The 120937-nt window shown below is 41.6% G+C and overlaps 4 protein-coding genes across 5 annotated transcripts; 1 reads left to right on the top strand and 3 right to left on the bottom strand.

Annotated features, from left to right (window-relative positions):
- Nucleotides 1–1208: 1208 nt before the first annotated feature.
- On the bottom strand, nucleotides 1209–52321 carry Ube2k (ubiquitin conjugating enzyme E2 K). The gene is made up of 7 exons (XM_090343697.1): nucleotides 52176–52321; nucleotides 30850–30943; nucleotides 21223–21281; nucleotides 11518–11600; nucleotides 6970–7069; nucleotides 3926–4054; nucleotides 1209–3656 (listed from the first exon to the last, which is right to left on the bottom strand). Exons 1-7 carry the CDS (start codon nucleotides 52236–52238, stop codon nucleotides 3582–3584), a joined length of 603 nt encoding a protein of 200 aa, XP_090199823.1. The 5' UTR covers nucleotides 52239–52321; the 3' UTR covers nucleotides 1209–3581.
- Nucleotides 52322–62944: 10623 nt separating this feature from the next.
- On the bottom strand, nucleotides 62945–70556 carry LOC150055846 (trafficking protein particle complex subunit 2-like). Of its 2 annotated transcripts, none has more exons than XM_090343706.1 (2): nucleotides 70416–70556; nucleotides 62945–63594 (listed from the first exon to the last, which is right to left on the bottom strand). In XM_090343706.1, the coding sequence occupies exon 2, from the start codon at nucleotides 63371–63373 to the stop codon at nucleotides 62951–62953; it is 423 nt and encodes a 140-aa protein (XP_090199832.1). In that variant the 5' UTR covers nucleotides 63374–63594; nucleotides 70416–70556; the 3' UTR covers nucleotides 62945–62950. The 2 variants fall into 2 exon arrangements, with proteins under 2 accessions (XP_090199832.1, XP_090199833.1); XM_090343707.1 differs by lacking the exon at nucleotides 70416–70556 and adding an exon at nucleotides 65191–65276.
- On the bottom strand, nucleotides 63451–68318 carry Zscan4 (zinc finger and SCAN domain containing 4). Its single transcript, XM_090343164.1, has 4 exons — nucleotides 68300–68318; nucleotides 66178–66467; nucleotides 65439–65741; nucleotides 63451–63594 (listed from the first exon to the last, which is right to left on the bottom strand). The coding sequence occupies exons 1-4, from the start codon at nucleotides 68316–68318 to the stop codon at nucleotides 63451–63453; spliced, it is 756 nt and encodes a 251-aa protein (XP_090199290.1).
- Nucleotides 70557–74146: 3590 nt separating the features above from the next.
- Nucleotides 74147–118044, top strand: Smim14 (small integral membrane protein 14). The gene is made up of 5 exons (XM_090343698.1): nucleotides 74147–74182; nucleotides 88004–88113; nucleotides 98048–98096; nucleotides 110824–110966; nucleotides 117598–118044. The coding sequence occupies exons 1-5, from the start codon at nucleotides 74176–74178 to the stop codon at nucleotides 117628–117630; spliced, it is 342 nt and encodes a 113-aa protein (XP_090199824.1). The 5' UTR covers nucleotides 74147–74175; the 3' UTR covers nucleotides 117631–118044.
- Nucleotides 118045–120937: the final 2893 nt, after the last annotated feature.

Here is a 120937-nt window from a genome sequence, read left to right on the forward strand (position 1 = left end):
AGTAGGTAACAGTGAGCAGACCAGGATCTGGCTAACGCCCAATGCAAATGACTGCAGAGCCGCTCACCCTCAGAACCAAGCTGAACCGCACCACACCTGACTATATATAGCAGCATGGCCGAAAACCAAGCAAAAAGGTGGCACAGTCACAACCTCCATTTAGGTGATTGCGTTTATGAGGTTAGATCAGTACAATAAAGCACTAACAGAACCACCTGGGGCAAGAGAAAGGACAGCACTCCCCAACCCTGTGCCACAAGACTGTTAAGATACATTGCAACAGTGAAAACAAACAAAATGTGTGACATAAATTGGACAGACCGAAGTCAAGCCACACCGGAGAGAAAGACTATCAATAAATACTTCAAGTTCCCTTCTGGCTGGTAGGAAGGATTTACCTTATAAACTGGTACCAAAACCTGGAATTCAACTTCAAATTAGAAGTGATAAAGAAAAAACATCAATTTGTAGAAGTCCATAAAAGTCCAGAAACTTCCTTTTTCATGCCTAAACAGTATGCAGCTATTTACAAACAGTGTACCTGGCCCCAGCTCTTGCTCTCCTCTGCCCAGAACCAGCTTACATCCCTAAAACATCAAATGTATGTTCTTATATGCTGTGTTGCTACACTGAAAAACTGTGAAAACACCACTACACCTTTAAAAGTTCAAGTCAGACAAGACCTTATCATCATACCTGCTTTTCACATTGGCAAACTTTAATAAGCAGCACAAGTGGTAATAAACTGCATTCTGTAGTGCATAAATAAGTAAAATCTAATTGCCAATTCATACTTAAAAAGAATTATTTTGCATAGTTTTAAGCGCTAGTAACAATCACAAATGTGAAAGTTCAGGGGAAAAAATATGTCCTTTTATTCATCAATTACTCTGTTCAATGCTCTGCTTCCTTGAAGGTGTTACATGTGGAAGTAAGCCCATTTTCGGATAGCTAGTTCTCAGCATCAGATACTTATGTACTACTGTGTATTTATATGGATGACAAACATTCTTTAACCTGTAAAGACACACTGTAAACTACTTCTTTTAAAACTCAGGCACAAAAGCAGGAAACAGCCTTAATTTTAAAAACAGCCTACTGGAAGATCACTGACTAACCAAAGTAGAATAGCACGTCTTATTTTTGATGGCTGTGAAAATTGTCATTCCCCAGTTGAAAATTTTAAAAAAACATATCACTCAGGTGTCTTCACAAATGCATTTAATACCAGCGGAAAAAGCAATTACTTGCCTTAGGATCTCTGTTTGGCCAACTAAGTCCACTAGTACAGAAGTATAAAAAAAAAAAAAAAAAAAAGGAAGGACAATGGGTGTGCTACTGAAAAGTTCTATCACATTAAATAAAAATTAGGACCTTTTTTTCTTTTTAATGTTGGGGTAGTGAGGAGGGTTGGAAGGGCTTCACCTTGTATCCTTGTATCACCTACAATACTAGAATCAGCCTCAGCACCAGTCAAGAATCCATTATAATCCCGTTACACTGAGGTTTATTTCCAGTTTCCTGGGCACAGGGTGCTGAAATGTAGTCAGATGAGCAGCTAAAGTATGTGCCAACATGGGCAAATGTGTGCAAAAAATCAAAGCTGCCTCTAAGAACAAAGTATGCAATGTTTGACTTTAGTATCCTCTGAATTTTCTCTTTCCTTGAATATACCTTGAAAATATGGGCAAACAATGAGCTGGATAAATGTTTGATATTTGTTTAAACCCAAACATTACTAATTTTAAAAAAAAATCACCCTTTAAATTATTCTCCACCAATAATAGAACAAAAATGTCTGTTTCACACATCCCACCCTTGCAAAGTATAAAGAACAGTATAAGGTATAAGCTATTTCAAATAAATAAAGAAAAGTCTTGTTTCCTTTGGCATCTTTAAAAAATAACTAAACTACAGCAATGACGCAATGTGACTGTACGAGAATATTTATGCTTAAGCAAACGGGGGAGAGAACAGCAACTTATGTTTACTATACATTAATATAAACTGTAAGAGTTTACTATTAATTAGGAAAGCCTTACATGTTTTTGGAAGAACCTTCACATTTTTAACATTACAAATGTTTGATAATGGTTCTTTTATTGCTTGTAGTACCAAGATTATTCAAAAGTCAAATGAAGTTAGGCTGACTGAATAGGTTCAAGAATTATCTTCCAAACACTTAGTGATTATAGCTTAAGATAAATAACACTTAAGAAAGCAAACCTTTTATAATATGACTGTCAATATACAACTTTCTATAATTCAGATTCCATTACATCTTTGTTATTTTGCATTGGTCCTGAAAGTTTAATAAGAATTATATTACTCTGTATCAAATTGCCTGCATAAATCCACTTCAAGCTTCAAAAAGTGGTCAAATTGGGGTTGAGCTTTCAAAACTAATTATGTTCAAACTTGAACTTAGAATGAAAGGTAACATGAATACGAATAGGAAGTCTGACTATGTACAAGAGAAGGAAGTTTCAGTTCTATCAGGAACATCATAAAGAAAGCTAGATTTATAACACTTATAATCCTATGTGCATCTGAAGTATGTACACCAACAGAGTTTTCATGTGTCAACACGGGGGAAGTGCAATCAACAGTGACTGGTAATAAAGCAACCTCTAAATGGCCCAAACTTAGGCTAAAAATAATTGGAAACATTGATTGCATCATGCAAGTTCTCAAAGAAAAATCTCATGAATTTAAAATTCATTGAAAAACTGAGTTGGGTCCTTCCATTAAGTCTGAGAGTACAGCAACAGCTTTGTTGGGTTTTTTTGTTGTTTTTTGAGTAATAAAATTGGGAGGCTCCCTGTTTACATTATTACTTATGTAGTGTGAGAAGAATTTTGATAAAACATTGCAAAACTATGACCTAAAAATGGAGCAGTGGACGCTGCCCTCCTTTCCTCATCCATCTCCCCGCCAAATGCAGAGAAATTTTCCATTAGAATGTTAGCTGTGTAAACAGATTCCGTTTCCCAATCTGTTGACAGGGACAAAAAGGCTCTGAATAGGTCACCAACTTCAATTCTGGAGAAATCTCCTACTGCAAATTTTCTAATGCTTAATCTGGTGGTCCTTTCAGCTCCTCCTGCTAAGAAGTCAAGTACAAGCATGCAAGTAAATTCACAGGCACAGAGGATCCATGTTAAGAACAGTTAAGGTAGCTGTGATGCGACACCAACGAGTTGAATGGCCCTGACGCACTCAAAATATTATCTTAATTATTCAACAAAATCCAGAAGCAAACTCTTGCTAGTCTTGTTACACTGCTAAACACTAAAGTAGCATGTTTTCTCCATGGTTTTAGCTTAGTTCAGATTTTTTACACTATCAAGAAAAAAATTAAAGTATGTCCCCTTTTAAATTTACACAGACGTTTAATTAGCTTTATTTACAGAGCAGGGAATTTGTTTTTGTTTTGTTTTGTTTTTTTCAGTCTCCAATGGTGCCTAGGTAACATCATTAGGCAAGAATGCCAGTTAAAAGAAATTTATGCAGAACCCTAAAAATAACAGATGTTGGTGCTCCTCAAGAGGCAAACTTGACTCTGAGCAGCTTTCTATGCCTCAGTTACTCAGAAGCAGTTCTGTTGCAGTCTCTACATCCCATGATTTTGAAGACAAGGCCACTATTACTGCATTCTGCAAAGAGGAAGGGAAAAAAAAAAATCAAATCTGGAGGAAACTGTTTAAAATACTGAATTACCTACTTTATCTTCCACAGCAACAAAGCTCCTTTTGTACTTAGAATGAACAAAAGGCAAAAACAAATAACTGGAATCAACAACAAGAAACAATCACTAATTAGAGTTAACATTTGTTTCCCCAAATGAGAAAGAGAATTTCTCTTATTTCCTAGAGCACTTAAGCCAGCCAAAGATTTGCAATAATAATATTCCGCATATACTTACCCTATCGAAGCCCATAGCACATAAGTTTTCTATTTTTTTGGTGTATTCTGGACTAGAAACTGGTGCACCAGCATACACATGTGCCCAAAGCCGAGCTGTTTGTTTGAACATTTCAGGATTCTGTTTATACTGTATGGGAGGGGTAAAAAAATATATATATAATACAGTAGTAATGATATAGCAGCTCAATTCATAATTGTATAATAACAAGCCTTTTTAACCATAAGGTGTGATTCCTTTGAGCTGACAGGGTGGCTCAGAAAGTATACATGCATAGGAAACACCAAGGCCCTGGATTCAATATGCATAAAATGAATCTCATGTTGTTTAAAATTAAAACTTATGTTAATAAAAATGTATGGTATTTAGGTGAAGAAGAAAGAAAATGGGTATATGTCCAGGGAGCATTCCTGGGACCTTACAGCAAGAGTTAATGGCAGTTCTTTTGTTCAGTTTAATATTGTAGCACCTTCACATGTCAAAAGACATGAAATACAATTCACTTCCTAACACATCACAACATCCAAAGTCCTACTTTCTGTGAACTTTTGAGATGATTATGAATGCACAACAGGTAAAACTTCCAATGTGCACTACAAAAAGATAATTCATTCACAAAGAATAAACAGTAAGTTCTCACTTTCATTTCTACTCAATTATAATAATAAACATTGAGAATAGTTTAAGAATAAAAAGCTCCTATCACTCAAGACACAAAAGAGTCCTGAGACATCTAAGCCAACAAATGTTCCTGGCATTTACTATCAATTGTTCAGGAAAAATGCAAGGGAGAGGGCCAGCAGGGTAGCCTAGTGATGGAGTGCTTGCCTAGGCTGCATGAAGCCCTAGGTTCGATTCCTAGGTACCACATATACAGAAATAGCTGGAAGTGGTGCTGTGGCTCAAGTAGTAGAGCCTTGGGAAAGCTGATGATGCCCACACCTGGAGTTCAAGCCCAGGACTGGCACCAACAAAACAACAAAATGCACAGGACATCTGCTCTGCCTAGAATGCACAAAGACCTGGGTTTGATTCCTCAGTACCACATACATAGAAAAGCCAAGAGTGATGCTGTGGCTCAAGTGGTTAGGGCCCTAGCCTAGAGAAAGCCCCAAAACAGTGCTCAGGTCCTGAGCTCAAGCCCCAGAACTGGTTAAAACAAGCCAAAAAAAAAAAAAAAAAAGAATAGAAGAAAGAGACTATTAAGAGAGGAGAAGCTGGGTATCAGTCAGAACTGAACTTAGGAGAAAGACAGAAAATAGTATATAGACTGTGAGTATGCACATGAATGGGAAATTTAGCTTTCTTTTTTTATTGAGGGGAGGAGTGAATATTTCTCTCAACACAGGTAAAGCTGTCCTTCCTAGTCAGAAGAAAATTCATCTTAAGCCAGGCATGGTGGTTCACGCTTGTAATCTTAGCTACGCAGGAGACTTGAGATCTGAGGTTCAAAGCCGGCCTAAGAACTAGAAAGAGTCTCCATGAAACTCCAATTAACCAGAAAGATGGAAGCGGTGATGTGGCTCAAGGGAAGGGCGGTAGCTCAGACACAATGTCCTGACAAACGAGCTCTGATCCCACCACACCCCCCCCCAAAATAAAGCAACTTTTAAAAAAAAAGTTTGCCAAGAAGTTTCCAAAACTAAGAAAACATATCAACAGAGTGACTTTTACAAAAGTCATGAATTTCATGAGCAACAAATTTTCTAAGTTTAATTCAATAAAAGCTTTTATAAAAATAAGAAGTTAGACACCAGTAAGTGAATGTGGAACAACATTTTTTAAAGGCAAAGTTAACCTAAATACCATTTACATATCGAAACCTGTGAAAAGACAGAAGTTGAGAAGGGATGAACTATTTAAGCAAAAAAAGTAGAAATTAAAGAAGGAAAAAAAATGTAGGCTTTGGCAATGAAGTCATGCAATAGTGTCAGACACTGAATGCAGAAAAGATAAGGAAAGGCAGCAGAGAACTTAGGATAGAACTGTGGTACCAAAGCCAAATGGACACTGATTGTGCTGGCTTAGATCTCTGCATTCACTTTCAGCCACGTCGTGTTGAGGTATCCAAAGAGCATTTATACAGAGATCTTGGGCTTAGAAGACAAGTCAAGCTTAAAACAATATACAGCTAGAATCATCCACCGTAAGTGTATATAATGTAAACTAAAAGTAAATAGCACCAGAACACAAGAACTCAATTTAAGGTGGAAAAAGAAGTAAAGGAATAATCATAGGTATTCAAAAGAAACAAGTTTGAAGATACACCTTTCAGAAATCAAAAGGAAAGGGAAGTGGGGCCGTGGCTCCCACAGCCCCACTTCAACTGAAGAGCTAAGGGACAGTGCCCAATCCGAGAGTTCAAGCGCCATAACTAACCAAAAGGGGAGGGGGGCCAGGGAAAAACAGGAAAGAAAAGGGGTCAGACGCAGGGCCTAATAGTAGGTGCTTGCCTAGAATGCATAAAGCCCTGGGTTCAATTCCTCAGTACCACAAATACAAAAAGCAGGAAGTGGTGCTGTGGCTCAAGAGGTCGAGTACCCAGACCCTTGAGTTCAAGCTCCAGGACTAGGAAAAACAAAACAACAATAAAAAAATTAGCTCAACAACATTTGACTTTGGTGCCAGTGGCACATGCCTGTAATCTAGCTACTTAACAGGCTGAGATCTGAGGATTGTGGTTCAAAGCCAAACCAGGCAGGAAAACGCATGAGATTCTTATGTTCAATTAACCACGAGAAAACTAGAAGTGGAACTATGGCTCAAATGGAACTATATAGCATAATCCTTAAGCAAAAAAGCTCAACAAGGTTGCCCGAACCCCTGAGGTTCAAGCCCTATAACCCACAACAAAAATTTAAAAAAAAAGTATATATGTATATTATACATATATGTACATACACACATACATTAACACTATTTCTGAAAAAATAATCTTACTACGAAAGAAGAAACCATTTCCATACTTGTTTTCATGTGTTACTATGGCAAGCCACTAACATACCCAATATCCATGAGACATCTTTTGAAAGCAATCTTCTTACCTGATTTGCTACTACTGCGTCTTGTGGATCATCTGGCTCTGCAGCTGCCAGCAATGCTTGTAATGACAGTAATACAGTGCGGAGAGTCATTGCTGCTGCCCTGCATTTCAAAATAGGAAATTATCCAGGGCCAGGAGTTTAGCCTAGTGGTAGAGTGCTTGCCCAGCATGCATGATGACCCGGGTTTGATTCTTCAGTAACAAATACAAAGAAAAAACCAGAAATGTTGCTGTGGCTCAAGTGGTAGAGGGCTAGCCCTGAGAAAGCTCAAGCATAGCAATCAGGCCCTGAGTTTAAGCTCCAGGTCTGGCAAAAATAAAAAACAAAAACCCAGGGGCTGGGAGTTTGGCATACTGCTACAGTGCCTGCACGAAGACCGGGAATCGAGTCATTGTTACGACATACATAGAAAAAAGCTGGAAGTGGTGCTGTGGCTCAAGTGGTAGAGCTCTAGCCTTGAGAAAAGTCCAAGGACAGTGCACAGGTCCAGGGTTCAAACCCCATGACTGGCAAAAAAACCACAACAACAACAATAACAAAAAAAACAAGAAGTGATACAACCTATTGAATATAAAATTTATCCAAATTAATTATGTGCTTAAGATACATGTTTATATCTGATTACCTTTTTTGTTCTATAAATTAAATCATTTATTTATATGCTAAACCCCTTTTGGGTATAGCACCTAAACAATAAAATTATATATTTTTAAAAATTAAATTTCCAAAAAGAAATGACTTACTGAGATGTAACTGTAACCCCTCTGTATATCGCACTTATAATAACATTTTGAAAAGACGAAACCTCAGTAGTGGACCCCAAATTGTGTGTGTGCGCACGCGTGCGTATGTAGATACATGTTAAACTATCAAGTCGGGCTGGGAGTTTGACCTAGTGGGAGAGTGCTTGCCTAGCATGCACGAAGACCCAGGTTCGATCCCTCAGTACCACATACCTAGAAAAAAGCCGAAAGTGGTGTTGAGGCTCAAGTGGTAGAGCTCTAGCCTTGAGAAAGTCCAAGGACATTGCGCAGTCCCTGAGCTCAAGCCCAGGACTGGCAAAAATAAAAATAAACTATTAATTCTACTGGCATTGGTGGCTCACACCTATGATCCTTCTCAGTAGGATGAGATCTGAGAATCAAGGTTCAAAGCCAGTCCCGGAAGGAAAGTTCATGAGAATCTTATCTCTAACCACAAAAGTGGAAGTGTGGCCCAAGTGGCAGACCATCAGCCTTACCCAAAAAAGGGATAGGGCACAGACACTGAGTTGAAATCTCAGTAAGAGGAACAAAAATCAACTAATTACACTGAATAATTATTTTAACTTAAAATAAAAAACATGAAAGGTGCTGGTGGCACACACCTGTAATCCTACTCAGAAGCGGGTGATTTGAGGGTCACTAATCAAAGCCAACCTGGGTAGGAAAGTCTGTGAAACTCTCATCTCCAATTAATCACCAAAGTTCTACACATTCTAAATCTCATCAAAGCCGTAAACATTCTTCTGAAAAAACTCGCCATCTCTCAAAACAATGAAGCTGAACCCTCATATTACATGATACATAAAAATTAACTCAAGGGGCCGGGAGTTTGGCCTAGTGGTTAAAGTCCTTGCCTAGCATGCACGAAGACCTGGGTTCAATTCCTCGGTACTCCACATACATAGCAAAAAGCTGGAAGTGGTGCTGAGGCTCAAGTGGTAGAGCTCTAGCCTTGAGAAAGTCCAAGGACAGTGCTCAAGCCCTGAGCCCAAGCCCAGGACTGGCAAAAAAAAAAAAAAAAAAGAAAAAAAATTAACTCAAAGTTGGGGCTGGGAGTTTGGCCTAGAGATAGAGTGCTGGCCAAGCATGCACAAAGACTCGGGTCGATTCCTCAGTACCACATATATAGAAAAGCTGGAGATGGTGCTGTGGCTCAAGGGGTAGAGTCCTAGCCTTGAGGAAAGCCCAAGGACAGTGCTCAGGTCCTGAGATAAAATCCAGACTGGTTTGGGGGGGGGGGGGGGGGAGATTATAATAATTAACACAAAATAGAACCAAAATCCAAATCCATAAGATGAAACAAGAAGAAAACAGAGGGAAAGCAACACTATAAACTAGAATAACATCTTGAATGATATTAATGTACAAAAACAGGTGATATCTGCACGTAGCTATAATCACAGATTGTCAACCAGATGACATCTATGTTTTAGAGTGCATCAAAACTGATAAAATTATGTTAATATAAATATTACTACTAAAAATAACCTTTAAAAAAGGAGGTAACTGGCTATCAAAACAAAAGGCAGTTCAGTTTAGGTCAAGTAATAGTGGTAAACCTCCTGGATAGATTTTGGGAATTTGCCAAGCTGACTTGCAGACAAGGTTCAGAAGCCAGGAAAAAGAAGATCTACCATCATATGAGCTTTCAGGGATTATCAATGTTCAACAAGAAATGTACTCAGGACTAGGGGGGAAAAAAACACTAGAAGTGGCGCTGTGGAGTAGCCTTGAGCTGAAGGGCTCAGGGAGAGCACCCAGGCCTAGAATTCAAGCCCCATAGCTGACCACGCCCCCCCAAAAACAGTTATAAGGAAAAAAATTATGCTAATTTGATTAATACAGAGCTCAACAAATGGAAGTATTAGGATTTGAACTTGAGGGTTCACAGAATAAGAACCTTATTAAAAGATAAAACCAATCCAGGCCTTTGTGGGGCTCACACTCAGGAGGCTGAATCTAAGGATTACAGTTCCAAGGCAGCTAAACAATTAGAGGTGTGAACAAGGTTTATTTCCTCTTAGGAAAATGGGCAGCTCTCTATGGTCTAATATGTATTTTTTAATGTTAATCCTGACAGTTCACCAAATAGCTAGTCATGGAGAATGTAGGCAGTTAACATCCCTCCAGGAATGGTTCCTACTTGTATATTATTTGGTTTCTTTTACTTACCTGCTTAAATACTTGAATAAACCATTCACCAGTTTTAATCTTATTTTAACCCTTTCAGATAAAATAATCTACATTCTTGACAGTGGCACAGAAGCTTTTCAGCGTTACTGTTTTTAGTGTGCTGATAAAAACTGACAACATGGTTTTCTTTACTTAAACAAAGTAATGTAATTTTTACCTTATTTATCTGTATGAAATTTCAGCAGTTAATTTGAACATTTATTTATATGATGTTTGTACTTTTAGGTCTTTAATACAGTGTTTCTACCTCTCATTTGTAACTGCATGCATTATTCTTGAAACTAGGTAAAACTCACTGAATTGTTGTATAATAGCCTTTTTATTATTGCCTCTGTATAAATGTATATTAAGGTAAAATAAAACTGACAGTATTTCTAGGTTACAGTTGGGTCCATATTCAGTGGCTTGTTATGCCAGATACTCCCTTAGTAAGTAAGACTGAAAACTTGGTCATTCATATCTTTTGCCCTGACTTAGGATTTAAGGCTCTCAGTGACTGTCAAACAGGCTCTCACAAGCTTAGACTGTTCAGTAATGATCTCTCCCCTCCTTGCATTAATAATATTGTATTTTGTGTAATATTTTAAGAGTTTATAGTGTGATTTCATTCTTGTTATCTCAGCTGTTCCTCCAAGCAGGTAGGTTTATTCTGCCCTCTCCTCTTTTATTTTTTTAAGTGAGACAGGTTCAAAGACAGTATGACTGATCTGAAGTCAGGAACTAGGCAAATAGTTAAAAAGCCACTTTTATAATCCCAGATTCATTCTTCTTCCTCTTGTATAACAAAGGTGTTGTGGTAGGTGGTGCGTGTACAACAATGAAGTCTCAGCAGCAGAGAACAAACTGTAAATTCATGGGTTCTGATTATACATCCATTATCAAGGCTAATGGTTTTAAGAGATTTTTGCCTTGATTATAGCAATAATAAAGAAGTGCGTTATGTTTCACAAAAAAAAAAAAAAAAAAGAATTAGAGGTGTGGCTAAAATGGTAGTGCATTAACCTTGAGGAAAATAGCTCAAGGACAGTGCCCAAGCCCTGAATTCTAGTTGCGAAACCAGTGGGGGGGAGAGATAACAGTGTCTCAAGATTTTTCTGCTCAGGCATCTCTCTGAAACGTCATTCTCAGATTGCAAAGATTATAGGAGTGAACCAAGAGTGCTGAGCAAAAAAGAATGTTTTTTTAAAGTAACACAGCACTAGTCATTATTGTAAAAGTGTCCATTTAGGTAGAGTTCATCTCAATTATAATACGTGTTTGATTATGTACTTAGGATTAATTTAAGAAATGTTAGCCAAGAACTGGTGGCTGATCTCAGGATCACAATTCAAAGCCAGCCTAACCAAGAAAGTTCCTGACACTCTTATCTCCAGTAAACTACCAAAAAGCCAAAAAGAAGTGGAACTGTGCCTAAAATGGTGGAATGCTGGGGGAAGAAAAGCAGAGAGGAGGGGAGAAGTTTTTTTTTTTTTTTTGGGGGGGGGGTGAGACACAGAGAAATTTTACTGCCCCATGGGGGTAATTATACCCATGGCTTTCTTAAAATCTTGATATTCATATGAAAGTGAAAAAAAAATTCAAAATCTCTTACCATTGATCTTTCAGGATATCCAAACAAATAGCCCCTGTGACCGAACTAATATTAGGATGCCATATTTTAGTGATAAACCGGACCTAGAATAAAAACAACACTTGAACTTTGAAACAGATATAAAACACATAGTGTAAACAGAATTATAATGAGACAAAAATACTCAGATTAATGAAGTAATACATCTATTACATCATTTGGCATTTTATAAGCCAAATGACACTGACATGTATCCTTAAAAAAAAATCATTTTGGTGGCAGTGGCTCGTGTCTATAATCCTAGCTACTCAGGAGGCTGAGATATGAGGATCAAGGTTCAAAGCCAGCCGGAGCACAAAAGGACTCATCTCCAATTTACCTCTATAAAACAAGTGGGGCTTGGCTCAAGGGTAGAGCAGTAGTCTTGAGATGAAAAAGTCAAGGACAGTGTCCAGGCCCTGAGTTCAAGCCCCACGACCCACCAAAAATAAATAATTAAACAGAAATAAGAATACATTTTGGCTGGTTTGAGGGATGCAATCTAAGTTTTTGCTTTCCCTTAACTTTTTTGCTGGAGTGGTTCTCAACTACATTTTACTTCCAGCTTTCTTTGCTGGTAAACTGGAGATAATAACATTTGATGTATCTACCTGGGGTGGCTTTGAATGGCATGCCTCACATCTCAGCACCCCAAGGAGAACTAGGCTACTTTCTAAAACTTTTTAATAAACATTCTACATCCAAAAACACTCAGAAGCCCAGGATCTCATTTCAAAGCCAGCCCGGTAGTAAAGTCTTTGAGACCCAACTCCAATTTCACCACCAGAAAGCTGGAAGAGCTAGCCTTCAGGTGAACACAGCTCAAGGACAACACCCAGACCTAGAATTCAAGCCCCATGACAGCAGAGAAAATAATAATAAGTGAGTATAATAGGCTGAGGTTGGAGTACACTGTCTACATTTTTGCAAATGGTACAGCTACGTGCTAATAAAAATCCTTGAAAAAGAAAAATAGGGGGCTGGGAGTTTGGCCTAGTGGTTAAAGTGCTTGCCCAGCATGCATGAAGACCCGGGTTTGATTCCTCGGTACCACATACATAGAAAAAAGCCGGAAATGGTGCTGAGGCTCAAGTGGTAGAACTCTAGCCTTGAGAAAGTCCAAGGACAGTGCTCAGGCCCTGAGCTCAAGCCCAGGACTGGCAAAAAAAAAAAAAGAAAAAAGAAAAAAGAAAAATAGGGGCCAAAAAGTGTGGCCTAGTGGTAGAGTGCTTATCTAGCATGCCTGATGCCCTGGGTTCAATTCCTTAGTACCACATATACAGAAAAGGCCAGTAGTGGTGCTGTGGCTCAAGTAGTAGAGTGCTATCCTTGAGAAAGCTAAAGGACAGTGCTCAGGCCATGAGTTCAAGCTCCATGACAGGCAAAGAGAAAAAAAGTCAAAAAAAAAAAAAAAGAAAGAAAAAAGTGTCAATGGCACTTAGTGTGAAAATACAAAGTTTTCAAGGGGGGGGGGGAAGCAGTACATAGGAACATAATGGGATTATAAGTCACGTTTCTGTATAAATTTTCCAAAATTCCTCTTTTGTTAAGGTAATAATTCAACAATATTTGAAGCCTACTATTATTATATCAAACACTAAGGACTAAAGCTTAGGATTTAAAAAACTATGAGTGGGAAAGGGGTAACACTGTCCAAAAAGAAATGTACTTTTTTGTGGGTCATTTGGCTTGAACTCCGGCATGGGCACTGTCCCTGAGCTCTTCAGCTCCAGGCTACTGCCCTAACCTTCAGTCAAGCTCCACTTCATGTTTTCTAGAGGTTACTGGAGATAAGAGTCTCAGGACCAAAAAAAAAAAGTAATTTTAAAATCTATCATTAAGTCAGATGCCATTAGCTCACACTTCTAGCTATACTAGAGGATCAAGGTCTGAAGCCAGCTCATCACAATCTTAATTGTCCAGGTAGTGGAGGGACAGATGCACCACCATGCCCTGCTACTGGTTGTCATGGGCTAAGTTTATTTTTGCCTAGGTTGACTTTAAAATACTATCCTCCTGATCTCTATACTCCCTTAACCTAAAATTACAAGTATGAATCACTGATGTGATGATTCAGTTTGTTTCCTTGAATCTCACTAAATGGCTCAGAATGGCAATGAAATTGGGATCCTCAAGCTTCTGCCTTCCAATGCTGAGATAACAGTTGTGCATCACCATGCTCAGATCATTCTCTTTATGTACACAATATCAATTCTTTTTTTCCCCCATGGGTCTCGTGGGCCTTGAATTCTGGGCCTGGGCCTTGTCCCTGAGCTCTATACCTCAAGGATACCACTCTACCACTTGAGCTACAACACCACTTCTGGTTTTCTGGTGGTTAATTGGAGATAAAGAGTCTGACGGGGCAGGAGTTTGGCCTAGCGGTAGAGTGCTTGCCTAACATGCACGAAGACCCAGGTCCAATTACTTGTTACCACATACATAGGGGGGGAAATGCCAAAAGAAAAAGTCTCATGGACTATTTGTGCCAGGCTGGTTTTGAACCAGTATTCTCAGATCTCAGCCTCCTTGAGTGGCAAGGATTACAGGTGTGAGCCTGAGTCTCAAAGACTTGATTACCCCTGCTAGTTTCATACCATGATCCACAGAATCTCATCCTCCTGAGCAGCTGGGATTTGTAGACATGAACCAGTGCCACCTTCAGTGTTCTTTTTTCTTTTTCTTTTTTGCTAGTCCTGGGCTTGAGCTCAGGGCCTGAGCACTGTCCTTGGACTTTCTCAAGGCTAGAGCTCTAGAACTGGAGCCTCAGCACCACTTCCGGCTTTTTTCTATGTATGTGGTATCGAGGAATCGAACCTGGGTCTTCATGCATGCTAGGCAAGCACTTTAACCACTAGGCCAAACTCCCGGCCCCTCAGTGTTCTTTTTTCTTTTGCCAGTCCTGGGGCCTGAATTCATGGCCTGAGCACTGTTCCTGGGCTTTCTCAAGGCTAGTGTTCTACCACTTGAACCACAGCACCACTTCCGGTTTGTTCTGCATAACTAAGGAATCCAACCCAGGGCTTTTGTGCATGCTAGGCAAGCACTCTACCATTAGGCCACACTCCTGACGTAGCCCATTTGTTCATTAGCCTGTTGCTTTAAAAGTTTAATTTTTTGAGGATTCCAATTTTGAGCTCCAAACATATTCTGGATTATTATGCAAATGTATTCTGGCCAAAATACTCAAACAAAGTCCCAATATAGCTACCAGAATAATCTTCAATGCAGCACTATTCATCTCAGCCAAAATATAGTATATATAAACAATGGATTTTAGTCATCCATTAAAATGGATGATTGCTGTTGGAAAAAAATTATATTAAGCAGGACCCAAAGAAACAAAGATTGCATGGCTTCTCTCAACTGTGGCAAACAGAATATACTTATGTATAAGTAAACACAGCAGATGGTATGCAAGTTGTTCCAAGTGAATTAACTGAAATGCAATACACTTTATGGAGAGCACACAAAGTATAATCATTCAAAAAAAAAAAAACCTAGACCAAAGCCCAAACAAAGTTCAAGGCAAAACAAAAACAACAACAACAACAACAACAACAACAACAACAACAACAAAATACCACTAGAAAATGGTTACATGCATGCAAGGGGCCCAAGGGGAGAGGGGAAGATGAATGATGAGAAAGGAAGGAGGATGAAGTCAAGAATTCATTGTAAGGCTGGGAATGTAGCTTAGTGGTAGAGTGCTTGTCTACCGTTCATGAAGCCTTGGGTTCCATTCCTCAGTACTACATAAACATAAAAGGCCAGAAGTGGTGCTTGGGGGGGGGGGGGGGAGTTTGGCCTAGTGGTAGAGTGCTTGCCTAGCATGCACAAAGGCAAGGCCTGGGTGCGATTCCTAGGGACCACATACCCAAAAAAGGCCGGAAGTGGTGCTAAGGCTCAAGTGGTAGAGCTCTAGCCTTGAGAAAGTCCAAAAACAGTGCTCAGGCCTTGAGCTCAAGCCCCAGAAATGGAATAAGTGGGGCAAGGAGAGTCACTGAGTAAACCAAAAAATTAAGAAAAGGGAATGGGGGCTGGGAGTTTGGCCTAGTGGTTAAAGTGCTTGCCTAGCATGCATGAAGACCCGGGTTCAATTCCTCGGTACCACATACATAGAAAAAAGCCAGAAGTGGTACTGAGGCTCAAGTGGCAGAGCTCTAGCCTTGAGAAAGTCCAAGGACAGTCCTCAGGCCCTGAGCTCAAGCCCAGGACTGGCAAAAAAAAAAAAAAAAGAAAAAAAAAAAAAAAAGAAAAGGGAATGGTAGGGTCCAAAGGGGTGAGAATGTTGAAAAGAGTGACAGTGATCAAAATGCAGTGTATTCATAAGTTGCTTGTTATATGGAGTCTCCTTTGTACAACTACTTAAAATATTTTCTTATAAAAGAGGAAAAAAGGTAGTCACTCACACCTATAACCTTAGCTACTCAGGAGGCTGGGATCTGAGGATCCCGGTCAGGAGCTAATCTGGGCAGAAAAGGTTCCTGTGAAACCCTCATCTCCAATTTACCACTCAAAAAATAAGCAACAGCCCCCCCCCAAAAAAAAACAACAAAACAAACCTACATTCGGTAGTGTTTTGGCTCAAGTGGTAGAGGGTTAGTCTTGAAGACAAAGACAGGCTAAGAGGAAATGCCCAGGCTCTAAGTTCAAGCCTCACAACTGGAAAAAAAAACAAAACAGAAACAAAACTGCAGAACAGACCGGGAGTTTGGCCTAGAGGTAGAGTGCTTGCCTAGCATGCACAAAGACCTGGGTTCGATTCCTCGGTACCACATACATAGAAAAAAAGTGAGAAATGGTGCTGAAGATCAAGTGGCAGAGCTTTAGCCCTGAGAAAAAGATCCCAAGGACAGTGCCTAAGCCCTGAGTTTAAGCCCCAGGACTGTCAGAAAAAAAGAAAAGGAAAAAAAAGACTACACACTACCTGTACACTTTAGAATACTCGGAGTACTATGGAATAAACAAAAATCTCAACACTGTGGTTACAAGAGTCTAAATATTATGAAACATCAATTAATGTATGCTACCAAAAAAATCATGTAGGTATGCATGTATGCAAGTATAAATGTATGTATATGTATTCTACCAGACAAAAATGAGGCATATAATTCTTACCCACACACTATTGTCAGTTTTATCTCTTCTTACAGGATGTATCCTACAAACATTCTAAAACATTGCTCCTACTTCATGGTAAGTAAGAATTTACATTTCAACCAGAACTTTCAATTGCAAGAATCCAATTCAAAGCCAGGCGCTAGCAGCCCACAGCTGTAATCCTACTTACTCAGGAGGCCGAGATCTGAGCATGGTTGTTTAAAGTCATATAAGCATGAAAAACTGTGAGACTCATCTCCAATTACCCTCCAGAAAACCTGAAATGGTACTGTGGCTCAGAGTAGTAGAGCACTAGCCTTAAGCTGAAGAAGTTCAAGTGCTTAGGGCAGCAGCCAGGCCCATATTTCAAGCCCCATGACCAAAAGGAAAGAGAAAAAAAAAGGAATAAAATTTGAAGATATTATTCAATAAATTTTTTGACTGCTAAACATGCATTCACACCCGGCACTGGTTGCTCATTCCTGTAACCCTAGTTACTCATGAATCATGGTTCAAGACCTAGCCATGCAGGAAAATTCTTGAGATGCTCATTTCCAACTAACCACCACAACACAGGGAGTACGGCTGTGGCCCACAAACAGAAGCTTCAAGACAATGCTGAGGCCCAGAGTTCAAGCCCCATGGTCAACAAAGAAGAAAGAAGTAGTAGCAATAGTAAACATTTACCTCTCTAATTTTCTAGATATGGTTTGATCACAAGTAACTAAGGAAAGCAAAACTGCTGGTGGAAGGCCTGACCATTAATTATGTCAAAGTGCTTGAGAGCCAGGACTATGCAATTACTTTAGCACTTGTACAGAGTATAAAGGCAATACATAACTAAATTTGAAGTGCTAATTGTCAAGTGCCAGTAGTTCATACCTGTAACACCCTAGCTACTTAAAAGGCTGAGATCTGGGCTAGGAGTTTGGCCTCGTAGAGTGCTTGCCTAGCATGGACAAAGACCGGGGACCGGGGTTTGATTCCTTGGTACCACATACATAGGGGGGAAAAAAAAGCCAGAATGGTACTGTGGCTCAAATGGTAGAGCTCTAGCCTTCAGAAAGCCAAAGAAAAAGTGCTCAGGCCCTGAGTTCAAGCCCCAGGACCAGTCAAAAAGAAAAAGAAAAAAAAAAGAGGCTGAGATCTGAGAATCAAAGTTCCAAGTTAGATATGAAAAAAAAGTCCATATTATTATCTCCAATTAACCCCTGTAATCCCTAGCTCTATGCATAGGAGGCTGAGATCTGAGGATCACAGTTCAAAGCCAGCCTGGGCAGTAAAATCAGTGAGACTCATCTCCAAATTATCACCAGAAAAACAGAAATGGTGCTGTGGATCAAGGGGTAGGATGTTAACTAATACACAGCTGATTACTGGTAGCTCACACATGTAATCCTAATTACTCAGGAGGCCGAGATATGAATAATGTGGTTCAAAGCCAGCCAGGGCAAGAAAAACTGTGACGTTCTTACCTCCAAATAAGCAACAAAAAAAACACAAGAAATGGAGGTATGGCTTAACTGACAGAACATTAGCCAAGTACATAAAAGATCAGGAACTGTAAGTCCCAGGATCAGCACAAAAAAATGAACAAATCAAGATAACTAAAACACAAATGTCCATCTATACCAGAAGGGAAAAACAAAATGCCATACATCCATAAAATGGAATACTACTTTGCCTTTGAAAAGGCAAATTCTGTAACAGGTAAAAAACATGGATAAACACTGACATGCTAAATGAAACAGGAAAAAAAGATAAATCCTGGATTAAATTTACAAGACTAAATTTAGTAGCAACATTCATGGAAACAGAGTAAGATAGTGTTTTTATCAAACCTTCAAGTAAAGATAATTTGGATTTGTTTACAATCCATAGAATAACAATCCCAGAAGTGGAGCTGTGGCTCAAATGGTAGAGTGCTAGTGCTGAGTAAAAATCTCAGGGATGCTAAGTACCAGTGGATCAGACCTAGAATTCTAGATCTACAGGAGTAAGATCTGATGATCGAGACTCAAATCCAGCCAGGCAGTAAAGTCTGCTACTCTTATCTCCAACTAATCTCAGAAAAGGCTGGAAATAAAAGTTGTGGCTCTAGTGACAGAGTGTTACAACCTTGAGCAAAGTGAGCTTGGAACAAATCTCAAGCCCTAGAGTTCAAGACTCAAGACTAGCCAAAAAAGGAAGTTTGGGAACAAGTGCCCAGCACCAGGAGCAAAAGATAGTGAACAAAAAAAAAAAAAAAAAGCTACAGATTTGGGTTAGGAGGTTGGCCTAGTGGTAGAGTGCTTGCCTAGCATACAGTAAGACCCTGGTTCAATTCCTCTACGCCACATACCTAGAAAAAGCCAGAAGTGGTGCTGTGGCAAGTGGGAGAATTCTAGCCTTCAGAAAGCCCAAGAACAGTGCTCAGGCCCTGAGTTCAAGCCCAGGACTGGCAAAAAAAAAAAAAAAAAGAACATATTAACAATTATAAAATGAGAAGAAAAGAACTTATGCTGAAAATAATACAACCAGTATTATATAAATGAGAGAGAAAAGACAAGACACATTTTACAGGCACAACTTTGTGAACTGGTACTTTATAGACCTCAAAAAGTCCAAAATTTAAACAGGGATAAAAATTCATGTGTAAGCAAGACACTGGCTCATGCCTGTAATACAACCTACTCAGGAGGCTGAGATCTGACTCTCATAGTTCAAAACCAGCCCTGGCACTAGAAGACCATGAGACTCTTAGAAAACCAGAAGTGGCATTTGGCACAGGGTTTGGGTGGTAGCCTTGAGCTGAAGAGCTAAGAGCCCAGGCCCATAGTTCAAGCCCCACAATGCTCCCCCCTCAAAAAAAGTGGGGGGGGGGGAACAAGACAAGCAAGAAGAAGGATAGGGAGAGAAAGGAAAGGGGAGGAAGAGAAATAGAGGAAAAGTTGGAGCTTGTAACTCTAGGTGCTCAGAAAGCTGAAATCTAAAGATCATGATTCAAAGTGAAACCCTTATCCCCAATTAACCACTAAAAAAGCCAGGAGTGGACATATAGCTCAAGTGCTAAGAGTGCAAGTGAGCAAAAAAGTCATTAAGAATGGGAGGGCCCAGAGTTCAAGTTCTAGTACTAGCACAAAAAGGGAGAGAGGGAGGGAGGCAAACCAAAAACTGAAGATTTATAGAATAGTACAAAAAATGAGTAGAAATGGCAATACATAAATGTGCTTGATAGCAGGGACAATATGAGTTTCACAACCGTATTTCTTAAGCACAGAATATTCAATTTCTATTTTTTTCCCCAGATTTGGATCCCACAGACTTGCAAATCAATGACCTACATCTCTAGCCTTAAATTCTCTTTTTTTTTGGCCAGTCTTAGGGTTTTGAACTAAGGGCCTGGGCATTGTCCATGAGCTTTCTCAAGGCTAGCCCTCTACCAACTTGAACCACACATCTTTTTCAGCTTTTTCTGTGTATGTGTTACTGAAGACTCAAACCGAGGGCTCTGTATATGCTAGGCAAGCAATCTACCACTAAACCACACTCCTCCACCCCCATAAAATAATTTTAAGGAAAATACACTTTATTTATTTTGTGAGTCATGGGGCTTGAACTCTGGGCTTGGGCAAAGTGCCTGAGTTCTTCAGTTCAGGGCTACCACCTCTACCCTTGAGCCATACCCCACTTTCCACTTTCTAGTGATTAACTGGAAATAAGAGTCCCAAGGCTTTGTAGTGCTCAGGCTAGCTTTGAACCACGATCCTCAGATCTCAGCCTACTGAATAGCTAGGATTACAGATGTGAGCCACCTCACCTGGCTTCACTGCACTCTTTTTTAAAACAAGCATTTTTTTTTGGGGGGGGGAGAGGGGAGGTTCATGGGGCTTGAACTCTGGGTGTTGTCCCTGAGCTCTTCCACATAAGCCACAGCACCACTTCAGGTTTTCTGGTAGTTAACTGGAGATAAGAATCTCAGGTAGCCAGCGGTGGCTCACACCTGTAATCCTAGCCACTGAGGAGGCTGAGATCGGAGGGTCAAGGTTCAAAGCCAGCCCAGCACAAAAGTAACTGAGATTATTATCTCCAATTAACCTCTAGAAAATGGGAAGTGGGGCTTTCCTCAAGGCTAGTGGGTAGTCTTGAGCTGAAGAGCTCAGGGATGGCACCCAGGCCCAGTTCAAGCTCTCTGACCCACCAAAAAAAAAGTCTCAGGGGCTTGCTTTGAACAGGTTCTCAGATCTCAGCCTCCTGAGTAGCTAGGATTACAGGTGTGAACCACCAAGCCCAGCAAGTCAAATATTTTTTGAGGAAAAAGGGGCACTGCTAGTATTACAGAAATATGAGTATTTTTCAAATGTATATTTTATTTTACAGAAATGACAGTATTTCTCAGATGCATATTACTTTTCAGTACAGAGCATTAGAGGCTACCTTAAAATAAGTTACCTTTGTATTATGATTTCAGAAGCAAACCCTTTGTAATTGATTGGAATCTTCTCCACATAAAATTTATACACAGTAAAAGAATTATTAAAGCTGCAAAATGAGTCAAGAAATATATGTTTTAGAAGTTCAAGCACAAAAATAGGATTACAGTACCTTTGGGGGATTAAATGGGTATGTTTCTGGTATTTTTATCTCTAGTTGATATCTTCCTCCTAAAAAATGGTAAGAAGAAAAGAATATTGCTCAGCTGAAACATGAAATCAAATATACTGACAACTCTTCAATTACATGCTTTTTCATATTCAAGACAATTTTTAAGGAAAACTCAAAAAAGCATTATAGTTCATCTAAAATATATATACAACTTATTAGTTAACTCAAAAATCACAGGGTTATTCATGAAGACATCAAAGCTACATTAAAACGTCATTAAGACAACAAACTAGAAGAGTACAGGTTCCATGTTACATTTTAAGCGCATACTGTTTAAAGTTGCTAAACACAAGGTAAAAAAAAAATGGACGAAGAAATAAACAGATATAAAGGACTAGATGTCATACAAATAATTCACGTATGCCATAAACTAAAAACAATAAAAACTTACTTTTGCTAGCTATTTGTCAAGTAAAAAGTCTTAACCTTTTGGGCATGGTGGATCATGCCTGTGATCCTAGCTACTCAGGAGGTTAAGTTCTGAGGATTGCGGTTCAACATCAGCCCCGGCACTAAAATCTGTGAGACTCATATCTCCAATTAACTACCAGAAAACCTGAGGAGGCACTGTGGCTCAAGGGGTAGGGCGGTAGCCTTGAGATGAAGAACTCAAGAGATAGCACACAGGCCCAGAATTTAAATCCCACAACTGACAAAAAAAAAAAAAAACAAGAATGAGACAAAAGAGATAGGTATAAAAACCTGTCTCGGTAAGACAATCCTATATGAGGCTGAGATATAAGGATTTCACTTTGAAGCCTATCCAGAAAGGAAAGTCTGTGTGACGCAACTTGAATTTACCACTAGAAAGGTGGAAAGCGGAGCTGTGGTTTAAGTGACAGGGAATTACCCCTAAGCTAAGGGAAAGCACATTACACCATGAGTGCAACAGCCATAGAGGCACCAATAATAATAATAATAATAATAATAATAATAATAATAATAATATAAAACTGAAACTAAAACTAATTTTTCCTTACTTGATAAAGGGTACACAAAATGCAAAACTTTTACACAGAAAAAGACTTAACCAGTTCTGTATACGAAGAGAAAACAATATTGCTTTATTATGAAATTCTCTAGGTATGGATCCAGGTATTTACAGAAAGCCTATCTAATTAACTTCTAACTAAATTATTCAAGGGAAAGATAACTTGTTTCTCAATAAACTCAAGGAGAACAGCTCTATATTTGCTGAGAGGCTGTATTAGAATCCTAATTCTCTAAAAAACATTTCAATTTCAAGATTTTAAGACTCATTAATAAAATGTTCCTTCTTGGGGCCAACTGGTAGAATGCTTGCCTAGGAGGCATGAAGCCTCAGTATTAAATACACAAAAAAGACCAGAAGTGGAGCTGTGGCTCAAGAGGTAGAGCACTAGCCTTGAGAAAGCCCCAGGATAGTGCCCAATCCCTGAGTTCAAGCCCTAGGACTGGGGAAGAAAAAAAAAGTTCCCTCTTATAAAACACCAAATAAGTCTGCAGAAAATGAATACTTTATATACAAAGTATGATGAAGTAAGCAAATATGAAGGCGGACACTGCTGATGGCTCATGCCTGTAATTCTAAGTACTCCAGTAATTCTAAGTACTCAGGGGGCTAAAATTTGAGGATCACAGTTCAAAGCCAGCCCAAGCAGGAAACTCCATGAGATTCTTACCTCCAATAAATTACTCAAAAAAGGGGGTAGTGGCACGGTGGCTCAAGTGGTAGAATGCTCATGTTGAGTCAAAGAAGCTCAAGGACAGCAACCCACACCTAGAGTTCAAGCTCCAGGAGCAGCAAAAAGGAACATGAAGGTACAATGCCTCTGAGTCTCTGATAATATTAAACTCTTCAAAATGAAAAAAAAAGTAAAAGTAAAAAGTGTTGCTGGGGGACCAGGAGTTTGGCCTAGTGGTAGAGTGCTTGCCTAGCATGCATGAAGACCCAGGTTCAATTCCTCAGTACCACATACATAGAAAAAGCTGGAGGTGGTGCTGTGGCTCAAGTGGCAGAGTGCTAGCCTTGAGAAAAGCACAAGGACAGTGTTCAGGTCCCTACAACTAGCAAAAAAAAAAGGTACGGCTGGGCAACCATGACTCACATCTATAATCCTATTCATGAAGCTAAGAATCTGAGGATCACAGTTTGAAGCCAGCCCAGGCAAGAAAGTCTATGATACTCTATCTCCAAAAGCCAGAAGTAGAGCTACACACAATTTATATATGTGTGTGCGTATATATATATATATATATATATGTATACACCACATATATACATATGCATATATTTAATAAACCTCTAAGAGTGGAGAAATAAATATACAACAGTTTAATAAGCCTTCACTATAGAACACTTCTAAGAGTAGAATATTTCTTCACTGTAGAACTCTTCTTCTTAAGAGTAATTAGAATAATATGCTTAAGGAATTGTTATGTTATATTCAACAGCCTTTGCTATTATTTGCTATTTCAGAGATGGGGGGGGGGGAGATGTGGGCTGGAAATAGAGTGCAAGGCTTGAGCACAAATGCTGAGTTATAATACCCAGGCCCTGAATTCAAGTCCATGGATAGCACAAGGGAGGGGAGGGGGAATACATGTGGAGGATTTTCTCATCTAATGACCTTGCTATTTTCCCTGGCTGGCCTTAAACCCCTGGGATTCAAGTTCTCCTGACCACTCATTTCCCCAAACAGGAAGAACTATAAGCAACATGCCATTGTGCTCAGCTAGAAGAGGTTCCCAGGCTGAATGAGATGCGTGAACTTGGAATAGTAGTAGAGCACTAGCCTAATAGATGGACCTTGATGTGATACTCAACCCAATGACTGGCTTTCGATATTACAAATTCATAAACCTTGCCAGGTGCTGCTGGCTCACACCTCTAATCATAGCTACCCAGAAGACTGAGATCTGAGGAGAGTGGTTGAAGCCAGAATGTGAGACTTGCTGTGAGACAGCAAAGTCTGTGAGACTTGTACCTCTAATCAACTAGTAAAAAGTTAAACTGGAGGTGTAGTTTACGTGGTAGTGCTCTAGCCTGAAGCAAAACAGCAAAAGGACAGTGTGCAGGCTCTGAGTGTTGGCCCCAGGATCAGAATAAGAGGGGGGGGGGGAGTGGAATAGTAAAAAAGAAACCATTTATTTTCTAGGTGACTATAATTCTAGCTGCTCAGGAGCTCTGGAAATCTTAGTCTGAAGCCAAATGGTTCATGAGACTCATCTTCAATTAAGCATCAAAACAGGTAGAAATACAGCTATGCCTCATGTGATAGTGATAGCATTTAGAAAAAAAAAAAAGCTCAGGGAACTGTTCTTGTTGAATATTTTTATTTTTTAAAATAGTTTCTTTTTATTTATTTATTTTGCCAGGCTTGGGCTTGGGCTCAGGGCCTGAGCACTGTCCTTGGGTTCTTCTTCTCAAGTTTAGAGCTCTACCACTTGAGCCTCAGCACCATTTCTGGCTTTTTTCTATGTATGTGGTACAGAGGAATCAAACCTGGGTCTTCGTACATGCTAGGCATGCACTCTACCACTAGGCTAAACTCCTGGTTGATGTTGAATATTTATAATTCATTGGTATAATTCTTTAAGGGAGGTTTGTTTAAAGCATATTACCAGGAAATGTATAAGATGTTTAATGAAATGTGAAATTCAACAAGAATGATTAAGTCATTTCCCAAGTGGTTGTCATTTGTTAAGCGCTGGTTTACATGTCTTACTGTTATGATAGTTCATTTTGAAGGATGTTTGAGCTGTAGCTAACTGTTCAAGTCTGGTGTTGACTGTTGTTCTAGCCATCACAAAACGCTAAATTTGTGGAATTGGAGCTTCCTACTATTATCTGGAAATGGTTTCCTAAAATATATTAAAATAAAAAGAAAATATTGCTACCCCCCACCAAGAAAGCCCAAGGACAGTGCACAGGCTGAGTTCAAACCCAAGGATAGGAACAACTACAACAAAAAAGGAGACAGAGAGAAGGAAGGGAGAAGTGGGGAAGAGGGGAAGAAGAAACAACATAGCCAGGCACCAGTGGCTCATGCCTATTTTAGGAGGATGAAATCTGATGATCATAGTTCAAAGCCAGCCAGTCTGTGCGATGTTCATCTCCAATAAACTACTCAGAACATTTCAGGCACTTGTACAAATTAAAATTAAAATAATTTCCAGAAAAAAAAACCTGGAAAACCAGGAGTAGTGGGGTGGCTCATGCCTGTAAATCCTAGCTACAAAGAAGGCTGAGATCTGAGAAGTTCAAATCAAAGCTAGCCCAAGCACAAAAGTCCTTGAGATTCATCTCCAATTAACCACCAGAAAATTGGTGGCTAAACATGAAGAGTTCAGGGATAGCATCAAGGCCCAGAACTCAAACCCCAGGACTGTCAAAAAAAAAATACACACACACACACACACACACACACACACACACACACACACACACACACACACACACACGAGGGGCCAAGAACATAGCTTAGTGGTACAGTGTTTGCCTAGCTTGAAGGAAGCCCTGGGTTTGACTCCTTGGTACCACATACTCAGAAAAAGCTAGCTGTGGTGCTGTGGCACAAGTTGAAAAGCACTAGCCTTAAGTAAAGTGTCTAAGGACAGTGCCTGAGTTCAAGCCCCAGGCCTAGTAAAAAAATATATACACATATAAATAAAAGCTGAGTTAAATAGCATACAATATAGCAAATTTTCCATGCTAATTCACCTCTAAATGGCTTACTCATGACAGTTTATCCTCCACATGTAAATTTCTATTGCTTTCAACCACTATTACTTTTCTACCAAAAACAAAAAGAACAAATAGAATACAAGGAATAACTCAAAAATGGAGCATATGCCCAGAATTTGCAATGTCCTCAGGTTCAATCCTCAAGCAGTTTGTGTGTGTATACATGCCTACATAAACACAGACACACACACACACACACAGGCAAAACCTCTGCAATAAACAAATATTTTAGTCATGCTTCCACTTAAAAATTGTTAATGCTCAGACGGGAACATGACCTAGTGGTAGAATGCTTGCTTATTAGCATGCACAAAGCCCTGCATTCAAAGAGTCCTCAGAAAAAGTGAGAAGTAGTGCTGTGGCTTAAACAGTAGAGTGCTAGCCTTCAGAAAGCCCAAGGACAGTGCCTAGGCCCTGAGTTCAAGGCCCAGGACTAGCAACACAAAAAAAACACAAAGTTTAATGTTAAATGAACGTCACTTTTCCTACATGCAACGATTTTACAATAAAAAGAACAGAATAAGAATTAATAAAGAAGGGGCCGGGAGTTTGGCCTAGTGGTTAAAGTGCTTGCCTAGCATGCATGAAGACCCGGGTTCGATTCCTCGGTACCACATACACAGAAAAAAGCCAGAAGTGGTGCTGAGGCTCAAGTGGTAGAGCTCTAGCCTTAAGAAAATCCAAGGACAGTGCTCAGGCCCTGAGCTCAAGCCCAGAACTGGCAAAAAAAAAAAAAAAAAAGAATTAATAAAGTGCAGCAGGGCCCCAGTGGCTCATGCTATAATCCTAGCTACTCAGGAGGCTGAGATCTGGGGATCACAGTTAAAAACCACAATGGGTACGGAAGACTTTTATTTCCGATTAACCACCAGAAAATCAGAAATGGCACTGTGGCTCAAGTCATATAATAGCAACCTTGAGCAAAAAAAAAAACTCAGGCACAGTACTCAGGGCCAGAGTTCAAAAAAAAAAAAAAGACCTGACAATTAAAAGGAACCAGAAAACCAGAAGACAGCTGCCGGTGACTGAGTCTTGGAAATTTACAGTCTGATGCCTGCATGTGCAGAAAACTCCACATGACTCCATCACCAAAATAACCAGCAACAGGGCTGGGAGTTTGGCCTAGTGGTAGAGTGCTTGCCTAGCATGCACAAAGACCTGGGTTCAATTCCTTGGTACCACATTCATAGGGGAAAAAAACGGAAATGGTGCTGAGGCTCAAGTGGTAGAGCTCTAGCCTTGAGAAAGTCCAAGGACAGTGCTTAGGCCCTGAGCTCAAGCCAAGGACTGGCAAAAACAAAACAAAACAAAACAAAAGCAACAACCCAAACTGGAGGAGGCATGGTTCAAGTGGAAGGGCACCAGCAGAGAGCAAGAGAGCTCAAGGGGCTGGGATAGAAAGACATACAAGTAATAGGCTGGGGGTGAGGATGGGGCGGGGATAGGTGAGAAATAAATTAGCTGAAAAACACTTAAATGTTTCTATCCAAGAAAAAATATGGTATTTTTACCTAAATTATTTTCAAAACAAGTATTATTTTAAAAAATTTATCTACTGTCAGATATGCTACTCAAATGCATAGGCATGGGTATTAACCACAAAAATAAATAGATAAAATAAAAAAGCAAGAAGTGGAGCTGTAAGTAGTAAAGGGTTAGCCTTCAGCACAAAAGTTTAGGAAAAACTCCTAGGCTCCAGAAATCAAGGTCCAGAAGCAGCAAAAAAAAAAAAAAAAAAAAAAAAAAAACTAAAAACTCATCTAACTTAAAAGATTTGGTGAGCAGGAAATTAATATTCTACCTATCTACTTAGCTCAGAAAAATCTATTGGAAGCTAGGTGTAGTGGCTCATGCCTGTAATCCTAGCTACTCAGGAGGCTGAGATTTAAGGATCAAGGTTCAAAAACACAAACAGAAAAGGCCAGAGTGGTGCTGTGGCTCAAGTGGTGGAGTGATACCTAGTCTTGAGCAGGAATAGTTCAGGGACTGTGCCCAGGCCCTGAGTTCAAGTCCCTCACCCAGAAGGCTGAGATCTGAGGATCTCGGTTCAAAGCCAGCCCTGGGCACTAAAGACTTTGAGACTCATCTCCAATTAGCTACTAGAAAACCAGAAGTGACGCAGTGGATCAAGAGATAAGCAGGTAGCATTGAGCTGAAGAGCTCGGGGACAGTGCCCAGGCCCAGAGTTCAAGCCCTGTAACTGACCAAAAAAAGGAAAAAAAAAAGTATCCCTACTATTACCCTAGTGTACTTTTGGTGATAAATGGAGGTTGAGCTCAGGGACTTGGGCTCTTACCACTTGAGTTACAATGTCAGACCTCCCTGGAAGTTTTTGTCAAAATGCATCTAAATAACTTAAAAGTAATCCAAGAATAATTATGTAGCTTGCCCACATTCATGAGGTCTTGGGTGCTATCCCTCCTCACTGCCAAAAAAAAGTATTTTTTTCTATGTGTGTGCTGGTCTAGGACTTTAACTCAGGGACTGAGCATTGTATCTGAGCTTTTTTTTGCTCAAGACCAACACTCATACCACTTGAGCTACAGCTTCCTTCTTGGCTTTAAGAAAAGAACAATTACAATACCTGCCATTTAAAGAGACTGGTGAATCAAAATAGGACATTGATATTAAGAAAAGCACTTTTTTTTAAAGGATTAACAAAAGGCCTTTACTTATTAAAAGAGCTAAATAATATAAATATCCATAAAAACAACTACACCAGGTTTTGCATATAGGAGGTATGGGCTAAATGGCTCTGATAAAGAACTACTATAAAGTTATTACTCAGTGGCCGGGAGTTTGGCCTAGTGGTAGAGTGCTTGACTAGCATGCACAAAGACATGGGTTCAGTTCCTGAGTACCACATACATAGGGAAAAAAAGCCAGAAGTGGTGCTGAGACTCAAGTGGTAGAGCTCTAGCCTTGAGAAAGGCCCTAAGCTCAAGCCCAGAACTGGCAAAAAAAAAAAAAAAAAAAAAGAAAGAAAGATAAAAAAGTTATTACGAACTAAGGGCTCACACCTATAATTCTAGCTAGTCAGGAGGCTGAGATCTAAGGCTAAATTTTTAAGCCAGCTGGGACAGCAAAGTCCATGAGACTCATCCCCGATTAACCACCAAAAATAAAGAACTAAAAAACAATCCAAAGTCAAGATGGTTGGTTGGGTAACAATAGCTTATATTTGTAATCTCAGCTACTCAGGAGAATAAGAGTTGGGGACTGAAGTTCACAGCCAGTTAGAGCAGAAAAGACCATGAGACTCTTATCTCCGACTAACCAAAAAGCCAGAAATGAAGCTCAGAGTGGTTAAGTGCTTGCCTACCTAGCATGCACGAAGACTGGGGTTCAGGGTTCGATTTCTCAGTAACACATACATGGAAAAAAGCTGGGCTGGAAGTGGTGGGTCATGCCTGTAATCCTATCTACTCAGGAGGCTGAGATTTGAGGATCAAGGTTCAAAGCCAGCTTGGGCACAAAAGGACCTGAGACTCATCCCCAATTAACCTCAAGAAAATGGGAAGTAGGGCTTAGTTCAAGAGTAGGGTAATAGCCTTGAGCTGAAGAGCTCAGGAACAGTACCCAGGCCCAGAGTTCAAGTCCCATGACTGATCAAAAAAAAAGTTTGTCCTTTGATAAAAAATATTTTAGAATTATGGAAACCAGGGCTGGGAATGTGTCATAGAGATAGTGTGCTCGCATAGCTTGCATGAAGCCCTGGGTTTTTTCCTTAGTGGTACATAAACAATAAAAGCGAAAGGGGCACTTGTGACTCAAGTGGTATAATGCTAGCTTTAAGCAAAAGAAGCTCCAAGGACAGGGCCCAGGCCTTGAGTTCAAGTCCCAAGACTGGCAAGAAAAAAAAATAAAGAATTATGGAAACCATCCACATTCAACACAGTCATAGCCAGGAGATCTAAACTTCAGTCAATCCTGATTTACATAAAAGCAGAAAATTATTAAAAGCGTAGCCTTGAAGGCAAAAATTATTATTTAAATCCTAGTTCTGCCACTTCAATTTCCTAACCTCAGCCAAATTAATTTCTATGAACTTAATTTGCTTTATCTGTATTGATAACAGTACTTACCTCAAAATTGATTGTAAAAACCAAGTGAGAAAACGAGTAAGGCTTTTGCAAAGTTAAGAGCTACCACATATTTTGCTATATGCATTCTCTTAAGCAAATATTTGTATACTTATATGCAAAGAACCTTTGTTCACAAAATTTAGGGTAGTATCCATTTATGAAGCTTTGCCTAATAAATTAAGATGCTGTTGAAGTTTCTATATTGTACCAATTCCAAAGTTTACAGTAGATAGAAAAATTTGTGAAAATTAAGTTCAAAGATTCTTTCCTTTTCATACATCTTAAAATGACCACTTAAACTTTCTTAAATAAAGACAAGTAAGTATTTAGGCTATATCTGCATGAATATATTATCAAATGAAATGCTACTTGACAAATGGAGAGATGCTTCAAGAATAAAAGCATTAGTCAGAAATTTAAGGCAAGATTGGTTATAAATACCATATGAAGGTAATTGAGTCTATTGTTTATTAAAAGTAGAGACAACATTCTATGTTTTATATTATTAAATTTAACCTATATGACATGACCTATAACTTGGTTCTACTAAACCTATTTGGGGAAAAAATATATTATCTAAAATTCAGTAAGAATACTTAGTTCAGTTTAGGTGCCTTAATTTATTAGTTTTTTAAAACTACAGTACATTCTAAGTTACCCTTCATGTAGTTTATAGATGCTCAAGATTATTCTGATTTAATGGTTTAGATAATTTCTAATACGCACAATACTTTGATACAGAAAAAAAGTACTTGCCTTCATATGGTGTGTCTGGAGGTCCTGCTATTTCTCCTCTTAATTCTGTAAAATTCTCATCTACAAGATCTACTTTAATTTGATTTTTGCTCGTCTTAAAAATAAACAGAAAATAAATGTTAGTTATATCAGCAAGAAAAAAGCCTGTTTTAAAATATTATATATAAAAATTGTAAAACCCCTTTTCATGTTTATCTACTGTACTAAAAATTAAAACTTAGCTAAGTTTTAATATATAAATTAGGAAACAAGAAACTTTAGCTTTGATTTTTTTCATAAAATAATCCCACTTTGAACAATACCTACAATAGCTTAATGGTTCTACAGAAAAATCTGATTTTTAAAAATTTTTTTCAGGTTCTGGGGTTTGAACTCAATGCCTCTCACACTTCCTTAGGCAGGCAACTGTAACACTGGAGATGCCTTCATAGAGGAATGTTATAATGTGAAATAGAAGAGAACTTATTTTATGTTTGGCTCCACATATTAGATATAAAGTGATAGATTTACTCCTGTGCAACTGGCCATTAAAATACTCTATCCCCAGGCTCTTTGGAGTTCTGTATACCCCATCAGGAAAATTTGGTTAGTAAAAAAACATTTAGCAAGGCCAGTGGCAGAGTTCTTGCCTAGCATGCATGAAGCCCTGGGTTTAATTCCACGGTACCACATACACAGAAAAAGCCAGAAGCAGCTCAAGTGGTAGACCACTAGCCTTGAGAAAGCCCAAGGACAGTGCCCAGGCCCTGAGTTCAAGCCCCAGGACTAGCAACAACAACAACAACAAAAATTGGCAGCTGGGCAATGGTGACTCATGCCTATGATCCTAGCTTGTCAAGAAGGTACGATCTGAGGATCACAGTTTGAAGCCCCAGCAAGCTCTTATCTCCAATTAACCACCAGAAAACTAGAAGTAGAACAGTGGTTCAGAAAAGTACCACACTAGCATTGAGCACAAAAGCTCAGGGAGAAGCCACAACACCTGAAGGACTACAACCAACCAAAAACAAGCCATTTAGGATCATGATATAAGGACAGCTCTAGAATTGTATGGATTTTCAATAAAAGACTAGACGTAACAGTGGTACATGCTTGCCATCCCTAGGATCAGGGAGATACAATTAGGGCTGTTATAATTCAGGTGACCCAGACATACATGGAAATCAAACCTCAAAAATAACCAACACAGCTTGTTTGTTTTTGGGAGGGGATAGGAAAGCACAGAAATGGAAGGATAAAGGCTGAATAAATGCAGATGTGTAATCACTTGACACTGCTGAAAATCAATTGTACAACTTGTGGATGAGGAAAAAGAGGGGAAAACTGGGAGACAACAAGAGAAGGGGTGAAACTATTGAAAGAGAAATGTACTCATTACCTAACTTATGTAACTGTGACTCCTCTGTAATCAACTCAATAAAAAAAAAAAAAGCCCAAAATATTGGACACAAAAAGGGGCTGGATGGCCAGCTGCTGGTGGCCCACACTTGTAAGCCTACCTAACTCAAGATCTGAGGACTTCGTTGGAAGCTAGCATAAGGCAAAAAAAAGTCTGTAAGACTCATCTCCAATTAAGAAATCTGGAAGTGGCATCGTAGCTCAAAGTGGTACAGTGTTAGCTTTGAACAAGAGGTCAAGCAGAGCACCCAGGACTTGAAACAACCAAAAAAAAAAAAATATATGTTGTCCAATGCAGATAAGAATAAAAAATGGGGGCTGGGAGTTTGGCCTAGTGGTTAAAGTGCTTGCCTAGCATGCATGAAGACCCGAGTTCGATTCCTCGGTACCACATACATAGCAAAAAGCTGGAAGTGGTGCCGAGGCTCAAGTGGTAGAACTCTAGCCTTGAGAAAGTCCAAGGACAGTGCTCAGGCGCTGAGCTCAAGCCCAGGACTGGCAAAAAAAAAAAAAAAAAAAAAAAGAATATAAAATGTTGCTGGTATCAGCACCAGTGGCTTATTCTTGTAATCCTAGCTACTCCGGAAGGTAAGATCTGAGGATCATGGTTCAAAGCCAGCTTGGGCATGAAATTTCATGAGATTCTTATCCAATTATGTTGGGAGCCAGAGTGGGATCAAACTGTACCTTGATTTGCATCAGACAATGGCTTTATTGTCTTATTGTTTTCTGGCCTTATTCTGTTTAAATGACCTGAGATTTACCATATGAATGTAACACCTGGAAGTTCCTTGGGTCTGGAGAAGGGAAGAAGGGGAGTGGAAAATAAACGGCAGTCCTGGACTGCGGACATCCCGGCCGGTGTGTCTGTCTCTCTTCTATTTCTTCCTAGTCCTTGCCCCCTATTTCAGGAACCCCAATCTGCGAACCCTGGTTTGCTGCCGGTTGGCCCCGGCACAATTACCCACCAGAAAACAAGAAGTGGCGCCATGGCTCAGAGTGGTAAAGAACTAGCCTCAGGGGCAACACCCAGCCCCAGAGTTCAAGCCCACAACTGACGATGACCCCTTTTCCCTCACCCCAGCGCATGTGAGCTCGCACGCACGAATAAAAAACATTAAGATTCGGAGCCGGGAGACTAGACTAGTGGTAGAGTGCTCGCCTAGCATGCATGAAGCCCTGGTTCCATTCCTCAACACCACATACTCAGAAAAAGCTGGAAGTAGTGCTGTGGCTCAAGTGGCAGAACACTAGCCTTGAACAAAAAGTGTGAAGGACAATGCCCAGGCCCTAAGTTCAAGCCAGTCCCAGCACTGCCCCTTCCCCCCAAAAAAGGTTAGGAGTTCTAAATACAACAATAATCAGATCAGATCTTGCATATCATTATCAATGCTTTCAAATCTCTATGGTTTCCACAATCTCCACTGTAAAAGGAAAGTAAGTAATATTAAAATATTAAGAGTACTGCAAGATCTGATTGAAGTTTTGGGAAAGAGACAGTAATGAAGATCAGAAAGGGTACTTTCTAGAACTGTCCCAATTCTCTGTTAGTAAAATGCTAAGTTATTGATACCTCTGTTCTTATTTCTGTCCACACATCATCACAAAAATTAAAATTCAGAGGGGAAAAAAATACAACTTTCCCTCCACAGAAAAACCATCCTTTGTGTATATATAGTTTACCAAACAAAGTCAATTCAAAGTTAGGTGCTGGTGGCCCAAGCATATAATCCTAGCTACTCAGGATTTGAAAAACACAGTGCAAAGCCAGCCAGGGCAGGACTCTTATTTCCAATTAATTACTAGAAAACGAGAAGTGGAGCGGTGGCTAAAGTGATAAAAAAGCACTAGTCTTGAGCTCTGGGAGGTGGAAGCTTGGGACAGCACCCATGCCCAGGGAGTTCCAAGCCTCACAAACAACAACCACCAAAAAAAAAAAAAAAAAAAAAAAAAAAGGCAGCTCAAGGACAGTACCCAGGCTCTGAGTTCAAGTCCTACAACCAATTTTTTTTAAAAGCGCATCATGATGAACGATACTAAAATACATCCTACACATTGTTTGGAGACTCCAATACTGAAAATTTTAAAAATAGTTAAACACAAGGATTTTTCACAGCTCAATTTTCTATCAAGTAGTAAATTATCCTTTAACCTCCACATTTTCATTTAACAAGTATTCATAATGGAAAACTAATGCCTATGCTGACAAACATATCTTAAAATTTCTGCTTAAAGTCTCAGAAACCTAATGCACAGAAAATGAAAACGTTGAGCTTCAAGGAAAGGTATAGCCTGTGGAATCAAATAGATGTGAGCTGAATTCTATTTCTGCCACTTTCTTGACTTATTAACGCACATGTCACCTAATATCAACATCTCAAGTTATTACTATGAGAGTAAATTATCAAAATTAAATGTCTCTTAAGCCAGCATGGTGGCTCCCACCTGTAATCCTAGCTACTCAGGAGGCTGAGATCTGAGGATAAAGGTTCAAAGCCAGACCGGGCACAAAAAGACCTGAGACTCTTATTTCCAATTAACTTCTAGAAAACAGGAAGTGGGGCTTGGCTCAAGGGTAGGGTGGTAGCCTTGAACTAAAGAACTCAAGGACAGTACCCAAGTTGAGTTCAAGCCCCATGACCCACACACACACACACACCAATAAACAAAGAAAAGCCACAAATGTAGGAGTGGTGCAATTGGCAGTATACCATCCCTGAGCAAAACAGCCAAGCAGCAATACAAAGTGAGCTGTGGCTTAATTGGTAGAGAGCTTGCCTACCATGCATGAAGGCCTGGGTTCAATTCCTCAGTACCACATAAACAGAAAAAGCTGGAAGTGGCACTGTGGCTCAAGTGGTAGAATACTAGCCCCGAGCAAAAGAAGTTCAGGGACAGTGCCCAGGCCCGAGTTCAAGCCCCAGAACTGGCAAAAATAAATAAATAAAATTAACTCCAGTAAATAGAAACAAGAAGATTTTTTTTTCATTTTCTGTCTTAATCATTTATGTCTTTAGAAGAGAAACGGGGGGGAGGAGGGGGAGACGACGACGACAAGTGATACTCACTTAGACCACTATGTGGAAAACAAACTATTACAACTTTATGGGTAGGGATGGGAAGGAAAAACTGAGTAAGAGCAAAGGAAGGGGTGACATTATCAAAAAAAAAAAAAATGTATTCTAGGCTGGACACCAATGGCTCACGCCTGTAATCCTAGCTACTCAGGAGGCTAAGATCTGAGGGTCGAGGTTCAAAGCCAGCCCGGCATGAAAATCCATGAGAGAGACTTTTTGTCTATCATGAGGCTTGAACTCTGGAAACCGTGCAATATATCTCAAGGTCAATTCTTTGAGAAAAATAATTATCATCAGAATTATTTTCAGAAAATACTAAGGTCTATTACATACAAGAAAGTGAATCCAGACAAATTTGAGACTATCTCCAATTAACAAGCCAAAAGTACAACTGTAGCTCAAGTGTTATAGCACCAGCCTAGAACACACACGAACAAACACGCACGCACGCACACATACAAGGAGTGGGCAGGAGTTTAGCCTAGTTGAGTACTTGCTTAGCATGCACAAAGACAGGTGTTCAATTCCTCAGTATCACATACATAAAAAAAGCCATAGTGGTGCTGTGGTTCAAGTGGCAGAACATTAGCCTTGAGGAAAAAGCCCAAGAATAGTGCTCAGGCCTGAGCTGAAGCCCCAGGACGGAGGGGGGGGAGGGAAGCCATGTAATAACAAAAGGCTCTGAATGCAAGCTCCAGTGCCAGCACAATAAAGAAACAAAACAAATGAACAAATACAGTAAGACCCAGAAATAACAACAAGAAAAAATTTGGTTTCCAATACCAAAAAAGAAAAGGGGAAAAAGAGGAGGGGAAAAAGACAAGGTGCCTGTTGCTCATGCCTGTAATCCTAGCTACTCAGGACACTAAGACCTACGGATCATGGTTCAAAACTAACCCAGACAGTAAGGACTAGGAGATCCTTATTTCTTACTAGAAAACCTGAAGTGGCACTGTGGCTCTAAGAGGTAGAGTTCTACCACTGAGCAAAAGCTCAGGTACAGCAACCCAGGCCCTGAGGTTCAAGCCCTATTACTCACAAAAACAAAAAACCCACAAAATGAAGTTGGGCACCTGTAACCCTAGCTACTCAGGAGGATGAGACCAGAGGATCAAGTTCTGAAGCCAACCCTGGCAGTAAAGTCCACCTCTAATAAGATAACTCAAAAAAGGTTGGATGTGGCACTATGGCTCAAGTGGTAGCCTTGAGCACAAAGAGGCCCAGGATCAGCACCTAGGCCCTGAGTTCAAGTCCCAGGATCAGAAAGGAGGAAACACCACTGGGATATCCATTATAAAAAAATAAAAATACAACAGCCAATATGAGCAAAGTAAATAAAATGGCACCTTTGTATATTGTTCATAGATATAAAATGAGATGACCACTATATAAAACACTGACAATTCAAAGAAATGAAAACAGAATTGTATGATCCAGAAATTCTACTTCAGAGTATATGTTCAGAACAACTAAAGCAATCTCTAATAGATAATTGTGTACCACACTACTCACAATAGCCAAAAGATAGAAGCAATTCAAGTATCCACTGACAGCTAAATGAACAAATATGGCAAAAAAGAAAATCAGACACATACAAGTGGATCTTTGAAGACATATTAACATTATACTATAACTAATAATAAAAATACATGACTCCAATTAAGTATCTACAGAAATCAATGACACCTGCCAATCATAAGGATGTAGTACAGATCTAATTTTGCAAAACAGGAGTTCTGCAAATTTATAATAATGTAACTAGACACCAGTGGCTAACCTCAGTAAATCTTGGGTACTCAGGAGGCTGAGATTCGAAAAGCAGTGTTCAAAGTCTAACTATGAAGGAAACTGAAGTGGAGCTATTGCTCCAGTAGTAGACTGCTATCCTTGAGCAGAAAAAGTCAAGTGAGACATGAGGCCTAGCTTAAGATCCAGAATAAATGTGAACACAATGACAAACCAAAACATTAAGAAATATTATAAACACAGTAAAATCAAAAATTATAGCTTGACATGTGTTTATATGCTTTAAATTTTTAATCAAAGTAACGGTGGCAGATCACTGATGGCTCATACCTGTGTTCCCAGCTAGTCAAGAGGCTGAGATCTGAGGATCACAAACCTGAGGCAGAAAAGCTTGTGATTTTTTTTGTTGTTGTTGGTCAGTCGTTGGGCATTTTAACTCTGGCCCTGGTGCTGTCCCTGAACTCTTCAGCTCAAAGTTAGTGCTCTACCACAGAGCCACTTTCAGTTTTCTCTAGAGGTTAACTGGATATAAGAGTCTCAAAGACTTCCATGCCCAGGCTGGCTTTGAAGGGAGATCCTGAGATCTCAGCCCCCTGAGTAGCTAGGATTACAAGTATGAGCCACCAGCGCCCAGCGAAGCCTGTGACTTCTATCTCCAACTAGTCTTGAGCACAAAAGAGTAGGACAGTGAACAAGCTCTGAGCTGAAACCCCAGGACTGCATTTAAAAAATAAAAAAGCCAGATACAGTGACAAGTGATACTAAACAGATGTTATACATACAGATCCTCATGCAAAATAAAATGCTTTTAGTATATTAATTGTACCCTTGTTTGAATGCATGAAGTTTATCAAAGTTCAAAGTTCCCTTGAGGCACTGGCACCTAGCTTCATTAAAAATTCTTTTATTTTCAATTAACTACCAAAAAAAAGTGAAAGTGGGGCCAGGAGTTTGGTCTAGTGGTAGAGTGCTTGCCTGGCACGCACAAAGACCCAGGTTAAATTCCTCGGTACCACAGACATAGAAAAAAGGCCGGAAGTGATGCTGAGGCTCAAGTGGTACTGCCCTAGCCTTGAGAAAGTCCAAGGACAGTGCTCAGGCCCTGAGCTCAAGCCAAGGACTGCCCCCCCCAAAAAAAAGTGAAAGTGGAGCTGTGGCTAAATGGGTAGAACTCCAGCTGTAAGTGAAAACCTAGCGGACAATATTCAGGCCCTAAACCACACAAAAATAACTGTGGAGCCAGGAGTTTGGCCTGGTGGTAGAGTGCTTGCCTAACATGCACAAAGACTTAGGTTCCATTCCTTGGTACCACATACACAGAAACAACCGGAAGTGGTGTTGTGGCTCAAGTGGGAGAGCTCTAGCCTTGAGAAAGCTCGAGGACTGTGCTTAGACTCTGACTTAAGCCTGGGGACTGGCCAAAAAAAAAAAATTAATAATAATAAATAACTGTGGTGGCTTGTCCTCAATCCTAGCTACTCAGGAGGCTGAGATCAAAAGATCTCAGGTTCACAGGTGGAGTTAGCAGAGTTCCTCCCCCACCCTACCCTCTTTTGCCTGCCAGGAAGCTCCCTCCCTTTCCTTTGTCGTCAGAGCAGTGCCCCAGAAGCCCAATGAGAAGATAAGTCAGCCCAAACAGCAAAGGTGTCAGTGGTTTCCCCAGCCATCACTCAAGTATATTGAGATTCCATTGGCCGCCTGTGTATGGTCAAGCCCAACCACATGGCTGGTGGCCTATAAAAGTAGCCTGTAAGATTAGGCGGGGTCACTCACTCACATCTTAGGGAAGGCTCCGACTGTCAGTATGATTCTCATACCTGCCAGTATGATTCTTGATGCTAGGTGAGGAATAACTGTTTAACTTCCAAAAAAAAAGAAAAAAAAGATGAGGTTCAAAGCCACCCCAGTTCTGGGATTTCCAAACCCTAAACCGAGCATATTTTTTTTTTTTGCCAGTCCTGTGCTTGAGCTCAAGGCCTGAGCACCGTCCTTGGACTTTCTCAAGGCTAGCGAGCTCTACCACTTGAGCCTCAGCACCACTTCCGGCTTTTTTCTCTGTATGTGGTACCAAGGAATCGAACCCGGGTCTTCATGCATGCTAGGCAAGCACTTTAACCACTAGGCCAAACTCCCGCCCCCCCCCCCAGCATATTTTTTTTTTTTTTGGCCCCTTTCTCTTTCTGGTCCCGCTCGCTCCGGCCCTGCTCGCTCCGGCCCGGCTAGGCCCCCTTTCTAGCTCAGGCCCCGCTCGCTCCGGCCCCGCCGAGCATATTTTTTTAAATGGTGATGATTAACTGTGGTTTTTCATCAACTATGTCCATTTTTCTAAATTCTCACAGAAAACATTGCTTTGTGTTCCTAATATTAACAAACTAAATTCTCACTGTAATCTCATTTTGTCATCATCTTCAACTTTATCTTCTCAGAAAATGATATTAAATGTTTCAGATTCCTAAATTCTTGAAGATCAAGTACCCCAAATCCAACATTTAGAACTATTAAGTCCCCAATGTCATCTGCTTCTCCTTATCAACCATTTCTACTAATATCCTCACTTCCCTTGTTATTCAGTTTAGATCTCACAGACATTTGTTACACTCATCCTCTTGCAATATATAATAACCCGATGTATTCTTCCTTCCTGGTACGTAAAAGCTAAACTCACTTCCCAATTAAAAAAAAAATAAAAGCCAAACACTCTTCCTGTGTTGGCCCCAAGGACCAAACCTAGAGAAAAACACACAACTATCATTAATTGGTCTCATGTTAAGTGAAGACCACAAATCCCAAAGGAAAGCTTAACACTGTCGTAAATATCTCTGTACCTATTAAAGATTAATCCCTCCATTTATGCTAGGAATACCATTACCCCCTACATTCAAGGACTTTGCACCTGGCTTTCTGGCAATGTGGGGGAAGAAGGATTTTTATTTTTTTAAAAAAGATTTCAGGGCCAGGAGTTTGGCCTAGTGGTTAAAGTGCTTGCCTAGCATGCATGAAGACCCGGGTTCGAGTCCTTGGTACCACATACATAGAAAAAAGCCGGAAGTGGTGCTGAGGCTCAATTGGTAGAGCTCTAGCCTTGAGAAAGTCCAAGGACATTGCTCAGGCCCTGAGCTCAAGCCCAGGACTGGCAAAAAAAAAAAAAAAAAAAAAAGATTTCAATTACTCTCTAGTATAATCATTATCTCTTGCTTATCAACACACCAACAGCCTAATACCTACCAAGGTGTTTTTTTGTTTTTGTTTTAATTTTTGTGGGTCATGGGGCTTGAACTTTGGACTCTCCAGCTCAAGGCCCCACCCCTGAACCACAATCCCACTTCTAGTTTTCTAATGGTTAATTAGAAATAAGAGGCACATAGTTTTTAGTGCCCAGACTGGCTTTGAACCAGGATCCCAGGTCTCAGCCTCCTGAGAAGCTAGGATTACAGGTGTGAGCCACCATGCCCAGCCAAAGTTTCCTTAAAGTTTCCTCCAACCAGAGTTCTCTAGCTATGGTCTCTCTTCTCTGCTCCCCTAGAAAGATAAATTCAAACAGTTAACCTATTTGCCACTTTAATTTCCCAAGCAATCATTCTAATCTTTTTTTTTTTTTTTTTTGCTTGTTTGTGAGGGAGGCTGGTGCTTAACCATTTGAGTCACAGTTCCACTTCTGGCTTTTTGGTGGTTCTGATTGATTTGATTTAATGTTATGGGGCTTGAACTTAGGGCCTGGGAGCTGGACTGTCCCACTGTCCTTGAACATGCACTTGAGAATAGCACTCTAGCACTTCAAGCCACAGTGCCACTTCTGGTTTTCTGGAGGCTAACTGGAGACAGTCTTATGGACATTCCTGCATGGGCTGGCTTTGATCTGAGATAATCGGATCTCAGCTTCCTGAGCAGCTAAGATTACAAGCATAAGCACATCCACAGTCCAACTTTCATTCTCTTTAGTAGCACAACCCTCTTTCACAAGCACTCACAACAAAAATGGGAGGGGGAGGGGAAGGACAGAGTTTCACTGTGACATTCTCACACATATGCACAATCTATCTCAATCAATTTTCCCCCTTTATATTTTATTTTCTTCTATCATTACTAGTAGGACTTGAACTCATGGCTTCATACTACCTTTTGGGGTTTGTTTGTTTGTTTTGGGGGGGGGAGTCCTGGGGCTTGAACTCAAGGCCTGGGTACTGTCCCTGAACTACTTTTGCTCAGGGCTAATATTCTACCACTTGAGCCACAGTGCCACTTCCAGCTTTTTCTGTTTATGTGGTACTGAGGAATTGAACCCTGGCCTCCATGCATGGTAGGAAAGCTCTCTACCAATTAAGCCACAGCTCACTTTGTATTGCTGCTTGACTGTTTTGCTCAAGGATGATATACTACCAATTGCACCACTCCTACATTTGTGGCTTTTCTTGGTTTATTGGTGTTAAGAGTCTCACAGTCTTGTCCACAAAGCTGGCTTGGAACTGTGACCATCAATATCAGCCTCAAAGTAGCCAGAATTAGTTACAAGACCTGTGTCTTTTTTTTTTTTTTGCCAATCCTGGGCTTGAGCTCAGGGCCTGAGCACTGTCCTTGGACTTTCTTAAGGCTAGAGCTCTACCACTTGGGTCTCAGCAGCACTTCCGGCTTTTTTCTATGTATGTGGTACTGAGGAATCGAACCCAGGTCTTCGTGCATGCTAGACAAGCACTCCACCACTAGGCTGAACTTTCAGCCTGTGACCTGTATCTCACCACTCTCAGTTTTCTGGTGGTTAATTGGAGATAAAAGAGCCTCATGGACTTTCATGCCTGGGCAGGCTTTGGACTTTCATCCTCAGATCTCAGCCCTGAGTAGCTATGATTAAAGGCGTGAGCCACCACACCTGGCTGAATTCTTCTTTTTCTAAACTATTTTTCGTTTAAGCTCTCCAGTCTCATATAGTCAATCACTTACTTCCCCAACCTGGGGCTTGAACTCAGGGCCTACACACTGAACCTGAGCTCTTTTTGCTTAAGGCCAGTACACTACCACTTTGAGCCACAGCTCCACCTTCTCTAAATTTCTGATGTTTAGTCAGCAGCCATTTTGATAGAATGAAGGCAAAGGTCACTTCCCAAAGACATCCCTAAGAAGAAGGTATAATGAATATAAATTTATTATTTATCAGTATGATGACCTACACCTCTAATTCTAGCTCTCCAGAAGGTGATGAAGAATTGACAAGTCCAATGTCAGCCTACACTCTTCATAGTAAATTTAAGGCCATGTACACAGTAGGATCTAGTCTCAAAAAACCAAACAAGAAAAGCCAGAAAAGAACAGGATGTAGTCCCTTAACACTAAAGCTACCAAATCGTACTGCAATACCTCCTCCAGACTTCCTATTTCTCTAAACCACAACTACTTTATTTTCAGCAAATTCAAATTCTACTTTCTAGACTTTTTTTTTCACCTTCAATCTCAATTCATTCTTCATATATTCAAGTCTAATTTTTGCTACTTCAGGGGCTTGAATGCAGGGCTGTCATACTGTCCTTGGGCTTTCTCAAGACTAGAGTTCTACTCCTTGAGCCACAGCACCATTTCCAGCTTTTTCTATGTATGTGGTACTAGAATTGAACCTGGGTCTTCATGAATTCTAGACAAGCACTCTACCACTAGGCCAAATGCTTGGCCTTCCAAATAGTCTTTTAAAGAATAAATCTAAGTGCTGCTATCTCATGCCTGCAGTCCTGTCTACTTACAAGGTTGAGAATCAAAGGATTACAGTTCAAAACCAGAAGAAGCAGAAGCACCTCTGAAATATCACAAAACAGGTTGGGAATGTGGCTTAGAGGTAGAATGCTTACCTAGCACACATGAAGCACTGGGTTCAATTCCTCAGTACCACAAATACAGAAAAGGCCAGACCTGGTGCTGTGGTTCCAAGTGGTAGAGCACTAGCCTTTAGCAAAAGCAGCTCAGGGACAGTGCCCGGGCCCTGAGTTCAGAACTCACTTCTAGAACTGGCAATAAATAAATAGCAAAAAAAAAGAAAGAAAAGAAAAACATGCTGTGGATATGTGTATAGCAGAGGGAAAAATCAAGCAAGTGTGTAGATATGTGTGTAGCAGAGGGAAAAAAAAAAAATCAAACACACACACACACACACACACACACACACACACACACACACACATCTTCCCCCAAACATGGTACTGCATACCTATTATCCCAGCACTGGGGAAGTTGAGGTAGAAGGATTCAATGGCCAAGGTCACTCTGAACTTTTTTTTTTTTTTTTTTGCCAGTCCTGGGCTTGAGCTCAGGGCCTGAGCACTGTCCTTGGCCGTTCTCAAGGCTAGAACTCTACCACTTGAGCCTCAGCACCACTTCCGGCTTTTTCTATATATGTGGTACCAAGGAATTGAACCCAGGTCTTTATGCATGCTAGGCAAGCACTTTAACCACTAGGCCAAACTCCCAGCCCAACACTCTGAGCTTTTATAAAGTAGGCTTATTTCATCCAGCGCCTTTAGCTCCTACTTATAATCCTAGCTATTCAAGAGAATAAGAACTAAGGATCACAGTTTGAAGCTAGCCCAGGCAAGAAAGTCCTGACTTTTCCTGGCTACTCAGGAGGCTGAGCTCTGAGGATCATGGAGCATTAAAGAATGTGAGACTCACCTCCAATAAACTACTAGAAAATGGGAAGTGGGGCTATGGCTCCAGGGTAGGGTGGTGGCCTTGAGCTGAAGAGCTTAGGGAAAGCGCCCAGGCCCAGAGTTCAAACCCCATGACCCATCAAAAAAAAAAAAAAGCCAGGCAGTGGCTCGTGCCTATAATCTTAGCTACTCAGGAGGTTGAGATCTGAGTGTCAAGTTTCAAAGCCAGCCCCGGCACCATTTCGGGCTTTCTTCTATGTATGTGGTACTGAGGAATCGAACCCAGGTCTTTGTGCATGCAAGGCAAGCACTTTACTACTAGGCCAAACTCCCGGCTCAAGTCTATCCCTCTTAACAGAGAATATTGTGATCAAGATCAAAGATGATCTGAGGAAGTTGATCATTTACCTGGAAGACCTCATTCATGAAACTCCCTCCCTAGAAAGTATTTCCAGCATATCTCCTGGTTCTTGTGTGTCCTAACTCTGTTTCCCATGTTACCAAAAATAAAGTGGGCTTCCTCAAGAACATAGACTCACTTGGCTATAGGGGCAGACTGGTTATTCTGGCAAGAGCATCAATCAGTTTATCTGCCATCTGAACAAGACTAGGGACTGGACTAGACTGTTACTACATATCTTCAGATTATTTCCTGCCTGCAGACATTGGAAGAAGAAAGACAGATGATCTAGGAATGCACCTCATTATGCCCAGTCCTTAAGAAGAGTTCCATTATTTTCTACGTTGGCTGCGATCTCAAATCAACATTTACCTAAAAGAAGAAAGGAGTTGTCCTGACTTTATCAAGTCTTTTGTCTTGGGGTTTAGTGCTGGGAATGAAGAACCTAAGCATATGTACAGGATTTGCACCATTAGACCAAGCTTGTGGCACACTGGGAGTTCTAAGAGCCTTATTTCAAAAAGATTTAAGCCAAGTGTGGTGGCTCACACCTGTAATCCTAGCTACTCAGGAGGCTGAGATCTAAGGATCCTGGTTCAAAGCCAGCCTGGGCACTAATGACCATGAGACTCTTATCTCTAACCACTAGAAAACCGGAAGTGGGGCTGTGGCTCAAAGGATAGGGCAGTAACATTAAGCTGAAGAACTCAGGGACAATGCCCAAGCCCAGGGATAGGGCAGTAGTAGCCTTGAGCTAAAGAGCTCAGGGACAGTGCCCAGGCCCAGAGTTAAAGCTCCATGACTGAAAAAAATAAAAAATAAATAAAAAGATTTAAAAACAAGTATTCAGTTTTCTCTGCTTTGAGTACATGTCCTAGTCTCATGTTAGCTTAATAAGGCTTGCCTATCTCCAGTAATATTTGCGTCCTAGCCTGCAAATAAGGGAGAACCTTTACCAAAAAAATACATACTCAAAATTTTATTTTAACTGGTGGAGTTTTACCTGGCACCAGTGACTTATGACTGTAATCCCAGCTACTCAGGAGACTGAGGATCTGAGGATCGAAGTTCTAGGCTCAAGGCCAGCCCTGGCACTAAAGTCCGTCAAACTCTCAACGCCAACTAACCACCAGAAAACCAGAAGTAGTGCTGCGGCTCAAGAATTATTAGAGTGGTAAGAGTGGTAGCCTTGAGCTGAAGAGCTCAGGGACAATGCCCCAGCCCAGCTCAAGCCTCATGACAAAAAAAGAAAAGAAAAAAGAAATGCTTTCACAGGGTAATTGAGTTTGACTAAACTTTCCACAGCTGGAAGAAAATCTTTTATTCAGGAAAACCAATACCTTCTGTTTACCAGATAAGATACTGTGAAATGCAAAATGGAAGATCAGTAAGACAAGTCTCTGCCCTTAGTGACACACATTCATATTTCTTACAGGCAGATAGAAATAAAATACCTAGGGAGCCGGGAGTGCTTGCACAAAGACCTGGGTTCAATTCCTCAGTACCACATACATTAAAAAAAAAAAAAAAGCTGGAAGTGATGCTCTGACTGAAGTGGTAGAGAACTAGCTTTGAGAAAAAGTCCAAGGACAGTGCTCAGTGCCCTGAGTTCAAGACCCATAACTGGCAAAAAAAAAAAAAAGAAGAAGAAAGTACCACCAGCCAGACACCAGTGGTTCACACTTGCCATCCTAACTATTCAAGAGGCTGAGATCAAAAAAGCCAAATGTAGGAGAAACGGTTCAAATGGTAGAGAGTTAGCCTTGAGTAAAAAGGCTCAAGGGACAGCAGGAAAACAACAACAAAGTAAACACTAAGGCACTAAGGATATAAAGTGTAATCAAGTCCACAGACCTCCATCAGAGGGCACTGGTGACTTACACCTATAATCCTAGCTACTCAGGAGGCAGTTCAAACCCAGCCCAGGCACGAAAGTCCATGAGACTCTTACCACCAATTAAACTGCCAGAAAACCAGAAGTGGCGCTGTGGCTCAAGTGGTACAGCACTATCCTTGAGCTGAAGAGCCAGGGACAGAGCCCAGGCCTAGAATTCAAACCCCATGACTGACCAAAAGAACAAAAAACGGACAACAACAAAAAAAAAAAACCTCCATCAGGCACAGGTGGCTCATGTCTCTAATCCTAGCTATTTAGAAGGCTGAGATCTAAGGATCCATGTTTGAACCCAGCCAGAGCAGGAAATCCTTTAGACTCTCATCACCAGAAGTGGTGCTGTAACTTAAATGGCAATCCTTGAGTAAATGCTCTGATAGTGCCCAGGTCCTGCATTTCAAGTCCCAGTACTGGGATTAAAAAAAAAAAGATATCTGGCACATGTTCCAACTAGGGCTATGGATTTGCGGGGCTGGGAGTTTGGCCTAGTGGTAGAGTGTTTGCCTAGCATGCATGAAGACCCAGGTTCGATTCCTTGGTACCACATACATAAAAAAAAGCCGAAAGTGGTGCTGAGGCTCAAGTGGTAGAGCTCTAGCCTTAAGAAAATCCAAGGACAGCGCTCGGGTTCTGAGTTCAAGCCTAGAACTGGCAAAAAAAAAAAAAAAAAAAAAAAAAAGATTGCATTTGCCTAGCATGTGTGTGGACCTGGATATATAGGGTAGGAACGGACAGGAAATTCAGCAGCAGGGCACCACTTATAATCCATCTACTCAAGGATCTGAGAGGACTGCAAGTTCCAGAGAAACCTGGGCTATACACAAGTCTAAGGGTAGCCTAAGCTACTTTACTTTGGGAGATTCTGTCTCACAATTAATGAATAGCCATGGGCCAGGAGTTTGGCCTACTAGAAGAGTGATTGCTTAGCATGTGCGAAGACCTGCGTTCAATTCCTTGGCACCACATATATAGGAAAAAAAAAAGCCAAATGTGATACTGTGGCTCAAATGGTAAAGCTCTAGACTTGAGAAAACCTAAAGATAGTGCTCAGGCCCTGAGCCCAAGCCCTGGACTGGCAAAATGATTATAGGCTTGTGCCTATAATCCTAGCTACTCATTCAGGAGGCTCAGATTTGAGGATCCAGATTCAATGCCAATCTGAGCAGGAAAATTCACAAGATTCACCTCCAATTAAACACAAAAAGTGGCTGGGCGCAGTGACTTACATCTGTAATCCTAGCTACTCAGGAGGCTGAGATCTGAGGTTCATGGTTCAAAGCAAGCCCAGGCATTCAAGACCTCTGGAGACCCTTATCTCTAATTAACCACTAGAAAACTGGAAGTGGGGTTGTGGCTCATGGGGTAGGGTGGTGGCCTCAAGCTGAAGAGCTCAGGGACAATACCCAGTCCCAGAGGTAGGGCAGTAGCCTTGAGCTGCAGAGTTCAGGGACAGCACCCAAGCCCAGAGTTCAAGCCTGACTGACCAAAAAAAAAAAAAAAAAAACAGCAAACAAAACCACCAAAAAGTCACAAGTAGATATGTGGTTCAAGTGGCAGAGCACCAGCCCTAAGTAAAAAAGCTAATGGAGAATACTTTTAGGCATTTATTCAAAAGAGTTACAAGTTAGGACACAATAAAGACATGCATCCCTGTTCAAAGCTGCATTCACCATAGTCAAGTTATAGAAACAGTTTAGATGGCTGGATCACAACTGTAATCCTCGCTACTAAGGAGGTTAAGATCTGAGGATAGAGGTTCAACGCACTAAAGCCCAAAAGACTCTTATCTCCAATTAACCACTAAAAAAGTAGAAGTGGTGCTGTGGTTCCAGGCATAGGGTGGTAGCCTTGAGCTGAAGAGCTCAGGGACAGTGCCCAGGCCGAGTCCAAGCCCCAAAACCGACAAAAAAAAAAAAAGGAGGCGGGGGGGGGGGGGGGGGGAGAGAAATAGTTTAGATGCCCTACAATGGATGACTGAATCAAGAAAATAGGTGGGTGTGGTGACTCACACCTGTAAGCCTAGTTTCTGAAAAGGCTGAGATGAGAATGGTGATTAGAAGCCAGCTGGGCAGGAAAAGTCTATGACATTTTTTTTTTCCACTAGTCCTAGGGCAGGAGTGAGGCTGTGGCTCAAGTGCTACAGAGCTAGCCTTGAATGAAATAGCTATGGGACACCTAGGCATCAAGGTCAAACCCTTGTACCAGCACCAAGATAATGTATTTATGTCTATATACATCCATAATATGTGTGTATATATATCACATAATATATACAAGGTATATATTCATAAAATATACAATAATATGCACACAATACATTAGTTATGTGTAATAGCTGTATAATCGATATTAATGTAGCATATCATTTATACATATACACACAATAAACATAAAATGACTGCAAAGTAATATTACTACTAGTTTTAGTAGTAATAAAAAGACAAAACAAAAAACCCTTTAAATATAGTAAAAACCTGACTTCATTGTAATTCTTCTGTACATCACTTATATAAAAATAAATTTAAAAAATAAATATGATAAAAATAAATATGATGAGCAGGGCACCAGTGGCTCATGCCTGTAATCCTCAGGAGGCTGAGATTTAAGGATCAAAGTTCAAAGCCAAACAACAACAACAACAAAAAGTTACTCAGGTGGTACAGCACCTAACAAGTGCAAAGCCCTGAGTTGCAACCCCAGGGACCCCCTCCTCCACAATATAATTAGCAATAATGTTCTGAGGACCTAGCTCAATGATAGGGTGCTTGTTTGGCATGCACAGGACTCAGGCATGCACTGGATTCAGTTTTTATCACTGCAAAAACTTAAGTAGGTTTACTTATAGAATAATAGGTTCTTTCTTGTTTTTTTAAATAGCATTAATAGAGCTGTGAATATGGCTTAGCGGTAGAGTGCTTGCCTAGCATGCATGAAGCCCTGGGTTCAATTGACCAGTGCAACATAAACAGAAGAAGCCCAAAGTGGCACTGAGGCTCAAGTGGTAAAGTGCTAGCCTTAAGCAAAAGACATTCAGGGACAGTGCCCAGGCCCTGAGTTCAAGCCCCAGGACTGGTAAAAAATAAAATAAAATAGCATTAATAGCTGGATTCAGTGGATCACACCTGTAATCCTAGCTACTTGAGATGCTAAGATTGTTGGGATCAACAACAGCCTGGGCAGGAAAGAGTATTATGAACACTTTTCTCAACTAAGAGCAGGGCTTGGAGATATTATTCTAATTATACTAAGAAGCCTAACATTGGTAGTGTAAGAGATTCCACCTCAAAAATAAATGGCAGCTGGGTGTGGTGGCTCAAACCTGTAATCCTAGCTATTAAGGAGGTTAAGATCTGAGAATCACGGTTCAAAGCCAGCCGTGGCACTAAAGTTCATAAGAGACTCATCTCCAAAATCGGTAAGTGGTGCTGTGGCTCAAGGGGTAGGGCTCAAGGGGTGAGCTGAAGAGCCCAGAGTTCAAGCCCCAAGACCAACAATCAATCAATCAGGAAAGCAAGACAACTGGGATTCATGTCTACAATCCTAACTACCGTAGGTGGGAATTTCAGTTCAAAGCAACCCTATATAGATAAAAATTTGAGATTCTTACCAACAATTAACCACTAAAAAGCCAGAAGTGGTGGTGTGGCTCAAGGCCCTGAATTCAATGCCAAAATTGTCATTAAAAAAAAAAAAGAGAAGAAAAAGGCCGGGAGTTTGGCCTAGTGGTTGCGTGCTTGCCTAGTATGCATGAAGACTCGGGTTCAATTCATTGGTACCACATACATAGAAAAAAGCCAGAAGTGGAGCTGAGGCTCAAGTGGTAGAGGTCTAGCCTTGAAAAAGTCCAAGGACAGTGCTCAGGCCCTGAGCTCAAGCCCAGGACTGGCCCAAAAAAAAAAAAAGAAGAAATGCATGGAGCTGGAGTCATGTTTCAAGCAGTAGAGTGCCTGCCTAGCAAAGTTAGAAGCTGAGTTCAAACCCCCGTATCTCAAAAAAAAAAAAAAAAACCACAAAATTTTAAATGATTGGTTTATGTTTACAACAAAACTACATTAGCAGCCTTCTTCAAAACTTAGCTTTCCTGGAAGTTGTTTACTCCAAATTTATAAAGGTCTGTTCTTTAAAATGTAACTCCTGAGCTAGGAATGTGGCTTAGTGGTAGAGTGCTTGCCTAGCATGCACAAAGCCCTGGGTTCAAATCCTCAGTACCACATAAACAGAAAAAGCCAGAAGTGGAGCTATGGCTTCAGTGGTAGAGTGCTAGTCTAGAGAAAGTTCAAGGACAGTGCCCAGGCCCTGAATTCAAGGCCCAGGACTAGCTAAATAACTCCTGTGTTTCCTGTTTGCTCCCTCTGAAACTGTGACACTTAAAGAATGGTAATTTTTTCTGCAGCAAAAGAGGAATTTCTGGTAATCTCAATTTGTGAAAAGTTATCTAACATAAACTGAGTCTATATAAATTATGAAAGCAGTAAGTTATCACTTTTAAAGAATAAAAAACATTACAAGTCTAGTTTCTGGCTTGTACAACTTTATAGAATAGGTGAGTTAAGGTTTGGCTGAAAACAACAGCTGCCATCTTTCATTAGGAAAATATATCAACTATTGTGAAATACTTTTAGTTATTTAATAAAGCCAAAATCACCTGCTACTATGCATACAAAAATATTTGTGCTCTTATTCTGCATATTACCATCAAAACACACAGTCATCCTTCTATTCAGATTTGGCAAATGAACACATACAGAGGTCAGAGTTCATAAACATGCTCAGTAAAACAGATCATTATTTATATATTAGTATGGTCACACAATCTAATGTTTGCCAGTAGTTATATTTTAAATAATTTTCTAAACGAATACTTGGAAAGACAATCATTGTAAATCTAGTAGCACAGATATAAATTAAATACTACTAGATTTATGTCATCACTCCATCCTTTAAAAGTTTTATAAATCATTACAGACATCAAAGTGCCAACTATAAAATAGTATATGTTTTAATCAATGCTGGCATAAAATTTTTCCAACGTTTTTTGTTAATTCAGAGAATAGAATCTGGCACTAATGACTTGGGCATTTAAAACTGTAAGTAATCCTGTCAATGGAGTCAAATTGTTAGGCCACCTTGACTAGTTTATAAGCCCACTCAACAATGAGACAGCTACATATCTCGGTAAAATCACTTGTTTCTAAGGAAAGAACCAAGTTAACGATGAAGGACATCATAATGAAGTTACATAGCACCCACCACACAGTCACAGAGGCACTCACTGTCTTAGAAGAGATTCTCTGACCTGTTAGTAGTAAACAATAGTTTTTGAAATACCCTGCTCTAACATTCCATATATTCTCCTAGTTAAAAATAATACACCAAAAAACTTGCCTCTGTGGGACCAGGCACATACACACACACACACACACACACACACACACACACACACACACATGCACATATATGAATACACACACACACACATATAAAACAAAAAAAAACTTTCAGTTAAATAAAGAGGCCCAGGAATTTGGGGGGGTAAAGCGGGATGCTGAAATTCCGAATTAATTTCCTACCTCCAGCTGGAAATCCTCTCAGTCCCCCCCCCTCCCAAGAAGGCACTACGATTACGTCTTCAAGGCCTCCCAGAACCCCATTAAGAAGGAGTAACTCAATGCCCTTCCTTCTCCTTTCAAGCGTACCTAAGGCCTCCCGCTCGCTCCCTGAGGCAAGGACGGCAGAGGCCTGACGGGCAATCACCCCGAATACCCTCAAAAGTGAGGGCCCGCGGGCGGCGCGGCTGCGGGGATCCAGTTACCACCTTTCCCCTTCCCCCATCCCACTTCCCGGGTTTTCTCCGGCCGGGCCTGCGCTGCCTCCCCGCCCCCCACCCCCAGCCTCTCTCCCGGCCCTGGCCTCCGCCTCGGGGTTCGCTCCACTCCTCACCTCCCGCTCTCCGGCGCTTCCCCGCCGGCCCGCCCGCCCGCCCGCCCGCGCGACCGCAGATCCCAGGCCCGGGAGGGGAGGGATGGCGGCGGGAGGGGGGGGGGAAGACTGCTGCTTCCCCGCAGACGGAAAGGCGGCCGGGGGCCGGGGCTGAGGACGCCCGGGGCGCCTGGGGCCGCGGCCGCTGCCGAGGAGGCCCTCCCGCCCGGGGATGCGGTGGGGGTATCCCGGAACTCGATTCTGACCTCCTCGCTCTTCAGCACCTCCTTGAACTCCCGCTTGATTCGCTGCACCGCGATGTTGGCCATGTCTCCGCCCGCAGCTGATTCGTACCCGCCTCCTCCGCCACCGCTACGACCACCACCACCGCCGTCGCCGCCACCTCCTCCTCCACCGCCTCCTCCTCCCTCGGTGATTCAGACCCGAGCACCCGAACGCTGCCACTGCCACCCTTTCCGCCGCGCTCTCCTCAGTGTGGAATCACCTCCGCGCCCGGCCACCAAAATGGCGCCGAGGCCGCGCATGCGCACGACGCAGACCCGATGGGCGGCGCAGCCGCTCCCGTTGTCGCCCCCTTACGCCTCAGCAGCGAGCCCGCGCTGCGCCGCGCCGCGCCGCACCGCGCCACGCCGCGCGCCGCCGCGGGAGCTTGCGCCGCGTGGCTCCGCCCTACCGGCTTCGCGAGCGGCGAGGGTGTGGCTTCCGCGCCGCTGGGCCTAGCCGAGTCCTCCGGGGGCCCTCCGCCCCTCTCACGCGGCGCGTGCGGGCCCTTCCCGCTGACCTCGGACCACCGGTCCACCGCCCGGCCTGACGGCTTCCCGCCGTCCTCCGCGGCCTGCACCGCCCAGGCCTCGCAGAGCCGCGCAGTACTTCATCTCTAGCCTAGGAAAAGCCATCCTGACTAGGACCTGCCCATCCGCGGTGGGGATGGCCCCAGAAAAGGCACTGCGGCTTGCCTTTGTTCTGGAACAGTTACCACGCCGCTACTATTCGATCATCCCAGGTATTACAAACTGTTGAGGATGATCATGAATGGCGGGGGTCACACCGGGTGGACTTGAGGCCTGCCGTGGGTCTGGAAGGCAGAGGTTGATCCTGTCGTGGTTTGGGAGGCAGGTTGTTGACCCCCATCGTGGCTTTCGAAGGCACATGTTGATCTTTAACCTAGTTACATCATTAATACAGAGCTTTGCACTGAAAAACCTGAGTTTTCGAACTTGATTTCCCATCAGAGTTCCTGGAGAGTTTATTAAACGGATTGCTGGGCCCTTTTCTAGGGTGGGGGTGCGGAGTAATTTATATTTTAAAAACTCACAGCTACTTGAAGCAAGTGGAGATTGTGGTTCTAATAGGGCTATGCACACTGAATTAAGGTCTATGAAGATTTGCCTATAATAGAGTGAAAATTCAAGAAATTTTAAGCTTCTTCGGCAACTGGTTCAAGAGGGAGAGCTTTACCTTTACAAACCTAGGGCCTAAAATGTGCACATTGCTATGAGGTGCTAAATACTTATTTTGCAGTAAGTAAAAGTAACAATAAAAATACTATGACGGGACAATGAGATCTAAGGTGCACAGTTCAAAGCTAGCAAGGGCCAAAAGGCCCCTGAGAGGCTCTAATCTCTAATAACCCAGCAGAAAATTGGAAATAAAGTGATAGAGCACAGTCGGGTGTGGTGGCTCACACCTGTAATCCTAGCTACTCAGGAAGCTGAGATCTGAGGATCAAGGTTCAAAGCCAGCCAGGACAAAAAAGAACCTGAGATTTTTATCTCCAATTAACCTCTAGAAAATGGAAGTGGAGCTTGGCTCAAGGGTAGGGCCTTGATCTGAAGAGCTCAAGGAGAGCGCCCAGACCTGCCCAGACCCTCGCCAGGCTGAGTTCAAACCCCATGATACACACACACACACACACACACACACACACACACACACACAATGGTAGAGCATTAACCTTGAGCAAAAAGAGCTCAGAAGCAGCACCCATGCCCATGAATGACCAAAAAATAAAAAGTCTCTTGGCCAGGGATAGTGGCCCATGCCTGTAATCCTAGCTATTCAGGAGGCTGTACCTGAGAATGGAGGTATGGAGGTTCAAAGCCAGCCTAGGCACTAAAGACCATGAGACTCTTATCTCCAATTAACCGCTAGAAAAAGGGGAAGTGGTGCTGCGCTCAAGGGTTAGGGCAATAGCCTTAAGCTGTAGGGCTCAGGGACAATTCCCAGGCCCAGGGGTAGAGCAGTAACCTTGAGCTGAAGAGTTCCGGGCAGCACCCAAGCCCAGAGTCCAAGCCCTATGACTGACAAAAAAAAAAAGTTAGTCTGGGGCCGGGAGTTTGGCCTAGTGGTTAAAGTGCTTGCCTAACATGCATGAAGACCTGGGTTCGATTCCTTGGTACCACATATAGAAAAAAGCCGGAAGTGGTGCTGAGGCTCAAGTGGTAGAGCTCTAGCCTTGAGAAAATCCAAGGATAGTGCTCAGGCCCTGGCAAAAAAAAAAAAAAAAAAGTAAGTCTCTTGGATCTCACACCTGTAATCCTAACTTACCTAGGATACCTAAGATCCAAGGATCAAGGTTTGTAGTCAAATATTCATGCCTGAAATCCCAGCACTCAGGACTGGGACAAGGGGCTAGAAGCATGGCCTAATGGTAAAGTGTTTGCCTAGTGTGCAGGAAGCCCTAGGTTTGCTTCCTCGGTACCACATACACAGAAGGGGTCAGAAGTGGTGCTGTGGCTCAAGTGGTAGTGCACTAACTCAAGGACAGTGCCCAGGCTAGGCCAAAAAAAAAGAAAAAAAGGGGTATCCAGAGGGGGTGATAGTTACATACGTCAGGTAATGAGTTAATTTCTTTCTTATCTTTTTTTGTGTGTGTGTGGTCAGTAGTGGGACTTGAACTCTGGGCATGGGAACCATCCCTGAGCTCTTCAGCTCAAAGCTATCACCCTACTCCTGGGCCTGGGCATTGTCCCTAACCTCTTCAGCTCAAGATTTTCACCCTACGTCTAGAGCCACAGCACCACTTCCATTTTTCTGGTGATTCATTGGAGATAAAAGTCTCACCGACTTTTGAGTGCCTGGGCTGGCTTTGAACCATGATCCTCAGATCTCAACCTCCTAAGTAGCTGGGATTATTGACATGAGCCACCATACCTAACATGAGTATATTTCTTTTCTTTCTTTCTTTTTTTTTTTTTTTTTTTTTTGCCAGTCCTGGGCTTGAGCTCAGGGCCTGAGCACAGACCTTGGACTTTCTCAAGGCTAGAGCTCTAGCTCTTGAGCCTCAGCACCACTTCTATGTATGTAGTACAGAGGAAATGATCCTGTGTCTTGGTGCATGCTAGGCAAGCACTCTACCACTAGGCCAAACTCCCGGCCCCGAGTACATTTCTTTATAGACAATGTCACCTATTCCCTTACTCTCTTCCAGTAAGTTTTGTTGCTGTTGTTTTTGGTCAGTCATTGGGCTTGAACTCTGGCCTGGGTGCTATACCTGAGCTCTTCAGCTCAATCTTTTGTGCCCAGGCTGGCTTTGAACCTCAATTCTCCGTTTTAAAAATTCAAAATTCTAGGGCTGGGAGTTTGGCCTAGTGGTTAAAGTGCTTGCCTAGCATGCATGAAGACCCGGGTTCGAATCCTCGGTACCACATATAGAAAAAAGCTGGAAGTGGTGCTGAGGCTCAAGTGGTAGAACTCTAGCCTTGAGAAAGTCCAAGGACAGTGCTCAGGCACTGAGCTCAACCCCAGGACTGGCAAAAAAAAAAAAAAATCAAAATTCTAAAGTAATTCAAAACATTTCCCCGAAGTGGACTGACATGTTATAAAACCCTTCTAGCAGAGCCCCCTAGTGGTCCTAAAAGAACTCTATTTTGCACATAGGTCACTTTACAATGAATTACTGCCATACTATAAATAACACAATTACCTACATACCTGTCAACACATTTAAAACAAATTATCTTGAGCTTTGAAGAAACTTTCTTTTTGTCAGTCAAGGGTCTTGAACTCTGGACCGGGCACTGTCCCTGAACTCATTAGCTCAAGGCTATGGCCCAGCTCCTTGAGCCACCTCTGGTTTTCTAGTGGTTAATTAGAGATAAGAGTCATGGACTTAAGTGTTCAGCCTGACTTTGAACCATGATCCTCAGATCTCAACCTCCTGAGTAGCTGGGATTACAGGCCTGAGTCACTGAGCCTGGCCTGAGAGACTCATCTCCATGTAACCATCAGAAAACCAGGAGTGGAGCTGTAGCTTAAAGTGATAAGGTCGCTGGCTTTGAGCTGAAAAGCCCAGGGACAGCACCCAGGCCCAGATTTCAAATCCCAGGACTGACCAAAAGAAAGTACATAAGACTTAGATATACAATGTCACATACTTTCAGAATGTTAGTTTACATAAACGTCTATCTCTATCTCCCCTAGGTAATAAAGAACACTACCGGCAAGAAGAAAAAGCATTGGGCCAGGAGTTTGGCCTAGTGATAGAGTGCCTGCTTAGCATGCACGAAGACTTGTGTTCGATTCTTCAGTTCCTACATACATAGAAAAAGCCAGAAGTGGAGTGGTGGCTCAAGTGGTAGAGCTCTAGCCTTGAGAAAGCCACAAGGCAGTGCTCAGGCCCTGAGTTCAAGCCTCAGGACTGGCAAAAAAAAAATGAAAAGCATCATTTTGATCTGCTGTGAGCTTCTAAATTTAGCCCTAGGCCAGCATTGATCATAATGTACTATGTATTTGAAATGTAGAAAACAGATCAGACCTCCCACCAGTGTGGTTTTTACAGTATCTTCAGCCTAACATGTAGTTTATTTCAACAAATAAATAGCATAGAATATATGCTTTCTTATTATATATGTTTCTATCAAACCCAGAGATTTTTTTTAAGGTGGCAGCTATTTTAGTATGAAGCCTCATAATTTCATTCTGTCCAAGGTCAATGCAGCTACACATGGAACATAACTAATGGGGCCTTCACATTTCTCATTCGAAATATGAGTTACCTTTCCAGTAGGCTGCCCTATGCTGACGATCCCAATTTTTCTTTGCTGAGTTAGTCAATTTCTTTCACTTCTCTAAAGCAGAGTCCTCTGTTTTATAGCCTAGAATCACCAGGAAGCCACTTTTCAAAATCCTGGGCCCCAGGCCCCGAGTTCAAGTCCCACAACTGACAAAAAAAAAGAGCCAGGGGCCGGGAGTTTGGCCTAGTGGTTAAAGTGCTTGCCTAGTATGCATGAAGACCCGGGTTCGATTCCTTGGTACCCACATACATAGCAAAAAGCCACAAGTGGTGCTGAGGCTCAAGTGGTAGAGTGCTAGCCTTGAGAAAGTTCAAGGACAGTGCTCAAGCCCTGAGCTCAAGCCCAGGACTGGCAAAAAAAAAAAAAAAAAAAAAAGAGCCAGGTGAAATGGCTCATGCCTATAATTCTAGCTACTCAGGAGCCTGAGATCTGAGGATCAAGGTTCCAAGCCAGCCTGGGCACAAAAGGACCTGAGAGTCATCTCCAGTTAACCTGGATATTTTTTTTTTTTTGCAGGTCATGGGACTTGAACTCTGGGCTCTTCAGCTCAAGGCTACCACCCTACCCCTGAGCCACAGTCCCACTTCCAATTTTCTAGTGGTTAATTGAAGATAAGAGTCTCACGTTCTTTAGCACCTGGGCTGGCTTTGAACCTTGAGCCTCAGACCTCAAGCCTCCTGAATAGCTAGGAATACAGGCGTGAACCACTGTGCCTGGCTATTTTTTTGTCACTCCTGGGACTTGAACTCAGGACCTGGGCACTGTCCCTGAGCTTCTTTTGCTGAAGGCTAGTGCTCTACCACTTGAGGAACAGTATTACTTCCAGCTTTTTATGATTATGTGGTACTGAGGAATTGAACCCAGGGCTTCATGCATGCTAGGCAAGTACTCTACGACTAAACCACTTTGCCAGGCCATTTTTTGTTTGTTTGTTTTAGTGGGTGGCAGTCGGTACTGGGGCTTGAACTCTAGGCCTGGGTGCATGTCTGAGCTTTTCAGCTCAAGGCTATCACTCTACTTTGAGCCACAGCGCCACTTCCATTTTTCTGGTGGGTATGGAGTTTGCTACCCACATGGATCCTCAGATCTCAGCCTCCTGATTAACAAGGGTTATAGGTGTGAGCCTCTGGCACCAGGCTGTAATGAATTTCCTTCCCCTTCCCTATAAGGTTGAAACTCCAAAAACCAAAGATTTAGTGTCCTTATTGTCTCATTCTTTTGTCCTCTCCTTTTATAGCCTCCCTGCCCCATTTCATTGTAAAGTACTAGCTTATCAGCTTATCCATTTATGTACAAGTTCTATAGGCCTCAATTCCCAGACCATGTGCTTCTCTAGTAACTGGTATTACACATTTAATGTCCTATAACTCAGCTACAGAATTGCCTATTTTAGTCAGACACTAGTGCTCACACTGGTAATTCTAGCTACTCAGGAGACAGATTATCTGAGGATTGCAGCTAAAAGCCAATCCAGAAAAGTCTCCTATCTCCAATTAACCACCAAAAAAGCCAGAAGTGGAGCTGTGGTTCAAATGGTAAAGCATTAACCTAGAGCAAAAAAGTTCAGGGACAGTACCCAGGCCCAGTTGAAGTTTGGTAGGTGCACACACACACACACACACACACACACACACACACGCCTATTTTTCAGCTTCAAATCCTTCTCTTCAGAGCCTTAACTGCACAAACACAAAAGAATTACCTTATGCTGCTGGTAATGTGGCTTAGTGATAAAGTACTTGCCTAACATGTATGAAGCCCTGGGTTCAATTTTTCAGTGCCACATAAGCAGAAAAAGCTGAAGTGGTGCTACAGCTTATGTGATAAAACATTAGTCTAAAGTAAAAAGCTCAGGGCAGTACCCAGCCCCTGAATTCAGGCCTCAGAACTGCCAAAAAAAAAAATTACACTGACCAACCACCAAAGTGGTTTTTTTCCCACATGTGGAAGACTACAGAGGTCAGCTCCTCTGTAAGTGAAATCAAGTACCAGAAGAGGCTGGGAGTTTGGCCTAGTGGTAGAGTGCTTGCTTAGCATACACTAACACCTGGATTTGATTCCTCAATACCACATACATAGAAAAAAAAAACAGCAGTAGTGCTGTGGCTCAAATGGTAGAGCTCTGGCCTTAAGGAAAGCCCAAAGACAGTGCTCAGGCCCTGAGTTCAAACTCCAAGATTGTAAAAAAAAAAAAAAAAAAAAAAAAAACGCCAGCTTTCCAAGGTAGATGTTATTTTAACATTTACTATGGGAGACTTAGGGCTTCTTAAATATCAGTGGCTCATTTTCATTTTATTGTCAGGTGGAAATGCAGAATTATACCTGGAAAAATTGTAGAGAAGACGATGGCTTTTTTATTTTTTTTTGGTCTGTTGTGGAGCTTGAACACAAGCACTGGACTGTCCCGGAGTTTTTCTACTCAATTCTAGCACTCTATCACTTGAGCCACCACCTCATTTCCGGTTAATCTGATGTAAGAGTCTCAAGGACTTTCCTGTCTAGGCTGGTTTCAAACCACAATCCTCAAATCTCAGTCTTCTGATTAAACAGGAATACAGGCATGAGCCACCAGTGCCAGGATGTGGTGGCTTGTATTAGCAGTACTGGGATTTGAACTCAGAATCTCATGTATGCTTGAAAGGCATTTATTTTGCCACAAGAGCCAAGTTCCCGTTTTTTTTTTTTTTTTCTTTTTGGCCAGATTGGGGCTTGAACTCAGGGACTGAGCACTGTCCTTGGGCTTTCTCAAGGTTAGAGTTCTACCACTTAGCCACAGCACCACTTCTGGCTCTTTATATGTGGTACTGAGGAATCGAATCTGGGTCTTCGTGCATGCAAGGCAAGCACTCTACCATTATGTCAAACTCCTGGCCCAGTTCCCTTATTTCTTGTGAGAGAGGGTGAAAATTATAAAGATCCACCAAAGGAGCAATATCAGGTAAAACAAATTATTCATGGGGAATTTTACCAAGTTTTTGCTGTGTTATACCTACTATTTATATAGGAAATTGATTAGCAAGCACAAAGGGGTTAGAAGGGAAATTTTAAAGGAAAATAAGATTTAAAAAAATACCCCAAGCCTACAGGAATGTCTAATATACAAGCTATATAGAATGTACACTTTGATCAATTAATGTATTCTCTTTAAAGAAAACATCATCAGCTCATGCTTGCAATCCTCACTACTAAGGAGGCTGAGCTCAGAGTATGAAGGTTTGAAGTCAGCTGGGGCAGAAAGGTCTATGAGACTTGTCTTTAACCACCCAAAAGCCAGAAGTAGAGCTGTAGCTAAAGTGGGACAATGTTAGCCTTGAGCAAAGAAGCTAAGGGACAGCTCAGCTCCTAGGTCTAACCTGGTCTAACCTGAACCCATAGTAAATTAAAAAAAAAAAGGAAAAGGAAAATGCTGCTCATATTATAGAATAACAGTATTATAAAATAGTTAATGGGGCCAGGAGTTTGGCCTAATGGTAGAGTGCTTGCCTAGAATGTACAAAGACCCGGGTTTGATTCCTCGGTACCACATACATAGAAAAAAGCCGGAACTGGTGCTTTGGCTCAAGTAATAGAGCTGTAACCTTGAGAAAGCCCAGGGATAGTGCTCAGGCCCTGAGCTCAAGCCCAGGACTGGCGGGGAAAAAAAAAAAAAGGGCCGGGAGTTTGGCCTAGTGGTTAAAGTGCTTGCCTAGCATGCGTGAAGACCCAGGTTCGATTCCTTGGCACCACATACATAGAAAAAAGCCGGAAGCGGTGCTGAGGCTCAAGTGGTAGAGCTCTAGCCTTGAGAAAGTCCAAGGACAGTGCTCAGGCCCTGAGCTCAAGCCCAGGACTGGCAAAAAACAAAAAAAACCAGCAGCAAAAAAACTTAGTCAAGCCGGGCACAGTGGCTCACTCCTGTAATCCTAGCTACTCAGAAGGCAGAGATCTGAGGATCTCGGTTCAAAAGCAGCCTGGGCACTAAAGACTGTGAGACTCGTATCTTCAATTAACTGCTAGATAGAAGTAGCACTGAAGCTCCAGAGGTAGGGCAGTAGCCTTGAACTCAAGAGCTCAGGGAGAGTGCCTAGCCCCAGAGTTCAAGCATCACGACCTCCCAAAAGAAAAAATAAAACATTTTTACAATTTACATATGTTAATATCTGTGCTTGTTAATTTTATGTCAACTTGACTGAACTATGGGTTGCCCAGATATTTCAAACATCCTTATTGTTTCTCTGGATGTGTTTCAAGATGAGCCTAACAAGTACTGGTAGACTGAAGCAGATTGAGCTTCCTGATGTGAATGGGACTCATCCAAACAGGTGAAGGCTAAAGAGAAGAAAAAGGCTGACCCTTCCGGAGTAAGGGAGAATTTTCCTTTTTTTTTTTTTTTTAATGCGTCATGGGCCTTGAACTTGGCTTAGGTACTGTCCCTAAGCTCTACAGCTTATGGCTACTGTCCTACCCTTGAGCCCAAGCCCCACTTCCCATTTTCTAGAGATTAATTGGAGATAAGAGTCTCAGGTCCTTTAGCACCCCGGGCTGGCTTTGAACCATGATCCTCAGATCTCTGCCTTCTGAGTAGCTAGGATTATAGGCATGAGCCACCGTGCCCACCTTTCCTTTTATACACACTTTTTGGGTTCTTAAGCTTTCAGACAGATCGGAAACTGTACAGTTTACCAACTATTCTGCAGTTTTCAGGCTTTGTTAGCTTTCATACTTGCCTTGCATGGCCAATTTGTCTCTCTTTCTTCTTTCCCTCTCTACTTTTCCATATCTCTGCCTCTATGGATATATATCTTTTTATAGGCCTGGCAATTAATGCAACCAGTAATGAATATTCAGCTGAATCCAGTGCTTCCATCTTGTATCTAAGTATGATCTTCAATTCATCACTAAATAGGTACATTCTGATTCTGGCTTTATCCCTCTATGTTAGGAGTAATTAAAATTAAACATATATTCAAGAAATATGCTAGGCTAACTTCAAAATGTATAAAACCAGTTATTCTAAAACATAATTCTGCTTTTCAAATGAATTGAGATGGTGCATAAAATTGTTACAAACACTATAAGGCAGTTTTTGGACATACATCTTTAAGATTTCAAATATATCGGGTAAAAATGAAGGTAATTTCACACAATCGTATAAGATACAGCTTAGATTTACTTGCTCAAAGGTTGCTAATATTGAACAGAACTCTCCCAAGTATCACATAAAAATATGGATCTATTGCTTGCTTTTCCATCAGTCAGATCACATAAAAGAGACCCCTCCTGGCCCTTGCTCTGGTGTGCAACCAAAAGGCCAAGTGCAAATGTTAATGTAATCTAAGCTTGTTTTTAGTAACAGTTCTCAAATCACATTATTTTTTTAAGTACAGATATCAAGAGTCTCATTTAACCTTTAGTTTACTGTTTAAGAAAAAAAGAAATCCAAGAATGTAAGGTGACAACATGTAAGAGGTGACATATTTTCTTGTGGGCTGCAATGTTGTTCTATATTACATGGGTCCAGGATTCTAAAACTATACAAGAATCACTATTCTCAACCTGTGACATACATTTTAGCACTGCAAACATTTCTGGCTTCAGATTCTCAAGTAGTACTAGTATAACATTGCCCAATGTATCTAAGTAAGTCAAAGTGTATGCTATCAATTTCAATCACTTCTGCAGAATCTTGGTATGTGTGCTGCTCCTGGGGCCTAAACTTTTGTGCTCAAGGCTAGCCCTCTTCCACTTGAGCCATAGTCTACGCCCAGCTTTGTTTGGAGCTGGGAGAGGGGTTTCAGTGGAGATAAGCGTCTCATGGACTTTCCTGTGTGAGCCAGCTCTGAACTGCGATCCTCCTGTGTAGCTAGGTTAGAGGTATGAGCCACTGCGCACTTCAGCAGAAATTATTTGATATCTACCAAATCTTAACATTTTTAAATTGTTACATCAAGATTAAGCCACAATGCACACATTCCTGAGTCTTGTCCATTATGATGACACTTGTTTTTTTCCAGGATTTTCTGCATTCAGCTTAAAAGGTGCTTCTTCCCAAGAAATTGAAGTTTTCTGTCAAATGCACTTGATCGAATAGGAGAATTAGGTTCATAAAATGGATTCATTGCAAACTTAATGTATAACTCATAGACATCAGTAAAGAAGTTCTTTATTCCATCTTCTTGCTTTATATCATGAAGCATAATAAATTTCATATGCCCTGCAGTGACAAATGCTGACACAAACCATTCATTGAATTTGTCTACGGTTTTTAAATACATATTGTTTGAAAGCCACATGTTTTCGTCCACAAGGTCAAGAGCAGCGTGAGCTATAAACTGGTTCAGATGGCGATGATCATCTTTGGATTCTGCTTTCCCAGCTGGCAAGAATTCCATTTCAAAAACTGGATTATCATGGTGGCCAACAATTACAAAGTAGAAGCTTCCAGACATTCTCTTCAATATATAGTTCCTATGAAGAGATTTTCGTAGCAGCAAGGACTCAGATTTGGTGGCTGATGAGAAGGGAGTCAGGACTCACTTGTAGAAATAGCAGCTGTCCTTGGTGTTGCTAGGGTGATTGAGACTTCTGTAGTGAGATGCCAACAGTGGAACCACCAAGTAAGCAACGAAGACCCGCACTCCTCAGTTTCAACCTTGACAGCACTATTTCTCTACAGAGGCAACAAATAAACGTAACAAATGAACATATAAGTTCTCCTCTAGTGTAATTTCTATTCAAGACTTAGAACAAAAAGTGCATTATGATAAATTTTAAAATATACATTTATTGGTACAAAGAAAAAACAAAAAGGAGGACTAGTGAGATAAAAGGTATACAGATGCCCTGTAAACCCCATAAAATGAAAAGTGAAGTTGAAAAGCTGCAAAAAGTATAAAGGAGACAGGGATAATGAGATGAAAATGAGGTCAAAGCAAAAATTTTTCATACAACATATGAGAACTATTTTTCACATCTTTGTTAGATTGAAAAATGCTAATTCATAATGAATCAGTGTGTCTAGCTCTCCTTGGCTTCCTTTCCCCAGTCTTTCTCCTCCATCGCTCTGCCTTCAACCATAACTTACAGGGAAGATGGAGGGAGCATGTCAGGATTCACAGTGTAGGGGGGAGGTAGGGTTACCTTAGATATGTAAAGCTTTTTGAATTAGAAGGAAAGTTCACAAATGTTCTATTTAAGCGATTCGGTCTCAGTCATTTCTTGGATGAGACGTAAGAAAGGATTGAAAGATGATGGCCTGAGCTATTTAGAGGCTTTAGGCGCCACAAATTTATCCTTTCTTCCCTCCCTTCCCCTCTCTCCTTCCTCTCTTGTTCCCTCTTTTCTTTTCTCTTCCCTTTCCTTCTATCCCTCATGTCTTTATGTTCTCTCACTTCTTCTCTTTAACCTTTCCTTTTTAAATTATCCAATATTTATTGGAAATGAAATATCCGCTACTTTTTTTTTTTTTTTTGCCAATCTTGGTGCTTGAACTTCGGGTCTAGGCACTGTCCTTGGACACTTTTTTTTTTTTTTTTTTTTTTGCCAGTCCTGGGCTTGAGCTCAGGGCCTGAGCACTGTCCTTGGACTTTCTCAAGGCTAGAGCTCTACCACTTGAGCCTCAGCACTACTTCCGGCTTTTTGCTATGTATGTGGTACTGAGGAATTGAACCCGGGTCTTCGTGCATGCTAGGCAAGCACTTTAACCACTAGGCCAAACTCCCGGCCCCCTTGGACACTCTTTTCTCAAGGCTAGCCCTCTGCCATTTCTGCCTTTTTTCTGTGTATGTGGTACCTAAGAATCGAACTCAGGGCTTCGTGCATGCTAGGTGACCACTCTACCACTAGGCCACACTCCAGTCCCTATTAGCCACTTTCTAGGTACTCTCTTCAGTGAACAAAGTTCACAGATTCTATGCCTTATATCTTTCTTAGAGGGTGGAGGAGGCTTGAACTCAGAGCCTGTGTACTCTCTCAGCTCTGTGCTCGACTAGTGCTCTACCTACCACTCGAGCCACAATGTCACTTCCAGCTTTTTGGTGATTAATTGGAGATAAGAGGATAAAAGTCTCACAGACTTCTATCTTGACTGAGATCCTCAAATCTCATCCTCCTGAAAAACTAGGATTACAGGTGTATGCCAGTGATGCCCAGGTCAGTCTTAAATCTTAGTGGAATAGAAATGGAAAACATAATCCGTAATCTACACATATGTTCTCAATGGATACCTGATCCAAAAATATACGTACATTCATGTATATTTGCATACATTATGTCAGGACAATAGCTGAGAAAACTTCTGGTGTAGAAGGAGCACTTTGGAGTTTGAGTCCTCAGAACATGATGGCCCCTGGTGACAGCTCTCTGGTGAAGAAGTACGTTTATGAGCCCACAGGCTTGCTTTGTTTGAAAGACTTTTCATACATATTGTATGTAAAAGGCTTCTCATGTGAATTGCCTGGTGCATTTGTAGGGCTGATGCTGATAGAAACCTTTGTGACAAACAAATGACCTCACTCCTGCCTTCTCTAGGGGGCTAATCAGTGAGAGACAACTACTGATACTGGGACAGTCCTCACATTTGTTTTGCAGCTTCGTGTAATATTGGTGTCTATCATACAAAGAGTTTCCCTTATTTCTCTGGTGAATAGAGACAGGCTCAGAGAAGGACTGCTCTAGCCTGGAAAGAAACCTTGGTTGCACCTCTACTGGATCTTGATAGCCATGTCCTTTCAGTGACTTTCCAGGACCCGCAGGAATCCATCCTTGCTCATCTGGTGTTATGTGTGCTCTTACAAGAAATAAAGTTCCTCCTAGGGACTAGAACCATTCTCTATCTGGATGATGAAGAAGGAAAATAGTTGATTTTCTTGACTAATAGTACTGCATTTACTTGAGTAGATTTTCATTATTTTTTTTCTCTCTTTTTTTTTTTTTTTTTTTTTTTTTTTTTGCCAGTCCTGGGCTTGAGCTCAGGGCCTGAGCACTGTCCTTGGACTTTCTCAAGGCTAGAGGTCTACCACTTGAGCCTCAGCACCACTTCCGGCTTTTTTCTATGCATGTGGTACCGAGGAATTGAACCCGGGTCTTCATGCATGCTAGGCAAGCACTTTAACCACTAGGCCAAACTCCCGGCCCCATAGATTTTCATTATTGTTATCTCTTTCCAAGGGAGTATGCTGGGGAGTCTTGAAAAGTAACCCTCTATTGTCTTCTAGGGGGTTACTATGGACAACTGATTATGCCTGGCTCTGACCACTGTATAAGGGCCTGTGCTAAGGAAAGTACATTCTTGACTCTGAATACTGACGTGGACTAAGACAACTGGTTTCATACAAACATTGGTCAAGTCTCCCATTAATTTCATGTTTCTGCTACTTGATTCACATTTCTCTTTCACAATGGACTTGTCCTGGCAGAGGCTGTTGGTCAAGTGCTCCAGAACCAAGTGCAAAATACCTTCATTCTTATGCTTTTCTGGCTGCAGCCATGAGTGAAGACTCTCAAATTTTGTGAGTTCCTGCACACCAGTAATTGCTGAGCTGACTTTTGGGGGCCAGGAGCATAGCCTAGTGGAGGAGTGCTTGCCCAACAAGGCACAAAAGCCCTGGATTTGATTCCTCAGTACCACATACACAGAAAAAGCCAGAAGTGGTGCTGTGGCTTAAAACCTTGAGCAAAAAGTGTCGAAGCATAGTGCCCAGGCCCTGCGTTCAAGCCCCAGGACTAGCCAAAAAAAAAAAAAAAAAAAGGTATTTTGGGAATAGTTCACAATGAAAAGAGTTTCTGAGCTTTAAAGTCATTCCTAGCAACAATTCTTAGATTTAAATTTGGATAGTCTTGGCTGTCTTGCATCTCTGGGAATTTGTTTCACCAAGTGGTCAATGTTTTCAAGGCTATAAGCTTTTGTCCATTTCATTTTAAACTTTAAACAGAGTAATTCTGTCCTGCACATTGAGATTATATACAGATATCTATCTTTCTGCCTCTTTTTTTTGGGGGGGAGGGAGGGAGGGGAGAATGGGACTTGAACTCAGGACCCTAGCACTGTCCTTGAGCTTCTTTTGCTCAGGGATAGCACTCTACCACTTGAGTCACAGTGCTACTTCTGGCTTTTTCTATTTTTGTGGTACTGAAGAATTGAACCTTGGGCTTCATGCATGCTAGGCAAGCACTCTACCATGAAGCCCCATTCTAAGCCCCTCTGCTTTTCTCTTTTTTGTTTGTTTATCCTGGTTTGGTTTTGTTTTTTATTTGTTTGTTTTCCCAGTCCAGGGGACTGAATTCAGGGCCTGAGCACTGTCCTTGGACCTTCCTCAAGACTAGCATTCTACCACTTGAGCTCCAGCACCACTTCTGGCTTCTCTCTGTGTGTGGTACTAAGGAATCAAACCAAGGTCTTTGTGCATGCTAGACAAGCCCACTCTACCACAAGGCCAAACTCTTGGCCCCAGCTGCTTTGTCTTAATGTATCTTTTTATTTTTATTTTATTTTATTTTTTTTGCCAGTCTTGGGCTTGAGCTCAGGGCCTGAGCACTGTCCTTGGATTTTCTCAAGGCTAGAGCTCAACCACTTGAGCCTCAGCACCACTTCCAGTTTTTTTCTATGTATGTGGTACCAAGGAATTGAACCCGGGTGTTCATGCATGCTAAGCAAGCACTTTAACCACTAGGCCAATCTCCCGGCCCGTGTATCTTTTTATTATTGGCAATTAAAGGTTGGTTATCTAGGATTATCTAGGATTTGTTAAGAGGTTTTGTTTTGTGGGACTTGAACTAGGCTTGGGCACTGTCCCTGAGCTCTTCAGCTAAAGGCTACCACACTACCCCTAGGCCTGGGCATTGTCCCAGTGCTCTTCAGCTCAAGGCTAAGCCACACCCTTGAGCCAAGCCCCACTTCCTCTTTTGTAGGGGATAACTAGAGATAAGAGTCTCAGGTCCTTTTGTGCCTGGGCTGGCTTTGAACCTTAATCTTCAGATCTTAGCCTCCTGAGTAGCTAGGATTACAAGCATGAGCCACCATGCCCAGCTTAGTTGTTGGGGTTATAGTTACTTAAGAGTACATTTCTTTTTGGACAGTGTCACTCCTTCACTTGCTTTCTTCCACTCACCTGACTGGTATACTACCACTTAGGCCATACCTCCACTACTACTACTACTACTGACTTTTTGCTGGCTAATGTGAGAGAAGAGCCAGGGCTGACAGAACCATGATCCTCAGATCTGGCCTCCTGAATAACTAGGACTCTTTCTTATACTGTTCTCTCCTACAATGATTTCATTCCTACACATAGCTCACTCACTCTACATCTCTTTTCCATGCCTATGTCATTTAGCTCAGTACTAACCCAATTTTTTAAAGAATGCTTTGTCCTCACCTGAACAAGCAGTTCCCATGGTACTAAGCTATGACAGATGTAGAGATAACAAAGTCCTGTCGAGTGAGCCCAGGCAGCACGTGGAAATGTGATTCCAGAGCTAAAGAAATACAGATTTGAGTCATTTGCATTGACATGAATTTGAAGTTAGGGGAACTTCAGATTTAGGGTGACAGTGTACTGTGAGAAGAACAAGACATCACTGAGACAGTCATATTAAAGGCTCAATATTGTGTATTTCATCCAGCAAAAGAAAGTGATATGGGTCAGAAGGTTAGTATTTGTGGACCTAGATAACAGCTACCTCTTATCACTAAAGCCTTAGGACAAGGATTTTAAAACTTCCATTTCTTTTTCTTTTTTTAAATTGCATTTTATTGCCTGGCTAATGTATATAGGGGTTACAGTTACATTGGTCAGGTAATAGGTACATTACTTCTTGTATCTTGATACCCCTTCTCATGTTTTTATCCTCCTTTCTCTCCCTGCAGTCTTCCATTTGTTTTTGTTTTTTGCCAGTCCTGGGCCTTGCACTCAGGGCCTGGGCACTGTCCTTGGGCTTTCTTAAGGCTAGAGCTCTAACACTTGAGCCACAGCATCATTTCTGGCTTTTTCCTATGTATGTGGTACCGAGGAATCAAATCCGGGTATTAATGCATGCTAGGCAAGCACTCTACCACTAGGCTAAACCCGAGCCCCTCCACTTGTTTTCTTTACCTCTCCAACTAGCATAGTTCTTCATAGGCTAATGCTCTGCTGTTGACTTACTTTTTTCTCTTACCAGGTCAATTTGTATTTCTCCTATATGGCTGAGAGAGGGAGAGAGAGAATGTGTGTGTGTGTGTAAGTTTTGGGCTTGAACTCAGTGCCTGGGCCCTGCACTTGAGCTTCCTGGCTCCAAGGCTATTACTCTATTACTTGAGCCACAGTTCCAAATAAGAGTCTTTCTGACTTTCCTACTTGGGTTGGCTTAGAACTAAAATCCACAAACCTCAACTTTCTGAGTAGCTAGGATTACTGGCATGAGCCACCTGTGCCTGGCTTAGTATCTTTTTTTTTCTTACTATGGTGGGAAATCTGATCAAGAGTGTTCAAACCTGGAGGTGGGCACGGTGGCTCACACTTAGCTACTCAGGAGGCTGAGATCTGAAGATCATGATTCAAAGCCAGCCCAGGCATGAAAGTCCATGAGACTCTTATAGCTAATTAGCCATCAGAAAACCAGAAGTGGCACGGTGGCTCAAGGGGTAGGGCAGTAGCCTTGAACTCAAGAGCTCAGGGACAGCACTGAGGCCCAGAATTCAAGCCCTTTGCCACACCCAAAGAAAAAAAAAAAAAAAGAATGTTCAAAATTAGGTGCCCACCTGGATATTTATAAGTTAAAATTAACATATATACATGATAGTACTGGAATTCCTATTTAGCATCATTAGGGAAACAAATAGCAGACATATAAATTGGAAAATTAGTAAAATTATTCCATAGCACACATGTACATAATCCTAAAGACACATGCACATATTAAAAAGAAAGACCATATGGAGAACCTCAAAACTCTCAGGATAAAATGCAGCGTAGGTGCAAGTGGTTGATGCTATTAATCCTAGCTATTCAGGAAGCTGAGATCTGAGAATCCCAGTTCAAAGCTAGATACTCTAACCTCCAATTAACCACTAAAAAACTGGTAGTAGAGTACCAGACGAGTAAAAAAAAACCTAAGAAACAGCCCCAGGTACCAAGTCCAAGCCTCAGGATGGACACAACAGAAAATAAAAATATGCATAAAGTACAGGTTATAAAGTCAATAGTCAGGTGAATGGCATGTGCTAGGAGTCCCAGCCACTTGGAAAGCTAAACTAGGGGGATCATTTGAACTCAGGAATTAAGATTCCAGATTAAGAAACACGGCAAAACTTTTTTCTTTCTCTTGTAGGTCGTGGGACTTGAACTCTGGGCCTGGGTGTTGTCCCTGAGCAGTTCTGCTCAAGGCTACAGCCCTATCCCTTGAGCCACAGTGCCACTTCCAAAACTTTTATCTCTAATAAATAGATAAATGGATGAATGAACAAAGACTTTTTAAAAAGTCAGCTGCAACTCCAGGTGTGGTAATACATACCTTCAATTTCCAGCATTTGGGAGGCTGAAGGAAGATTGAGAGAGTTCAATGCCAATCCAGGCAATACAGTAAAACCCTGTTGCAAAAGAAAAAAAAAAAAGAGTGGAGCCATGGTTTAAGTAATAGAATGCCTGCCTATCAAGCAGGAAGCCCTGAGTTCAAACCCCAGTAACATCAAAAAAATAATAGAAGAAAAAAGTTGGGCTAGGAATGTGTCTTAGTGGTAGAGTGCTTGCCTAGCATTCATGAAGCCTTGGGTTCAATTGCTCAGTACTAAATAAACAGAAAAAGCCAGAAGTAGCACTGTGACTCAACTGGTAGAATGCTAGCCTTGAGCAGAAGCAGCTCAGGAACAGTGCCTAGGTATCGAGTTCAAGCTCCAGGACTGGCAAAAATAAAAAGAATCTCACACACTTTTCTACTTAGACTTTGATCTTCAGATCTGTCTCCGAGGTAGGATCACGTGTGAGCCACCAGTGCTATGTTATTGAATTTTTACGTCTACATAAAGTATCATAGTGATTTTGGTAGAGATGACACTGGATCTGTAATTTTATTTGTATTTACAGTGTTTTATAGTTCCAGGAAGGAGCTCTTTTTTTTTTTTTTCTTTGTGGGTCATAGGGCTTGAACTGTGGGTTTGGACACTGTCCCTAAGCTCTTCTGCTCAAGGCTATTACCCTGTCCCTGGGCCTGGTCCTTGTCCCTGAGCTCTTCAGCTTGAGGCTACCGCCCCACCCCTTGAGCCACAGCCCCACTTCCTGTTTTCTACTGAAGAATTGGAGGTAAGAATCTCTCTGTTCTTTAGTGCCTGGGCTGTCTTTGAAATATGATCCTTAGATCTCAGCTTCCTGAGTAGTTAGGATTACAGGCGTGAGCCACCACACCTGGCTCAAGAAGGAACTCTTATGAGACTCTAAATTGAGTAAATTAAAGAAGCTGAAAATTGGAGCTGTGGTTCAAGTGGTAGAGCACTAGCTTTGAGCAAAAGCAGCTCAGGGACCAAGACTGCCCTGAGTTCAAGCCCCAGTACCTATACACACAAACACATATACATACACATACACACATACACATACACACACGTACCCTAAAATTCAAATAGTATCTCAAGGAACCTTGAATAGCCAAACTTTTCTTTTTGGTGCTGATCTTAGGCTAGAGTACTGTCTTTAAACTGCTTACGCTTAAGGCTAGCTACACCTCCATTTCTAGTGTGTGTGTGTGTGTGTGTGTGTGTGTGTGTGTGTGTGCGTGTGTGCGTGTGCGTGTGTGTAATTTAAGCTAGTTTCATGGACTTTCCTGCGGGGGCTGGCTTTAAACTGCAATAGGATGACAGGCATGTTTTTTTGTGGTGGTGGTGTTTTTCAATTACCAAACTGAAGATTTTCAAAGACCAATCATTTGTATATTGCTTTTTGTATGTGAAGTTTATACTCTGTACCTACACATGTACTGCTACTGTTATTATTATGAACCCTTCATATAGTATTTATGGTATCATTCCTTTGTTTAATATATCATCTTTCTTGTAATTAGCTGTATAAAGCAAGTACTGAGGATTTTGCAACAACCAGTACAAGTTTTGCAGCATACTATTCTCTTAAAATACAGCTGTTTTCAAAGACACAAATGCACCTAGGTGCACCCATGCATACATCATTTTCTGTTTAAAGTTCCACAACAAACATCCCTGTGCTATAGCTTTAGCCTATCAACTTTTAAAGAATTACTACCTCAATCTCAGAATTTGAGTACAGTTCGAGTGCAGATTAAGAGCTAAGAAAATTTGATTTGTACCAACTTGTAATAAAGATTAACTAGGAAAGATTGAGTTCTTACCTAAAATTGTTCATTTTCTGAGAACCATTTTCTGTGTTCAATACCCACCCTACTTAAAAGAAAAAATACCCCAAACACCCTTGGAGATTATACTGATTTGCTGGAGATGACTCCTCATAGGAACCAAAGAGCTGAGGCAGAAATTAGAATAGAGCAGGATCATCAAATGAAAGTAAGGAAGACAATTTACAACGTTCACTGCTCCTGCAGAATAGGCCAAGAGGCACCTATATGAAATCTTTAGATTTATTATTGTTCAAGTATTATATTTTAATTATGTATTTCACATTATGATGTGCAAGTTGGCCTAGAACTCCTATCTTCAAGGACCCTCCTGCCATAGTCTCATAGATAGCTGAGATTATGGCCCCCAACACCTTCTCAGGTACTAGTACTCATTTTAAAATATGTGAGCTTGGTCGGGAGTTTGGCCTAGTGGTAGAGTGCTTGCCTAGCATGTACTAAGACCCGGGTTCGATTCCTTGGTACCACATACATAGAAAAAGCCAGAAGTGGTGCTAAGGTTCAAGGGGTAGAGCTCTAGCCTTGAGAAAAATCCAAGGACAGTGCTCAGGCCCTGAGCTGGCAAAAAAAAAAAAAAAGAGCCAGAAGTGGTGCTGTGGTTCAAGTGGTAATAATAATAATAATAATAATAGTAATAACGACATACAGAGAAAAGGCCGCAAGTGGTGCTGTGGCTGAAGTGGTAGAGTGCTAGCGTTGAGAAAGCCCAAGAACAGTGCTCTGGTCCTGAGCTCAAGCCCAGGACTGGCAAATTAAAGGGGGTAAGGGGAGAGGCTGTGAGTTTGGCCTAGTGGTAGTGTGCTTGCCTAGCATGCACCAAGACCCGGGTTCGATTCCTCGGTACCACATACATAGAAAACGCCGGAAGTGGTGCTGAGGCTCAAGTGGTAGAGCTCTAGCCTTGAGAAAGTCCAAGGACAGTGCTCAGGCCCTGAGCTCAAGCCCAGGACTGGCAAAAAAAAAAAAAAAAAAGAAAAAAGGGGAGAGGAAGGTTACCCACTCCCTTCCCCACCAGTTCACCTTTGGTCGCATATTTCAATCCGCTTACTGAGCTTTCCGGGGCGCTATATTGTTAGGAAGAGTAAAAGTGGCCCAAAACTGCCACACTATATGCTTGCAACCCTCCCTTCCCAATCTCCACCCAAGTCAGTCATCAGTTCCGCGAGTGCCCACCTTTACCCAGGTGGAAGTCATCTAAAGGAGCTCCACTGGCTCAGCAAAAGGGGATGACACGGGAACGACACCGCCGACGAAAGACAACACCAGACCACTGTGGATATCAGCCGACGCGGAACTTCATCCCGCTTCCTCCACGGTTCCAATCCCCACCCCTCCCGGCCGGATCTACATCCTCCGCGCCGTGACGAGCGGGGTGACGTCAGCAGCAACGCCGCTCGCGTTGGCCCCGCCTCCCTCGCTGGCCCGGGCAGGCGCGAGGAACGCGCATGTCCGGCAGGCGGGGCTGGCGGAGATCTCGAGGTGCTGCCCATCTGTTGCGCCGCCGCCGCCGCCCGCGGGAGCCGGCAGATCCGGGTCTCGTGGCTAGGAGTGACGTGGTCAATCGAATCCAAACAGAGGGCGGGGCGGGGGCCGGCGGGCTAGAGCACCAGCGGCCGCCGCGTCTAGAGGCCGGAGCTGCCGCAGCGTCCCGGAAACCTCTGGCTGTCTCGCAGCCGAGACAGGGTTTCGGCTCCCACCCTCCCCGCCCCGTCGGTTGTTGTCTGGGCGGGTGAGTGTCTCCCCCGTCCCACCGCCCTGGTGACCCTCACCTCAGCTGGGTTTTCCTCGGGGGCGGCGCGGCTGCTTGCCGGGGCTGGGCAACCGAGGCGGTCCGGCCCGGGGAGCAGCGAGGCGGAGACATGGGGTGGAGGACATTCGGGGTCCGGGTCGGAAAATGAACGGTAGCCACGGATGGTCTGGTGGTTTTTGTTTTGTTTTGTTTTTTTCTTTTGTGTGTGTTGTGTGTGGCGAGGAGGGGGGGAAGGAGTCCTAGGAGTGTGTCGTAGTGGGAAGACGCACCCTGGGGTCTGCCCGCCTTCCTCAGCTCTTTCCGAGCACCGGGCAATCACCGGCCGGTGCCCTTTGTTGTGACGGATGATGGAGGGGAGCTGCCACCCCGAAAGCCGGAGATGTTTTGGCTTCTGTTGTGTTGGTGAACCCGTCCCCCCCACCCCCTTCCCTCGTTCGGTGGAACCGTGGCCGACAGACATAGCAGCACCCCTTTATTGCAAGGAATGCTCCTGGGGTTGCAGCCTAAAGCCAAACTTTTCCAAAGTGGTTGGTGTTTTGATGATGATGATGATGATGATGATGATGATGATGATGATGATGATTATTCAGTGTGTTACTTTAGCCAAAATGCTATTTGTTAACTGCACCGAGTTGATAGGGTTTTTGCAGCTCTTTGGCAAAAATCGAGGATGTGGTGGCCTTCATCGCAGAATGTCTTAGTTTTGCATCAGAGGAGTGACACGAGCCGCACCACCGGCCTGTGTTGGTACCAGAGTCAGTAACTTGTAAAGCGTTAAAGACCTGCAAGGTGTTTTAGTCTTGAGGCCCACGTAGGAGGCGTTTTCTCTGCACCGTGCAGTGGGTGGTTGGAGAAAGCTTGTCTTTCTACTGAATTCAGGTGACTGCTCACGAAGATTCTTGTAGTGGAGCTGCTGCTGGCCTGCTTCCCTCTGCACTGAGACCAGTACCCCAAGCCCTTGCTTCCTAAATGTGGCTTTAAAAAAGGATCACTTCCCCCTAGTCATTATTTGAGATAATTTTATGGCAAATATTAGGAATAGAGCAAGGAAAGCATATGTGATTGATCATCCCCACTGTCAAACCCAAGAAGAGTTCTTGGGGATTTAGATGATTTCCTTAGAAGGGTTATTTTTTATGGAAGAACATGGACCTATTAGCAAATCTTTTTTCCTCCTAGGTTTGCCACTGAAATTAAAATAGATTTCATCGATAGCTGAGATCCTGCTTAGAAAAGGAATTGCTTCCTTTACTTTCCTCCTTGACAGCTTTTTTTTTTTTTTTTCCCCAGTCCTTGGCCATGAACTCAGGGCCTGAGCACTGTCCTTGGGCTTTCTCAAGGCTAGAGCTCTACCACTTGAGCCCACAGCACCACTTCTGGCTTTTTTCTATGTATGTGGTACCAAGGAATTGAACTCCGGTCCTCCTGCAAGCACTCTACCACAAGGCTAAACTCCCAGCCCTCTTTTGAAGCTTTTAACTTTTGTACTAAAATTGAATAACTCCTTTCCACTGTGTTTTGTGATGATTATAGAAAATATGGATAAAATATAAGCAGAAAGGAATACTCAGTAACTCTACCACTCACAAGTTACCTGTAATCTGTGTTCTTCCAGACTTCTTTTCTGCATATATGTATTTCATTTTTTAAAAAGTGGTATACTCTATATGCATATGCTTTTCTACAACCTGCTGCTTCACATACTTACACTTATTTGAGTAATAACATTTTTTTTTTTTTGGCCAATCCTGGGCTTGAGCTCAGGGCCTGAGCATTGTTCTTGGACTTTCTCAAGGCTAGAGCTCTACCACTTGAGCCTCAGCACCACTTCTGGCTTTTTTCTATGTATGTGGTACCGAGGAATCGAACCCAGGTCTTCATGCATGCTAGGCAAGCACTTTAACCACTAGGCCAAACGCCCGGCCCTTGAGTAATAACATTTTACAGATAAGACTTAAACCTTTAACTTTTAGGGGGAAATTTACTGTTGGAAAAGCAAAAGGTATCAAAATTATGACTTTAAATTAGTTCTTCCAGCTAGGAATGTTGGCTTAGTGGTAGAGTGCTTGCCTAGCATTCATGAGCGCTGGGTTTAATTCCTCAGTACCACATAAACAGGAAAATATTCTAGGAATAGTTCTGTGTCTCAAGTGGTAAAGTGCTAGCCTTGAGCAAAAAGAAACTCAGGAACAGTGCTTAGGTCCTGAGTTCAAGCCCCAAGACTGGCAAAAAAAAAAAAATTCTTCCCTAGTATCTTACTATACTGTGTGATTGAACAAATAAGTTGGTGTATACAACAAAGTAAGTCTTAGCTTGTAAACTCCTGGGAGAGCAGACAGAGCCTAAATTGGCAGCATCAAAGTCTGTGGAAAGTTTTTGCTGATTACAGATTTCATTCAGACTAGGTTTGGATCAATCCAATAGCTAGCCTATGCACATACTCAAAATGCAAATCATCTCTTCAGGCCCACAGCAATAAAGTGCTGGTAGATTTTATTTAAAGTGTATTTTGTTTTTGGTTTTTTATCTGTCCTTAGAAACTTTGAAAAGATGATTATTTTTAAAGCAGTGCTAGGGATTCAGCGTAAGGTCTGTCACATGCTAGCCAACCATTCTGTCACTGAGCTGTACCACCCTAAACTACAACTGGCTAACTTATCTACTTATAGTTTTCTCTTAACTTTGGGCATGAAGTAGTTTCAAGTTTTTCATTGTTATAAATAGTATTATGATGAACTATAGCTTTAAATAACCCAAGTTCTGAGGAGTTACCAGCAAGCAGTCCTGTTGTGAAATATGCTGAACTAAAGACATTTTAGTGATTTTAAATGGTAACATAGGTTAACAAGTATATCTGTATTGTGGCATGCATAGAAAGCCTACATGCAAGTTTTTTGTAGACTGTGAGGAGAATACCTTTCACTTTGACATTTCTTCTTTTTTTTTTAATTTTAGGGGAAAGGAACATTTGAAATGTTTACCATAAATGGATGTTACTTTAAAATGGCTCTTGAGAAACTTAATTCTAAACTAACAATATATGCATATTTTGGGCTGGGAATGTGGCTTAGTGGGAGATTGTTTGCCTAGCATCCATGAAGCCCTGGGTTTGATTCCTCAGTATCACATAAACGGAAAAAGCCAGAAGTGGCACCATGGCTTAAAGTGCTAGTCTTGAGCAAAAACGCTGAGTGACAGTGCTCTGGCCCTGAGTTCAAGCCCCAGGACTGGAAAAAATAAAAAAGCCTGAATATATACATTTTTAATAGCATTTAAGACTTGTACTTTTTTTTTTTGTCTGTCCTGGGACTTGAACTCGGCTTGGGCACTGTCACTGAGCTCTTCACTTGGGCTACCACCCTATATCTAGGCCTAAGCCTTATCCCTGACCTTTTCAGCTCAAGGCTACTGTCCTACCTCTTGAGCCACTGCACCACTTCCTGTTTTCTCGTGATTAATTGGAGATAAGAATTTCATGGACATTTTAGTGCCCAGGCTGGCTTTGATCCCCAATCCTCAGATCTCAGCCTCGTGAGTAGCTAGAATTACAGATGTGAGCCACAGTTCTAGGCTTAAACCTGTACTCTTATTTTGGAAAAAGTTTCCTTTTCATTGCTTATTTTCCTATTGAGCTTTCATTTCCCATTTTTATTCTTTAAATTTAGTGCAAAGCACAGATGTCACAGCTCTGTAAAAATACAGAATGAAAGTGGTTTACGCTTGCCTGCACTTACTAACAAGTGTTGCAAGTGCAAAACTTCCAGTTTTTTTTTTTTTTCTTAACTCTGGGCCTGGGCACTGTCCCTGAGCTCTTCAGCTTAAGTCCTCCACCCTGCCCCTGGAGCCTCAGCACCACTTCCTGTTTTCTAGAGGTTAATTGGAGATAAGAATCTCATGGTCCTTAGTGCCCAGGCTGGCTTTGAACTGTGATCCTCAGATCTCAGCCTCCTGAGTAGCTAGGATTACAGGCATGAGCCCAGCTAAAGCTTCCAAAATTTAACACTTCATAAAGGTGCTTCCCATTATAGATGGAGAATGCATCCTGTGGTATATATACTAGAATTAAGAGATTTGTCACTGTTTGGCTGGTAGTATGTTATGGCTTACAATCTAGTTTTTAAATACAAGTTTATACTTTTTACATGGTGTTTTGCTTTAGGGTCCAGGACCCCTTAAAACCCCAAATCAGGTAGGCGCCTGTGGTTTACACCTATAATCCTAGCTTCTCAGGAAACTGATATCTGAGGCTCACAGTTCAAAGCCAAATTAACCACCAAAAAGTTGGCAATGGAGCTGTGACTCAATTGGTAGAGCACTAGCCTTGAGCAAAAAGAACTCAGGGATTCCAGGATTAGCACACACAAAAAGTGATACTCACTAGAGACAGTGTTGGAAATGAGCTATATAACTTGTGAGTGGGGATAGGAAGAATAACAGAGTGAGAGAAGAAATGTACTCTTTATCTGACTTATGTAACTGTAACCCCCATATATCAACTCTATAGTAACAATTTTTTAAAAATCTAAGGATTTTCAAATCTCGTAGATTCCAAATAGCTTGATATTTGTATATTACATATGCTCATCTTAATTCCCCAATTCTGTATATGTCGTCATTACTCCTTTCCCCCCTTTATAGCTTGAACTCAGGGCATTGGGCTGTTGCCCTCACTGCTCAAAGCTCTACCATTTAAGCCACAGCTCTACTTCCTGCTTCTTAGCAGTTAATTGGTTAATTGGAGAACTTTTTTTTTTTTTTTTTTTTTGGCCAGTCCTGGAGCCTGAATGCAGGGTCTGGCACTGTCCCTGAGCATCTTCTTGCTCAAGGATAGCACTCTACAACTTGAGCCACAGCACCATTTGAGCTTTTTCCGTTTTATGTGGTACTGAGATGTCAAACCCAGGGCTTCATATATGCTAGGCAAGCACTCTACCAACTAAAACACATTCCCAGCCCTGGAGATAAGAGTTCTTAGGGATTTTTCTATCCAGGCTGGCTTTGAGTCAGGATTCTTAGATCTCAACCACTTGATATGATTACAGGCATGAGCCACCAGTACTTGACAAGTTAACACTCATAGCAAGGGTAATGAGACGAAACTGACTCGTTAGCAATTTTAAACAAGTATACTGTTTTGTTGTTGTTGTTGCGATCCTGAGGCTTGAACTCTGGGCCTGAGCTCCTTTTGCTCAAGGCTAGCACTCTACCACTTGAGCCACAGTGCCACTTCTGGCTTTTTCTGTGCTTAATTGGAGATAAGTCTCACAGACTTCTTGGGATTTGAACTTGATCCTCAGTTTTCAGCTTCCTCAGTACCTAAGATTACAGGTATGAACAACTGGCACCTGGCTTTTTACTTTTTTTTCTTTGGTGCCAGTCCTGAGGCTTGAACCCAGAGCTTGAGTGCTGTTCTGAGTTTTTCTTTGCTCAAAAGTAATGGTATAAGTCAGGTGCAGTGGCTTACTCCTGTAATCTTACCCACTCAGGAAGCTGAGACCTGAGGATGGCAGATCAAAGCCAGCCTGGGCACTAAAGTCTGTGAGACTCATCTTCAATTAACCACCTGAAAACAGGAAGTGGCGCTGTGGTTCAAGGGGTAGGGCAGTAGGCTTGAGCTGATAAGCTCAGGGAAAGTGCCTAGAATTCAACCCCTACCACCGGCAAAAAAAAAAAAAAAGTAGTGGGCCGGGAGTTTGGCCTAGTGGTTAAAGTGCTTGCCTAGCATGCATGAAGACCCGGGTTCGATTCCTTGATACTACATACATAGAAAAAAGCTGGAAGTGGTGCTGAGGCTCAAGTGGTAGAGCTCTAGCCTTGAGAAAGTCCAAGGACAGTGCTCAAGCCCAGGACTGGCAAAAAAAAAAAAAAAAAAAGTAGTGAGTGATAAACCCCTTTGAGCCACAGACCCACTTCCAGCTTTTTTTTTGCTTTGGTAGGTCCTGTGTTTTTGAATTTAGGACACAGTCCCTGAACTTTTTTGCTCAAGACTAATGCTCTATCCATTGAGCCACAACTCCGCTTCTGGCTTTCTGGTATTCTGAGCATAAATTGGAGATCAGGTTCCATGAAAACAGATGGCCACATAGTTCAGGCAGAAAAGGTTGATGTGGGTAAGGGAGGGAGCAAACTGCCAGCCCAGATGAGATGGAAACTTGCAGAGAGAGAAGAGAAGGAGTGGGAAGAGGAGGAGATAAAGGCATGCAGAGAGAAGAGAAAAAAGAGGGAGGAGACTGTTCATGAGTGGGATTATATAGGGAAAGGTGGGAGGTGTGACCACTCAGGGCCTGGGCACTGCCCTTGGGCTTTCTCAGAGATAGCACTCTACCATTGAGCCATGGAACCATTTCCCATTTTTCCTTTGTATGTGGTACCAAGGAATCAAATCCAGGGCTTTGTGCATGCTAGGCAAGCACTCTACCACTAGACAATGCTCCTGATCCAAATATAGCCATTTTTCTTGAGTTTAAAATATTTTTATGTGGAATTTGACTAATAGATATGTATGTGTGTTTGATAGGGAATGTAGTGCCTTCTACATTGCAGGCAATTGCTCTGAGCTACACTCTGTAGAAAGCAACTAGTCAATATTTAAATTTATTTATCAAAACAGCTATGTAGTTAGACTGCCCTCAAACTTAATGATCCTCTTGCATCACCCTCCAGAGTTTTCAGATTACAAACCTATGCTACTTCCTCTGACTTGTAAATACTCTGGGACTTGAACTCAGGGCCTGGCCACTGTCCTTGAACTTCTTTTTGCTCAAGGCTAACATGCTACCATTTTGAGCCACAGCACCACTTGCCTGTTGGTGTAGTACTGAAGAATCAAACCCAGGGCTTCATGCATACTAGGTGAGCACTCTACCACTAAGCCACATTCCCAGCCTCTTTTTGGTTCAAGCCGTGGGACTTGAACTCTGGGTCTGGACACTGTCCTTGAGCTCTTCAGCTCAAGGCTAGCTCTCTATCATTTGAGCCACAGTTCCACTTGTGGTTTTCTGGTGGTTAGTTGGAGATAAAAGTCTCTGACTTTTGTGCCCAGGGCTGGCTTTGGGTGATCCTCAAATCTCAGCCTCCAGAGTAGGATTATAGGCATGAGCCATCACTGCCAGGCTCAGGAAAAAAACTTTTTTGTAGGATCGGGAGTTTGGCTAAATGGTAGAGTGCTTGCCTAGCATGCACAAAGACCCGGGTTACATTCCTCAGTACCACATAAAGGCCGGAGGTGGTGCTGTGGTTCAAGTGGTAGAGTGCCCAAGGACAGTGCTCAGTCCCTGAGCTCAAGCCCCAGCATTGGCAAAGAAAAAAAAATTGTGTGTGTGTGTGTGTGTGTGTGCATGCATGCATGTGTGCATGTATGGTGATGGTCGGGATCAAACCTGTGCTCACATAGTCTAGGCGAGAATTCCACCACTGGGCTATCCTTCAACTTTGATATGGGAATCATATATAATAAGCCACATGTTATTCTTTTAGACAGTGAAGCTTCAGAACTTAGGGGACTGCTCCTTTCACAGGCCCAGAGTCCTGGAGTTTGAGTCAGAGTGATTTCAATCCTTTTGGTTCTCTTAGGTCACTTCAAGATACCTCCAGAGAGCCTAGCTGTGGCTACATCCTGTTGTACCTTCTCTTCTATGAGTAACAAGGAGTTTCTGGCTTCATACAGTAACATTATTGCGGGTACATACAGTGTATGAATTGCAGCAGTGTGGTCACTTATACCTAGTCTTTAAATGTCTATGGAATTTACTTGTAAAGAACTCTTTGTCCCCCACTGCCACCTCCTTACATAGGGCCTGCATTACCACATTTGTGTGTTTCCAATGTAAGCTTACAAACTTCAGAAAAAAAAAAAGTGCTCTAGATTTTGCTATGTGTTGTGCAGCAGTAAGAACTAATGAAGGAACAGTATAGAGGGTGGGGCATCACATCATTTGGGGCATGCATAGTAGAGTCACAAACAGGCTTTCAATCTGGACTTTTTTTTTTTTTTATCTATGGTGTGGTCTGCATCCAGAAAAGCCTTGGGCTGCCTGGATCCTTGAAGGCGAAGCAACTGCTGCAGTGTCCAAAAGGCAGGACCTTGAGTCAGAGATACTATTTGCTCTGTTGAATTTTTATTTACTTGAGCCCTGTTCTCCTTTCCCCTGTTTGCTTGTCTCTCTCTCTCCCTCTGTCCCCCTCTCTCTCCCTCTCTCTTCCTCTCTCCCCTTCTCTCTCCCCGTCTCTCTCCCTCTCTCTCTCCCCCTCTCTCTCCCGCTCTCTCCCTCTCTCCCCCTCTCCCTTCCTCTCTCCCCCTCTCTCCCCCTCTCCCTTCCTCTGTCCCCCTCTCTCTCCCTCTCTCTTCCTCTCTCCCCCTCTCTCTCCCTGTCTCTCTCCCTCTCTCTCTCCCCCTCTCTCCCCCTCTCTCTCCCTCTCTCCCCCTCTCTCTCCCTCTCTCTTCCTCTCTCTTCCTCTCTCCCCCTCTCTCTCCCTCTCTCCCCCTCTCTCTCCCTCTCTCTTCCTCTCTCTTCCTCTCTCCCCCTCTCTCTCCCTCTCTCTCTCTCCCTCTTTCACCCTCTCTCTCTTTCTCCCTCTCTCCCCCTTTCTCTCTTCCTCTGTTTTATGAGTACTGTGGTCTGCTTATATATTGAAAACTTAATCATCTGTGATGTATTATACCATGAGGGCAGAGCCTTGTGAATAGGACCCCAGAGAGCTCCTTGCCTTTTTCCACCACTTGAGAACAAGTAAACACCATTGTTGAGCCAGAGAGCAAGCCTTCTCTACTTCCTGGATCTGTCAGTGCATTGATCCTGGATGTCCTCAGCCTTCAGAAGTGTAAGGAATGAATTTCTATTGTTTATGAGCTACTCTATGGTATTTTGTTTTGTCAGCCTAATGGGCCAAGAAACTTCATAAAATAGTCATTACATGATTATTTCTGGATAAGTGGTGGGCAGCCTAGGGATGGGTTTTTTAAAACAGAATCTTACAGAGAAGAGAAATGGAGGGATTTAGAAGATTAAGAATTTCTTGATAGCCTATCCTGATCTTAGTGTTAAGCAAAGCAATAAGGAGATAAAAGGTTAAGAAAAAGAAGATGATTCTTTTGTGTGTGTGTGTGTGTGTGTGTGAATTTTGGTTTTTTTGCAGAGGTGGACATCAAATTGATATAAATTTATTTTAGCTATAATTTGCATAGTGACATTAAATTATGTTGAATGCTTGACATCCTAGAGCTTTTGTATCTGCTTCTAAACTTTTCTTCCCCTGAGGATCAGTTATGTAAATCCTTTTCTAGAAAGGAGAAGTGAAAGAAGACTAATCTACTTCTGTGTGAATATTGTGTGGCTTTTTTTTTTTTTTTTGTCAGTCCTGGGGCTTGAACCTGTCAGGGTCTGGGCACTATCCTTGGACACTTTTTGTTCAAGAGCTTAGGACTAGCATTTTGCCATTTGAGCCACAGCACCACTTCCAGCATTTTCTGTGAATATGGTACTAAGGAATTGAACACAGTGCCTTTTTATTTATTTATTTTTATTTTATTTTTTGCCAGTCCTAGGGCTTGAACTCAGGGCCTGGGCACTCTCCTTGATCAAGACTAGCATTCTGCCACTTGATCCACAGCAACACTTCCGACTTTTTCTCTATATGTGATACTAAGGAATTAAGCCCAGGACTTTGTGCATGCTGGACAGGCACTCAACCAGTAGGCCACACTTCCTGCCCTGTTGTAGGACTTCGAGTAAGTTACAAAAGTTCTCTGGGCTTCAGGTCTTTCCTTTTTAAATGAGTTGGTAGGAACTTCATCTTCTGGGTTGTTATAGTAGCACTTTTGAGGTTGAAATTTTTTGAATAGAAAACTAGTGACTTATTTACTACGCAGTGAAATCGTGTACAGGTTCCTGGCTACTCTGACTTGTTTCTAAGTATTCCCATTTTACTCTGTGGGAAGTATTAACATTTCCAGCCTATTTTAATCTATTTCTTTTAATATGGTCTCTGAAAAAGGGCTTACTTTGTTTTCATATTGAAGAATTTAGAGGCAGTTTTCTGGTAACAGTGCTCAGGAGCACTGTCCTTGGGCTTTCTCAAGGCTAGAGCTCTACCACTTGAGCCTCAGCACCACTTCCAGCTTTTTTCTATGTATGTGGTACCGAGAAATCGAACCCCGGTCTTTGGGCATGCTCTCTACCACTAGGCCAAATTCCCGGGCCCTCTGGTAACATTTTATTTTTAACAAAAACATTAATCCTAGTATAAGAATAATATAAGAAATTTGTTATTTAGGACCATTTAGGGTATATAATGGCTCTAAAATTCCTTTTTTTTTTTAAGAAACTTTATTTTTTATTTAGTTATTTATTATTATTATTTTTTTTTTTGCCAGTCCTGGGCTTCAGCTCAGGGCCTGAGCACTGTCCTTGGACTTTCTCAAGGCTAGAGCTCTACCACTTGAGCCTCAGCACCACTTCCGGCTTTTTTTCTATTTATGTGGTACCAAGGAATCGAACCCGGGTCTTCGTGCATGCTAGGCAAGCACTTTAACCACTAGGCCAAACTCCCAGCCCGGCTCTAAAATTCTTATTGTTTAGGTCTAGCATTTGAATTTTATGTAGTATCTGTGTTTACAAATGTTGTGTGTAAGCTTGAATATGGATATATAGTTGTCTCTTGTTATATCGAGGCTCACTTATTGCAACTTCACTGATTTTTCTAAAAGATACATAGTGAAGCTGGGCATGGTGGTTCACACCTGTAATCCTAGTTACTCAGAAGGCTGAGATCAAGGTTCAAATCCTGCCCTGGCTCAAAAGGACCTGAGACTCTTATCTTCAACTAACCACTAGAAAAGGGGAAGTGGGGCCCAGGCTCAGGAGTAGGGCAGTACCATTGAGCTGAAGAGCTCAGAAACAGCACCCAAGCCCAGAGTTCAAGCCTCATGACCCTCAAAAAAAGAAAAGAAAAAAGAGGAGTTAGGAATTGGCAGGGGAGGTTAAATAAGGGTGCATATTTTACAATAAGGGTATATACTTCAAGAACACTTAGGAAAATTCTAAGTTGAATTTTTTATTGTTTTTCTAACATACATATGTCTATGTATTACTAGGTATTGACCCCAGGACCTTGTGCATGCTGAGCAAGTGTTATACCACTGAATTATAACCTCCTTATGATCTCTTCCCCTTTTGGTTTTAGATAAGGAATGAATCTGAGATGCATAAAGGATAAACTGACAGAATACAGTGTTCTTTATTTTTCTTGTAATGATTCTGGGCTTGGACACTGTCCCAGAATGTTTTTATTTTGTTTTTGTCAGTTGTCAGACTTGAATTCAGCCTGCATGCTGTCTCTTTTTCTCAAGTCTAATTAATACTCTACCAGTTTGAGCCACAACCCCACTTCTGGTTTTCTGGTGATTATTTGGAGTTCAAGCCCCAGAACTGGAAAAAAAATAATTATAAAAATAAGCAGCTGGCTGTGTGGTTCACACCTGTAATCCTTGGCTCAAGGGTATGGTGGTAGCCTTGAGCTGAAGAGCTCAGGGACAGCGTCCAGGCCGAGCGCAAGCCCCATGACCACCCCCCCCCCAAAAAAAATAAGGAATTACATAAATGGACTCAGGTAAAAGGTATAGGGAAAAATGAAATAGATTGCCAGAAATATAGTGTAATCATTTTATAGCCAGATATAGCACTCAGGCCCTTGTCAATGAATGGCACTTGGCCCCTGAGCTTTTATAGTCAAGGTAATGCTCTTATAGGGCTCTGGGTGGCTCAGGCCTATAATCCTAGCTACTCAGGACCTGAGGGTCTTGGTTTGAAGCCAACCCAGGCAGGAAAGAAAGTCCTTAAGGCTCTTATCTCCAATTAAGCACCAAAAAAGCCAAAGTAGAGTCATAGCTCAAGTGTTAACTTTGAGCATAAAAGCTCAGAACAGGCCTAGAGTTCAAGCCCCAGAACCAGTTTTTTTTTTTTTTTTGAAGTGTGTGTAGGGGGGGTGGGGAATGCTTTATTACTTGAGCCATAGCTCCACTTGTAGCTTCTTGAAGTTTACTTGGAGATAAGAGTCTCACAGACTTTCCTGCTAGGGCTGGCTTCAAGCCCTGCAGTCCTCAGCCTCCTAGGTAGCAAGGATTACAGGTATAAGCCACCAGCGTCTGTTCTTTTTAATGGGATATCACTATGTTGGTTATGCTAATCTCAAATTTATGGGTTTGCATATTCCTACCTCATCCTCCTAAGTAGCTAGGACTATGGACAGGTAGGTGTACTATACCTAGCAGATATGAATATTACTATAGTCTCTCTCCTCCCTTTCTCCCTCTTTCCCTCCCTCCCTTCCTTTTGTGTGTGTGTGTGTGTGTCTACCATTTCTGGGACCTGAATTCAGGACCTGGCTGCTGTCCCTGAGCTCTCCAGCTCAAGGCTAGTGCTCTGCTACATGAGCCACAGCGCCACTTCCTGCTTTTTCTGTGTAAGTGGTAACAAGGAAGTGAACCAGTGCTTTGTGCATGCTAGGTGAGCACTCTACCATAGGCTATGCTCATGGCCTTCCTCCTTTCCTTTCTTCCTCCTTTTCCCCTTTTCTCCCTTCATCAAAACTAGGGCCTTGCATGTGTTTTACTACCAACTCTATAAGTATTTGTTATTTATTACCAAATTGCATCTCAAAGAGTTGTAGTAGTGAAGTCTAGAACTTGTAATATATAACTAAACTACCATTTAGTGTAACAAAACTACTGTTTCATTTTTAGCTGAAAGTTCGTTTTAGTTTTATTTCATGGTTAGTGTGGTAGCCTTTTTCCCTTCATATCATTAGTCAAAACCAAGACTTTTTGCCTATGCTAGGCATATCCTCTGCCAAAGATTAAGCAACATCCCTCATTTGGGAATTATATTTTTCCTTTACCATCTATGATTAAGAGCACAAAGCCCTGTGTTAAAGCTCCAGTAATGGCACAGTAAATTATAGAGATACTATAGGCATTTTTTTTTTTGCCAGTCCTGGGGCTTGAACTCAGGGCCCTGGGCTTTCTCAAGATTATAACTCTACCACTTGAGTCACAGTGCCATGTGTGGCTTTTTCTGTATATGTGGTATTGAGGAATTGAACCCAGGTCTTCATGCATGCTAGGCAAGCACTCTACCACTAGGCAAGCACTCTACCACTAGGCCAAACTCCTGGCCCAACTATAAGCAATTTAAAGAACTGTGTTTTGTTTTGTTTTGTTTTTGTCAGTTGTGGGGCTTAAACTCGGCCTGGGTGCTATCCTTGAACTCTTCAGCTTAAGGCTACTGCCCTACCCCTAGAGCCACAGTGCAACTTCCATTTCTGGTGAATTGCCAAGGAATCGAACCCGGTCTTCATGCATGCTAAGCAAGCACTTGACCACTGGGCCATGCTCCCAGACCCTATCCCAGCTTTCTTATGGAGTAAAAGTTTGATTACAGAAACTAAACAGGTGCTAGGTGCCAGTGGTTCATACCTGTTACAATCCTAGCTATTTAGAAGGCTGAGTTCTAAGAATTACAGTTTGAAGATAGGCCAGGCAGATGAATCTGAGAGACTCATCTCTAACCAGCAAAAATCTGGAAATGGAGCGGTAGCTCATGTGATTGAGCAACAACCTTGAGCAAAATAGACTAAGTAAGAGCACAAGGCCCTAAATTCAAGTCCTAGTCCTAGTATATTACATATTTAAACTGAATAAATTTTTAAACTGAATAGACTGTAGCATCTTAGGTAGGATGTCTAAAAACATCTGCTTTTACAAAAAATTATAAATTCATAATTCGTGTGACAAATTTGTAATTCATGTATGTAAATTTCATAGATCTAGGTATTATTATATATTATGTTTTGTAAAACCATTAAATATAAACTATATATTTAATAAAAACCATTATAAGACTATGTAATACATAATTTTTATAGATAAAAAGAGTACCTAAATATTAGACTTATGCTGTTTTTTCCTTCCTTCTAGATTTAAACATTCAAGTAAAATCAAGCTGGGTAATTATGGCAGAAGGTGGATTCGATCCCTGTGAATGTGTTTGCTCTCACGAACATGCGATGAGAAGGCTGATCAATCTGGTGAGATGAATAGGACAATCTTATTCAGAACTGACCTGTATTCCATCTGTCCTGTTTTTGTGAGAATATTGTCTAATGGAAAGTTTTCAGTAGTCACTAAACATTATTGCATGATTAAATCCCGCAGTGGATGAAGACAATGATGAAAATGTTTGCTACCAATTTTCTGATTAGAGATGAAACTATATTACCATCTTGAGTTATGTAGATTTATGTGAATTAATTTTTTTATTATTTTATTTTTTTATTGTAATTAGTAAAAGGGTTACATGATATTTGCCAGATAGAAGGTGCATTAATTCACATACATTGATACCCTTTCACATGTCTTGGTACCCATTACCCTCCCCCCCACACCCCCCACCCGTCTTGGTTTTCCCCCGTGAATTAATTTTTCATCACAGGTAGGTGGCACATTCATGTATAGTGTTTTCTGTTCTACATTGGTGTAAATAATTGTGGATTTGTTTGCCTGTTAAGCTGCTGTATTCATATTTCTGTTATGATAATGGTTCAGTCTTTCTCTAACATGTAACATACCACTAAGAGGCTCTATATAAAGTATTTCTAAATAAAAGTACATTTTTCGAAAGGTAGATTTTTGATCAGCATGTTTGAATCATCTCATTGGTATTGTGGGATATGAATTAGAAGGTTTTTTCAAACTTTGTTTATAAGCTCAAATATGAGGGTTTTTTTTATTATACTTTGTACTTCTTATTACAGGATTACAGGAGAAATGTGAACATTTTGCTACAAATAGTTTTTATTTATTTATTTTTGTAGTGCTGGGGATCAAACTGGTGGCTTCATGTATGCTACGCACATCGTTTATCACAAAGCTGAACTGTCAGGCCCTCAAGTTTATGCTTGTGGGGCACTAGTGGCCCATACCTGTAATCTTACCTACTCACAAAGATGAGATCTGAGGATCCAAGTTTAAAGTCAGCCCAGATAGGGAAATCTGTGAGGTTGCTATCTTTAATTAATGACCAAAAAAGTGAGAGTAAAGGTATAGCTTGAGTGATAGAGTACTAGCCTTGAGCAGAAAAATCTAAGTTTAAACCTAGTGCTGGTCCCAAAACAAAACAATTAACAAACAGAAATCCCACCCATGTTCTTAGAAATGAAAAATAGTCTCATAATTTATCTGTGATATATGTTCCCAGGGGATAGTTCTAAATTAGGATAACTGTTTGTCTTTTGAGTTATTATATTTAAAAATAGCTTCATAGCTGGGCACTGGTGGCTCATGACTGTAATCCTTGCTACTCAGAAGGCTGAGATCTGAGGATTGTGATTTGAAGCTAGCTCAGGCAACTCTGAGAATCTTACTTCCAATTAACCACCAGGAAACAGGAAGTGGCATTATGGCTCAAAGTGGTAGAACACTGGCCTTGAGCAAAAGAGCTAAGGGACAGCACACAGTCTCTTAAATTCAAGCCCCATGACGGACCAAAAAATAAAATGAAGTGAAATAGCATCATGAATTTTTCTTCTGTGTGTGTGTAGCTATTGGGGTTGGAACTTACCCATATCTGAGCTTTTTTTTTTTTTTTTTTTGCCAGTCCTGGGCTTGAGCTCAGGGTCTGAGCACTGTCCTTGGACTTTCTCAAGGCCTGAGCTCTACCACTTGAGCCTCAGCACCACTTCTGGCTTTTATCTATGTATGTGGTACCAAGGAATTGAACCCGGGTCTTCATGCATGCTAGGCAAGCACTTTAACCACTAGGCCAAACTCCTGGCCCCCTGAGCTTTTGTTCTCAAAGTTAACACTATTCCACTGAGTGACAGCTCTACATCCAGCTTTTTGGTGGTTAGTTGGAGATATGAGTCCCAAGGACTTCTCTGCCCAGAGTGGCTTTGAACTGAGATCCTCAGATCTCAGCCTTCTAAGTAGCTAAGGCTAATGACTGTTTTGTTATAGGAGTGCTTTAAGTTGTACATTGTAACTAATAGTGTTCAAGTTCAAGGCTGATAGATTGCAATGCAAAGGTTGTCCATTGTGAGGTGCTCATGACACAGGTATGTCTCTTGGCATGTCTCTTTTCTGTGGTGTACCACGAGTATTGGATTATTCTTCATGCAATTATATTTTGCCAGGTGCAAAATATAATTCTCTTTGTTTCAGGAATATTTAACACCATTTAAAATAAGGAGATGTTGAGGCTGAGAATATGACTTAGTGATAGAGTGCTTGCCTAGAATTCATGAAGCCGCCCTGGGTTCATTTCCTCAGTACTGTGTAAACAGCTGGAAGTGGGTGCTGTGGCTCAAGTGGTAGAGTGCTAGCCTTGAGTACAGAGAGGCTCAGGGACAATGTCCAGGTTCTGAGTTCAAGCCAAGGACCAGCAAAAAAAAAAAAAATGAGATATTACCTCAAATAATGAACATTTTGAACATTTTTCTTTTCCTAATCTAATTCTTTTTTTTTTAATTTATTTATTTAGTTAGTTTGTCCCCAAGCTCTTCAGCTCAACGCTACTGCCCTACCCCTGGAGCCACAGCACCACTTCCTTTTTCTAGTGATTAATTGGAGATAAGAGTCTCAAGGACTTTAATGCTGGGGCTGTCTTAGAACTGATCCTCAGATCTGAGCCTCCTCAGTAGCTAGGATTACCGGCAGGAGACACAGCACCCGGCTTCTAGTCTTAATTCTTTAAGATTTTAATTCTAGATAAGTATTGTCTAAAAGGACTCAAAGAGGTACATAAGAACAGATATGTGGAGCCAGGATCGTTACCTAGTGATGGAGTGCCTGCCCACCATGCACGAGGCCCTCATACCATGTATGATTCCTCAATACCACATATACAGAAAAAGCTGGAGGTGGTGGAGTGGGAGAGTGCTAGCCTTGAGAAGTCCAAGGACAGGCCCCAAGTTTAAGCCCCAAGATTGGCAAAACAAAACAAAAAGGAATAGATATGTAGTGAGTCCCTTTTAGACTGGCAACATGGCTCAGTTGTTCAAAGTCTTTTTTACATATGCAGGTTACTGGGTTCAGTCCTCCATATCTCAAAAATATAAAACATACTGTCAGATTTCTTTATCATGTTTCATGCAGTTCTGCTTTATTTAAATATGAGAATCTGTACAGGGATAAATATGGAATTCTAGAGATTTAGTAGTAAAACATTGCATTATCCAGAAAGATGAGCTACAGTCTAATCATGAAGCATTCTTTTGTCTTTTAGCTTATCTAGCATTTCTTAGAAAAAGACATGAAAAAAATCAGATATTTCCTTAAAACTACTTTGCTGGAGCTGGGCATGGCACCTATGGCTCATACCTGTAATCCCAGCTACTCAGGAGGCTGAGATCTGAGGATCACAGTTCAAAGACAGCCCAGACACCAAAAACCACGAGACTCTTATCTCTAGTTAATCATGAGAAAGCAAGAAGTTGGGCTGTGGCTCAAGGGTAGGGCGGTAGCCTTGAGCTGAAGAGCTCAGGGACAGTGCCCAGGCCCAGAGTTCAAGCCACATGACTGGCAAAAAACAAAAATAAAAACACTACTTTTCTGCTTTATAAACATGAAAACAACCTGGAGAAACCTTTTCCTTTAAAAAAAAATTAAAAAATTTAAGGAGTTGTAATTAAAAAATTTAAGGGGTTTCAATCGTACAAGTCAGATTTTTAGTACAACTTACATCTTGATCAATGTTACTCTTTCCATTTTTCTCCCCCACCTTTCCCAGTTCTATACCCTCAAGTAATATAGTTCAACTTTTTTTTTTTTTTTTTTGGTGCCAGTCCTGGGCTTGAGCTCAGGGCCTGAGCACTGTCCTTGGACTTTCTCAAGGCTAGAGCTCTACCACTTGAGCCTCAGCACCGCTTATGGCTTTTTTCTATGTATGTGGCACCGAGGAATCGAACCTGGGACTTCATGCATGCCAGGCAAGCATTCTACCACTAGGCCAAACTCCCGGCCCCTAGTTCAACTTTTATATAATGATCATATTTGTATACCCTTCTCCCCTCTATTCATGTGCTCCCTTCTCCTTACCCCTCCCACGTTCCCCCTACCCCCAACTAAATGTACTTTGTTAAATCATTAATTACTTCTATTTCTATTAAAAATAATTTGCAGAATTATTCCTCTTTTGTTCTATTCTCACTTTTGTGTGTGTGTGGGGGGGGGTCATGGGGCTTAAACTCGGCCTAGATCAGCTGTCCCTGAGCTCTTCAGCTCAAGGCTACCCCCTACCTGTTGAGCCACAGACCACTTCCAGTTTTCTGGTGGTTAATTGAAGATAAGAGTCTCAAATTCTTTAGTGTCCCGACTGGCTTTGAACCACAGTTCTCAGATCTCAGTCTCCTGAGTAACTACGAGTTACAGGTGTGAGCCATTTCCCCCAGCTTCAGTTCTTACTTTTAACTACTTTTTCTTCCTATCGTACTCTTTGACTGGTTCTTTTTTTTTTTTTTTTTTTTGCCAGTTCTGGGGCTTGAATTCAGGGCCTGAGCACTGCTCTTGGGTTTTCTCAAGGCTAGTACTCTACCACTTGAGCTACAGTATCACTTCCAGTTTTTTCTGTGTATATGGTACCATATATAGAATCCAGGGCTTCATGGGTGCTTCGGCAAGCATTCTACCATTAGGCCATGCTCCCAGCTTATGACCCAGCAATTCCACTACTTAGCATTTACCCAACCATCCAGAAACAAGGGCATACTAAATCCACTAGCACAATGATGTTCATTGCAGCACTATTTACCATAGCAAAGATATGGAACCAACCCAGATGTCCCTCAGTTGATGAGTGGATCAACAAGATGTGGTATTTATACACAATGAAATTCTATGCTGCTCTCAGAAAGAACGACATCGCCCCATTTGTAAGGAAATCATATTAAGTGAAGTAAGCCAGACTCAAAGGAACATAGGCTCAATGGTTTCCCTCATCTGTCATAATCTGTAGAAACCTTGGGCTCTCCTAGTAGAGATTTACAATAGAGCAAAACCTAGATACATAAGGCCATATAGTATGACACTAAATGAAAGGACCTCTAGGATATAGAAACAAAAGCCATATAATGAGTGATTGTTGTCCTTAATGTACTATGTTATCTCTCATCTCTTTTGCTGTCCTTTGGTTATCTCATATTGTTACAGTATTTCACTTTGTTATCTGATATATTGGATATATGCGTATTTGGTTATTTGAAATTGGATAGGGAAGGGGGGAAAAAAAGATGAGAGGGAGGGGGAGGAAGGAGGGAAATGGGAACCAAGACATGAGAAAGGGTATCAATGTATGTGAAGTAATGCACCCTCTATCTGGCGAATATAATGTAACCCTTCTATTAATTACAATAAAAGATATATGAAAAAACAATTTATTAACATTAATGACATGTTAGACAAGTATTCAAGAAAGAAATCTCTATATACAATCACTGGCACTTAGATTTTAGATTAAAATTAGGCTGAGGGTTTGTATGTCACATATTAATCTATGTAATAAAACATGTCATAAATGTTTATGTCTATGTAGTTGTGTTTATATTTCCAATACCATGTCCATAGCATTAGGTATGCAAATTTTGAGTCATCTCTCTTGTACTGTTTGAATCTAATAGCCACATATTAAGGATACCATGTGCCTTTTGTTCCTTTGGTCTTGACTTATCTCACTCAACATGATTCACTCCAAATTCATCTACTTCCCTGTGAATGCTATTATTTTATCTTGTCTGTTGGCTATGTAGAATTCCATTGTATATGTATATATACCACATTTTTTTTTTTTTGCCAGTCCTGGGCTTGAGCTCAGGGCCTGAGCACTGTCCTTGGACTTTTTCAAGGCTAGAGCTCTACCACTTGAGCCTCAGCACCACTTTCGGCTTTTTTCTATGTATGTGGTACCAAGGAATCGAACCCGGGTCTTCATGCATGCTAGACAAGCACTTTAACCACTAGGCCAAACTCCCAGCAATATACCACATTTTTTTGTATCCATTCATCTGCAGTTGGGCATCTGGATTGTTTCCATCACTTGGCTATTGTGAATAGTGCAGAGATAAACATAGCTGAGCAGGTGTCCTTATCATATCCTGGGTTATGATGTTCAGGATAGATGCCCAGGAGTGGTATGGTGGGATCGTAGGGAAGGTCAATTTTCAGTTCTTTAAGAAACCTCCACACATGACTAGTTCTTAATATGGAGTTTTTTCATTGATAAGCTTTCCAATGACCACAATGAAGTACAGAAACACAATAGATTTTGAAATGTGAACTTGAATTGCTCTTGTGTTTTTTCTCTTCTTGTTGTAATGTGAGGTTTCAAATGTACAGGTAATCCTCTTTTTTTGTGAACTCAGCCTGGGCACTGTCCTTAAGATCTTCAACTCAATCCCTACCCCTAGGCCTGGACATTGTCCCTGTGCTCTTCAGCTCAAGGCTACCACCACACTCTTGAGCCAATCCCCACTTCTTGTTTTCTAGAGATTAATTGGAGATAAGAGTCTCAGGTCCTTTTGTGCCCAAGCTGGCTTGGAACCTTGATTCTCAGATCTCAGCCTCCTGGGTAGCTAGGATTACAGGCGTGAGCCACTATTCCCTGCCCGGCCTGTTTTCTCATTTCTTAAACTAGCTGAGCTGTATACTTTAGTTCTTAATCTAACCAGAGTCACTAACACTTCTGTATTTTCTGGCATTATTGGGGATTAAACTAAGGATATAATGGTTATGAAGGCTGGTGCTTCACCACTCTAGTCACACTTCCAGCCCCATCTGTATTTTACTTTTAATGTGTTTTTTTGCTTTAACCTTTTATTTTAGCTGGCTTCATACTGAGATGTATTGTTTCTGCCTCCCAAGTAGTTTGGATTACAGATGGGACCACTTTTCCTGACCGTGGAACTTTTGATTTTTTAATTTGCCAAAATTTGTTTTTGTATTAATGGGCTACAAGCATCTCATCTGGTATACCATGATCTTCTTAGAGGCTAAAGACCCTACAAATTGTAGGGTTTACAATGTCTACTTATATCTAAATAAGTCAAGTAAGTGTCTACAAATACCTGCTTATGTCTAAATAAGTCAAATAAGACCTATTGGACTATGCCTAAGAAAAAAATGTATGTGGCTGAAGTTTTCTTGTAGCCTTCTATACAGCCAATATGTTTTAGTTAGATGTTTTTAAGTTCTTGTTGTTGTTTTTCCAGTCCTGGGGCTTAAACTCATGACCTGGGCATTGTCTCTTAGCTTCTCTTGCTCAAGGTTAGCACTCTACCTATTGAGCCACAGCACAACTTCTGGCTTTTCTGTTTATGTGGCACTGAGAAATGATACCCAGGGCTTCATGCATGCTAGACAAACACTCTACCACTAACCTATATTCCCAGACTGTTTAAATTTATTTATTTATTTATTTATTTCCTTTTTGCCAGTTCTGGGGTTTGAACTTAGGGCCTGAGCACTATCTTTGGACTTTCTCAAGGCTAGAGCTCTACCACTTGAGCCACAGCACCACTTCTGGGTTTTTCTAGGTATGTGGTACTAGGGAATTGAACACAGGTCTTTGTGGATGCTATCCAAACTCTCAGCCCCTGTTTTAAATTGTTTGAAAACATTTATTATGTAAATAGCAAATTAATATGTTCTTTCAAAAAAGAACAACATAGGCCAGGGGTTTGGCCTATTGGTAGAGTGCTTGCCTAGCATGGCACATAGAAAAAGCCGGAAATAGTGGTGTGGTTCAAGTGGTTAAGCTCTAGCCTTGAGAAAGCCCAGGGACAGTGCTCAGGCCCCAAGTTCAGGACCCAGGACTGGCAAAAAAAAAAAAAGGAACTACACATTAGCTGAGACCATGGCTCAAATGCTAGTATTTGCCATGGGTTCAACCTCCAGTAAGAGGAAAGAAGGAGGGGCCAGGAGTTTGGCCTACTGGTAGAGTCCTTGCCACTGTGCATGATGACCCGGGTTCAATTCCTCAGTATCACATACATAGAAAAAGACGGAAGTGGTGCTGTGGCTAACATGGTAGAACTAGAGGTCTTTGAGAAAGTTCAAGGACAGTGCTCAGGCCCTGAGTTCAGTACCCAGGACTGGCCGAAAAGAAAAAAGAAAATAAAGAGAAAAAATTTAATGCATCTTTAAGAGTAAGAGGAGAGGAAAGCAAGGAGCCAGTGTCTCAATGCCTGTAATCCTTTGCACTCAGAAGGCTGAGATCTAAGGATCACAGTTCAGAGCCAACCCAAGCAGGAACGTCATTGAGACTCATATCTCTAACTAACCAACAAATAACCAGAAGTGGAGCTGTCGCTCAAATGGTAGAGTGCTAGTTTTGAGTGCTCACAAGTTGATTGTTCACCCCTGTAATCCTTGTTATTCTTGTGGCTAAAATCTGGAGGATTGTTATTTGAGGCCAGCCTTTTTTTTTTCTTTTGCCAGTCCTAGGCTTGAGCTCAGGGCCTGAGCACTGTCCTTGGAATTTCTCATGGCTAGCATTCTATCACGTGAGCCACAACACCACTTCGGCTTTTTTTTTTCCTATGTACGTGGTACTGATGAATTGAACCAAGACCTTTGTGTATGCTAGGCAAGCACTCTACCAATAGATCAAATTCCCAGTTGAGACTCTAACTCTGCTTAACTGTTAGAATGGGCATTATGACTCTAAGTGGTAATGCAAAAGAGCTCCGAGACAATGCGAAGGCCCTGAGTTCAAGCCCCTTATTGTGCTCTATAGTTGAGCACTTTTCCTTTGTGTATGACAACAGTAGATTCTGCCATAAATTATTACTTTATTTCAAATGAGTAAAATGTGTTGGATCACAATATATTTAATTAAAAAAAAAAACTTTTGGGGGCTGGGAATTTGGCCTAGTGGTAAGAGTGCTTGCCTAGCATGCACAAAGACCTGGGTTCGATTCCTCGGTATCACATACGTAGAAAAAAAGCTGGAAGCGGTGCTGTAGCTCAAGTGGAAGACCTCTAGCCTTGAGAAAGTCCGAGGACAGTGTTCAGGCCCTGAATTCAGTCCCCATGACTGGCAAAAAAAAAAAAAGGTAACTTTTGGTCAGTCATGGGGCTTGAATTGATGGCCTGGGTGCTATCCTAGAGATCTTTCACTCAAGGCTAGTGTTTTGCACAATTCCACTTCCAGTTTATTTTATAGTTAGTTGGAGACGAATCCAGGCTGGCTTTGAGTCAGCATCAGTCTCAGCCTCCCGTGTAGCTAGGATTACAGGTGTGAGCTACCAGGGCCAGACACAGAGTTTCTCTATGTCAGGCTGGTCTGAAACTTGCTATAGTGTAGCCCACACTCATCTTGGAATGTAAGGTTTTCTCCCTCCAATTCTTGAGTGCTTGGATTATAGATATTACAAGCATCTGGATTGAAAATTATTTTCAATATAAAAAGAAATTTCCTCCCCCCCAAAGTTGAGAAGCTTCTCAGTGTACTGCTTCTACCAGATTTTGAAGCTATATTACACACCATAATAACATTCATTTAAAAAGCAAAACATATATTTGTTGGCTGCTTTATGTGGGGCTGGGGATGGAACCCAGGACCTTGTGCATGCTGAGCAAGCATTCTACCACTAAGCTATATATGATTTTGTTTGTTTTATGGCATCAATCCTAGACTTGAACTCTGGGCCTAGTCACTGTCCCTGAGATGTTTTGTTTTGTTTTTACGACAGGTCCACTTTAGGCTTTTTGGAGATAAGTCTCATGGACTTTCTAGCCTAGACAGGCTTTGAACTGCTATCCTCAGATTTCAGCCTCTGTAGTATCTGGAATTACAGATGTAAGCCACCAGCACCTGTTCTCCCATTTTTATAATGCTGGAGCCCCATGCAATTGTTTAGCACACATTCTGCCCCTGAGCAACTTCCTCAGCCAAAAAAATCTTTGTAATAATTACTGTTTGCTCCTGTTTAAATACAAAGCTAACTTTGATTTTTTTTTCTTTCACTTTAGTTGCGGCAATCTCAGTCCTACTGCACGGACACAGAATGTCTTCAGGAATGTAAGTACCAAGGGGAAAGAAAAATATGGGACCCTGTCTTGTTCAAGTGGTTAAATGCCTGCCTAGCAACCGTGAGGCCTTGAGTTCAAACCTCAGTATGAATGAATGAATAAATTAATGAATAAGTTAATAAGGAGAGAGCAGAAGACTTTCAAAATATTAAAATATGACCACCTAGACAGTAGTGGCTCATTCCTATAATACTAGCTGCTCAAGAGGCTGAGATTTGGGGATCACAGCCTGGGCAGAAAACTGGAAGTGGAACTATGATTCAGAGTTGTAGAATGCTAGCCTTGAGCAAAAAAAGTTCAGGGACAGCACCCAGGCTCTGATTTAAAAATAAGTAAAAGATGATTAGGGTTCATCCTGTTCCTCCAAGACCTTTTTCCTCAGGAGGCTCAGATCTGGAGATTGCTGTTTGAAGCTAGCTCCCAGGCAGGAAAGTCCACGATACGCTTATTTCCAATGAACTATTCAGAAAAGAATGGAAGTAGCACTGTGGCTCAGGTGGTAGAGCACTAGCCTTGCACCCAAGAAGCTCATGGACCCTAGGCCCTCCAACCAAAAGACCCACCCCCCCCAAATAAAATAAAACCTTACTGTCTTTTTGTTTTTGTTTTTGTTTTGTTTTTGCCAGTCCTGGAGCTTGACAAACTCAGGGCCTGATTACTGTCCTTGGGCATGCCTCAAGTGCACCACTTCTGGCTTTTTCTGTATATTTGGTACTGAGAAATCAAACCCAGGTCTTCATGCACATTAAGCAAGCACTCTATCAAAAGGCCACGCTCTCAGCCCAAAGACCCAAACTGTCATAGAAAAATAAAACCAAATGGTAACTAAGCCTGAAGGCTAAGAATTGGTTGAGGGCTGCTTGGGAAAAATTTGAAATATTCTTTTTCTCCAGTGAGGAATAGTGGCCTTTAATCTCATTGATTCAGCAGGAATAGCCTGGGCAGAAAGTGAGACTCTTATCTTAAAAATGATTGAAGGGGGGCCGGGAGTTTGGCCTAGTGGTTAAAGTGCTTGCCTAGCATGCATGAAGACCTGGGTTCGATTCCTCGGTACCACATACATAGAAAAAAGCCGGAAGTGGTGCTGAGGCTCAAGTGGTAGAGCTCTAGCCTTGAGAAAGTCCAAGGACAGTGCTCAGGCCCTGAGCTCAAGCCCAGGACTGGCAAAAAAAAAAAAAAAAATGATTGAAGGGGCGGGGAGTTTGGCCTAGTAATTCAGTGCTTACCTAGCATTCGCAAAGCTCTGGGTTTGATTTCCTGGAACCACATACAAAGAAAAAGCTGGAAATGGTGCTGTGGCTCAAATGGCAGAGTGCTATCCATGAGCAAAAAGTATGCAAGGCCAGTGCTCAGGCCCTGAGTTCAAGGCCCAGGATTGGCAAAAAAAAAAAAAATTTTAAAATGAATAAGAATAAGAATAATAAGTGAAAAACAGGGCTGAGGTTTGCCTCAGCTGTTTGGAGCCTGCTAACAAGAGTTCAAACTGCAGTATCACTCAAAGACCTACATGAACAGTTACACATAAATTTTTTTAGTCTGGGTCTTGAACTCAGAGCCTGGGCCATGTCCCTGAGCTCTTTTGCTCAAAAATAGTGCTCTACTGTCTTGAGGTACAGAATGACTTCCAGTTTTCTGGTGGTTAATTGGAGATAAAAGTCTCGTGGCCTTTCCTGCCTAGGATGTATTTGAACTGGAATCTTCAGATCTCAGCCTCCTGAGTAGCTAAGATTATAGGCGTAACCACCAATGCCTGCCTTACAATTGCATACGTGTATGTGTGTGAGTGTGTGTTGGTCTTGGGCTTGAAGTCAGGGCCTAGGCACTGTCTCTGAGCTCCTTTTTGGGCTCAAGGGCCAGTCCTGGGCTTGAGCTCAGGGCCTGAGCACTGTCCTTGGGCTTTCCTGAAGGTTAGTGCTCTACCTTGAGACACAGCACCACTTCTGGCTTTTTCTATGTATGTGGTACTGAGGAATTAAACCTAGGTCTTTATGCATGCTAGGCAGGCACTCTACCACTAGGATAAACTCCTGGCCCCATGACTTGAAATTTGTAGAGCATGATTGATTTACAGATTTTCCTGGTGCTGTTAGAGGAGTGAGCCACCACGCCCAGCTTGACTTTTTTTTTTTTCTCCTAGTTCTGGGCCTTGAATTCAGGGCTGGCCCCTGTCCTTAAGCTTTCTTAAGACTAGAACTCTGCGACTTGAACCACAGCACCATTTCTGGCTTTTTCTGTGTATGGGTACCAAGCAATCCAACCCAGGGCTTTGTGTATGCTAGGCAAGTACTCTACCTCTAGGCCACACTTCCATCCCTGTTCTTGAGCTTTTTGCTGAAGACTAGTACTCCACCACTTGAGCTACAGCTTCATTTCTGTTTTTAGTTGATTGGTTGGTTGGTTGGTAGTTAATTGGAGATAAAGGTCTTGGACCTTCCTTCCCACATTATTCTCAGACTGAGATCCTCAAATGTCAGTCTCTGAAGTAGCTAGGCTTATAGGCTTGAGCTATCAGCTTCTGGCCGTTTAAGGACTTTTGACAAATGTGTCAGTTGTCAGTGCGCCAATTGCAGGTGTTTTTTGTTGTTGTTGTTTTGTTTTGTTTTGTTTTTTGCTAGTCGTCGGGGTTGAAGTCTGGCCTGAGAACTGTCCTTGGGCTTTTCTCAAGGCTAGCACTCTGCCACTATTTCCAGTGTTTTGTTTTGTTTTTTTTCCTATGTATGTAGTACCAAGGAGTCGAACCCTGGTCTTCGTGCATGCTAATCAAGCACTCTACCATTAGGCCAAACTCCCAGCTCCCAGTTGCAGTTTTATTTGCTTATTTTACTGGTGTTGGAGATTGAAGCTTCACACATAAGTAGCAAGTGCCCTACCACTGACCTACATCTCAGATGCTGAGATGTATTTGAATTTGGAACAAGACACAGCATTATTAATACTTTTATTATATATTTTTAAATGATTGATCTGGATATTCCATTAACTTTATAACTACAGTAAATTGGAGAAGTAGTTGCTGGTGTAGTGCCTTGCAAGACAGAAACTGTCAGCACAAAGCCCATTATGGCATTGGGGAATGGTGCTCATGGAAGTGAAGGATAATAGTACTTCCCTTGCTCTAGATGTACGACGCTTCTCCAGTAGTATTCATTCCTCTGTGTGTACAGGTCAGGTATTTACCTCTGAGGGTAAAGCTGAAACCTGCTTTTCCAGTTAAAAGTAATCTCATTGAACTCTTCACAGGAAAACAAGTATTTATTACATTGTGGTATTTGTGACTCTTTAGCCAACTATACCTGAAACCACATAGTCTTGTAGGTGAAATGTCATTTCCTTACCCTAAATGAAAAAGTGAGTCTTAGAGCTTGATTATTCTTTTAGCTATAATGGCAAGTTGATTCCCCTAATGATTAGTAAACATTGGTGAAGATTCTTTATGAAAGCTACTCTTTTATTTATTTTTTAAAATGTTAACTATGGGGGTGGCTGGCAGTACTGAGGCTTGAACTCAGACCCTTGAGCTATTGGTTGACTTTTTTTTTTTTTGTTCAGGGCTGGCTGTATCACTTGAAATATACCTCTGCTTCCAGCTTTTTGCTAGTTAAAATGAGCTGTTTGCTGGTTAATTGGTTAATTAAGAGTATCTCAGAGTAGTCTGTTTGGGATGGCTTTGAACTCTGATCTTCAAATCTCAGCCTCCGAATTAGCTAGAATTATAGGCATGAGCCACTAGCACCTGGCTCAAGCTATCCTATGCTTTATGAAATAATTGGAGCTGATTGCTCTGGCTGAAGCTACTTTAATATTTTCCCAATAAATATAAAAGTACTTTTTCTGTTGAATTCAGGTCCTTGGTACTATCTCTTAGCTCTTTTGCTCCAGGCTAGCACTTTACCACTTTGAGCCACAGGTCCACTTAGGTTTTCTGGAGGTTAACTGGAGAATAGAGTCTCAAGGGCTTTTCTGCTAGGGCTGCTTTTCACTGTAATCCTCAGATCACAGCCTCTTGAGTAGCTAGGATTACAGGCATGAGCCACCATGTTCAGTTATGACATGTTTTATATCTCTTTGCATTTAAATATGTGTTGCTGTTTAAGAAAAACTAAAAATGATGATGGGAATTTCATGCTCTATTATAATTAAAATAATTATACTTGAACATACCCACAGCCCTGTGGTTTTTTTTTATTAAAGAATTTATTAACATTGATTTTTACATCATATTTCAAATGACAAGTTTAACACACAAGTGTTCAAGACAGCCCTGTGTCTTTGGTTATTTTGTGGCTAGAGTCTTATGTTTACTTATACAGGGCTATGTTGAACCATGATCCTTTTACCTTTGCCTCAAATTTTCTAGGATTACAGGCGTGTACCACAACACCTAGCCCATTCTCATTCTCTTGCTTTCTTTATGTTTTTATTGTACAGTTACCTCTATGACTTTTCTGAGTCCTCTGCCTAAAATGTCTGGTCTTCATAACCCCTATTCCCCTTTATTTTTCCATTTCTAGCAAACGTATGATATATGTAATTATCCTCTTTTATTACAATTTATCCTCTATTATTGCAAAAAATATTTTTTCCTCAGTTTTACAACTTGAACTCTGGCCTGCCCACTGACCCTGAGCTTTTCAGCTAAAGGCTAACATTCTACCAGTTTCATCCACAGTGCCACTTCTGACTTTGGGGGGTTAATTGGAGATGAGAGTCTTATGGACTTTCATGCCTGGGCTGGCTTTGAACCAATCCTCAGATCTCAGCCTCCTGAGTAGCTAGGATTACAGGAGCCACCAGGACCCAATCTGGAATAGTTAATATTAACTGCAACATTGTAATGACCAGAAAATGATCTTAACTTCATACTAAATTTAGAAACTCTAGTAATAACTCCAATCTTTTTTTTTTAAAGCATAAATAATGAAACAGATAAGAGATTGTCAATATTGACTTGGATCTATTGGTAAACTATATAAATTTCTGCCATGGTGTAAATATAAAATACACCTTTAGGTTTCATAAAATTGATTATTAGCCGGGTGTGGAGGCTCGTGCCAGTAATCCTAGCCATTCAGGAGGCTGAGATCTAAGGCTCAAGCTTCAAAGCCTGCCTGGGCACAGAAGGACCTGAGACTCTGCAATTAACTTCTAAAAAACAGGAAGTGGGGCTTGGTTCAAGAGTAGGGCAGTAGCCTTGAGATGAGCTCAGGGACAACGCCCAGGCCCAGGGGTAGGGTGGTAGCCTTGAGCTAAAGAGCTCAGGACAGTGCCCAGGCCCAGAGATCAAGCCCCATGACTCACCAAAAAAAAAAAAAAAATGTTTATTGTGGTGTTGGGAATTGAGTCCTGATTCCAAGGCATGTTGGTAGTCATCTTTTTATTTTTATTTTTGTCACAGTTGCACTGTTGTAGCCCTGACTAGTCATGGACTTCAGTGATTGCTGGTTAGTATTAGAGATCTGTGCTAGCATGCTCAACCTCCTCAATTACTTTTGATTGGTTGTATGTGGAAGTGTGCGTTATTTGCTTGCGTTTTTTTTTTTTTTTGGCGGGGGTGCCAGGCCTAGGACTTGAATTCAGGACTTAGCCACTGTTCCTGATTTTTTTATTTTATTTTTTGATTGGTCTTGGGACTTGGACTCTGGACCTGGGTGCTGTCCTTGAGCTCTTAAGTTCAAGGCTACAACCCTACCCCTGGGCCTGGGCCTTGTCCCTGAGCACTTCAGCTCAAGGCTACCACTGTATCCTTTAAATTGCAGTGCCATTTCTGGTTTTCTAGTGATTAATTGAAGATAAGAGTCTCAGGGACTTTAGTGCCAAGGTTGGCTTTCAACCACAGTCCTCCAATTGCAGCCTAATGTGTAGCTAAGATTACAGGATGAGCCACCACATCCAGCTAATAAACAATTCTATAAAACCTAAAGGTTTATTTTATACTTACACCATGGTAGAAATTTAGATAGTTTACCAAGATCCAAATTAATATTGACAGTCTCTTACCTCTTTCATTATTTATGCTTATGGAAACTCACTTTTTATAGTTAATTGGAGGTAAGAGTCTCAGGGACTTCTCTGCTCAGGTTGGTTGCAAACAGCGACCCTCAGATCTCAGTCTTAAGGAGCTGGGATTAAAGGTGTGAACCACCACCACCTGGCTTCTCACTTCTTTTATGCATGTCAGTACCAGAGATCCACTTGGGCCTCACTCTTTCATTAGGTCCTTCTACTGCTTGAACCACACCTTCAATGTTGCAGGTTTTGGTCAGTAGGAATTCAGTCTCACAGACTTTTCTGTATCAGCTGGCTTTGAACTCAATCCTCAGGTATTAACCTCCTGAGTAGCTAATATTACAACCATGGGCTGTCTCTTCCCAAGTTTTACTCTTTTGTTTCCCTCACCTCCTCTCCTCTTGACACCACTTTTCTCATTAATAAATGTCTAGACAAGCTGGGTGCCAGTGGTTCACGCCTGAAATCCTAGATGCTCAGGAAGCTGAGATCTGAGAATCTCGAGTCAAAGCCAGACCAGACATAAAAGTCCAGAAGACGCATATCTCCAACTACCAGAAAACCAGAAATAGTGCTGTGACCCCAGGTGGTAGAATACCAGCCTTGAGCTGAAGAGCTCAGGGACAATTCCCAGGCCCAGAGTTTATGCCTCACAAAGAAAAAAAAAATGCCTAGTCATCCTGCAAGGCCTTGGTCAAATTGTGCCAGTTGTTTGCTTCCATTGGCTTTAGACTTTGAACTTGCTTAAGGGAAGGGTTCACTTGTATTTGTACCTTTTGTACCCTTTATGCTTACTCAGGTGTGTTGTATATATTGAAACAATGTAATTGAATGTGGAGTTCATTATTTCATGTGGTTGCAGCTTCTTATAGCTTCTTTTTCCATTGTGTGTCCATGTTTGTTCCCTAGAAAAGTATATAGAAGAATTCTGCTTGATCGCCATAAAGATGGTTAGGGAGGCAGGCACCGATGCTTTATAACTGTAATCCTAGCTACTCAGGAAGCAAAAAAAGAGCTCAGAGACACTGCCAAAGGCTCAGAGTTCAAGCTCCATGACTGGACAGAGAGAGAGAAAGAGAGAGGGAGAGGGAGAGGGAGGGAGTTAGGGAGAGGGGGAGGGGGGGAGGGAGAGAAAGAGAGAGAGAGAGAGAGAGAGAGAGAGAGAATGAATTAATTTGAGTAAACTGACTCTAAAGTGAAAGCTGTACCAAAAATAATGTGGTTAACCAAAAATTAGAGGGATAAAGCCTACTGCTGGTGGGTGTCCACTTTCACTGTTGTTTTGTTCTTTTTTGTTCTTTTTCTTTTTAATTTTTTTTTTCTGAAAGTAGGGCTTGGACTCTGGGCCTGGTGCTGTCTCTGAGTTCTTCAGCTCAAGGCTTCCCCCAACCCCTTGAACCTCAATGCCACTTCCAGTTTTCTAGTAGTCAATTGGAGATATGAGTCTCCCAGGCTGGCTTTGAAGCACAATTCTCAGATCTCAGCATCCTGAGTGGCTAGGATTATAGACGTGAGCCACCTGGCCTGGTTTAAATGCATTTTTAATGATTTTTTTTTATAACTAGCTTTTTTTCTTATTGATTATGGGACTTTAACTCAGAGCCTGGGTGCTCTCCATGAGCTCTTTTGCTAAAAGGCTAGCACTCTGCCATTTGCTTCACAGTGCCATTTCCAGCTTTTTCTGTGTATGTGATTCTGGGAAATTGAACCCAGAGCTTTGTACACGCCTAGTCAAGCACCCAGCCACAAGGCTATGCTCCTGATTCGTTTTCACTTTTTTGCATGCCATTATCATGAATCCACTTGGGTCTCACTATTTCATTAGGCCCTTCTACTGCGTGAGCCACACCTTCAATGTTGCAGGTTTTGGTCAATAGGAGTTCAGTCTCACAGATTTTCCTGCATCAGCTGGCTTTGAACTTAATCCTCGGGTAATAGCCTCCTGAGTAGCTAATATCACAACCATGAACTGCTGACACCTATCAGGTTTTGCTCTTTTTTTCCCCTCATCTCCTTACCTCTTGATACCAGTTTTCTCACTAATAAATGTCTGGTTAAACTGGGTGCCAGTGGTTCACGCCTGAAATACTAGATGCTCAGGAGGCTGAGATCTGAGGATCTCAATTCAAAGTCAGACCAGGCATGAAAGTCCAGGATACTCTTTTTTTTTTTTTTTTTTTTGCCAATCCTGGGCTTGAGCTCAGGGCCTGAGAACTGTCCTTGGGCTTTCTCAAGGCTAGAGCTCTACTACTTGAGCCACGGCACCACTTCTGGCTTTTTTCTATGTATGTGGTAACAAGGAATTGAACCCGGGTCTTCGTGCATGCTAGGCAGGCCTCTACCACTAGGCCAAACTCCTGGCCCCAGGAGACTCTTATCTCCAATTAACTACCGAAAATCAGAAGTAGTGCTATGACTCAAAGTGGTAGAACACTAGCCTTGAGCTGAAGAGCTCAGGGACAATTCCCAGGCCCAGAGTTTATGCCTCACAAAGAAAAAAAAAATGCCTAGTCATCCTGCAAGGCCTTGGTCAAATTTGCCAGTTGTTTGCTTCCATTGGCTTTAGACTTTGAACTTGTTTAAGGGAAGGGTTCACTTGCATTTGTACATTTTGTAACCTTTGGGCTTGCACAGATATGTTAGATTTACTTGAGATAATGTAATTGAATATATAACTCTTTCTTTATCTCTTTCTTTCTTTGTCAGTCCTTAGGCTTGAACTCTGGGCTTTCTCAAGGCTAGCACTCTACCACTTGAGCCACAGCACCAGTTTCATCTTTTCTGTGTATGTGATACTGAGGAATTTAACCCAGAGCTTCATGCATGCAAGGCGAGCATTAGGCCACACTCCAGGCCCAGGAGTTCATTATTTCATGTGGTTACAGCTCCTTTCAGCTTCTTTTTCCATTGTGTGTCTGGTTTTGTTTGGTTTTGGTTTTTAATTGTCGGGCTGATATATAGAGGGGTTACGGTAACATTTGTTTGGCAGTGGCTATCTTACTTCTTGAACATTGATATACCTTCCCATGATTTTTTCCCCACTTTCCCTCCCCCCAGTGTGTCCAGGTTTTCCCTAGAAAAATATATAAAATAATTTTTCTTGATTTTCATAAAAAGTGTTATGGAGCCTCACATCTATAATCCTACCTACTCAGGAGGCTGAGATCTGTGGATTATGGTTCGAAGACAAGCCTGGTCAGGAAAGTCCATGAGACTCTTATCTCAGATTAACTACCAGAGAAGCCAGTAGTGGCATTCAAATGGTAGAATGCTAGTCTTGAGAAAAGAAAAAGAGGGGCCAGGAGTTTGGCCTAGTTGTGGAGTGCTCACCTAGCATGCACGAAGACCCGGGTTCGATTCCTTGGTACCATATACTTGGAAAAAGCCAGAAGTGGCGCTGAGACTCAAGTGGTAGAGTTCTAGCCTTGAGAAAAATCCAAGGACAGTGCTCAGGCCCTGAGTTCAAGCTCCAGGACTGGCAAAAAAAAAAAAGTGTTATGGAGACCAGCTGTATTGTTGATTTTCATAAATTTGCTCCACAGTGAAAGCTGTATCAGGATAATGTGGTTAACCAAAAATTAGAGGGATGAGGCTGAGATCTGAGGATCTCCTTTCAAAGCCAGCCCCAACACTAAAGAATATGAGACTCTTATCTCCAATGAACAGCTAGAAAACAGAAGAGGGGCTATGGCTCAGGGGTAGGGCCATAGACTTGAGCTGAAGGCTCATGGATAGCGTCCTGGCCCAGAGTTCAAGTACCAAGACCGACAAAAAAAAAAAAAAAAAAGATTAGAGGAATAAAGCCTGCTGCTGATTGGTGTCTACTTGTACTGTTTGTTGTTGTTGTTGTTGTTGTTGTGTTGTTGTTGTTGTTGTTTGTGGTTGCGGCACTTGAACTCTGGGCCTAGTCATTGTCCTTGAGCTCTTCATCTCAAGGCTAGTGCTCTACCACTTGAGCCACAACACCATATCCAGCTTTTTCTGTGTATATGATACCAAGAAATTGAACCTAGAGTTTCATGCATGTTAGGCAAGCACTCTACCACTAGGCCACAATCCTGACTGAAAATTGACTTTTTTTTTGGTAGGTCATGGGGCTTGAACTCTGGGCCTGGTCTATGTCTCTGAATTCTTCTGCTCAAAGCTCTACCCCTTGAGCCACAGTGCTACCTCTGGTTTTCTGGTGGGTTATTGTGATCAGAGTCTCACAGACTTTTGTACCTGGACTGGCTTTGAACCTGATCCTCAGATTCAGCCTCCTGAGTAGCTAGAGTTATAGGCATGAGCCACCAGTGCTTGGTGACATTTTTATTACTATGAGAATATTAAAAAGGAGGGCCACGAGTTTGGCCTAGTGGTAATACTTGCCTAGCATGCATGAAGACCCAGGTTCAATTCCTTGGTACCACATATATAGAAAAGCTGGAAGTGGTGCTATGACTCAAGTAGCAGAGCTCTAGCCTTGAGGAAAGCCCAAGGACAATGCTCAGGCCCTGAGGTTAAGTCCCAGGACTGTTAAAAAGAAAAAAAAAAGGAAGCCTAGCAGAGCACAGTGGCTTACCCCTGTAATTCCTAGCTACTTTTGGAGGCTGAGATTTGAGGATCAAGGTTCAAAGACAGTGGGGCACAAAAGAACCTGATACTCTTATCTCTAGTTAACCTCTAAAAAAGGGGAAATGGGACTTGGCTCAAGAGTAGGGCGGTAGTCTTGAGCTGAAGAGCTCAGGGACTGTCCCCAGGCCAAGTTCATGACCCACAAAAAAAGAAAAAAAAAAAAGCAGATAGCTTGGTGCTGGTGGCTCATGCCTGTAATTCTAGCTACTGTGGGGGTTGAGATCTGAGGATTATGGTGTGAAGCCAGCCAGGCAATAAAGTCTGTGACTCTTTCCTGCAATTAACAACTGTAGATCAAGTGGGAGAGCACTATAAAGGAATCTTTTCACTAGAAATAATAAATTTATCATCTAAAATTAAATTTCATGAGATATCAGAATATTTTACTTGTAAAAATAATAAATAAGGGCCGGGAGTTTGGCCTAGTGGTTAAAGTGCTTGCCTAGCATGCATGAAGACCCGGGTTTGATTCCTCGGTACCACATATAGAAAAGAGCCGGAAGTGGTGCAGAGGCTCAAGTGGTAGAGCTCTAGCCTTGAGAAAGTCCAAAGACAGTGCTCAGGCCCTGAGCTCAAGCCCAGGACTGGCAAAAACAAAACAAAACAAAATAATAAATAAGTCACTCAGTCTATGAATAGCATTAGTATTGGCTTTGGTAGTTTAGCATTTCATTATAATAATACTAATTATTATTATTAATAGCAGTAGTATTTGTGTGTGTACATGTCTGCACCTTTGCCTGTACAGGAACTTGAACTCAGGGCCTGGGTTTTGTCCCTGAGCTTTCTTATTCAAGGTAAAAGCACTAGATCCACCACATAAACCATACCTCTCCTGGCTTTTTGGTAGTTAATTGGAAATGAGTGTTTCACAGACTTTCCTCCTTGGGCTGTCTTTGAACCAAAATCCTTAGAGGTCAGCCTTCTGTGAAACTAAGATTACATGCGTTAGCCACTGGCACCTAGTTCAGGAACAGTGCCCAGGTCCTGAGTTCAAAACCTAGGACTGGCAAAAAGGAAGGAAGGAAGGGAGGGAGGGAGGGAGGGAGGAAGGGAGGGAGAGAGGGAGGGAGGGAGGGGAAGGAAGGAAGGGGAAGGAAGAAGTATATATATATATATATATATATATATACACACACACACACACACACATATAAGCATATGTATGTGTTGTGTATTGTGTGTGTGTATGTGTGTGTGTGTGTGTGTGTGTGTGTATGTATGTATGTATGTATCTGGGTAACAGTGGCTCACAGATACTTTTCTTACTGAAGGAAAAGGAATTTTTTTTTGGTGGGTCATGGGACTTGAACTTGGCTTGGGCATTGTCCCTGAGCTCTTCAACTGAAGACTACTGCCCTACCCTTGAGCCAAGCTCCATTCCCCATTTTCTAGAGGTTAATTGGAGTTAAGAGTCTCTCGGACTTTAGTGCATAGGCAGGCTTTGAACCACAATCCTCAGATCTCAGCGCCCTGAGTAGCTACGATTACAGGTGTGAGCCACTGCACCGAGCAGGAAAAGGAAATTTAGTAACATACTGCTTCTGTTCTCTTAATTATTAGCAGTTTTTGGTTTGGTTTTGCTTTTGCCAGTCCTGTGATTTGCTTGTACTCAGGGCCTGAGCACTATCCTTGGGCTTTTTCCTCTACCGCTTGAGCCACAGCACCACCTCTGGCTTTTCTATGTAGTGGTACAGAGGAATCAAACCTGGGTCTTCCTGCATGCTAGGCAAGCACTCTACCACTGGGCCAACTCCCAGCCTTATACAGTTCTTTTTAATTACTGTAATTTCTGAAGCTGGCATATAACCATTAGAATTAATTTTTACAGGGAAGGGAACATGGCCTAGTGATAGAGTGCTCATCTAGCATGCACGAAGCCCCAGATTCAGTTCCTCAGAACCATATACACAGAAAAAGCTGGAGGTAGTGCTGTGGTTCAAGTGGCAGAGAACTAGCCTTGAGCAAAACACTGTCCAAAGACAGTACTCAGACGCTGAGTTCAAGCCCCAGGACTGAAAAAAATTAATTTTATATTTATTGAACAGTATTATGATCAGGCTACACTTTGTAACATACATTTCTATTTTCTTTAGTACCAGGACCTTCTGGTGACAATGGCATCAGTGTTACTATGATCCTGATGGCCTGGATGGTTATTGCAGTGATCTTGTTCTTACTGAGACCCCCTAACCTAAGAGGATCCAACCTACCTGGCAAGCCAACTAGTCCACACAATGTAAGTGTTATGACTTAGAACACCTTGTGGGATGAGTGCGTGTTATTAAATATACATTAGCAAGAATAAGATTTAACTCTTAGTGGAAATTCTTCCTGTTTAGTCCTAGTATATCTTGTAATCACAAATGGCCCTTTGTGGAGCTAATCAGGAAATAGTAGCAAAAACCAAAAGTTCAAAAGTAATTTAAAAATAAATTTGTTTTTAATATGAAAATTACAGAAAAAAAAAGATCCACAGCACAGCTCACAGTTGGTGGTTCACACCTATAATCTTAGCTACTCAGGAGACAGATCTCAGAATTTTGGTTCAAAGACAGTCAGGGCAGGAAAACCTGAGAGTTTTTTTGTTTGTTTTTGTTTTTTGTCAGTTGTAGGACTTCCACTCCGGGCCTGGGTGCTCTTCAGCTCAAGGCTGCCACCCTAACTCTTGAGCCACAGCACCATTTCCAGTTTTTTAGTGGTTAATTGGAAATCAGAGTCTCACAATCTGTAGTGCCTAGGCTGGCTTTGAACTGAGATCCTCAGATCTGTGCCTCCTGAGTAGGATACAGGTGTGAGCCACCGTGAACAGTGAGGGTTTTTTCTTTTTTTTCTTCTAGTTCTGGGGCTTGAACTCATGGCCTGGGTACTGTTATAATACATTTTTTACTCAAGGCTAGCACTATGCCACTTGAGCCACAGAGCCACTTCCAGCTTTTTCTTAGTATGTGGTACCAAGGAATCGAACCCAGGACTTCATGCATGCTAGCCAAGCACTCTTACCACTAGGCTATGCTCCCAGCCCATAGTTAGTGTTTTTTTTTTTATTGATATAGTACTCACAAATGATGAAAAAGAGCATTTGAGAGAATGTAAAGAAAGAACAAAAGGCCGGGAATTTGGACTAGTGGTAGAGTGCTTGCCTAGCATACATGAAGACCCAGGTTTGATTCCTCGGTACTACATACACAGAAAAATCTGGGAGTAGTTCTGTGGCTCAAGTAGTAGATCATTAGCCTTGAGAAAAGCCCAGGGACAGTGCTCAGGGCCTGAATTCAGTCCCCAGGACTGACAAAAAAAGAAAGAAAAAAGGAAAGAAGGAAGGATGGAGGGAGAGAACAAAAAAGAGCGAGCAAAAGTCTGTGAGAGTTATCTCCAATTAACTACCAAAAAGCTGGAGGTTGCAGGGTACGGTAGCTCATGCCTGTAATCCTAGCTACTTAGTAGGCTGAGATCTAAGGATCTAGGTTCAAAGCCAGCCCAGACACCAAAAGGACCTGAGAATCTTTTTTTTTTTTTTTTTTTTTTTTTTTTTTTTGGCCTGTCCTGGGCTTGAGCCCAGGGCCTGAGACTGTCCCTGGACTTTCTCAAGGCTAGAGCTCTACCACTTGAGTCTCAAGCATCACTTCCGGCTTTTCCTATGTATGTGATACCAAGGAATTGAACCTGGGCCTTTGTGCATGCTAGGCAAGCACTCTGCCACTAGACCAAACTCCCAGCCGAACCTGAGACTCTCACCTCCAATAAACCTCTAGGAAAGGGGAAATGGGGCTTGGCTCAAGGGTAGGGTGGTAACCTTGAGCTGAAGAGCTCAGGGACAGTGCCCACACTGAGTTCAAGCCTCATAATCCCTCCTCCAAAAAAAAAAAAAAAAAAAAGCTTGAAGTTTAGGTTAGGAAAGTAGCTTAGTGATAGAATGCTTTCCTACCACACATGAATCCCTGGGTTGATTCCTCAGTACCACATACATAGAACGAGCTGGAAGTGTTGTTAGGTAGCTTATGTGGTAGAACTCTAGCCTTGTGCAAGAGAAGCTCAGAGAGAAACAGTGTCCAAACCCTGAGTTCAAGCCCTAGGACTGGCAAAAACAAACAAAAAGGCTGGAAGTGGAGCTATGTCTTAAGGCATAATTGTTAGAGCACTAGCCTTTAGCAGAAATGCCCCTGAAGTCAAGCTTCTGGAAAACATACACACACACACACACACACACACACACACACACACACACACACACAGAACACAATACTGCTCCAATCTTAGTTCTCCATAGTACAGTTCTTTCCTTCATAGTTGGGAACTTTTGGCTCTCAGGTGTTAGCCCTTAATCACTCCTACTAGTTTCATTTCAGATATCTTATAATTTATCTCGTCTAGCTATGGACCTATCAGGATAAATACCTGTCAAGTTCTCTTAAATACATTTTCGAGTTTTACATCACATCACAGTAAATCAGCTGAGATGGTAAAGGGATATATGAGAAACATTAATGTGAGAAAGGGTTTTTTTGGTGCCAGTCCTAGAGTCTAATAAATTTAAGGGGCTCAACATTGCCCTTGGCTCAAGGCTAGTGCTCTCAAGTCTGGTGGCACCACAGGTTCCTTTTCTGGATTTTTAGTTAATAATAGATAAAACTCTCATGGACTTTTGCTTAGACTTGTTTTGAACTGTGATCATGTGATCTTAGTCTCTCAGATAACTTAGATTATAGGAATGAGCCACCAACATAAGCCAGAAGTGGACATGTGACTTAAATTGTACAGTGTAAAAGATAAAAAAAAGCTGAAGAAGTCAAATATCAGTGGCTCATGTCCCTAAGCCTACCTACTCAGGAGGCTGAGAAATGAGGCTTGTGGTTCAAAGCCAGTCCAGGCAGGAAAGTGCATGAGAGTCTCTTTAATTAGCTACCAAAAAGCCAGAAATGGCATTGTAGCTCAAAGTGGTAGAGCACAAAAGCTCAGGGACAGTGCCCAGGCCTTACCAGTTCAAGCCCTGGGCTGTGAACATGAGCAAGAAGCCCTAAATTCTAGCCCTAGTATTGGCATGCATGAAAGTATATATGCATTATATATTTAAATTAAATATACATATTATGTATATAGTGTATGTAAAGTATATATACTATATATTATATATATGTTGTTTATTACTTGTAATAATATATACACTATTTATATTTTATATATGTGTGTATGTGGAAGGGGAAGCAAAGAGTAATAAAAGAACAAGGAAGGAGGAAAGAAAAAAAAAAGTTTTTTTGTGTTTTTTTTTTTTTGCTAGTCCTGGGCTTGAGCTCAGGGCCTGAATACTGTCCTTGGATTTTCTCAAGGCTAGAGCTCTACCACTTTAGCCACAGCACCACTTCCGGCTTTTTTTCTGTGTATGTGACACTGAGGAATCAAACCCTGGTCTTTGTGCATACTAAGCAAGCACTCTACCACTAGGCCAAACTCAATGCCCCAAAAGCAAACATCTTTGATGACATGTAAAAGTACTTTTTTTGGCTTATCCTGGAGAGGAGAGTATTCATAAAATAGTTTATGTATTGTTTTGTTATATATGTATTGTTCCTTTCTTTGCTTTCTTACATTTTGTGTAGACCTTTATTTACTTTTGCATCAAAGAGCAACTTCCCAGTTTAAAACTACACTTGCAGCTAAAGAAATCCAACTCATTACTCACTTAGAGTTATTGACTATCTGGACCAGATAGGCCAGAAGTTCTAGGAATAGCATTTCTTTTACCCTCTGAATAAGCAAGTATAATCAGCAGTAATTGATTCTTTTTTTTCTTTGTGGGGCATGTGGCTTGAACTCACCTGGGCTCTGTCCCTGAGCTCTTTAGCTTAAGGCTACCACCCTACCCTTGAGCCAAGTCCCACTTCCCCTTTTCTAAAGGTTAATTGGAGATAAGTGTATCAGGTCCTTTTGTGCCGGGCTGGCTTTGAACCTTGATCCTCAGATCTCAGCCTCCTGAGTAGCTAGGATTATAGGCGAGAGCCATCCCGCCTGGCTAGCAGTAACTGATTCTTGATAGAAATAACAATCAGTAGAAATACTGATCACCCTTTTAGAACATGTTTCTAGTGATCCTAAAATCTGATCTTTTTCAATTCAGGAGATTTCTGATAAAATTAAGAATAATTAAGAAAAATAAATTTATTTAAACAAGTAAATAGGTTTGTTTTTCTTCCATATATTTTTATTGTTATTAATAATATTCTATTCACCAGATAGAAGCATTAATTCACATACATTGATACCCTATCTCATGTCTTGGGTAAATGGCTTTTTAAAAATGGCTTATTGGCTTCACACATTAGTATTTAGACAGGTTTTTTTGTTTGTTTTTCTTTTTTTGGTCGGGCTTGAACTCTGGGCCTGGGCACTGTCCCTAAACTCTTCAGCTTAAGGCTACCACCCTACCCCTGGAGCCACAACACCACTTCTGATTTTCTAGTGGTTAATTGGAGATAAGAGTCTCAAGGAGCCGGAACTGAAACCGGCACAGTGGCTCATGCCTGTAATCCTAGTGCCCAGGCCCAAGAGTATGGTGGTAGCCTTGAACTGAAGAGCTCAGGGACAGCTGCTAGGCCCAGAGTTTAAGCCCCATGACTCTTCCCTCACCCCAAAAAAAAGAGTCTTCATGGACTTTAGTGGGAGGGCGGGCTTTGAACCTTGATCCTTAGATCCCAGCCTCCTGATTAGCTAGGATTGCAGGCGTGAGCCATTGCACCCTGCTATTTAGACAGTGCCAATAGAGGCGTAGTTTTACATAACTATAGCCCCAGTTCTTGGTGGCAAAGGTAAGAGGATCATAGATTTTGAGGCCAGGTTGGGCCACATCGCAAGATTGTCTCAGAACCAGGTGCTGGTGACTCATGCGTGTAATCCAAGCTACTTTAGAGGCTGAAACAGGAGATTTCTGGTTCACAGCCAGCCTGGGCAGGAAAGTCCTTGAGACTCTTATCTCCAGTTAACCACCAGAAAACAGAAATAGATCTGTGGTTCAAAGAGGTGGAGCACTAACCTTGAGCAGAAAAGCTTAGTGACAGCACCTATACCCCAAGCTCAAGACCCATGACTACCCCGTCCCCCCAAAAAAAGTCTCAGAAAAACAAGACAAACTCAAACTAAGTTTAGCTGTATTATCAAAACTCCAGTTTCTTTGCTCCCTAGCTTCATCCCAAGGTTGGCTTCCTCTGTGGTCATAGAATTGCTGCCAGAGGCAGCTGGAGCCATATACTTCCTCGCTGATCTTTCTTTCTTTTTTTTTTTGCCAATGCTGGACCTTGAACTCAGGACCTGAGCGCTGTCCTTGAACCTTCTCAAGGCTAAGGGTTTACCACTTGCGCCTCAGCACCACTTCTGGATTTTTTCTGTATATGTGGTACCAAGGAATTGAACTGGGGTCTTCATGCATGCACTCTACCACTAGGCCAAACTCCCAGCCCTCTTTTTTTTTTTTTTTTTTGTAGGTCATGGGGCTTGAACTCTCTGGGCCTGGGCCTGGGTTCAGGGCTAGCACTCTACCACTTGATCCACAGTGCCACTTTTGGTTTTCTGCTGGTTAACTAGAGATGAGTCTCACAGATTTTAGTATCCAGGCTGGCTTTGAACTGCATTTCTCAGATCTCAATCTTCTGAGTTGCTAGGATTACAAGGGTGAGCCACCAGAGCCACAGCTTTTTGTTTTTGTTTTTGTTTTTTGTTTTGCCAGCTGTGAGGCTTGAACTTAAGGCCTGGACCCTGTCCCTGAGCTTTTGAGCTCTACTACTTTGAGCCACAGCAACACTTCCAAATTTCTTTGTTTTTTTTCTTTTCTTTTCTTTTTTTTCCTGTGGATCATGGGGCTTGGATTCTCAGCCTGGGCATTGACCCTGAGCTCTTTAGCTCAAAGCTACTGCCTACTCCTGGAACTGCAATGCCACTTCTGGTTTTCTAGTGGTTAATTGGAGATAAAAGTCCACGTTCTTGGCCGGGAATTTGGCCTAGTGGTTAAAGTGCTTGCCTTGCATACACGAAGACCCGGGTTCGATTCCTTGGTACCACATACATAGAAAAAGCCGGAAGTGGTGCTGAGGCTCAAGTGGTAGAGCTCTAGCCTTGAGAAAGTCCAAGGACAGTGCTCAGGCCCTGAGCTCAAGCCCAGGACTGGCAAAAAAAAAAAGTCCACGTTCTTTAGTGCTTCAGCTGGCAGGATCCTTAGATCTCAACCTCCTGAGTAACTAAGATTACAGGTGTGAGCCACCTCCCTGGCTAATACTTCCAGTCTTTTAGTGGTTAATTGGAGAGAGTGTCACAGATTTTCCTGCCCAGACAGGCTTTGAAGAGAAATTCTCCGCTCCTTGCTGACTTTTCTGTAATGAGAAAGATTCAGACACAAGCCAGAGTTCCATGGCTCACACTTGTAATCTGTAATCCTAGCTACTCCCAAGGCAGATGTGTGAGGATTGTTGATTCCAAGTGAGCACAGGCAGAAAAGTCCCTAGAGATTCACATCTCCAATTCATCACTCAAAAACCACAAGTGGAGCTGTGCTCCAAGTGGTAGAGCTGCTAAAAGAGCTCAGGGCCAGCAACCCAGGCTGTATACACTCTGTGTGCTCTTCACTAAACCAGTCACCTCAGCCAAAGGCATGGGGCGTTAACTGCTGATGGGGACAGTCACCGTCCCCATCACTGTTACACAATTTCTCTTCTCTTCTATACCATAGGGCACAATGAGACAAAGGTTGCAAAACCATTGTTCACTTAGTGATTCCTTGTATAAAAACATGAAAAATCCAAATAAGTTTAAGGGAAGTGGAATTTATGCCCAATTCTTTCATATATTAGATTTACTTGAGATCTCTTTCTTTTTCTTAATGGCAGGGACAAGATCCACCAGCTCCTCCTGTGGACTAATTTGTGGTATGGGAAGCAAAACAATTTGCACGACCAAATGAAGGAGACCACCAGAGTACTCTTAACCGCATTAGAACTGTTTTTCCTTTTGCATCTGCAATTTGGGATGGTATTGTTTTCATGAGCTTCTAGAAACTTCACTTGCAAACTTTTGCTTCTTGTGTTTTCACAATTCCTATTTACAGTATATTTGAGTAAATAATTATATTAAAAAATTACATGGGGCTTTTTTGGTTGTCCTAAATTGAAACATTCCATTCATTCTGTTTGTAATTGTGATCGTAATTTTTGTGGTGATTTTTGACACAATTGAAGGAAATTTGAGATTTCACATTTAAAAATATTTAGAGAGTTTTGATAGGTTTAAATTTTTTCAGACTGTATTGATAAAGTAACGTTATTTGAGATTATGGAAGACAGAACCACATTGCATTTACGTTTACCTTGATAGGTGATTTGTGGGTGACAGCTCTTGGAGCATTTTACAAGCTCTAGCTGAAATGTGGGTCACTCATTATGGCTGACTTAAGTGGCTAAACTAGAAGGAGGGAAGTGAAATGATTGTTTACTAATTTTCTACTAATAAACAATGTCTGATGTTCAGAATAAATAAACATGATTTCATCAATGTGGTGGTTGACTTACAGTCCGTTATCTGATGCTTGGAAGTCACTGAAGAATAACCTGATGAGGTTCCCGAAATGAGGACAAGTTCATTCTTTCTGCCTTGGCCAGGTATACACTAGTAATAATTTAAGCCAGTAATAATTTAAGCTATCATTTATTTTTTAAATGAGTACCTCTCAGGAAGATCTGTTCTAACACTTCTTTCTTTAGACTGAAACCATTTTACAACTTTGTTGTTCACATTGAGGAAAAAATTTAGCCTTCTGTTATCCTCCTTATGTTTAACAAAAATAAATGAATATTTGGTTTATTCCAAGGGAAATGGGGAAAATGAAACGCAATCAGAAATCTTTTTTTGTTACCCTTTACCTCATTTTTGTTGGGCAATGAGGATGTACTGGGGGGAAAGGAGCATTGACACAAGAGAAATATTGACATGTATGTAAAAAAAAAACAGATTGCATTGTTTTACTATTTGAAACAGTGTCACTACAGAATATTTTTCTCTAGCAAGTAAATGGAGATTATTTATGGAGGCTAAAACATACTTTGCTGCCTATGCAAGGGTTTTTTGCTGAGGCAGTGTAGGCTTTTAGTGTATAGACCTGTGAGATTATTTGTGTAAATTAAATAGACCCTATATCACTGTACACTGCTCAACATTCTCTGACCCAATTGAGTAACTCTCCATGATGATTACATTAGAGGCCATAAACATTGTTAAAGGCCATCATTTCATTACATAATCCAATACTGACTGCCTAAATTCTGTGCATTTCAACTTGTTCAGTTTCTTGAAATTATATGCCCAATTCTTAATTGTACTAATAAAAAGGTAACATAACCCAGGTAAGTTAAATCTTAACCAGTAGAGGCCACATAATAAAAATTTTTCTTGCTGTGGTCCACATGGAAGACCTCTGGCTCTGTAGCTAGTAAAGAATTTAAAACAGAAGTTACTTGTACTGGCTCATGCCTTTGACTACAAGAAACCTCTCAGTGCCTGGGAGGTGGGGACAGAAGGATCCAGAATTCAAGGATAGCTTAGGTTAGTCCTTAGAGCCCCGCTCCTTCAGGGGAAGGAGGAAAAAAATAATTCTTTATTTTTATTTTTTATTTTTTGGTAGGTCATGGGGCTTGAACTCTAGGCCTGGGTGCTGTCCCTGAGCTCTTCAACTCAAGGCTAGCATCCTACACTTTAAGCCACAGTGCCACTTCCAGTTTTCTGGTGACTAATTGGAGATGAGAGTCTCACAGACTAGTTGGCTTTGAACTGCCATCCTTAGATCTCAACCTCCTGAGTAGCTAGGATTACAGGCATGAGCCACCTGCACCCATCTGAGCAAAGAATTCCTTAAAGCAGAACATAGAATGGAGTAGATGGAGATAAATCCCTGTAGCATTCCTTTTCCTGCCCTGCTCATTAACCTTGGAGATCTGTGCTTCTATCCTAATAGTTTGCTCTCTACCCAGGTAGAACACCAGTCCCTGGCAGAGATGCTCATGTATGTACTGCATTGTGCTCACAGATAATTTAGAACTGGCATTTGCTGCAGAAGTGACAAGCTGAGGATATGGCTTAGGGATAGATCACATGCCTAGCACGTATTAGGTCCTGGGTTCCATCCCTGGCACTGACAAGGAAAAAAAAAAAAAAAAAAAGAAGGAGGAGGAAAGAGAAAAAGAAAGCAAAGAAAGGATCCATATTCTGGCTATAGAATGTCTAATCTTAGAGACCTGAAAATTTTGATTCTTATTTCTAGTTCTTCATCTTTGTTTTTCGAGACAGAGTCTCACTATGTAGCCCAGGCTAGCCTCAAACTTCTCATCCTTCTGTCTTAGCCTTCGAGTGCTGGGATTATTGGCATATGCCACCACACTGACATAGTTCATTTCTGTTACATATTTGACATTACATCTAAATATATTAGCCTTATATGAAACTTCTGCTAGGCTTATATTAGAGGCCCATCCCCCTGTTTTTTTTTTTGTTTGTTTATTTTGGGTTTTCTTGTTTTTTATTTGGGTCTTGGAACTTGACCTCAGCCTGGGCACTGTCCCTGAGCTTGAAAAAGGCTTAAGGTTAGTGTTCTACCACTTCATTTGTGGCTTTTTTTTTTTTTTTTTTGGTAGTTAGAGATGAGTCTCAAGAATTTTCCTGCTCAGGCTGATTTCAAACTGCGCTCCTCAGATATCAGCCTCTTAAGTAGGATTACAGCCCTGAGGCCCAGCTACTGTTTTGTTTTCTGCTGCTGCTGTTTTCTTTGTTAGTTATGGGCTTAAACTCAGGGCCTGGCACTGTCCCTGAGCTTCTTTTGTTCAAGGTCAACATTCTACCACTGGAGCAACAACGCCACTTCCGGCCTTTTCTGCTTATGTAGTACTAAGGAATAGAACTCATGCCGTCATGCATTGTGAGGCAAGCACTCTACCACTAAGCCACATTCCCAGCCCTAATATAGGAGTCTCTCAGACCTTCCTGCCCAGCTGGCTTCCATCCACAGTCTCAGATCTCAGCCTTCTGAGTAGCTAGGATTTATAGGCATAAGCTACTGATGTCCATCTTACTCTTGATTTTTTTTTTTTGCTTGTAAAATTTCCCTACATTTCTGGAAATGTAACTGTACTGTACACAACAAAAATTCCTATTAATGTAACTAGTAATTTATATTCCACTTAA

Source organism: Megascapheus bottae, chromosome 13, assembly GCF_031878675.1.
Source record: "Megascapheus bottae isolate mThoBot1 chromosome 13, mThoBot2.hap1, whole genome shotgun sequence".
Lineage (NCBI taxonomy): Eukaryota > Metazoa > Chordata > Mammalia > Rodentia > Geomyidae > Megascapheus > Megascapheus bottae.

Excerpts from the sequence above, each read along its gene's own strand:
- Smim14 (XM_090343698.1), top strand. Across the intron at positions 88,114-98,047 it reads TGAGAAGGCTGATCAATCTG|TTGCGGCAATCTCAGTCCTA; the intron begins GTGAGATGAATA and ends CTTTCACTTTAG. Across the intron at positions 110,967-117,597 it reads AGCCAACTAGTCCACACAAT|GGACAAGATCCACCAGCTCC; the intron begins GTAAGTGTTATG and ends TCTTAATGGCAG.
- LOC150055846 (XM_090343706.1), bottom strand. The coding sequence starts at position 63,373 with ATGTCTGGAAGCTTCTACTTTGTAATTGTTGGCCACCATGATAATCCA.
- Ube2k (XM_090343697.1), bottom strand. The coding sequence starts at position 52,238 with ATGGCCAACATCGCGGTGCAGCGAATCAAGCGGGAGTTCAAGGAGGTG. Across the intron at positions 30,944-52,175 it reads AGGTGCTGAAGAGCGAGGAG|ACGAGCAAAAATCAAATTAA; the intron begins GTCAGAATCGAG and ends TTTATTTTTAAG. Across the intron at positions 7,070-11,517 it reads GATATCCTGAAAGATCAATG|GGCAGCAGCAATGACTCTCC; the intron begins GTAAGAGATTTT and ends TTTGAAATGCAG.
- Zscan4 (XM_090343164.1), bottom strand. Across the intron at positions 65,742-66,177 it reads GCACAGGCCCTTATACAGTG|TCCCTAGGAGGAACTTTATT; the intron begins GTCAGAGCCAGG and ends GAATGGTTCTAG. Across the intron at positions 63,595-65,438 it reads GCCCCCTAGAGAAGGCAGGA|AGAAATAGTGCTGTCAAGGT; the intron begins GTGAGGTCATTT and ends TTGCCTCTGTAG.